At 43.7% G+C, this 114,658-nt stretch overlaps 1 protein-coding gene, 1 non-coding gene and 1 pseudogene across 6 annotated transcripts; 1 reads left to right on the top strand and 2 right to left on the bottom strand.

Annotated features, from left to right (window-relative positions):
* Nucleotides 1-3,060: 3,060 nt before the first annotated feature.
* P4ha1 (prolyl 4-hydroxylase subunit alpha 1) lies at nucleotides 3,061-114,150 on the bottom strand. Of its 5 annotated transcripts, none has more exons than XM_063279494.1 (16): nucleotides 113,810-114,150; nucleotides 86,208-86,309; nucleotides 39,083-39,185; nucleotides 37,970-38,066; nucleotides 33,798-33,949; nucleotides 30,763-30,900; nucleotides 28,910-29,149; nucleotides 25,877-26,073; nucleotides 24,320-24,496; nucleotides 20,988-21,058; nucleotides 13,539-13,638; nucleotides 10,021-10,074; nucleotides 8,071-8,136; nucleotides 6,066-6,134; nucleotides 5,675-5,771; nucleotides 3,061-4,392 (listed from the first exon to the last, which is right to left on the bottom strand). In XM_063279494.1, the coding sequence occupies exons 3-16, from the start codon at nucleotides 39,156-39,158 to the stop codon at nucleotides 4,322-4,324; spliced, it is 1,605 nt and encodes a 534-aa protein (XP_063135564.1). In that variant the 5' UTR covers nucleotides 39,159-39,185; nucleotides 86,208-86,309; nucleotides 113,810-114,150; the 3' UTR covers nucleotides 3,061-4,321. The 5 variants fall into 5 exon arrangements, with proteins under 5 accessions (XP_063135564.1, XP_063135563.1, XP_006256486.1 ...); XM_063279493.1 differs by lacking the exons at nucleotides 20,988-21,058; nucleotides 86,208-86,309; nucleotides 113,810-114,150 and adding exons at nucleotides 21,969-22,039; nucleotides 51,750-51,852; nucleotides 53,593-53,750; XM_006256424.5 differs by lacking the exons at nucleotides 86,208-86,309; nucleotides 113,810-114,150 and adding exons at nucleotides 51,750-51,852; nucleotides 53,593-53,747.
* On the bottom strand, nucleotides 35,977-36,039 carry LOC120099055 (U7 small nuclear RNA). Its single transcript, XR_005497877.1, has one exon. It is a non-coding gene; the product is annotated as a U7 small nuclear RNA (small nuclear RNA).
* Snrpd2l (small nuclear ribonucleoprotein D2-like) lies at nucleotides 101,965-102,489 on the top strand (annotated as a pseudogene).
* Nucleotides 114,151-114,658: the final 508 nt, after the last annotated feature.

The raw sequence follows: 114,658 nt of genomic DNA, 5'->3' as shown, positions 1-114,658 counted from the left end.
ACTGTGGGTGTTCACTGTGCTTTAACAGGCTACTAGGACACAACAGTAAAGGTAGATTTAAAAATCATAAACATTAGGGGCTGGGGATTTAGCTCAGTGGTAGAGCGCTTGCCTAGGAAGCGCAAGGCCCTGGGTTCGGTCCCCAGCTCCGAAAAAAAGAACCAAAAAAAAAAAAAAATCATAAACATTAGCTGAGTGTGATGACATCATCCCAGCCCTAGGCTCTGGAGAGGGGCTTAGAGTGTGGGACTGACTGATGAAAAACATTCTTAAAATCACACTAATCCCCGTGCTGCGAGTTACCCTGGTGCTGTTTGTATTTGGTGTTAATTCTGCTTCAAGGGTGTGGGGGGCTGCCCCCCCACCCCCGACAAGGAGTGGATCACATACTCTGGTGATCTCATGTGAACCTTCTCCCCATTTTAATTGGTCAAACGAAGGCTAGAGCCTGTGATTGGGCAGTGGGAGGGAAAGGTGGGCTGGAGGTTTTAGAGAATGGGGGAGGTGGGGGAGGGAAAATGGAGGAAGAGGAGGTGGAAGGAAGATGGAGCAGAACCACGTGGCCTGGAGAAGCCTCAAGTAGCAAGGGGTCTCACAGCTGGAGAGTAAAGTCTGCCCTCTCTAGGCGCGCATCTTAGAAATATTGTGACTGAGTTGTGTGTTTTTGCACAGGCTTACTGGGGTTGGAGATTTACTGCAGCCCCTGTATATACTGACATATCCCACAGATGTGGGATCTATTCCATAATGTGTAGTCTGGAGGTCAGAGCTTGTCTCCTAGTAGATTCCTCAGGAGATGGATTTGCCATGCTGATTTCCTGGATATTGATAGGTTTGTCTGTGTGATGTCTGAGTAGATCCTCTTACTTCTGTGTTGTATGCACAGTTACATGTATGTGACAGTGCTGGTGCCCAGGTATATGCATGTGGAGGGCAGACACTAGCATCAGGAGTCTTCCCATACTGCTTTATGTTACGACAGGGACCTGGAACTCAGCTTCCGACTGCTGGATTGTCTGGGGGAGTCCATCTCCATCTCACAGGAGGGCTGCCATGCCTACCTAGCATTTACGTGGGTTCTGAGGCTCCAAACTCCAGTGCTGAGCGCCCAAGCCCATAAACTCTTTCTTTCCTCCTTTTAAAAAAGATAGATTTTGTGTATGAGTACACTGTCGCTGTCTTCATGCACAACAGAAGAGTGTCAGACCCTGTTGCAGATGGTTGTGAGCCACCATGTGGTTGCTGAGCATTGAACTCGGGATCTTTGGAAGAGCAGTCAGTGCACTCAACCACTGAGCCATCTAGTATATCCCTGTCCTATGGGTGTTGTTGCCAACGCCTTCTGATAATCAAATTTTCTCTAATATGGCCAATTATCACTCTTTAAGATCTGGTAAATTTACAAGTTGTTCTCATGTTGGTACAGTATCTGTTTCTAAACAGTGTGTAATGTTAAATGTTTTTTACAAAGTTGATTTGCGTCTCCTTTGTAGCCCTGGGGGGCAGGCCTGAACTACGTAGAGCAGGCTGGCCTCCTAGTCTGGCATCTGTCTCTACCCTGAGCGTGGGGATTAAAGATGTGCAACACCATGGCTGGCGTACCGTTTCTGTTGTTATTGTTTTGAAGACGTTCTCATCCCTTAGTCTTGTTTCGAGATTCTGCTCATTTCTAATTCTTGTCAAGTCTCTTGAGTCTATGAGTTCAGATTTTTAAAATCTCGTTTTTTTACCTTCATCCAGCCATTCAATTATAGATATTGTTTCCACCTTTGGCCAAAATGACCAGTGCTACCCCAATCACAAGCATGGACGTGCAGATTCCCTTGCTTTCCATGTGGCGGGCTTATAAGAAGAATTAGAATAGAATACAATTGTTTACGTTGTCAGACAAAACTGTGATACACTAGCACTTTTCTTGGAGAGGACTGAAGTGAACCTGGGGCCATGGGCATGCTTGGCCATACTCATTTTTATGTGTTTAGGGTCTGGAGAGATGGCTTGGCTCTTGCTGCTCTTACAGAGGACCAGAGTCCAATTGCAGCACCAAGTAATGGCTAACAACCAACTATACCTGTTCCAGAGGACACGATGTCTGCTTCTGATTTCCAAGGGCTTCAAACTTGCACACATACATTCATGAGACAGAACATTTGTACGTGTGAAGAATATCTAAACCAGAGTATATTTATATCACATTAAATGGATTAAATTGCTGTTCAACAATTAAACACTAACTCCAAGCATCTCGTCTCCACCCAGGCAACCATCAGCCCCTCTAGGTATCTCGAGTAAGTGGATTCGTCTATGCTGAGCGGGTTGGATTGGCTTTGGACATTTTTCTAGCACACACACCACCGTTTCTCCACTCATGTTGTTTCCACTTTATGGTGGTTACAAATAATCCTGTAGTGAGCACAGTTATAAACATCTCTGCTCTGCCTTCCATTTAGAGACAGAATCTCAGGATGTTAACTTTTGATAGGAAATCAAGTTTTGAGGAACTTTTCCATAATAACAGTTCTCACACATTCTAGGCAACCTGATGATCCTGATGGGACCCTGGGTTAACACTGCTGACCTCCAAGCACCAGGGGTGGAGTGCCCCTCACATGTTTATAGGCCACTGCTGGTTTCAGCCAAGCCCCTGCCTTCTCGTCAGTACTCGGGAGCAGTGGCGGGCTGACGCATGCTGCCTTCCTAACTTAGAAGGTACTTGCTGACACCGAGTGGCAAATCTGTTTCACCTTGTAATGCCCACTTTACTTGTGAAATGTTGCTTTCATGTTAGCTAGAATACAGGGTTTTGGTAGTGGGAACAGAACCCACAGACTCACACCGCTGCTCTGTCTGAGCTATGAAACTGGCCTAAAAGAACTCGTTTTGCTTGTTTTTAAGATAGGATCTATGTAGCCTTGGCTGACCTAGAACTCACTATGTAGGCCAGGCTTTCTTTGAACTCAGATTCTTGCTGCTGCCTCCTAAGTGCTGGGAACAAAGATATGGGCCACCACGTCCTGTTTGTTTTTTTTTTTTTAAAAAACAGTTTGGCTGCAAAATCAGTTTAAAGTGCTGAACTTAATCTTTAATATTTTTTTTGCTAAAATCCTTGTGATGGACATAACTCATTTTAATATGTACTTTCCCAGAGAATTAAAATGAGTCAGAGCCCTGTGTAAAGAATTCATCAAGTGCACAGCCATGACCACAGTTCACCTTCTGAATAGGAGAAACTAACTACAAGTGTCATTATTGTAACAACTCATACCAAAGGGTCACCATCTTGGAACAAGTACCCGAAGCTACATCCCAAGGAAGCATGCTTTGGTTGACTAAATGTGTAACTGTGAATTAAATCTAAGCACTATAGGGTAAAGAAGTAAACTAGAATTGGCCTGCGCGTGACTTAAACATGAAAATACCACACAGAGACTTTTTTTTTTTAAAAAAGATTTAAGATCATAAATAGGTCACTGTTATCATAACACATTTCAGAATGGGAAAAAACAAACATTTTGGCTTTTTATAAAAAATTTCTTTTTAAAAACCAACTCCCTCATTACAAGGACCTGTCCATTTCATTACTCCCAGTCTCCTAAGGCACAGAATTTAGTCAGAAAGCCAACATCATCGCCTGCTGCAGCTGAATACACGGCAGGGGAGTGGCACTTGGAACAGTCTCTGGACACCATAGTCACTGAGGAAAAGGTCTACGTCTGAGCATTTAGTTATGAGGCCAGTTCTGCAGGACTTTTTGAACAAAGTAATTTCTCAAACCGGCTGAATTCACCAGTGGTGAGGAGGGGGATTTGATATAAAGAGTTTCTTTATATAAGAACTATGCATGTGGAAGAGTAGACGGAGGGCAAACCCTAGGACGGGCCTGAGCCCTAGTTAGCTACGAGTGCTTGGCACTCCAGAAAGCGCAGTGGCGGAGGAAGAACAGTACACAGGCATCTGCACGCCACCTGCAGCCTCCCCGGTCCGCCAGCTCCTGAGATGGGTGAGATTTACTACTGGACGCGTTTTTTTTTTTTTTTTTTAAATCAACCAAAAAGCTCTTTTAAACAACAGAACTAGGTTCCTCATTTTAAATATCCTGTATCCTGTGATAACTGAACCATAAGTTTTACACAATGTGGTGACTGAGTGTTAATTTAAAAAAATTCACAAAAATAAGTGATTGTCCACAGATGAAACATGGGATGGGGTTCACGGCCGAATTAATCATGGAGTGTTAGTCAGCTGTAAACTTCTGAATGTTACAGTCAGCGATCATGCCTGGTGCGTTAGAGGACGAGAGGAGCCACGGGAAGCCTGGTTGTCATTCCAATTCTGACAGGGTACACGGCCTTCGAAATTCCTGTCCACGTTCATGGAGCCATTTGTTGGATACTGTGAGAGGGAAAAAAGGAATTTTCTTCTGATCCAAAAGCTTGTCTATGGCAGTTTCAACACAGAGGAAACGTTTAAGATTGAAACCCAGGCAAAGGCATTGCTGCACAAACTGGACCGTGCTGGAAAACCAGATTCACGCGTGTACACCGAATGAGGCGTAAAATGAGCTACGGGAGGTGCAAAGAGCCGGTGTGGATGGCGAAGAGGGCTTTCAGCTCTCCCAGTCCTACCTCCAAACCCAAGCGCAGGAAAGGAAGACAGCTCCTCCTCAGGAAAGAATCTCTGCAGTCACACATCCGGACTGCTGCCTTGCACCCATAATGTTTTGGATTTCCAGGCAGAGTTTCTCTATGCAGCCATGGCTGACCTGGAATTCACTCTGTAGACCAGGCTATCCTCGCATTCCTCAACTTGAACAAACTATCTGAGCCAGGTTCCTACACTCGCTATTGTCACCTCCCGGCACCCAGTCTTTATTTACCAATTGGCCAAAACTTTCCTTCTATTTTTGAGCCAAAACCTTTTGCTGCTGCTTAAGACCAGACCTCTTGTTGCCCAAGCACACAATGGAGAAGAGCCTTTACGTCTTCCCTGCCTGCTGTCCTCATGTGCCCAACATTTCTCAAGCATTATCAGGCCTCGCTGAATGGCCTCCTGACCGTGGTTATGTGGTAACCACTAGGCATGTAGATTGTGAGCATCCGAAATGTGCCGCTGATACACTGAAATGCATACATGCGTTAATACATATTAAACCGGTTTCTTTCTCAGTTCTAGTTGCTCATGGGGACAATGCTATACTTGCATGGTCTGAAAAGGAGGGCCTCTTAAATTTCGCACTAAAGCCAGGTGCCTTAACCAAATCTATTCTGACACTTAAGATGCCTTAAAAAAAAGTAACTGTTGTGTGCTGAGGAGACAAAATTAACCTATGGCTTAGGAAGGCTCCCTCTCCCTCTCCTCGTCCATCTTTCCATCTTGGTCAGTAGTCTGCACTGAGCCATATTCTAGCTTACCCACGAGCACCTTTCAAGGGGAAAATACTAACTTTTCACTCATGCCTCTTGGAAAATCAACTGGATGAGCAGCATGTACCTGCGAAAACGATCTCACCAAAATGCTCATCTATGGGATGCAAATTTATATTCAGGTCAGAGACAGGCTTGGCTGAATCTCACACAATGTGAATCCATACTGGTCAGTCCACGGGAGAAAGCATTTTGGTTTAAAGTACAGACTATAACAGTTTCATTTTTCTGAGACTACAGGAACCACTTACCCCATTTGTTTCCCACTAGCACAGGACAGGCTGCGTGCCGTGTACTGTAATCTCCTTCTCCACTGGCAAACAGATTGTACCAGAAGACAGCAGTGCCCTGTGGAGAACAGTGCAACCTCATCATTCAGGTTTCCACTTTTCACTCAGGTACTTAAACTTTCCTGTTCTCTCTCCAGGACATATGCTGTCTCTAATCCTGTGTAATTCTAACACTGTCCAATGTTTTCTTGATCATACAGAAGTTAATACCATAATATTGACCCAACCTTTACTTGGGGATGGATGTAGTTTGAAAATGTAGCTCACTGCCTGAACTACTAACTACAGGCACAACTCTAACTTGGGAGAAAAAGACCCAACAAAACCAAGCCCCACAACAAACCATGCTCACTTTTTTGGGCCAAACACTGGCTCCCACTTCAGGAAAAACAGTAGCGCCTCCAGCAGACACATCACTCATCTACAAGAGAAAGGAGGGTAGAAACACTGAGAGGTAGCACTGGGTGGAGTTAATGCTGAAGGGACAATGGAGAATGCTTATGTATGGCTGGATGTTTTAACATGCTACACAGTTTAGACGCATGCACCCAAGTTAATACCACCAGAGGGAGATGGAGCTAGAATTGCAGTCACACATCTAACTCAGGTGGAAAAGAAACATCTTAAAGTAAACAACGTGCTGACGAGAAGTGCAGTAGGCATTCTCCTCAGGTTGACCGTCCTCACTAGACCGCAGGAACTCAAGCTTTGCTTACTGACAATCTCCAGTGTAGGGAATAAGACCTCACTAGTAGCTGGTACTTAGTAACTATCTGCTTACATAAAGTTTATCTTTGTTGCGTGTTACCTGTGTCAAGGCCAGCTGCTGACAGCAAGTGTCTTCTCTCAATTACTGTCCACCTCATTTTGTGACTCAGGGTTTCCTGCTGGTCAGACCTCTCACCAGGAGCAAGGCTGGCTGGCCAGGAAGCCCAGAGATTCTCCTGTCTGTCTCCCCAGCGCTGGGGAGAAAGGTGTGCACCACCAGGCCTGGCTTTTCCTTGAGGGCTAAAAATCCAAACTTAGGGCCTCATGTTTTGTACAGCACTTTAATGACTGAGCCATTCCCAAACCTTCTTTAGAGAAAATTTAAATGAAAAAAAAATTAAAAACCCAGATTAAAGAATTATATATGTGTGTGTGTATGTGTGTGTGTGTGTGTATAGTTATATATATACAGTTATCATAAAGTTGACTTAGAAAAATAACACAAACCTAAACTAAGCCACATATACTAAGGAACCCCATCACAATGTGAAGATTTTTAAACATACAAGCAGAAAACACCATACAAAGCCCAACTATGTATTGTATCATAAAGCTACCTCTAAAACATGAAACTTAAAAACACTATGCCACCATGCCCTGCTTAAAGCACGTATTTAAAAAAACTAAGGGTTACACCACTAGCAAATTATATATTTTTTTTTCGGAGCTGGGGACCGAACCCAGCACTCTACCACTGAGCTAAATCCCAACCCCTGCAAATTATATTTTCTAAATGTAATACATTCTAACTACATGGTTTTTTTCAGTGCTCAAGATCCAACCCAGCATTTTGAGCTACAGCCCCAGGACTACCTGCTCTGGGTTCCTTTCGAATGGTGCGGCCCTCGTTCCCTCACCTGGAAGCAGGGCGGAACTAAGGAGGGAGTTCAGAGAAGAGCGAGCACTGGAGCAGGTGTGACTTAACACCTCGGAAAGGACACTGGGGCTTCTAAAGGAGGGCTGTAATTGTCACATCCGTGTACAATTTTCCTTTTGAGAGGCTTGCTACTCTCCAGGCTGTGAGGATACCCAAACACACGGACTGGCTAGAACTGCATGGACAGTGGCCAACAGGCCATGTGCCTAAGCCTTCCAGGAGATCCGAGTGACCATAGCTGTATGAGAGAGCTGAACAGGGTGCTAAACCGGACTGACATCTCTGCTAGAGGAGGAAATAACGACTATTATTTAAAGCCATTCAGAACAAACATAAGGCCTCGGGTTCGATGTGCTGCTTTGGGGTGATTTGTCACGTAACAGAAAAGTGGAACAAACATTAAGTTAATTTTGGAGCTGCTCATGTAGGAAGAGTGTTTGCTTAGCATATTTTAGGCCCCGAGTTTAATCAAACCCAAGCCTTCCTGAATGGAAAGGAAGCATGGTGTCCCAGCCCTTTTGTACTTTGACACCCAGGCTAGCTGTGAACTCACCTTGCAGCCAGATGACTCCAGCCCGTCACCCTCACAGGTGCTTGGATAACAAAAGCTTTAGAATGCTAAACAGAAGCGACACTAAGCCAACTTCATAAAACATGCCAGAACACGTGAGCCTTGCCACCACATCTCAGCAAATGATTGGCTGTTACTTACGTAGAAGAGCCACGTGGCAATCCTATTTCCTGTCCCAAGCTCTCTAAAAGCATCCGGCTCGTCTTTCTGTGGATAAACAGCGAGTACAATGGTATAAATTCAGAAATGTGATAAGTAGAAGAACACACCCCAAAAGGTGCCTGTGCCAGACAGCGCGCTGTGTCCCACAAGACCCTCAAGTGCTCAATTCAGCTCCCAGACCTGCAAAATCATCAGAGAACACAAACTCTACCTCTGTTTTCTGACTGAATAATAGTGTGTGCTCCTGTGCAATGTGTCAGCAGACGTCAAGGATACGAGAAGGAGGGGTGTGTGTAGTAACAACCACTACAGGGGAGCCTTGTGACAGTGATGTGCCCCGAGCACGACAGGAATCACGTAAGGTCACCTGTGCCAGAAGTGTAGAGCCATTTGACAACTGAGCAGACAGGTGACATCACGGCGAGCGCTGTGAATGTGCCAGTGCTGCACTCCTGACTGTGTGCTGTGCTGCTTACACAATACATCAGGGGTGTGGGGGTGGGGTGGTTTGGGAGAGGTTTGGAAGTGCCCCACACTCTTACTTGCTAATTACTAGGAATCAATGAATATCTCAGAGCTAAGATACTGCCTCAATTCTGTAATGGGGCTTTAACCAGATATCACTAAAAGCCCTGACTTTAGTATCAGAAATTAAAGTGAAGAGACAAAAAATGTTGCTTTTGCAGACTTCTACAGGAAAAGAACACTGGAATCTGAGGTAAAGCCAGTAGGGTTACTTGGGGACATGTGCTTCTGTCCTGAAGGGTACAAGAGGTGGGGAGTTTGTGGGATCTCACAGCACGTTATTGGAATCTTCAGTGATTGTGGTAAGAGAGATTAAATGAGATTTAATAACGACACTAGACTCCAGGTTCTCTCATTCTCAAATGAGTTCCTGTATTTCACATAATCTTAAAAAAAAAAAAAAGCAACCCTCCCCATGTCCTTTACATTTTAAATGTTAACATTTCTTCCTATTTAGAAGAAATTCCCTGTGCTTATTTTTCAAATATGCTGAGGTCATCATCTTTGTCACCGTTTATTTTTTAAGGACCACACACACAGCATACAAGCAATTCGGGGCAAGTGTCTGTCTGTGGTTGCTGCAGTCTTCTCAGCCTGCCTTAGCCACTGACTTTTTTTTTTAAATCTGCAGGGAATGACGCTTGCTTTTGTCACACTGAGGAACATCACCAAACTGAGCAACTTTGTCACGGCCAGGTCAAGCCACCCTTCCCTCCCAAGGCTGCAATCACCATTACAGATGGCCTCTGTCAGAGCTGCCACCCCGGGTTCTAGGCAGTGTCCCTGCACCATCCCCAGCTGACAACTGTGGGAACAACCTTTATGCTCTTTTTGGCTCAACAATGCATTGAATTAAATGTCTTGCATGGCTTTTCTGAGGGGTTTTATTGTTGCTTTCTGCTGAGAAGGCTTTTTAGGATCTCCTGTCACAACTGTCAATCAGGCAATGGGTTTTATACTAAGAATCCACAAAGATGCTCCTCCTGACCACACCCACTCCAGTTCGTCTTCGACCTCGCCTCTACTGGGCCCTGGCTTCTGGGCTTTTCATCTTCATCTCCCCCTCAGTACCTGCTCTCTCATTGGGCTCCTTGTCTTTCAGCCTCCCCCAGGGAGTGCACACTGCTCCTGTCCCTGCTGTAGCCATAGCCCACTACTGCTCAGGAATCGTCTATGTACTGCCCACTGCCCCGTACTGCCCACTGCCCCATACTGCCCACTGCCCTGTAGCTGGCTTTCCATATTTCCTTCTGTACCTGAAGCTTGGTCTCTTACTGAAAAACCTCACTACAGTTCTACCTCCCTCACACTCCCAATCAAGCCTGTCTTAAACAAGTGTCATGGAGATTTTTTTCTTTAAACATGGAGTTCCCCAAACCTAAGTAAGGTTACTCTTTCACTTACCCTGGCAAAGTCAAAATGGGGTTCATACTGTCCTCCAACTCCATAATTTGCTACCTGAAGGAAAGAGGAGAAAAAGCATGAATAAGAACTATTATTAATATTATCACTCAAGAACGCAGAGTTTCCATAGCATGGCTAAGGTTCTGAGTTCAACCCCTAAAACCAAAAATAAGATTAATACTCAAAAAGTTCTGAAGAGCCCCCATTTTGACCTCTTATATAATTAGGAAAACTTTTTTAAAAAGTTTAAAGTTTGTATGTGTTTGATCCTTCATGATTGTATGTTTGTATGTGTATCATGTGTACTGTAACCTGTGGAGGCCAAAAGGGGGTACTAGGTCCTCTGGAAATAGAATTACAGAAGAGTGTGAGCTACCACACGGGTGTTGAAAACTGAACCTGGGTCCCCGGGAAGAGCAGCCATGCTGTTGACTATTCAGCCATCTTTCTAACCCAATGCATTTAACAAGAAATACATTTTCCTTTATATAATTCTTATCACTTAAGGTTAAAGGGAAAGTCCACACCAATGTAATCATCCCTGCCGCACGTCCTAACCTCAGACCGTTACTGTGGTGCACCAGTGAAGGGGCAGAAGAGGCAATGGAAACAGTCAGTCTAAGTCCACATCACAGCAGTAACTTAAAACACAATATAGAGTGAGAAAGATGTTTTCTTTAACTCCTCCCCTCCACCACAGAATAAAACGCTGACCAAACAGAAGACAACCGAGAGCACCGCCATGGCAGAGCCTTCTGTAAAGCCTTACACTGTGTTCTTTGTTATGCTGTACAAACAACTGGATCCTCTCGGAAGTAGAAATAAACAATCAACGCCAGAAGGCTGTAAAGCAGGGTAAACTAGATTAGGGGAAAGACATCAACATGGTGGTGGTGCACACCTTTAATGACAGCACTCAGGAGGCAGAGGCAGAAGGATCTCTGAGTTTAAGGCCAGCCTGATCTACAGAGTGAGTTCAGGACAGCCAGTGCCGCACAGAGAAACCCTGCACTAAAATTCCAAAACCAAACCAAACTAACCAACCAACCAACCAAAAAAGAGATAAATACGAAGAGATTTCCACAGAACAAAAGACTCATTCACCTCAAGTAACTCATTCACACAGGCCGCCTGCTTTGTAAGGTGTACAAAGCTCACGGCCATGCTGAGTGTCAAGTTAGCTGCGCCATAGTAACCGCAGCTACACAGTTTGCTGTTTGTTCCTCATTTAACAACTGAGGAGTAAAAGCTACACATCGGGACCATGCACACAGCAAGGCCTGCAGGTGTGTCGCCTCCTTGTCTCCAGTGGTAAACCTGTGTGACAGTCTACAAGAGATGACAGGACAGCAGAGACAAGAGTAGTAGAACTGAAACTCATAGTGCGTGTGTGTAAGGGGACAGACATGAAGGGAAATGTGTTCCCTGTCATCTGACAGCCTCTAGGCAGGCAGCTTGGGGGACCTCATGATGGCAGTTTAATGAGAAGGAGACTGTCTTAGGGGGACACATGACTGCAGGAGTCCCAGGAGCCCTCCTCAGGAGAGTACTGAAAGGACAAAGGACAAAGGAGAAAACCCAAACTCAGAAGTATGACATGTCATAAGGAGCATGCCCACTCTAAACTCTGACAAGGAGAAAAGTACAGCACTTAGTTCTCCACATTGCTAATGTTTTAAATTGTCAAGACAATTGGGGTGGGGGAGTCATTTCAACAAATGGCACTGAGACAATGGACATCCACTTGGAAGTAATGAAACTGGATCCCATCTCACAATACCACATGCACGACATCATCCAAAATGGACCTAACACTTGAATGTAAGTAATGACAAAATTCTTTAGAGTCAAGGGTAGAGCATACAGTCACATGGTTAAGACCTGAGGTTTAGTTCGCAGCACATGGAGAAAGAGAACTGAAGCTATTACTACAATAGTAACCCAAGTGTTGACTGTGGATTAGGTAATGGCTTCTTAAGATACCTAAGGGCACAGGCATCAGAAGGTGACAAGCAAACTGCATCAGGGGTAGAGAGGGCTCAGAGGGACGAGTGCCTGCTGTGCAGGTGTGAGGACCTGAGTTCCTGGCACTCTTGTCTTTAAAAGCAGGGCACAGATGTGCACACGGTAATGTCAGCACTAGGGGTGGAGGAGGGGTTTGCAGGAGGGAGAAAGGATCACTGGGGCTCACCGAGACTCTGTCTCAAGGAAAGAAGGCAGAGAGTGGTAGACAGAGCAGGAGACCCAACACCTTCATCTCACTTTCCATGGGTGTAAATACATGAGCCACACATACAGATTAAAACTTGTGTTAATGAACAACCCTGAGAAAATGAAGGCAGGTCACAGAGCAGGATTTAAGATCTCTAAAACATTCGTCTGATAAGGGACTAGTACCCAGAATATATAAAGAACACAAATCAACGGAACAACAGAGATGGCTAACAAGCCTGTGACAAGATTAACCATGAGGAACACGTACGTGAGCCCAGGAAGCAGCAGCTACTGTCAGGCTGCACTAACAATGGAGAAGGAAAGTGTCCCAGAGCAACAACTGGGAACTGCATGCGCTGCTACTTCACCCACTTAGGAAAACAGTTCAAAAGCTCTTCAAATGTTAAGTGTAGGGCTACCACATGACTTCACCCTCTTTGTACACACATGGGAACGTCCATGTTTACTCCTTCAAGAACTTCACTGCAGCAAACAGTAACCCCAGTGTCCACCAACTAAGGATCAAGCCATAAAAGGAATGAAGTGGGGATACACACTTCCACCTAAATAAACCTTGGCAACACAATGCTTAGTGAAAGAAACCTGACAGAAAAGCCACATATTAAATAACCTTTATAAAAATATCCAAAATAGGGGCTGGGGATTTAGCTCAGTGGTAGAGCGCTTGCCTAGGAAGCACAAGGCCCTGGGTTCGGTCCCCAGCTCTGAAAAAAAGAACCAAAAAAAAAAAAAATATCCAAAATAAGTACATTCATAGAAACGCAAAGTAGCGAGTAGCTGCCAGGGCTTAGGAAGGGGACTGGGAAGTTACTGCTCAGGGTGTGGGCGGTTTCTTGTTAGTGTGATGAAAATGTCTGAAATTAAATCAGGGTGATGAGGTCACAACCAGGTAACCACAGGTAAACTAAGGCAAACCTTATGGTATATGATTTAAAAAAATACCTTTAAAAGGCCAAAATTTACCCCAGCCACTCAACAAGTACAGAGTTTAGAAATTAACAAGAAAAATTAGGGACTGGTGGAATGGCTCGGTGGGCAGGCACAGCATATAAGAAAATATAGATAATTTGAAATGTTAGAGTAGACTTAATAACAAGTTTAGTAGTATGCATCTTTCATTTCCATGTTCTGCAGTTGGTTACTATGTTCTTCCTTGCTTTGGCTAACAGGGTCACTTTGTCCTCAGGGATTAGACAAGTCAGCACTGCCTGTTCAGTGCCAGGAAATCTAAAGGGAGGAGTCTCGTGGGGACATGGGAATAACTTGAGATGCTGGCTGCTTACCTGTAATTCCTCTGCCGTGGAAACATCCAGTCCTGTGAGATCTTGTATTCTCATATTAATTCGAGACACCACAGGATCTTCATAGCCAGACAGCCAAGCACTAGGACAAGAAAATGTTGGTTTTAGGGCCACTGCTTCATTAGATAAAAACCCAATACCTGGCACTTACAAAGCAACACAGAGGTCATCAAACGTTTTAAATAGCACACAGGATGGTGAGCATGCCAAACCAATGCCCCCATTACACTTCCTTCTCTCTCAGAGCTTCACTGTGTGGCTCAGGATGACCTTTTTCTCCGCCTTCCCTTGCAGCCTCCCGAGTGCTAAGATAACTGGTTTGCACTACACCACACACAGCCAGGATAATAAACTTTTGCGTGATCTGTTTGACTGATAAGAGTTTTACTAATAGTTTCTTAATGATGATGACACATTCTACAGTTAGAGGACAGAAACCAACATCCCACGTTTCTGTGAAACATTGCATTGACATTGCTCATGCAAATTCCTGTATCGTTTGCTTGTGTGAGCTTTACCCACGCATTGCTGGCAGGACAGTGAAATGGTGCAGCCACTGTAGAGACAATCTAGCAAGCGTAGTTACCTATCACCAAAACTTCTGCTTCTGTTTATAGAGACTCAAGGAAAATTAAATCATAAAATGCAGAAATGTTCAAAGCGACGTTATTGACAGTCAAAAAGTAACCACAAGCTTTATGTCTACCAATTTATGATCAGTCTCATTACAAATGTGGTTTATCTAAAAACATGGATTAGTTAATGGGATGTGTGCAAAAAATGTTTAAGGAGTCTGGGGAAATGGCTGGGATGACGTGTCCTAGCCCCCAGGAGACGAAAGACTGTATCCTAGGACAAGTTGGTTAGGTAGACTAGCCAAACGGACAGACTCCTAATTCAGGAGGGAAAAAAAGCAGAGGATGAGAAAGATTCCTGACATCAACCTCTGGTTTCCACATGAATACATACATTCACACACGTGCCCACATATACATACACACAAAAATGTTACTACACTAAAATGTCTGGAATTAAGTTATAATCAACTCAAAGGACTTAAAACACCTGAAATACCCACTTTAGGATGGTGAACCTGACACCTGTGGCTAGATGCTTTCAATCCTAGGATCTGGGAAGTTGAGATAATATTGGGAATCTAAAGCCACCCTGAATCACAGAAGAAAACCCTGTCTGAAAAAAATAATAAGACTTAGTAAAAATTAAAAATGTAAAAATGAGTCAGGACAGATGACGGCTCATCAGTTAACAGTGGTGGCTGCTTCTGCGGAGGACCTGGGCTTGGTTCTCGGCACCCATATTGTGACTCACAACAGTCTGGACTCCAGTGCCAGGGGATCTGATACCTTCTTCTGGCCTCCGCCGGCACCAGGCATATCACACATTTATGCACAGACATAGATGCAGGCAAAACATCCACATACATAAAGTAAAAATAAAATTTAAAAATCTTTTTTTTTTTTTTTGGTTCTTTTTTTTCGGAGCTGGGGACCGAACCCAGGGCCTTGCGCTTCCTAGGCAAGCGCTCTACCACTGAGCTAAATCCCCAACCCCTTTAAAAATCTTTTAAAGAGTGAATTTTATGACTTGGCAGTTGTACCTTTACATAAAAAAAGGTTCGGCAAAGGACTGCCTTATCTGGCATCAGTGGGAGGAGAGGCCCTTGGTCCTGTGGAGACTTGATGCCCTAACGTGGTGGTGGTAAGGTGGTGAGGCGAGGGTGGGAGGGGGAGCACAAGCATAGAAATGGGGGGAGGGGAGGGTAAGACAGGGGGTTTGCAGAAGGGAATCAGAGGAGGGGGATAGTATTTGAAATGTAAATAAATAACCAATAATGCACGCATGCATGTACACACGCGCACACACACACACACACACACACACATACACACACGGTTCCTCCGATGTAAGGCCTCAGAACGTAAATGAAGCATTTCAAGTGTGCCCTGTCCTTGCTTCTGTCCATCAACATTCCTTCCGCTCATATCTCATTAAGTTTTGGCTGTACAGCCCACTGTTTAACGGTGTTCCTGCTAAAAACCTAAACTACGCAGAGCAGACCGTAATCCAATACCGTTTTCTACCTTTGTTATTATATTTCTTTTTGCAGAGCTGAGGATGAAACCTAGGGCTTTTCGAATGCTAGGTAAATATTTAACCTGAGGGACACAGCCCTCCGTTTACTTACACTAGTCACAGAGTAGTCAAGCATGCTCCAGTAAAACGCCGTGATGCCAGCTTTGAATGGTGAGTCTGTGCTTTTCTGACATGAAATCTGTTGCCCAAAGATAGAAACCGACTTCTATGTCCGCACAGTCACTAACTTAAAATGTCTATTCATTGTCGTTTTGACCCAGGCTGGCCTTGAACTCACTATGACCTGAACTCCCAATCCTCCTGCATCCACCTACCTGTAAGTCTATACACCATGCCTTTCATTAAAAGCTAAATAGCCAAGTACCTTCCTTTTGGATTAATGAAAGGTCTCATACTTTTAATTAGTATTTCTACATTCTTTTAAAAAGCAAGGTTCCTCTATTTTAAATAATCTTGACTTTTCTAACATATATCTTTTTTTTTTTTTCGGAGCTGGGGACCGAACCCAGGGCCTTGCGGTTGCTAGGTAAGGGCTCTACCACTGAGCCAAATCCCCAACCCCTCTAACATATATCTTAAAAGCATCACCGGGAAGTTGGCTGAGGAAGAAGCAACATCTTCACATAGCTTGTAGAAAGCAGGCAGATGAAGTTGGGGCCACTTTGGGGGCAGTCACAGACCTCCATGGAAGATATATGTAATCCAAACCCCACTACAGCACAGATGTGCAACCAGCACGTCGCAGTTAGCTATTATAAAACCAGCATATCATTGCTTTGCAAAGGCAAATGCTAGCTCTGGGCTTAAAGTACTAGTTCCCAAGAGCAACAGTTCATTTTTTAATAATTCTTTTAAGTGCTAGATAATAAGCAAAGACTAATTGCTAAGACTGAGATTTAGAAGTCTTGGTAGGAATAATTAAGCAGTAACACTGTTTATCTATCTACTTTGAGTCTCTCCCTTTGAAAACCATTGTTCAACCCACTAGGGGGCAGTGTTGTTACACATTAGGACAGTTTTAAACAATTTGAAATCATTCTAAATTCTTCCATTCTGGCTGGGAGTGGTGGGCACACCTTTGAACCCTGTGTTCCTTAGGCAGAACCAGGGGGATCTCTGTGAGTTCAGGATAAGTCTGGTCTACACAGCAAGTGTCATGACTACATAAAGAGACAAGGGACCCACCACCACAGCCAGCCTAAACGTCTGTTTAAACAGCAGCAAACTTCCATGTATGCTTTGCCAAAGAAAATTCCATTTGCTGCAGTTTTTCCTTCTACAGAAAATGACATAATCACTTAGAAATGTCTTCAAATACAGATTAAATTCCTTTTTGGAATGTTACAAAATGCAGATGTTGCTAGAACAAAAGGGCTTATTATATAAACATCAACACACACATTTTTCTATGAAACATTTTTATCATAACTAATATGGGAAACAAAATATTGGTTTATTTCAGGTTTTCACAACTATGGCCAGTGTCTCAGACCTGTGCTAGGATGGTCCCAAGTATTAGGGAGGCAGAGGCAGGAGGATCACAAGTTCAAGGCAAACTGTGCATGAGAAATTTACTAAGACTCTGTCCCTAAATGAGGGCCAGGGCCAGGGCACAGGGTGGAGCACTTGTCCAACACACAAGGCCATTGGCTCAGCACAAAGAAAACGTGAGTCCCACTGGACAGCAAGTGTCCACATCCACCCATTTACCCATCAATGGAATTCCTCCTCTAATGTCTTGTTAAAATACACACTACTTCCAGTAGGAAGCTCCTTTAATGGCTAAGGCCTCTCTCTCTCTCTCAAAAAATATTTTTAGTTTGATACAAGATTCTTTAAAAATAAATATTAAAGTCATTGAAATATAAAATTCATTTCTCTAGTTTGTTTAAAACACATCACTCTTTGCCAAGATTGGTCGAATTAATTCTTGGCCATTAAATGTTACTGGCTGTAACTTAGGATGTAACGTCAGGTATGAGTATGTCTTTCTCAATAAATCTGAGAAAGGTACTTTTTGGGATTACAAAATTAGAATACTTAAAAGTCAGTTTGAAGTGCTTAGCTGTAAGAAAGCAAATGTTTGAGGGTCACTTTCAACACAGTGTCTCTGCAGCTGGTGAGCCCAGTGACATTTTTGGCTGGCTCTTCCTTCTTCACTTCTATTCTATACACAAGCAAGCTTTCAAAAATGCAATCAGAAACACTTCACTCATGAAAGTCTGTTTTTAATTCTTTAACATTAAAACAGAACTACATCACCTCTCCTCCCCTTTCCGCCTTTGGAAAAACAAAAACAAACAAAAATGCATTTAAGCATTCCTAGAAGGATCCAAAACAGGAGGACTTAAAGTAGTTGCTAATTGTCAAATCTGTGCACGTCTCTGAAATATGGAAAAGCTTTATGGGGATACTCTGTTTTGAGGCAGGGTCCCACTATGCACACCAGGCTGACTTCAAACTCACAGACTCCCTGGGCCTGGCCTCCTGAGTGCTGGAATTACAAGCATGCACAGCCATACCTGGCTGAAGTTCCTTTTTATAGATATGACTACTTTTCAATAACAGAATGGAAAATAAGTTTGGGCATAACCTGAAATTAGGATCGATTCCATTTGCAGAAGTACTGTAAATCACGTCTTAGAATAGATTCCCCTGAATTCATTTGTGCAAGCCCTCACTATCTGTTGGCATTCCTTAAGGACAACTGCTCCGATGGCTGGATCTAAAGCAGACTACAGCAGATTTTATTTTATCCAGGTCTCATATAAGGCTCAGGATCTTCCACTCTCAAATGTGGCAAGCAGGCCACAGGATTCTCATCCTTCTGAGACACAGAAATGCCAACAGTGTCTGAAGAAGTAGACCTAGTCACCATCCCTCCAGTTATTACTGTTAGATGACATCACCATCACCCAACTATCTTGTCTATTGATTTTCTACTTCTTTGGGTCTTAAGTCATGAAAACCTACACTACATAAATTTCTGCACTTCTCTCTTGGTAATCTCTCTTTTGTTAGAGTGGTCTCAGTCATGAGCATACTGGGAATTAAAAAGAAAAGAAAAAGAAGAAAAAAAATTAGAAACAAAACTTAGTAACCAAAACACTCTTTTCTCTCCTACACTTATTCACACAAGAGTCAAGGAATGAACAGGGCAGGAAAGATGATGTGTGCTGATTTCTAAGAATGTATTTATTATTACTGTGTCAAAAAAAAAGGCATGGCAGTGCTGAACCTGTTCATCTAGCTAGCTTCTTTGATTTTCAGTGCCTTCTAAAGCACTTGTTGAAATGTCATTCAATACCCTGAATACCCTGGAACTCACTCACTATGCAGACCAGCCTGGCCTCCAATCCATAGAAATTTCCCTGCCCCTGCTTCCTGAGTGCATGCATCATCATACTAGCTTACAAACTGTTCTCTGATCATATATGCACTGCATCCTGCATGTGTGTAACCATATACACACACATACATGCACACTAACGTGCATTATGTACACGTACACACAAATAAAATGTAAACCAAAACATTTTTAAGAATGACCACAATGCTTGGAAATCTCACACCATTCCTCTTCCCTGAGCCCTGAACTTGCATTTGCACTGACCTCTGGTCAGTGGCTCTCAACAGGGAGGCAGGGGAGAGAGGAGGTGGTAGTGAGGACTTGCCCTACCAAGGCACAGCAAACAACTTCACTTTTCCTACACCTACCTACAGTTGTGACATACCAGAGATGCTGCTAACCTTGCTTACAGAGCCACCACCACCAAAGAGTGACCTGATTCAAAATATCGATTGTCAACCATGGTGCCACTTGCAAATGCTCAAGAGGATAAAGCAGGACGAATAAGTGAAGTGCTAGCCTGGACTACACATTAGACCTTAGACAGGGAACATATATATACCAGTGGTAGAGTGCTTGCCCAGCTAGGAGAAGCCCTGGATTCAACTCCTAGTACTACAAAGTAACAGTTAAAAAAAAAAAAAAGGAAAAATTATATACAAAAAGTTTTAATATCAAAAATGTTGATATTGAGAAATCTTAATCTAGAGTTCTAATTTTACACCAAAAAGTACATTTATCACATTGTAGTTGTCTAGTACAAAAATATTTATGTAACTGACAAAACATAAATTTCCTGTTACATAATGTTCAAAACAGGATTATACCATGAAAGCCTGAGTTCTAGCTCCATGAAACAAACAAACAAACAAAAAAACCCACATCTGACCAGGCAGTGGTGGGTCGTGCCTTTAATCCCAGCACTGAGGAGACAGAGGGAAGCAGACCTCTGAGAATTTGAGGCCAGCCTGGTCTATGCAGAGAATCCCTGTCTCAAAGAGTGAAACAAAACAAAATGACTATAATTCTAGCCCTCCTATGCAAAGATGAGTGGTAAAGCCAGGAGATGTGATCCCCTGGAACCCCAGGGGCCAGCCAGTCCTGAGTAAACAGCGTGACATACATAGAAAGCAAGACCATGCATGCTTAACAAGGTGGAAGGAACGGACTCACAGATGCAGAGAGCCTCTGCGCTACACGCCCACTGTGCCATGCACACACCCAGACTCACACACACACTCATCAAAAAACACCCTTGAAACAATTTTAAAAATTAGTAGCTTCAGATTGAGTTATTTCAACTATTATTATACACATTAATCTAAGCAATTGATTGAGCAATTACTATCAATCTAAAGAACAAGACGGGCAACGTGTAAACTTAAATGTTTAGAATAAGATTATCTTTATAATTGTTGCATCTGTGGAGAAATATTAGTTAGGGTTAGAATAAAACAGAATTCAGTGCAATGATATTTCTGTTTTCACTGTCTGATCTGAGAAGCCTTTATCACTTAAGTCAATCAACAGAGAGGTCAATGCTATACTAACTCACTCAGCCCCTGACTGAATTAATGCAGCTAAGTTGCACCACAGTGAACTCTAAAAGTTACTTCTAAATGTTGCTAAAAGTGAAGGATTTAAACTGACTGGAGAAGCTTCTTTGTCCTTCTAGGCATTTCTTCAACAGCTGTCAGTGACCTGTAGATCAGCCCCAGCCCCACGGCAGTTGGCCTTGGGCCTTGCTCTTTTACAAGTTCCCAGAGCCTCCCAGGCATTTTATACAGTGACTGGAAAAGGCTTATAACTGCTGTATCTGTTTATTGGTCCACCATGAAAATCAAGCACAGACACCCAAAGCTTCACCTGAAATCTAGGTCTTGAAAACTATCATGAATCTTGTCAAAGTTAGATTCTCAGAAAGACCGCTCCAAATAGGCCTCAAGTTCTGCCCATTGCTCCCTTACCTCTTAGATACTCTGTACTGTGCTGTGGTCAATTTCCCAGTCTCAGGGTCATGTACTGTAGCTCGGCTCAGCTACAAAAAGAAAAAAGAGAAAGGACAAGGCTTACACTCCAGCAGGCCGTCAGGCTTTCACTTTGTTTTGCCAAGCCACAGGTGATTGGAAGGATTCAGATTGGTCTGTGTGGCGGGTAATGGTTCGAATCGGCAAACACTCAGAAAGGTGGCAAGGACAGCCACTTCTGCGTCAGGAGAAGACGGTTGACAGAATTTGACTGTAAATGTATTGATTGTCCTTTCACTTTTTTAAACCTAAAACCTTTTGAGGCTGAATGTCAATGATTGGCAGCAGTGGGTTTCACAGGAGCTCTCCCAGGGCTACAAGTTTAATGCTTCATGGAGATCAAAAGGTATCCTAAGTTAGTTGATCACCTTAAAACTTTCATCAAGACAAATGGTTTTTTCTCTAAACCATCCAAGCCAACAGAGGTAAGAAGTGGTTTGGAAGGCTGAGCTCAAAGCACAGCTGCTCTTTCCACAGCCAGCTTTTGGGTCAATGACTTTTTTTTTTTTAAAATAGAAAACTTCAGACCAGATTACTCCACAGTGACAAGGGCAGTGGACAATCACTGTGAGATTGTGAGATGTGTGTACGCAGCGTTCCACCCCAGGTTAACACACTGCTTCTTTTTCTTTATTTCACACCCTCACAACAAAGGAGAAAAGGACCAGGCAACTTCCTTACATTTAATGCCTGATCTTAAAATACAATGCACTTAATTCCTGAGACTCAGGACCAATCAGAATAAATGCAGAACTTCTAGTCAAGGGGAAGCCTGTGAAACAAAGCATGCACCCACGTGCTGCTCTGAAGTGGAAGACGGCCACTTGAGCTGGAGACGAGCTGATCCACTTCTGTTAATTAGAATTCTGTGGGATGTTCAAAACACTCATTAGGAGGGAAATACGCGGCATCCAATCTTACCTTTTGCTAATTCTGTAATGTACCGTCTCCAAGGCTCCTGTTACTGGGTTTGAAATGGTGGCTCGCCTCAGCTGTGAAGCCAACCGTCAGAACAGTTGCATTACAAGACAAAAAATGATCATGTTCATCTAACCAGCCGAAATGCTGGGCTTTCTTTTCTTTCTTCTTTAACCAAAAGAGGGTGAATAGAAAATAACTCGATACCCTTCCAATCACCTTGTGCTGACTCGTGAAAGCCAGTTAGTTTTGTGTTTCTTAAAAGTGATTTTACTTGCATTTCACTGCATGAACAGAGGTCACGCAAACAGAGAAGGTTGGAATTAACTTCTTCAGTAGAACGGAACACTGATAGCACGAAGAAAAGTCTCTAACATGCAAAGTGCTAGTTATGAAAATGGCCATTTGTAATTAATTAATCATCGACTCTAAAATCTTAGATTGTAACTCTAGTGACTACATGATTCCAAGGTCAATATTGTCTAAAATTTGTTTTAAGGTCATTCTTTTCTCCTTTCAAGAGAGAGTATGTACTCAGTAATACATACAGTAAAGTAGCCTTTCTGGAGCCAGGCAGGTAAAGGGAATGCATAGTGTTAACAGAAATGTTGACAGCCAAGATAATAAAAAAATTTTTAAATGGGAGGGTGATGCTGAAATAATAAACAAAAAACAAAACAAACCAAAAAAACAAAAAATTAACCTTCATTGCCACTAAATTTACTGATCAAAAATATTCTTAACTAAAAAATGTCTTATGAAAACTGTCTTATGAAACGGAAAAAGGCCTTCCATCTCAAAAGTGAATTCTTTTTTTTTTAAAGACTTATTTATTATATATAAATAGACTGTTGTTATCTTCAGACACACCAGAAGGGGGCATCAGATCTCATTACAGACGGTTGTGAGCCACCATGTGGTTGCTGGGATTTGAACTCAGGACCTCCGGAAGAGCAGTCAGTGCTCTTAACCACTGAGCCATCTCTCCAGCCCTCAGAAGTGAATTCTTAACAAATATTCTACCAAGAAATACTGGTAAACTGGGTCTGACTATAAATAAAGGACTGAGTTAGGAACTCAAAAGAGAATGAGAAAACATAGAATAATTTTAAGAGGTGCTCTGCTTGGCAGCTGATTTACTAGATCCCTGGACAGCACTCACATGCACCACAAAATCTAACATGATTTAAGAAAAAAAATTGCTAATTTGAAAAATAATAAAACTTAAAAAAATTTCAAATTTATCTCAGTATGTCACACCCGGCCAGCAAACCCATCAGCCAAATAAGCTGCCACCAGCTGTGGGAAATAAAATCTTGATTGTACCATAACCACTTCATTGATTTTCCTGGTTTTTTTGGCTGCCTTTACACCAGATGGCAGAGCTGAGCAGTCGTGACCACACAGCTGACAAGGCCCTCAAGAACATTGACTACCTCGGCCTTCATAGAAACGGGCCAACCCTACATATACAGAAAAAAAAAACTAATAATCAGATGTATTTAATAATCTCTACAAAAGTTTGTACTTTATCATTAATAAGCCATACTGTTTTCAAGTACAAGGTGATAGGAAAAGGCAAGGACGAGAGGTTGTCTCACGCTCACACAAAGGACAAGTTTCTTTGCCAAACACTGAAACTGCAGAATTAGGCGTAATTCATATTTGACTATTCTTGCTGACACAGACTAAGGGGGCTGGAGAGACGGCTCGGTAACGCAGAGCACTGCTCTTGCAGAGGACTGAGGTTCGATCCCCTGTACCACATGGCAGAACACAGCAATCTGTAACTCGTTTCAGAGAACTTGACTCCCTTCGGCCTCCATGGGCACTGCATGCACATGGTGCACAGACACACATGCAAACAAAACACCCGTACACATAAAAGAAGAATTTAACAAAATGATAATAAACTAAAATAGGAAATTATACTATTTTTAAACTAGCAAGATATCTATTCCTAGTTATATTTTCTACTAGTATTATCCTAAAGGAAGATTACAATACCTGGAGTATTCATTCAGATAAAAAAGTACCAGGTATGAAAAACTGAGCTCTGAGTGGTACTGAGCTACAGAGTATGTAAAAGGTCTTCCAGCGAGGCAGCAAGCCACAGGCTTCTTGTGAACACAGATCTACGGTTTTCACTACTCCGTTTCAAGCCCAGCTCCAGGATGCGTTACTTGTGTTGGTAACAAGCTGAGACACCTAGTGTGAACTGTAAGTGAACGCCGTTGTGTTGAGGCAGGAACAGTTAAAACCATCTACAGCTATAGCCACCTCGGTTACCCTTCCTGTCGCCTTGCAAAGAAAAGATGGCGCGCACACTCAGTAAACCGAGGAGAAGAAGTTACCCTGGGCTTTGCTAAATCTTTGACGATCTCAATCTCGGCATCTGAGATGATGTCATGGAAACGAATGATGCGAGGCTTGTCCCACTCATCCTCCTGCTTGGCTGGGGCCAGGATAAATTTAGGATTCCGGTTTCCATCATGGTAGCGGCAGAACAGCCTTTTTTGTCTCCGAGGAGTCTACATATAAGGAAAATAATAAATGTGTTAGAGTAATAGCTCAGTGTCCATTGTACATGAGTTAGAAACAATAACGATGTTGTGCGCGCACACAAGCACACACACACGTGCACACACACACACAGGTGACCTCTGGAACCGCACACAAAGCCGCAGTGCCTGGTACACATTTTTGCATCAAACCAACATGCATTTAGGATCTTTAAAATGTCATCAGTGACAGGGTTTGGGGGTGCAGTAAAACACAATGGTGTCAGGTTGGTCACTTGGCATATGGAAGGCACTGGGCTCAACCCTGGCCCTGAAGAAAATAGAGTACTTTCTGGGGAAGAGGAATGTCTCAGTAACAAGAAGGTGGTCAAGTTCCATATGAGTAAGACACTGAACTTCAAACTTTAAAACCCGATATAGGAGAACCAGTTTCCTAAACAGATGACAGACCCAGTTCACCACTGGAAACCTGAGAGCTAGCTAGACATTTGGTATTATTATATGATGTCTATAAACGTGTAAAGCTATGATGATGGCTCATCAAGTTCTCATGTCTAAAAGATATCTATTACTAGAGTTTGGACTTAGATCGATCCTAAATTCTTGGCTTCGTTTTAGTCTGTGGTGTGGTTGGGAGGTGATAAAGTGGTTAAGGGAGTCATCGGGGTGTTCCCAGAAGGTGGTGCTGTGAATGCTATCCCTGTGGCTCTCCCCTTCTGATAGTTCTGCTCCACACGCCTCCTCCAAGGTGCCCTGCCCTGCCATGGACCCATCCCAGTGAATGGGATGGGATGGACTTGAAACCTCTGGACCTGTGAGGCAAAGCAAGACTCCCCCCTTTGAAGGCCGTCTTTCTCCGGCATTTCCCAGGGGATGCAAAGGTGCTAGCATACATACAGAGTTTAACAGAGACATGAATGAAGAAGTTGAAGGAGTCTAACAAAGTCTACCTGTTCGCACAAGGCTCACTAGCTCCCAAAGTGAAGCAAACCCTTGTTGCTAGGCGTCAGTCGGTGGACACGTCCACAGTGGTGCAATGTGCACCTGCTATTAGCGATTAGGCTGTCAACACCGAAAGCCTGACTTTAGTTCTTTGGTAGAGAAAGGAATTTAAACATTTTTTTTAAAAAGAGTTTACAACTAGACATACTCTAAAAACTCACTAACAATGTTCCATTATCAGTTAATCTGGGGAAATCATGTGTAACTCATGCCCAGTGATGTATTTTCATCCACAGTAGGCACACAGTGTACTACTTTGTGATTTTTACCACAGGGACTACAATATGAAAAGCTTTGAATCCCTCTAGTACCACACACACACACACACACACACACACACACACACACACACACACACACACACACGATTGACATTTTCCACTTTACCATTTTGATACCCTCCCCACGGCACAGCATTTCGTACTTCTGTCTCTCTGGCAGGTAGTCCACAGCAATCCCCTTTTTCTTTGGTGTAGTTTTCTGATCAGACTGGTCACCCGAAGCAGACTTATTGGCATCTTTTTCTTTACTCATTATATACTCAAAATATACTAAGTTACCATTGGCTCTCTGGTGTTCAGGATCTAATAGAGACATAAGGTGGGTACACAGGAGAGTTTACAGTTGTTTAATCCCCAGAAAACAGCAATGTAAACAGTTTATATCACATAAGGTTAGTGTACTAAGATGCTTTTGAGGAAGGAGGCAGTAAGAGTGTCAAAGTTATTAGTGCCAAAACAAGATTAAGCCAGTCCCATCCAGTCAATAAGGACACACAGTTGCCTTGAACGGAAACAGCTCTGACGACAGATCAGGTCTGTATCTGACACGTTAGTCTTTCTCAGCTGGGCATGGCTGCCTTCTACTTCCAGCACTCAGGAGGCGGAGAGAGGAGGATTCCTTAGTTCAAGGCTGGCCTAAGCTACATAGTGAGTTCAAGGACAGCACAGAAAAACCCTGTCTAGGGAAAAAAAAAGGAAGTCTTATCCTCTGTGTATTTTAAGTAGTGGTGAAAAGAAAATTTTGTGGCTCCAAAGTAATCACTATGATACAGACAAATCGGACCCACTTCATAACCAATTCTCACCACAGCCAAAGGCAGACCAATGCACGTCTGAGGGCTGAGTAGGCTCCAGCTCCAAATATCCAAGTAAGAAGAGGAAACGGAATATATAATTTTCAAACATGCCAAAATCCACTAACTGCCTCAGAAATTGCTACTGATAATTTTTAGCTACCTTTTAGTAAGGAAAAACCAATCCAACCAACCATACACAGATAGAAACAAAAAGAACAGGAAGTTAGAGACGTTACTTGTGGCATTAAAGTGCTAGTTTATAAAGTATTTCTAGTTCTTCTGAAACTCTCACGATGTATGTTGTGATATGTAATAAAAGCCTAATTTTGAAAGATAAAACTAAATGTGTATAGAAAAGGGAGTATATACAACCAAACAAAAACGGTTGATTCTTCTTTTCTGTATTAATAACATTTTCTATATTGAATACAAAATATAATTTAAATCAAGAGAAAAACAGAACAGGAAAACAAAAGTTATTTGAATTAATATCTTGATTCATTAACTAAGAAATAAATCAATTATCATAAAGTTCATTTTTCAGATGATAAGTCTTTTTTGAGCAGTTCCCCTTTTCCAATACCTATCTTAATTAATCATAATTTATTTATGTTTTTTTTTTCTCATATGGGTTCCAAGAATTGAAATCTCAAGTTACCATATTTGCATGCAAAGTGTCTTCATAGACTGAGCCATCTTGTTGGCCTATTTTTTATAGCTGTTTGTAAGTTATGTTTTTGAAAACATTAATTTAAAAAATTATAATTTATTTTAATTGAGGCATAATGAAATTCATCAGTCTTAAGGAAATGATAGGATTAGTTTTGAGACAAATGTGTACAATTATACTCATGATTACTTTATAATAAAATTATAAAATAATTCCAGCATCAAAATTATCATATTAAACATTTTGTGATACATCTCTACTCCATCACAACCTGTATAATTATTCATGTATAACTCTCTGAGTGAAATATATTTTCATTTTTTTTATCCAAGGAACAAGATTTCTGGCTTCCCTTCTAAACACATATTTCCTTTAATAGGAAGCTTATGACAAAATATATTCTAATGTAGAATTATTATCAAGACTATATGATAGTTCAAATTCTACATTCTTCTCAACAACTGATTTTTTTTTAATTTTTTATTATATATTTCTTTACTTAACATTTCAAAGGTTATTCCCCTTCCCAGTTTTCTGTCCATAAGCCCACATTCCCTTCCCTCCCCCTCCCCCGTATGGGTATTCCCCCTATACATCCCCCTTATTGCTCTCCCCCATATTCCCCTGCACTGGGGGGGGGGGGTACAACCTTGGCAAGACCAAGGGCTTTCCCTTCCCCTGGTGCCCCAACAAGGCTATTCTCTGCTACATATGCAGTTGGAGCCCTGGGTTAGTCCATGTATAGTCTTTCGGTTAGAGGAAGTATTGAAAGAGTTGAAGGAGCTTGCAACCCCATAAAAACAACAATGCCAACCAACCAGAGCTTCCAGGGACTAAACCACTAATCATAATTTATTAAATATTCTTTCTTCACAATGTATCAAAGGCTGCCTGAACCTATTATTTTATACATTCTGAGACCCCACTTCCAAAGATTGCAGCATAGTAGATCTTGGGGTGGAAACCAAGGTATTTGGACAGTTAGAGAAATGGCTCAGTTGTTAAGAGCACCTGCTGCTCTTGAAAAGGGCCAGGGTTCCAGCACAACTCCCTCCTCTCTCTGGTCTTGGGGATCACTACATACATGTGACACGCCTACCTGCATATAGATCTTTTCTTTTTGTTTAATTCTCATATCATTTTTCTAACATTTGACTATGAAGTGCAAAAAAGCAATAATGTTCTTCACAGGAAAAGTGGTTGGGAATTACTATGGCCACATGGTAAGTAAACATTTTCTAGAGTTCTTGTCTAGGCTTGATCATATTTCCTGTTTACTCTTTTTTTCTTTTTGAGATAGGGTCTCACTGTGCAGCTCTGGATGTCCTGGAACTCACTATGTAGACCAGGCTGGCCTTGAACTCACAAAGAGTCACCTGCCTCTGCCTCTCAAGTGCTAGAGATTCAAGGAGTGCACTACAGTGGTCTGGCTAGTTCCAATTTTTAAATTCCCAGAGAAAAAACCATCAGAGAACACAGCAAGCACAGTAGTATATTAGGTGAAACCTCTTATAATCTGAGAATAAGTAGTGAGAGAACAGAGTATGTCTTCTGCTGACTTGTAGACTTCTTATGTGAAGCATGTGGCTGACTGTGTGCTTGGAGGACTAAGTAGATATACAGATAAGATATAACCCAGTAGATACAATGTAACTTAGGCCAGATAACATACCTAGTTCAAGAAGTTTCTTTGTAAGCAGAAGTGCCTTATCCAGGTCACCCTGCTGGTACACTGCATAGCTCAAATAATCTAGAACCGAGACTTTGTCTACAGTAGACATCTCTCCCTCCTCCAGCTGCATCAGAGCCTGCTCCATCCAGAGTTCTGTGTGGTAATAATCTGCTTCTGTATAGGCCACTTTGCCCAACTCAAAGCAGTCCTCAGCTGTTAGAAAAGACTTGTGTTTCACTCCTATAAAAACAAAACAAAACAAACAAAGCCAGAGCATTAGCAATCCCAATATTGTACTATAGGAGGCTGCACAACCTTCCGAGTACTACTTCACTTTCATTTGAACACTGGAACATTGTTCAGTTGTAAGAAAAGCAAAAACCAGTTGGGTGTGTTAGCACTGCCTTTAATCCCAGCACTCAGGAAGTAAAGGAGGCAGTGAATTCTCTGTGAATTCAAGGCCAGCCAGGTCTAGGTCCAGGACTGTCAGAGCTATAGAGAGTGACCCTGTCTCAAATAAGTAAGTAAATAAACAGCAAAAATCTAATTTCATAAACAGACAAAACAGCCTAGCATAACAAGGCTTACAGGGCTGGTGCAGGGGATGTGCGTAACGAGTCTAAACTAAGGCCAGCTCCAAGCCCGGTGACCTGAGCTCATCACTCACAGTGGAAGCAGAGGACGGGCTCCACAAATTGTCCTCTGACTTCCACATGCATGCAATAGCACCCATGTGGCACACACATACACAAATAAATAAAGGTAAAAAGAAGAACACAAGACTTAGATAAAACCATGTAGCATGTAACAGTGTTATTACTACATGACTATTAACATCTAAGTACAGGTTACTGAACAGATGTGTTTTCATTTATCAAGTACACATGAAGCAGATGAAGTTACCAAAATGGCACATGGCTTAAGTTAAACTACACTGTAACACAGCAGGAATCATATCTTGTATCTGTCTCAAAAGCAACAACAACGAGGCATCTAACTCATGCTTAAGGAGCGCTCCAGCAGGAGATGAGCGGAAAATGGAAGAGAAGAAGGAAAAGCAAACTGCTGACGGCTCTTCTTTAAAGACTCCTCGGCGTCCGTCGGTATCCCCTCACCTCTAATTTTAGTAACTCAGATATCTCTCTCTCCTCTCTTCTCTCTTCTCTCCCCCCACCCCCAACCTCGGTTAATTGGGTAAGGGTTTACCGGTCAGAACCAACTCCTTCTTTCATGGACTCTTTGTATTGCTTTTCCTGTGGCTGTTGTTCTATTTTATTGACTTTATCCCTGAGTTTGATTATTTCTTGCCATCTACTCTTTCTGGGAATTATTTCCACTCTTGGGCATATGCCCAAAAGACTGTACATGCTATGCCAGGGACACCTGCTCAACCATGTTCACTGCGGTTCTATTCCTAATGGCCAGATTGGAAACAGAAGTCCAGCAACAGAGGATGACCAAAGAGAATGTACTACTCAACTCAGTAAAAAAAAAAAAAAAAAAAAAAAAAAACCCACAGGTAAATGGAAAGAGCTGAGGAAAACAAAACCATCCAGAGTGAGGTAATCCAGACCCCAAAAGGCAAATGTGGTATGTATTGATTATATGTGGATACTGGCTGCTCAGTCAGTGTAACCACAGAGTACTAGACTAGGGGAGGAAAGGATCTGCCTGTCGAGGAAGGAGAAAAAGCAGAGGTAAGTTATGGATGAATAGGAGGTGGGGGTGGGGTGGGGCTGATATTGGGATGTAAAGTGAATAAATAAATTAATTAAAGAAAAAACTTACATTTCCTAGTGGGCTGAAGAGCAGCTGAGGGACGAACGCAAGCACAGACAGAAGAGTCCTCTTACCTGGAAGATTGCCCTTCGAGATGGTATTCGTGTCTAGGTTGTAGGTGTCTTGCAGACGAAACAAAGCTTTTGCAGCCCCAACCTGGTCTTCGTCGTTAGGGAAGTACTGCCTCTGAATGGTCAGGTTAGAGATGAAGCCTTGAGATCGAAAACATTGAGTATAAAAAATATCTCATCAGTTTTCCACCTTACCAGGAAATTCCTACATTCACAAAGCATACTGAGATGGAGCAAACCACTAGCTTCAATTCCCGAGTCCCACTAGATGTGAGCACTGTGAGGTCACTGCAAAAATTACATCCATCTCAGAAAAGATCTAACTTCCAATAGTAACTACTAATAGTAACTGTTTATATGCAAAATATCCAGGAAAAAAACAATCAAAAAAGAGAAAAAGAACACCCAGAGGCCAGGATGATAATACATGCCTCTGACGCAAGAAATACAAAGACAAGAGGTCGACAAGTGTGTGCAAGAAATACAAAGACAAGAGGTCGACAAGTGTGTCAGGCAATCTGGAATACACAAGGCTGTCTCAACTGCCCAAGGAAGCTAGGCACGCTGGCACATGCCCTCAGCCCCAGCAGCATGTGGAGGCAGAGGCAGGCCGAGTCGTGAGTTCTAGCCAGCCAGTGCTACACAGTGATGGAGAAACAGAAATACAAGCTGGTTGGTACAGATCACTGGCAGGGTACCTATCTAAACACACAACGCCATGGGTTCCATCCTCAGGACCCTTCTTTCCCTGACAGACACAAACACTACAGGATTTATATAGTACAGTAAAATCAAACTAACAAAGTACTTAAGAACTATATAGTCCCTAAGGAGAATGGATTAAGAACACTCCTTTAAAAAACAGAATCAAAATGCGGTTTACAATTTAGTAATACCAATGTCACCCCTGTAAGTACGCTGGTTAACTTATTGTCAACTGCATGCACTTTGACCAGTAAGTATCAGGCATTAGTTAAATTACTAGGCATGTACAAGTGAACACTAGCTGAAAGGACACTGGCTCTCCTATCAATGCTGTCTACTTTAAGCTGACTCTAACAACTCCCACAAGAAATCCTGCAAGCAAGTTTTACAGAAGACCACAGTAGTTTCTGTTCCTTTTTTCTTTTAATTTTTTTCCAAGACAAGGTCTCACTAGACCAGGCTGGCCTCAACCTCAGAGCTCTGCCTGCTCTGCCCCTTGAGTGCTGGGACTAAAGGCATGAGCCACTCTACCTGGCTCCTATGTTTCTTATGAACCAAAACAAAACCAAGACCAAATATGCTGCTCAAGTTCTCTTAAGGAAAAAGAGAAAAATGTATATGTGGTTTTATATTTACACATAATATTATGTATATATAAAATGCATAGAAGATAGATAGATAGATAGATAGATAAATAGATAGGTAGGTAGGTAGGTAGATAGATAGATAGATAGATAGATAGATAGATAGATAGATAGATAGATAGATGGATAGATAGGTAATTATGGGATGACTACCACACAGAAAAAAATGCCAAAGTCTCAAGGGTCACATTATAAAAGAACTATAGAGAAGCAGAGGCAGAGGCAGAGGCCAGAGGCCAGAGGCAGAGGTAGAGGGAAGAAGGCAGAGGCCAGAGGCCAGAGGGCAGAGAGCAGAGAGCAGAGGGCAGAGGGCAGAGGCAGAGGGAAGAAGGCAGAGGCCAGAGGCCAGAGGGCAGAGAACAGAGAGCAGAGAGCAGAGGGCAGAGGGCAGAGGAGAGGGCAGAGGCAGAGGCAGAGGCAGCCAAAAGGTGTATTTCCTTATAACTGTTCTCAGGGTGTTAATACACGGGAAAAACAGCTTATGGTAAATTAGTACCCACAAGCATCTGCTAGTAGTGTTTCCTCCTTACCCACAGGAGATGCTGTTAAACCTTTAGTAGTTGGAAGGGAGCATGGATGGTACCAAAACTTTATAGATTGTTTTCCTTCTACACACATGCAAATGCTCAGTGTCTTTTCTAGCTAACAAAGGTGCTCTTCATGCAGTGTGGGCACAGCTTTCAGTCTGAGGTGCAAAAGGAAAACTGAACAATTTCTTTTTCCTTCACATTTTAATGAACTTGAGACTTATTCTTACCAAGAACCTTAGCAACTTCTGCACATTTTCCCCTTCATTTCTAAGTCAGAAACTCTCACAGGAACACTGTTGCTTTTCTCTGACATCCAAATTGCAGCATCTTAAAGCTTGCACTTGTGGACCATGTGTGCTCCAAAGGCTACATAAACAGAAGACTAAGGACTAAGGGCAAAGACATGCTGCAAGAAAGGGGGCCTCAAATCCCAACAGGGCAACTGGAGAGTTCATCTCACCAGCCAGAGAGCCACAAAACTTAAATCTTACTATTTTTCAAGTTTTCCACTTCACATTTTGGAGCTGCGACTGTGAGTACCGTGGATAAAGAGACTACGGCCGACTTACTACTCACCAACACTGGTAAGCGCTCTACGGAGTATTTTACTGACACAGATGTTTAACTTGCACCTTTTTTCCCTTTTTTGTATCAGTCAGCAATCATTCAACCAATACTTGTGCTTCTGCTGTATAGCACATAATCCCTTTACCTCCTTAAGCTTCAGGCTTAGTGTTCTGTGTTGGTTGTCATCTAGAACACCAACAGCTCCATTATTTCATTACAAAGACTTGAGAATTGATGTCTGTAGCGTCAATGTTTTAAATGACCGCCTACATGAAGAAAGATAACCCTAAACACACAATCCTGGGTGGCACACAGCTAACACTCCTCTTTGTAACACAACTCCTAATGATTTTGCCCTTAGAAATGACGTTATATGTCAAATAATCTAATCATTTCTGAAGATCAAAAGGTAAGATTACCCACGTTGTCAGAAATATTAGAAGTTACCATTTTTTTTTTTTAGATCAAATGATCCAGACTTCATTTATCTCTAGTCAGAGCAAACACACATGTAATTCTTCAATTCCATCATAAGCTCTTGGTGCACGAGGAACTGAGTTAGGCTTTAGTTCCGACGCCCCTTTAAACTCACCATCTGACATATCCTTGAGGATCAGATTCTCCAACTCACTCCACTCGGTGTTCAGACGTTTCATTAACTTGAATGCATTTACAGGGTGTCCGACAAACCCTTCTGGATCTTTTGTTGCTGTACTTGTTAGCCGGTCTAACTTCTCTGCCCATCTACAGAGGTCAGACATAAAAGTAGTGCACGTTTATGGCTGCACATGCTCTTTCTGTTTCTGAAAATAGACTTTTTTTTCAGACAATATAGTCTGATTATGGTTTCCCTTCCCCCAACTCCTCCCCTCTTCCCCACCCACCCAAATGTGGCACCTGCTTTTAATTCCAGCACTGAGGAGCAAAGAAAAGTAGGTCTCTGTAAATTCAAGGCTAGCCTGATCTACACAGTGAGTCTCTCCTCACCCCACAAAAAAGAGTGTACAAAGGGGGGAAAAATCAATCAAGTAAAGCACTTGGGAAATGAGACTAATTACAAGCTTTTCACTTAAACTATTCTCTACAATTTCTTTTTAAAGTAAAAATACAGACTCTAAAACACAACATCATACAGAAGAAAAAAATGCCTAATTTAATGAATCAAAATACAATTTCTTTTTTTTTTTGTTTTAGACTGTTTCTCCCAAATGGAATCTCATCTTAGAAATGCTAAAATTTACTCACTCAAAATTTTGATTTCCCCATAAGTCCTAAGAAACTAAAATCACTATTATAGTAAAATAAAAATGAACTAGCCCTGCCTAAATTCTGCAAAGTGTGTATTTAAAGCAACTCATTCTCTAAAAGTTTGTGTTTTTCCTTATTGTATGTTCTGCATGGTAGATGGTGTTTTGCCTACATCAATGAGTGCTGACCACATGCATGCCTGGTGCCCAGAGAGGCCAGAAGAGGTGTCGATCCCCTGAACTCCAGTTACAGACAGTTGTGAGCCACCATGTGGGTGCTAGGAATTGAACCTGGGTCTTCTGAAAGCTCAGCTCTTAATTGATGAGCCATCTCTCTAACACCTTACACATTTCTTTCTTTTAAGAATGGGGTCCCACTATGTTACCATTTAAGATAGCTGTGAATTTCTGGTTCAAGAATGTCCCTGCTTCACCTCCTCGAGTGGCAACAAGCACTGATGCAGGCCACTGAGCCCAGCCTAATTCACAGTCACACTAATCCCAGCCTAACTCACACTCACACTAATCCCGGCCTAACTCACACTCACACTAATCCCAGCCTAACTCACACTCACACTAATCCCAGCCTAACTCACACTCACACTAATCCCAGCCTAACTCACACTCACACTAATCCGGGCCTAACTCACACTCACACTAATCCGGGCCTAACTCACACTCACACTAATCCGGGCCTAACTCACACTCACACTAATCCCGGCCTAACTCACACTCACACTAATCCCGGCCTAACTCACACTCACACTAATCCCGGCCTAACTCACACTCACACTAATCCCGGCCTAACTCACACTCACACTAATCCCGGCCTAACTCACACTCACACTAATCCCAGCCTAACTCACACTCACACTAATCCCGGCCTAACTCACACTCACACTAATCCCGGCCTAACTCACACTCACACTAATCCCGGCCTAACTCACACTCACACTAATCCTGGCCTAACTCACACTCACACTAATCCCAGCCTAACTCACAGTCACACTAACTCTTCTCCTTGTTGCTTTGCTTTTTGAGACAAGGTCTTACTGTATTATGCAGTCTAGATTGGCCTTCAACTTGTGATCCTCCTGCCTCTATCACATGCTGGAATCACGTGTGTGTAACTATGTGCTAATTTACAGCAAATCTTTACACCCTATGTAGAATATGAATTTTAAAACAGAGACAAGAGCCATGCGGGTTAATACCGAGGACCAGCCTCCTCTTGGAGATGGGTTTCTGAGGAAGGGGTATTTGGGAGCAGCAAAAGAACTACTTGCAGTCAGTCATAGGTGCAAGCTGACAGCTTGCATTCTGTTCAATTTGGCTCTCCAGACAGCTCTGTAGACAGCTGTTGGCTCTGCAATCTGCTCCAGATAGCTTTCTGCTTGAGACAGCTCTCTCATGCTAGAAAAAAATGCTAAAAGCTCTCTGGATAGCTCATGTGTTTTCCAACCAAAGTCAGAAAAGCGTCTAGAAAAAAGTCTAAAAGAGCTGTGTTAGGTCTCTAAGTAATTCTTGAGTTTTCTGACAAAAGTCAGAAATCCTGATAGAAAAATTCTAAAAGAGCTGTGTTCACTCTCCAGGCAGTTCTCTTCTGGGTAGCTCTCCCTTGCAGATCAGTCTTTTATTACAGATCAATTCAGGCATTTACTCCAGGTTCCCTTTTGATTATCCCATGAATTTTATGACACTAGTCCCTTGATTCTTAGGAAAAGACAGAAGAATTTTTTTTTTAACACTGCAAATAAATTCAGAGATCTGCCTGCCTTTGTAAGCACAAACAATAAATTTAGTTGGGTGGGATTCAGACTGAGATTAGCATTCCCACCATGCCTGGACCTAAATTTGCTCTGTCCCAGGCTGACCTTGAACTCAGGAATCTGCCTGCTTTTGTAAGCACAGACAATAAGTTAGCTGGGTGGGATCTCACTCTGAGATCACCATTCCCTAAATCTCTTTATCTCCTTCCTTAGTATCTTTCTGACAAGCTGGCTCATAGTGCAGCTGCCTCTGTTCTTTTAGGTCCGTGAAACCCTTCATACAACTCATATTGCGTCCTTATATTTTTTGTATAGTTAAGAAATCCTAATTTTTTTTTTTAACTCATGTTTTCAGAGTTCTTTCCCACATCCTTAAGAGCTGCCAGAAGGTCTCAGCATTTACCATTTTTGTTCAGGAACACCAGACACATCCTCACCTCCCAGACTCCACTGTTTCCAATTTTCATGGAGTCATTAACCTTGGCAGGGAGAGCATTCCCCAAAGCAATATGCACATTATTACACAAACAAGCCTCATGCCTAGGAACTGACAACACTAGTGGAGGCCCATGCCCTGCTGGCTGTGCTCCAGAGATGGGAACTGTGTTACACAGGTCCTTCTGCATGGCCATGCAGAACTCAGCAGGGTAGTACACACCTTTAATCCCAGCATGCAACAGGTAGAGCAGGCCAATCTCAGTGTTATTTCTGGCCATCCAGGGCTACACAGTAAGACTGTCTCAAAACCTAATACATTAACACTAAGGCATTCACTTCAGAGTACAAAATCTCAGGTCAGGATTACATACAAACCTTAGTCACTAAAATTAACATTCAAGAAAAAACACATGGCTTTTATATTAGGTATCACTGATTGTACTTGTCACTGTAAGTCTACAGTGGAATCCCAAGAGGAACTGGAAAACTGCGCTAGCAGGTGGCATACTGGAGAGATGATCATTAGTTTATGAAAGATATTAGATGTAGGGCTTCTACATCCCCCTCCATCCATCCACACTGTGATGAGTAACCTGGACTGCCAACATCGTTAGATTACAAAGTAGCTCTTAAAAGACGCCTTTGGGTGTGTCTGTGAGTTGTTTACAGAGAGGACTACCGTGAATGTGGGCAGCACCTACACAGGCTCAGGAAGGAGGAAGCCTCCTAACCCCTCCATTCTCTACCTCTGCTCCCCAGCTGCCATTGAACTGCTCAGTTAGAATGAAATGAAATTAGAACATCTGAACTGTGAGATAAAGTAATTGTTTTCTCCCAAGTTTTGTTAAGTTACTTTGTCACAGTAATAAAAAGCTAACTAGGGACTAGGGAACTGGTCATGTGGTAAAGTGTTTATCATACAAGGACTGCCACTGAGTTCAGATCCCAAACATCCCCAACAATAGTCATATTTGTCTAATTCTAGAGCTTGGAGGTAGAAACAGAAAGATTCCTGAAACTTGGTGGCTAATTAGCCTTGCCAAATATGGTAGGAATCCTGCCTCAAAAAATAAGAGAATAATAGAGGAAGGCATCAGACGTTAACCTTATGCCATATGCATCTGCAAATATAAACATGTGCATATCCTAATATACAAGCTGACACGCACCACCTCTGACCCGGGACTGATCTTTGTTTCCCATCCTTAATGCTTTAGTCTTTCTCCCGCTTACATTTCCACTGCATGCTTCAGTGCAGGAGAGGAAACGTTCCGATGGAGCCGGAACGGCAGGAAGAAAAACACACTTACTTTTTGATTTGCTCTAACTTGTCCTCTTCTGCTTTAATGTAATCTTTTAGTGACGTCACCAGGTCTTTCTCATTATGGATCAAGTCAGTCATCTGACCTACACGGGAATAGGAAGGTCATTAAATATTCATCAATATAAATCTTTTAGAATTCATTAGGAAGGTTTTATCCTCTTGGAGGATTTAATCAGAATGGAACAGGTATGTTGTGAAGGATCATTTTTCTTTCTTTTTTCCCACCAGATAAACCAAAATAAAATTCCAATGAGTAATGGTTCTAGGTTTTAGAACTAATAAATTTTGTAAACTTGGACTATGTTGAAAATGGTGTTTTTCATTTTTAAACTAAATTAATAAACAGAGACCAAGCTGTCTTTGAACTCACAAAGATCTACCTCCTCTGCCCTAAGTTCTGGGACCAAGAGAGTACACCAGCACTGCCCAGCTTCAGCACACTATCTTTATGATACTTTTTAAACTTAGGGTGTGAGAAAATAACACATTTACAGTGAAGTAAAATATTAGAAAGTAATCTATGCATTAAAATGGTATGTATATGCATTAATTATGTGTAGAGATTAATCACTAAGTTTCTTCTTTATTTTTTTTTTTTTGTAAGAGCGTCTCATTATATAGACTTGGCTGGCCTGGACCTTAGTATATAGACCAAGCTTGACCTCAAATTCATAGAGCTCTGGCTACCTTTGCCTCCAGTGCTGGGATTAAAGTCATACATAGTTGGGTGCTGTCATGCCCAACTAGCACTAACTTTTTGGTATGCTTTTCTAAATTTTTCCAATTTCTAAGCATAATACATATCACCTTTGTAATCAGAAAAAATTAATTTAAAGAAATCCAAGGCAGGTAGTACGTACTATAACTACTGTCCACACTGCACTCATGGAGAGTACTCAGTAAACTATTTCTTTTTAAAGAATGAAGAAAGGCAGACAGACATAAAGGAATTTTTCAAATGGCCCTCTTAAATAGGCAAGGGATAAACCGAGGTTAATCTTCAGGAATACAGTGCATTTGTTTTTACCAATTTAAAAATACAAAAGCATGCAAAATTTAAAATGTAAAACCTAGTAGGTTACAAATGGCTAAGACTTACCAATTGAAGTAAAAAAGCCTGGATGGGCTGAACACTGAGGAAGTAGAATCCCCATCATTAATACACCCCAGATCATCTTGGAGCACCCCACAGGTTCACACACCTACAAGAATAGTAGCAATTAGTCTCCAGGCTGCCTCTAGAATTGATGTTAACTTTTTAAAATCAATGTAATGACTAATTTATGACTTTAATAAATTTAGATGCTCCATGCTATAGAGAAACTTCAACCCATTTGTTTCCCTGCTATTGCAAGCAGAGCAACTGAACAGTTACGGTTTTTGAAAAGGATTTCTTTTTAGTCTTAATTGTGTATGTGTGTGCAGTGATGAGCACGAGTGTGGGTGTCAGCAGAGGCCAGAGCTGGAATTATAGGCAGTTGACAGCCACTACATATGGTGCTGAGACTAGAATTCAGGTCCTCTGGAAGAGCAGCAAGTGTTAACAGCTAAGTCGTCTCTCAAGTCTCAGAAGTGGCATTTTATATAGTATGAAAATGTTTTCCCTTTTGTCTAGCTCTAAAACATGAATGCCCCACAAGAATATACTTTAGAGATCACCAATACACTTTAAAGATGATAGAAATGGTGTAAAAGAAAAAATTCGGAGCTCTTTAATCCTTAAAATTTCTAACTTAAACCATCTTTCCCAAGTATGGTTCTAACTTTAAAATTCGAAGTTGTAGAGATGATAAAAGTGGAGGTGACTGATTATTTCATATCTCTGTGAGAGCACTGAATCATGATGAGAGACGGGACTGTCTTGGTGTGTTAATTAAACATGAATGGAGCTATACTATTTTGTTTGAGACAGGATCACCTGTATTCAGGCTGGCCTTTGACTTTCTAGAGCTAAGACTCACCTTGAACTTCTGATCCTACTGATAGCTGGGATTTTAGGTTTGTGTCCCTACGCCCTGTTTAGCTGGTGCTGGAGATGGAACCCCAGAGCATGATAATCCAATACTGTATCCAGTTAGCTGTACCCCAACAGCAATGCTATTACTTAAGGTGTGGTCAATACCAAAAGAATGAATAGCCCTGTACATTTAAACTAGTAATTTCTCCTAACAATATAGGTTTGAGGGCTAGCTTGAGAGGAGGAAGGCTTTGCTATTATTTTGTTTTTTTTTTTTGTTGTACTTTTTCTCTTCTGTGTTCTATGTTAAAAGAAAGAAAGAAAGAAAGGAAGGAAGGAAGGAAGGAAGGAAGGAAGGAAGAAAGAAAGAAAGGAAGGAAGGAAGAAAGAAAGGCCATCCAAGCCTTGTACACCACTGTGACTTTCCCCCTATGCTCAACCTGGTAACAAAACTCTTCTTGATAATTTTTCCCTTTTTCTGTTCTTGTATGTGAGGTCGTATCTGAATCTTGCTAGTCACTCGTCTAAATTACTGAGAAGCAGGTTCTCTCAGCCAAACCCAGAACTCACTCATATGCCGAGTAGCCCCTGGAGCCAGCCTGCTCTCTCTGGGATCAGGTTTTTGCTATCTAAGGTGAGGAATGCAGGCAGACTGTCATACCCACTTGGTATAACACCTGCATTCTGGGAGACTGAACTCTGGTCCTTACAGTCTGTTAACCACAGCCTCTCACCACCCCTACCTTCTTTTTCCCCTATCCCTGGTTCAGTCTTTTCCAGTGAGGACTATTCATGATAAATGAGGGTACTGGGTAACCACTGAAAGGCTCCATCTTGCTTTATCAACTAACTACCCTTATACTCTTCCTCCTCCCCTACCAAAAACATGGGCTTTCTCATTGCTTTACCGCAGAGTAAGTTACTGCTCAAGTATGGCGTGCTTCAGAAGCAGGTTCCTATCTGTTAGGTGATTGCCAGCCTGTTATTGTAGACACTTCTCTGATCTTTCTCGTGAGGCTTCAACAGAGGCAAACTGAAATCCACAAAAGCTGAAAAGGACCTTCATCTTCTCCCTTAAATTGAATCTCAATGAAAAAGATCACCATAAAAAAATGGCATTTTGGAAGAACTCCTATATCTCCCCCTACAAGTTAGCTACAAATTTCCAGATTCTTCCAGAAGGACACAGTAGTGAAACAGTTTTTTGGCTGCCTTACAGTGGCCTGGAGAAAGCTTCTAGAATGTAGCAGACGCAGGCACTTCCTCTATTGGGCTCCTGCCAAAGGACGAATCTTTTTCAAAACACCAGGCTGTCTGACGAGTCTAGAATATTCTCTCAGTGTTTAATCAGATTCTTGCCATAATTTTCTTAGTTAGTAAATGCTATTTCCAGAAAAAAAAATTATACATGTTTTCAATATATTAATAGAAGGCTAGTCACAAGTATTATGTAAATTTTTAACTTTTATGATAAAGTTTAGATCTGCTAGATAAGACCATTTTTATTACTAAAATATATTGTTATTAAAGATTCTTCGTGTTGGGGATTTAGCTCAGTAGTAGAGCACTTGCCTAGCAAGTGCAAGGCCTTGGGTTCAGTCCTCGGCTCCGAAAATAAAAAAAAATAAAAAGATTCTTTGTTACCTACCATTGTCTTTAACATCACAATAAACCAAGAATCATTAGCTTACAGAAATAACTATGTTTTAAATTTATAATATGTATGTTTTGCCTCCATATATATATATACATATATATATGCATATATACATATATATGTACACAGGCGCGCGCACCCCTGGTACCCTCAGAGGCCAGAAGAGGTTAGAATCCCTAAAAGTGGATTTACAGCTGGTTCTGGATCTACAATATGGATGCTGGGAATCAAACCAAAGTCCCCTACACACATGGGGACACACACAGGGACACATAGGCACACACAAGAGCAATAAGGTGGCTAAACTGCTAAGTCACCTCTCTAGCCCACCTACCCCCATTTTTATTTTATGTATATGAATCCTTTGTCTGTTTGTCTGTGTACCACCTCTGCTCCCTGCATGCAGAGGCCAGAAGAAGGCATCAGATACCTGAAACTAGAATTTATAGCTGGGACTCCACACCCCAGTGCCTCTGCAAGAATAGCAGTGCTCTTAACTTCTGAGCTTTCGCCCCAGCCCTGAAAACTATACTTTAATAACTATAAAGCCTCAAAGCACTAGTAATATGAATATGTCTGCTTCTTCAAAATAAATTTTACAAAGATCTGATAGCCATAACCAGACCAGTGTAACAAAACAAGTTATAAGGGCTCTGAAAGCTGGGAATTTATAAACTTAAAAATAAGAAAACAGGTGGCTCAGTGGGTAAAGGCACTTACCAACAATGAGCGAGTTCAGCCTCAGACTCCACACTGTCGAAGGCTAGAGCTGACGCCACACACACATCAGGACACAACCCCACCCACCCAGCAAATACATTAAACAAACAAACAAACAAATGAACTAGGTGTGATAGCTCACACACTTAAAACCCCAGAACTCAGGAAACAGAGGCAGCCAGATATCTGTGAGTTCAAGACCATCCTGATCTTCATAGTGAGATCTTATCTCAAAAATAAGAAGGGGCTAGAGTGATGGCATGATGGTGTGATGGCGTGATGGCTCAGGAGTTTAGATATGTACTGCTCTTATAGAGGATCTGAATTTAGTTCCCAGCACCCACACTAGGAAGCTCATACCACCTGTAACTCCAGCTCCTGAGAATCTACCTCCTCAGGCCTCTGCAGGTACCTGCACGGACACACACGGGGACACACACGGGGACACACACGGGACACATACGCACACATTTTTTTTGTATCAGAAATCAAGGCTAAGGAGGCAACTCAATGGACAACATGGTTTGTCCTGAGTTTGTCCCTAGAATTGGTATCTATCATCCACTTTCCTATAGGAGACAACGACAGGAAAATCCCAGGAAGCTGGGAACTAGTAGGCTAGCTAGCCTGTATATACAACAGCAAAAAAAACAGAGGTCGGGTTACAAGCAGGGTGGAAGGTAAGAACTGCCACCTGCGGTTATCTTCTAACTACAGTCTACATATACACCAACAGGAGGGGTGGGGATGGGGGGAGAACAGAACTTATCACAATCCAGATGGTTAGGTTGTATGGGGCCACTGAAATAGTTCAGTAGGCAAAGGTGCTTGCCACCAACCTGAAGACCTGAGTATTTAGAAGTATTTCTAGGGGCTGGGGATTTAGCTCAGTGGTAGAGCACTTACCTAGGAAGCGCAAGGCCCAAAAAAAAGAACCAAAAAAAAAAAAAAAAGTATTTCTAATCACAAGGTCTCTTACTCTTTACAACCTGTGGACTGAATCAGTCACACACACCAAGAATTTCCCAGTATCTGAGGAGGCCTCTTAGATAATTCTTTTTTTCAAGCTACTTTAAATTGGATTCTACCGTGTGCAATATAGAATCGGCCTACACAGCATCACGCAGAACGGTCAGCAAGCAAAGCTCATTACTGCCATAGAGCTAAGTTCTCAAACTCTGCTCATCAGAGCTGTCGCGCGACCGGCAAGGAAGACGCAACACCATTGAATCCTTCTCAATCAGCCTTTATTGCAGGAACACCTCATTGATAGTACGGGAACCCCGGGGAACAAAGGCACTTGCCTTAAGTACAAAACAGACAGCATGGCTAAGGACTTGTCCTCGGGGGATTGGTGGAGTAAAGACATCTTATTAACATGCTTATCAACTATGACCTAGTAAAGATGTCAGAAGAAAGCTAAAGGTGGTAGTAATACAAGCGACCACTAGATGTCAGTGCTATAGATAAATGCTCCCAACACAGAGCCATCTAAGGTCTGGAGTAAACAGATCATTTGTACACATTTCCCGGTGCTCGTCTGATGACAATGCTTTAAGAGCCACTGGATATAGACAAACATTGAAATCACAAAAACAGAACTCTCTCTTTAAGATGGGCTTTACTCTTCAGTTTTTCTTTTGGGAAAATAGACTCAGTCTACTGAATGGTTCCTAATGTGTTCTAATCCTATGTCTCAATTAGCTACAGTCACTGCACAGCCTACGCGGCATGCTACGAGGGAGACAGCTTTATTAATCACTTGTTTCAACATAATGCTTTTCTTAATTATACTGTCCGACTTCCATCTATCTCTCTTCCCTCTTCGAAGTCCACAAAGCAAATACAACAGAGTAGTTAAGAGTCAAGCTTCCTGGGCTGGAGAGATGGCTCAGTGGTTAAGAGCACTGACTGCTCTTCCCGAGGTCCTGAGTTCAAATCCCAGCAACCACATGGTGGCTCACAACCATCTGTAATGAGATCTGATGCCCTCTTCTGGTGTGTCTGAAGGCAGCTACAGTGTACTCATGTATAGTAAATAAATAAAATATTAAAAAAAAAAAAGAGTCAAGCTTCCTAAGAGATAATACAGCATCAAAGAAAAGTGAGACACAAATGACTTCTGCTCCAAAGTTTCCAAGCATGGACTAGAATTCAAAGTGAATGTAATCACTTTCACTTTATATTATTTATTTATCTAGGTCTTTTTGAGCAGAGTCCAGGCTGGCTTTGAATTCCCAGATACTGAATGTAATCTCTTAAAAGAAACAAAAAACCATCTCAGGATTCCTGAGAGCTGGGAGAAGAGATGAGGGAAGGAAGGGGAGGAACAGAAAAGGAACCAAGAAGCTTCACAGACGCCAAGACAAACTCAGTGCTGTAGCAATATGAAAAATGTATTGAAGATAATTTATGAGCCTGGTGTGGCAGTGCAGACCTGTAACCCCAGCACTTAGGAGGCTGAAACAAAACACTGTAAATCTGAGACCATCATGGGTCACCTAAGTTCCAGGTCAGCCTAAGAAACACAGCAAAACTGTACACCAAAAGGAAAAGGACTTGATTATTGTACAAGCTATTTACTGGATTACTAGGGCAGTGTATCTGACAGAAATCTCACTACCCTTTCAGCCTCATATTTTTCTTCTAAAACGTTGCAATATTTTAAGAAAACTCCTCCCTCGGAGACACATCATCCAAATCTTAACAGCAGAGATGAAATTATGTTTGATATTCTAATTTCAACTTTGCCTGACATTAAAATTTCTCCACAAGCCCTTTTAAGTCTCTCCATGCCCCGCCCCCCACTTGCCTCAAACCTTTGAGAAAGCTCTGGCAGATCTCATCCTAGCTGCTGCCTTGTGTTCACCTTTAATCTTGGGATAGTTTTCACAATCAACGCAAACTCTGGTTCCTAGTGAAGGCCTCTATCGTGTGCTGCGTAACTGGACTTGGCATGCTCTTCAATCAAAATAGGACATGTTTTCCAAAACAACTAAGCAATGACGAAAGGAACTAGTTCCACTCCCAATCTTCCCTGTGGTCCTTCATCAAACCCCATCTGTCTTCACTTCATTCATAGGTTTTCATCACGTTTCTGATGGACAATTTTTAATACTATGATCAAATTTTAATAAAAAATGTTAAGAATCACTATTAAATGGTACTGTCCTTTATTTTTGGACTGTGCATTTTACTTTAGAGAAAGAGTCTTTCTATGTAGCCCTGCAACTCACTATGTAGACAAGGCTGGCTTCAAACCCAGAGATCTACCTCTGACTGCCACGTCTAGCTGAGACTGACTGCCTTCTTCAAACTATGTAACAGACTTTATTGTTTCAAGCACCTTAGAAACATGTAGTCATCTCTTACCATGTGTGGTGCCACACAGCTACAACTCAAGTATTCAAGAGACTAAAACAGGGCTGGAGAAATGGCTCAGGGGTTAAGAGCACTGACTGATCTTCTAGAGGTCCTGAGTTCAAATCCCAGCAACCACATGGTGGCTCACAACCATCTGTAATGGGATCTGATGTCCTCTTCTGGTGTGTCTGAAGACAGCTACAGTGCACTCAGACAGACATCCTCTCTTAAAACATACATTTCTTTGTTTTTAAAGAAGCATTTATTTATTTTATGTATATTGTATATTTATGTACACTGAGTCATCGCCCCAGCCCCATACATTTAATGTAGAAAAAAGAATTCTCATTTCCCAGAACAGAGAACCTGAAAATGTTATTTTGATATTAGAAGCATTCTAAATTAATAAGATTCACTAATAATGCCTACTTTATTTGGTGGCCCCTTTAATAAGAAGGGGGATAAGCAAGGTGTTCCGTAACTCCAGTTCCAGGGGATGGAACACCCTCTCCTGGCCTTTTCAGATACCACACATATGTACACAGACATACAATCAGGCAAAAGCAGACACATGTGCTATATGAGGGACATGGGAAAAAACCAAGGACTTCGAGAAGGTGGAGAAGTGGCCACCTCACCTCAAAGCTCACTAGAAATCAGATGCAGAGTCTACATTAAGAGGGAGCAGAGAGTGGAAAGAGACTGTGGAAAGAAGGAACAAATATCCAGTTGTACACACAATGCTTGATGTTGCTTGTGTACTCTGCTACATATAAACAGTAACATTCTTCTCAAGTTTCTCCTACAGATAAAACAAAGACGGCAAGTATGGTGGCCATCACCACCTGAAAACTCAGCCCCAGGAGGTAGAGGCAAGAGGATCATCCAAGAATCTGCGGCCAACTTGGTCTACAGAGTGAGTTCTGGGCCAGCCAAAGCTACATAGTTATCTCAAAACAACAAATGAACAAACAAAAATACCAGCAAATAAGAAAAAAGCTGGAGGGTTGGGGATTTAGCTCAGTGGTAGAGCGCTTGCCTAGGAGGCACAAGGCCCTGGGTTCGGTCCCCAGCTCCGAAAAAATGAAAATGAAAAGGAAAAAAAAAAAAAAGAAAAGAGCTGGAGTGATGGCTCAGCGGTTGAAAGTACCAACTGCTCTTCCAGAGGTCCTGAGTTCAATTCCCAGCAACCACATGGTGGCTCACAACTATCTGTAATGGATTCTGGTATATCTGAAGACAGCTACAGTATACTCATATACATTAATAAAATCTTTAAAAAAAGAGCCAGGTATCATAATTCATGCTTATAATCCCTGCACTCAGAGGACTCAATCAAAAGACTGGAGTTTGTGTTCACCTGACTACAGAGTCTTGAGCAAAACAATTAGGACCTTGTCTTATTATACTAATTTATTAAGGAGAGGGCGTGATCATGTGCTGTGGCCAGCACTCAAGAGCCTATGGCCTGAAGATCCTGAGTTTGAGATCAGCCTAGGCTATAGATCAAGAGATTCTGTGTCGGGGTTGGGGATTTAGCTCAGTGGTAGAGCGCTTGCCTAGCAAGCGCAAGGCCCTGGGTTCGGTCCCCAGCTCCGGAAAAAAAAAAAAAAAAAAAGAAAAAAAGAGATTCTGTGTCAAGTTTTAAAAAAAGAAAAGGAAACGAAAACTTAACAAAACCAACTCTATAGTTCTTTCTCACTGCAGTTCAATAGAAGTCTACAATAGTTGGTGTCACAATTGCTGACTGTTATTATCATTATTTGGGGCCAACTTTGCTTTTGAAGGGTTGCAAATAATTCAGAGAACAATTCATGATCTGGAAGTTTGAGAAACTATTCAGACAATAAAATCAGGTACTGTGGTGAAGAATCTTATAAAATTTATAACCAGGAAAATAAAAAGATTAGCATCAGGGCTGGAGAGATGGCTCAGAGGTTAAGAGCACTGACTGCTCTTCCAGAGGTCCTGAGTTCAAATCCCAGCAACCACATGGTGGCTCACAACCATCTGTAATGAGATCTGATGCCCTCTTCTGGTCTGTCTGAGGACAGACAGCTACAGTATACTTACATATAATAAGTAAATAAATCTTTAAAAGAATTAGCATCAACAAATTAGCGATTAAAACTTTACTGGTTTCCACTTATTAAAAAGCACCTTCTTCCAACAAGCTGTTTATAGAGTCCATTTCTGTAATTATGGTGAGTATATATTAAAAAATTCACTATTTCTGGGCAGTGGTAGCACACACCTTTAATCCCAGTACTGGGGAGGCCGAGCCAGGTAGATCTCTTGAGTTTGAGGTCAACAAAAACCCCCAAATTGTCCTCTAGGGTTTGACAATATATTGGCAAACATGCACACAAAATACAGTTAAAAATTTTACAAACTTCAAAGTTATCCTCTTTATGTGACTTCCCACATACATGCTATGGTACATGCACACATTGTGACACAGATGCACCCCACACACACACACACACAGTAAACATAGTGGTATTTTTCTCAAGTTTTTAATGTTACTGGAGTGTCAGGAGGAACTAAGATGTTCTACGCACAAGTGTAGTGATGTTGGAATCTCAGACACACAAAAAAGAGCCATAAAGTTCTTCCCTGTAAGAAAAAAGCTGTAGGGGCTGGGGATTTAGCTCAGTGGTAGAGCGCTTACCTAGGAAGCGCAAGGCCCTGGGTTCGGTCCCCAGCTCCGAAAAAAAAGAACCAAAAAAAAAAAAAAAAGAAAGAAAAAAGCTGTAATGTTCAACAAGACATTTTGAGATAATAAACACAGTGTTTATCATATGATCTGCTACAATTTTTTATTTAGTTATTGGTATTAATCTTTTATTGTGCCTAAATTACAAACTAAGCTTTCCTTCAGTATGTATATCAAAAACCACACTGCATCACTCAAGGTTTCTGATACTCCTGGGAATCTTTGAAGGCACCTCGTGTGGACAACAGGGAACTACATATTGTTCTTCTACAGTCTTAATAATGCTTTCCCCCTCCTTTAAAAGATGGGTGTATCTTTATTCTATGTGCATGGAGTGTCCTCGGGGGTTAGGCGAGGGCCCTGGATCCACAGATGGTTTTGAGAGTTTATGTGGTGATGTGAGCCAAACCTGGGTCCTCTGACAGAGCAGCCAGTGCTCTCAACAGTTAAGCATCTCTTCAGCCCTCTGCCCAATGCTTTATGACTTATGGTTATCAACTGTTTATTTTAGACTTTTTGCTAGTCTAAAAGAAAACTATTAACCACATGTTGGAAACATCTAGAGAGGTTTAATGCACTCTGCATACCTGAGAGAAAAATTGCTATTATGTGCCATTTCATGTTCACATGTCATTCCCAATACAGATGATTACGTATTCTCTTGTCTCTGGCCATAACCGATTCCATCAGAAGACGGATAAGTTAGTAGAGAGCAGAAGCACTTCCTATCGTCTTAATAAACAAAGTCATCCTCAGTGTTCACTTCACCGACCTTCCATCTCTCCAAGGCACCCTACAGAGTGTGCTGGGTGTTTCCTTTCATTTAAAGTATGCTCCCACTATGTAGCCCAGACTGGCCTTCAACGTGGGCTCCCCCTGCCTCTGTCTTTGGAGTGCTGGGACTAGCTGTCTTAAATTCCCTTTTTCCTTACACTGGTCTAACTCCGCTCTTTCTAGTTTTCAGTTTCCTCTTTTCCCACACCAGCTCTCAAGAGGAGAAAAGACACACGAACTTAAGACCACATGTACTAGAGCTGGATGACGGTGCAGCAGCTCAGAGCATTTGTTGCTCTTACAGAGGACCGGAGTTTGCTTCCCAGCACTCACACGGTGCCTAACAACCCTCAGCCTCCATTATCAAGGCTTCTGACCTTACTCTTCTGGCCTGTGCAGGAACAGCACACAAAGATGCAGGGAAAACACCCACACAATAAAAATAATAAATCTTTTAAAAAGGTTATACATAGTAGAGTAAAAGAAAATGAATTTCAGTTGCAGAATACATGTGAATGATTCCAAATAGGTTGTTTCATTCAGAACTTACTCATACCTCATATGGAGTAAATTAACCGCATCGTGTTGGCAGATATCATCATAACTTTCATGTCCTACTCGTCAGACTTCCAGATTCATGAACTAAACAAAACTCTTTTCTTTACCTATTATCTAGCCTTGTGTATTTTGTTATAACAATAGAAAAATATCCAATACAAGGCTGGGGCATGGTGGCTTATGTCTTTAATCCCAGCATTTAGGAGGCAGACACAGACAGGTCTGAGTTTGAGGGAAGTTCCAGGTCAACCAGTGCTACAATGAGAAATCCACCCCAGTAACCAATTAGTTATAGATATGAAAAGAAAGCCAGTTAAAGTTAACTACAACCATCCAAGTAAACGAAACAGCCACTGATTTACAGACTTCCCTTTAGACTATTTATAACAAACAGCTCAAATATATGACAACAGAGGTATCATACTGATTTAATATTACTGAGAAAACTATAAACCACCAAAACATGAACACATTTATATAAAAACAGGAAGCAGAAGAAATCTAAGGCAGAATTCATTCTGTTGATGGTTATGTAAGAAGCATGAATCTTTGTACTGTATTTTTAGCCAACACCCAGCTAAATATACTAACAGCTATACTGAGTATCCAAAGAAAAGGAATTTATCGAATCTGCTTCAAAATTCCTATGGTACCTTAAGTGAGAATCTTTTTTAATTCCCTAGGTCTTTATTCAGGCATAATATCTCTTTGGCTAAAGGAAAACTAACAACAGCACGGCTTCAAATTATATAAAGTTTATATAAAAAACATTTTTACTCAATATAAACCCTGATTTCACATATATAATACCTATTTGGCTTCTCATATATTCATATATTTATACATACATTCCACAGAGTGATTTAGTAGTAAGATTTAAGATCTCACCACAAGACAGACAATAAATATTAACGTCAAGGACTATTCCATTCGTTTTACTTCTCTTCATGCTTTTTCACCTTCAGAGTGTTACAGTGTTGGGGGAAAGGCGGGACAAGACATAATCTGATATACTGTAACTGGCTCACAATAGAGTAGTTCAACAAATTCGAAGAAACTACTCTGTTAGAAACATCTCAGCAATAGCTTACTAAGGCCATCCTCATACTTGAATGAAATTGCTATATATGCTCACTTCAACTTTCTGAAATAGCCAAGAAAGTCTGCTCAAGAAGCCTATGTATTCCTAAATTTTTAGGGATTCTTACAACAGAGCTCATGAGTGGGGGCATAAATGATATATAAGTTATATAGAAATACATGCATTTGTATTTTCTGATCTAGGTAGGCCCCTTCCTTTGCTGTAGACTTTGAAGAGATTTCATAGCCTCAAAAATAGACTGAAAAACATTCTGGATCTCACAAATTAATCTAACAATAATTACACCCAGGTTAATCATCTATTAAAAACGAAGCATTCCTCCCATAGAAATTAAGGTTCACAAACTTTATAAAGTCTCCATTCTTACTACATCCCTGGCATGAAAGCAAATGTTTGAAATTAACTGTTCCATGAAAAACACTGCTTGTCAGTCTATAAATCATTCTGCAGAAACAGAAAATTAGTGTCTCCTTAACAAAGTTACAGCTCATTGCAACAGTGGTGATACACAGGAGAACTAAAGCTTTCTTCTTCTTCTTCTTCTTCTTCTTCTTCTTCTTCTTCTTCTTCTTCTTCTTCTTCTTCTTCTTCTTCTTCTTCTCTTCCTCCTCCTCCTCCTCTTCTTCCCCCTCCACCCCTCCCCCTCCTCCTCCTCCAGTTTTTGTTTTGTTGTTTTTTTGGTTGGGTGGTTTGTTTGTTTTGGAGATAAGAGTTTCTCTGTGTGGCCCTGAGAGCCCTGAACTCACTCTGTAGACCAGGCTAGCCTCGAACTCACAAGAGATCCAATTGCCTCTGCCTCCCAAGTCCCAGGATTAAAGACATACACCACCACCACCTGGCTATAATTGTTTTTACATTTTTTTTCAATATTTAGTTTTTACAATTACAAGTCATACTTGTTTTTCACCTATTTTCCTACCTGGGTTACAAAGTGACAAAATGCCCAATCCTTTCATCAAAGTGTCAGCTTTATTTCAAAATAGAACTCACTTCAGTCTAACAATGGAAACAGCTTTATCCACCTAAAAGAGAAATAGCAGTCTTTTTCTTAGTCTGTAAATCCAAAAGGCATCTGCCCTCAGAAAAACACTAGGCACAATATTCCAAAATCAAACTGTCGTGTGTGACCTTTTAAAGGAACAAAAATCTATCCTTCCTACAAAAGGAAAAGGTAAAACCTTCAATTCATATTTAAGATTCTGAAATGACAATCAGGGTAAAGTCTAAAGTTAAAGAAAATCAGTCGCTGAGGAGAGATGAAAGAAAAAGAAATCACAGCTACTCCTATTTCAAATCAAGATAAAAATATTCAAGCCTGTTCACTTTCAGCTTCTACTTACTGCTTAAAATCTATTTTCTCTCTAGAAATAATCAAAATAATCCTTTTGTGTATCTTTTAAATTCAATTTTCTATGTTCCTGTTATGCAGGAGTAATTTTTAATGCGATTATTTTAGGAATAGACTAGTTCCATTCATAAGCTACATCTAAACCTGAGAAGGGAAATGAGTTTTTTCCCTTCAACCTTAAAAAAAAAAGTTGATGAAAGAACAGCGTTGCCACGTCTTCCCCCTCCCCCACTCACGTAGTGGCTATTCCATCCCTCCAGAGTGCATTCCAAGGAAAAGTCCAAGAGCCATAGCTCTCGAATTAAGTCGAAACTGGCAGGTCCCTTTTAGTTTTTTAAAAATCATTTCGTAAAAGAGGATCCAGAAGCTTCTCCACTCCTTTCTAAGGAGGCTATTTCCTATCAACAACGGTGCAAAACCCCGAGTCCTCATTTGAGGAGGTTAGCTTAAGATGCTAGCGTCCAAAACCTGCCTTTGTACCAAACTCCCACACTTTAGGAGAAACTACCTCGTATTTAATCATACTTCCTCACACTAAGCATCCATCTGGGGCCAACCACAAAACCCAGTTTAAAATTCTCACACAACCAGGGAAGGTTTGGCTAAAATGGACTGATTTTTCGACCCGGCAAGGGGAGGGGAGCGTGAGGGACGAAAAGGGAAAGGGGGTCTGGGTGAGCCGAACCAGAGGAGGTGGGGAAGATTGGAAACCCAGAGGAGAGGAGAGGGAGAGAGGAATACAGAGACGGGCGCGTGTGTCCTGAAGTGATTCACAGGGATGGAGAGGAAGGAAAAAGCCAGCTTCCCCAACTGTGTGAATGACAGCAACTTCTCAGCTAAACTCAGCGCCCCGGGCTATGTCTACTTGCTGAGACAGCACCGCGAAGCGCAACAGACAAGTTCAGTCCCAACTTCTGAGTAGATCCCACTTCGCAGCTCCACTTTCCAAAAGTGAAAAGGAAAAGGGAGAGAGATCGAAATGCAGCGCCTCAGCCCCCAGCTGCAATCGCCGCCAGTTTTCTCCATTGCCACATGCTAACCATCTGCGGCTGGGGCGGCCCAGACCCCCGCCCGTCCGCCCTCGGCTTCCCTCAGCTTAGTGGGGAGGACGAGGTACCGCTGCACAAGTCATCAGGGAGGCTGGCTGCCCGGGATGGAACATTCAAGAAGGTCCTAGTGCTGGGGCGGGGCACAAGCCGCTGCAGCAGCTCCAGCCAGAGGCAGGACAGGGGGGGTGGGAATGGACGGCGAGGGAAGCCGGGCGAGCGGCGAGGCGGCCTGGCTTCGGGGGTGCGGGGCCGAGGGAGACCCGGGGGCGGCTGTGGGAAGGGCTGACCCCCGCCTCCAGAGCAAGGGGACCCCGGCTGTCCGCGGGAACCTGGCATCGGACCCCAAGATCGGAAGAGCGCCTCACCTGGATAGCGGGCCGTGAGGAAGGCGACAGCTCGGCTCGGGTCGGTCCTGTCGCCTGTAGTCCCCACTAGGTAGCTCCCTGCCGCGCTCAGCCTGCTGGCGGTGCGACTGGGCAGCAGAGGGAGCCAGAGGAGCCTTTTATAGTCCCCAGCCGCGCCGGCGCGCCGAGAACGGGGCGGCCACAGCTCTCGCTACGTGCGCTCAGTCACACCAGCACCCGCGCCACTGCGCAGGCGCGCGCCGCCGGCCTCCCACCCACTCGGGAGTCGCCCAAGCCCGGGGTGTTCCAAGCCCAGGCTGGCCCACGCGAGGACGCAGTGCGCCTGCGCAGAACTCCTGCCACGCCACCGTTACCGTAGTTACCACGGGTTCCCCCCACCCCCCGATTCCTTGTAGGATTTAGCGCCTTCATTTTAGGGTCAGCGGCAGTTCTCAGCCTTCGAAGCCACCGGGAAGGACAGTTCTGCAAAACTAGGAGAGGCTTATAAAACTGTAGGAAATAAAGTGGAGTTGTGGAGTGGGAAATAAGACCGTGTGTCCGGGGTGGCTGTCGGGGCTGTCTTGGCCCGTAGTGGGGTTTGCTTTAGTAAGCATCTTTTTACACTTCTGAACACAAGGATTTCGCTTAGTCTCCCATCCGCATATTTTATCGGTGACTAAGAGGTTGCATTTGAGTGTCACCTGGGGTTAAATTCTAACCCACTCTGGTCTAAAGTTAGATTTTAACTTCCCGGCATCTAGGTCTGCAAAGAAGGAAAACAATATTATTATCTGTCCCCTAGAATTGCTGTGAGAAATGAGATAATGAATGAAAAAGCACTTACTTAGCATATGCCTAGGATTCAGGAGAACTTGGAAACATATAATGGTGGTGGAGAGGGCGTGTGCCAGGATGTTGGTTTTTGAGCATTTACCTAGAGCGGAAAAGGGCCTTTTTTATTACCTACGCTTTTATTTCCTACACTCAAACAAACCAGCACAGAAACAAGCCCCAACAACAGTAAGTTTGGAGATGTGGCACAACAGCTAAGGTTTCAGTTCCCAGCACCATGCTGAGGGTGGCTCACAACATCCTGTAATCCCCGCTCCAGCAGATCCAACCGCTCTGGGCTTCCAAGAGCACCAGTATTTAAGCACACAAGACACATACATAGTTAAAATTAATAAAATTAAATCTTTAAAAAATACTATTGAGCACACTATGTAAGTAAGGCACTAACTGTGTTTAAGCTTAGTTGTAGTTTTAAAGAAGGAAGCCGTAGTAACTGGAAATAAGGACAATGTCGTAGATAATTTAATCCTTGTCAGTGAAAGAAAGACTTTAACATTTGTTATTCATTTAAAACTGTAAAGTTTTCCTTGTTTGCTAAAGTATGGAACTGATTGTCACTTATCTGATACAGATAGACAGAGCTTCAGGCATCCGAAAGTAACAGCTTCTAAAGGTGTGGTTCTGTGAGTCTAGTGAGGGGCAGCAAAGCCAAAAATGTTTTTGTAGGGAGATTTTGATTCTTTTACTATAATGACAACGCAGTTGAATTTTCCAGAGACTACAGCTCCTTTGTCATGGTTTAAGTGTGCAGCATATCCCAACCAGGCCAGTAAGAGAATTTACAGAAAAAAAAAAACAAAAAAAAACAAAAAACAAAAACCCAAAAACCACACACACATCCTGCTAATACTCTTAAGATGTTTTTATTAAAAATGTTGTTCTCTTAACGTGTAATATAATTGTTTTTAAAATTATATTACTAATACAGTTAATTTACATGTTTTTAAACTCCCACTGCAGTAAATGCTGCCAGATATGATCCATATAAACGCTCTTTTAATACTTAATATGTTTCAAAGGATGTCTCCAGACCCTGTAGTCAGTCAGTGAAGCTTCAGTGCTGGGAATTCAAATTGTCAGTTCTCCCTTCCAAGATCCTAGGAGGGATCTTAGCAATATGTCTGCGTGACCACATGCTTTTATAAATTTTGTAAAAGTAAGACAGTTTTACAGTTCTTGTTCACCCTCAGGAACTCTCCCTCTGCCACACTTCCTCTTGACTGAAGGTGTTGGAGTTGCTGGCAGGCATTTAAAATCTTCTGCTAAAATTGAACTAGGGTTACATTTGGTTTGAATTTAGGAAGGTTTATTTTCGTAGCCTGAGTCTCTTCTATCTGTGGTTAGGATGTTGCCAGATGCCCAAGCTTCCAAGAATACTCTTCCCACCCGTTGGGCTGGCTCTCCCAAGATTATGAGAGAGAGGTTCAAGAGCAGACGTCTTACATCGAATGTATGCTCATTCTAGAGTCAAAAAGATGTGCTGTGGAATGTGTAGCTCCACAGAAGCGTGCACGTGTACCACCACTGCCTGGCTGCTTGGCTTGGTAGCACGAGTACCACCACTGCCTGGCTGCTTGTTGTTTTTGTTTTGTTTTTAGCATCAGGGTCTCACACTATATATAGGCTAAGAGAGTGGAAGGTTATTATATAGCTGGCCTTGAAATTGTGATAATTCTCCTGCCTTACGTCAAAATTAGCAAGTTCCTTTTAATTTTTCTTTTTCAGATCAGTTCCTCAAAGGGGATCCAGCAGCTTCTCTATTCCTTTCCATGGGAGGTCTGCCCTGTAACTGACAGTGCAAAAATCCGAGTCCTCACTCTGGATAGTCAGCTTAAGATGTTAGGGCTGGGAGGACAGCAATCGCCAACAATCCAGGCTGGATGTACGCTATTTTAAAGATTTAATAAAAGGAAGTTCTCTTCTGTCAGAATTTAAAGGACCTTCCAGCAAACAAGAGTGCCATCTGTTCAAAGAAATCTGACATGCCCCAAATATTTGTTAAGTCATTAGAGTGAACAAACTGTTGGAGATGTCTCCAGATTTGATGGCAATCTTCAAAATGTTTATGATGTCATAAAGTAGTTATAAACAGGAGTTAGAGAGATGGCTCAGCAGTTAAAAGCACTGGCTGCTCTTTCAAAGGACTTTGGTTTGACTCCCAGCTCCCACATATACCCTCACAGCATCTGTCACTCCAGTCCCAGGGGATCCAACACCTTCTTTAGGCCTCAAGAGACAACCAAGCATAAAAATCATGCAGACACTCATACTTTCTAAATGATCTCTATGGAAACTTGAATCGTTATCGCGTCTTAAGAGACAAAGAATATCAGGGGTAAAATCGTTAAAGAAAACCAATACAAATTTGTGCCAGGCGATGGATTTTAAAATCCTATTTTGCCAGGTGTAGTGGGCTCACAAATTTGAGATGTTTAAGTTCAAGACCACCTGGCTTCAACTGGCAAAGGCCTCATGCTGTATCACAAGATGGCAGATGGCATCTCATGGTTGGATACAGTGAGAAAGGGTAAAATATAGGAAGAAGGGAGGGAGGAGGAGGAAGCAGGTTAAAAGAGGAGAATTCTCTTAACACTGTTATATTGGGTTCTAAAACTCTAGTTCTTAACTTTGGAGGGACAAAATGTATCCCAAATGCACCACTGATGTTTGCTATTTTTGGAAGATATTTGTCTTTTGCTTGCCCTGAAAAGATACTTCCTACTAAGCCTATGGCTACTCAGCCTGATTACCTCTGCTCTGCTAGAGTGAAAGTGAACGTCACAGGGAAGATAGTAAAATGTCATGACCCCATCTGAATGTCCAGACACCAAGCAATGCTGGACCAGCCCTACTGTAAACCTGCAAGAACTCCATTCCTCTTGCATTTAAAGACGTCACCCAAAGTAGCTCATTGGTCAACTATTTTGGGAAGAGAATGCTTTGTGAATGTCATAACTATTCTTTGAAAAAGACTCTCTAGGAAGGATGGCTGCAATAAGCAGAGGAGATTTTAAAGTAAATAGGCCAATAGCAACTCACGTTAATCAAGCCTCAGAAAAAAGAATCCACCAGTGACAAGCTTCCTTGTTTTTAAAGTCAGTCAAATAAGAAGTCTCACTCTCAGCCCCGTGGTTGGGCATCTTGTTTCTAAGATGGAGTCATGCTTCTAAGCTATCTACCCACTCCTACTTTTGAAAGTCGGTCAATCCCTGCCTTCCTCAAAATACTATTAAAAAATGGTGAATATGGTGGCCCCGGGCCACTAATGTGCTATGGCAGTGGGCAAGCATTTATCCATTGAGTATTTATTTGTCTTGATACAAGCTAGACTATGCTCATGCCAGCTATGCAATTCATCTGTGATAGGTCGCAGACTCCTTCTAAGAAGCCAACAGCATACAAGATAAGGAAAAATACACACATTTTTAGAAAATATTTTGTATGGTGTGTTAGCATATGCCTTTAATCCTAGTACTTAGGAGGTAGAGGTGGAGGGAAGCTCTGCGAGTTTGAGGCCAAGCTAGTCTATCTAGCAAGTTCCAGACCAGCCAGGACTCTCCAGCAAACAAGGGTGCCATCCATTTGAAGGAATCCGACATGTCCCCAATTTCTTTTTTTTTTTTTTAAGCTTTATTCATTTATTATATATAAGTACACTGTAGCTGTCTTCAGATACACCAGAAGAGGGCATCGGATCTCTTTACAGATGGTTGTGAGCCACCATGTGGTTGCTGGGATTTGAATTCAGGACCTCTGGAAGAGCAGTCGGGTGCTCTTAACCGCTGAGCCATCTCTCCAGCGCCCCCAATTTCTTTTAAGCCATTAGAGTAAACAAACTGTTGGGAGATGTTTCTAGATTTGACAGTAGCGAGAGTCTGTCCAAAAAAAAAAAAAAAAGACTTAATTTTACTTTAAATTGTGTGTATGTGCATGAGTGTGCATATATCTGTGTGTGTGTGTGTGTGTGTGTGTGTGTGTGAGAGAGAGAGAGAGAGAGAGAGAGAGAGAGAGAGAGAGAGAGAGAGAACAGAGGCCAGAAGCATTGGATTTCCATGAAGCCGAAGGTATAAGCAGTTGTGAGAAGCTGGATGTTGGCACCGAGTCTTCAGCTAGAACAAGCATGCTCATAAGCACTAAGCTGCCTCTCCAGGCCCCTTATGCATATTCTGATAAGTGAAAACATTAAGGAAATATCCAGGGGCTATGAGAATAGATAAGGGTCACAAGGAAACTGGCTCAAGAAGTAACATTTAAACCCAGGCCTGAGAGTGAGAACGACTCAAAGAACGGTCTCAAAGGGGGAACCAGTGTATTTTTTGAATCATGTGACAAGAAAACCTTGGAACACTTGAGGAATCGAGAGGACTTCCGTATAGCTATAGTGTAGTAAAAAAGGAAGGAAGTCCTAGGAGAGATTAGAGAGGCATAAAAGGCTTATAAACATTGCTTTTTGGTGCTGGAACAAGTATAATGAGAAGGCACTGAAGTATTTTCAGCAGCAAGTAGTATATTATTTACTTTCAACAAAGGAAAGCGTAAGAGGAGAGGCTTTTGGTGATGACATGTCTTGGAGCCCATCGGAATTGTTATGAAATAATGCAGCAGTGGGTGGAGGTAACGGAGTATCGGTTGGGTCCATGCCAAGGTGTCCCCCTGAGAAATCACACCATGAGACAGACCTGGTATAACGGAGGTTTATTTGGGGGAAGAAGGGGAATGAGGAGGACCTGGAGATGGGATAGGGGCAGACAGACCTGGGCGGAACCACAAGAGCAGAGGAGGGTGGGGGGGTAGTACAGAGAAGGACAGAAAGAGGCCGGCCAGGAACGCGTGGGAACAGAAAGAGAGAAAGTGTGTGAGAGAGAGAGATAGGCTAGCAAGCCTGCTTTTATAAGCCAGGCAACCTGCATCTGGCAGTGGCACAGGTTGTTAACGGTAGCTGTTGCTAGGTCCCTAAGAAGAGACTTTTGGAATCCTCTATAAGCCAACAGGGGTCGATCGTGGGAGCAAGAGTGATGGGACCTTTCTGCCTTCTCTTGAAGGTCAAGAGATGGGGGATATTAGAGTTTAGCTGCAATGGGGAGAGAGCAGTAACATCCTGGTACTGATGCTGATAGAGGCCACGCTGGGATAGTGAGTTCACCACATCCATAGTGTAGCCTCAGGAGGAGCAGATGCCACTGTGGTGGCAATAACAACCCTAAAAAAAAAAAGTCACTTTCTAATACCTAGAACCTGTGTGTCCAAGTATGTGCAAATGAACTTTGTAACTATGGTTAAATTGAGGCCCTTTGAGCTGGGAATGTGGGCCTGGATTACCCCTGAAGTTAATCTGAATACAGAGCTTCTCAAGAACTGAGGCCCTTTCTAGCCACAGTCAGAGATGGAGCAGGAAGGAAGCAAGGTCAGATGGATGCTCTATTCCTGACTCTGTTTGGGGGCATGAGACAGACTCTAATTCTAGCCCATGCTGGTATGCAATCCATTGCAGACAGTCCTCCTGCCTCAGCTTCCCGAGTGCCAGGATTAAAGGCAAGATCAATATACCTGACTCTGCATATGGAAGGGTGCTATAAGCTCAGCAGCATGGTAGCTTCTAGAAGCTGGAAAGACAAGGAACTGTATTCTGCCCAAGTCTTGGTAAGGTTTTGAAATTTTGTATCTAATGAGACTTGGGCTCGAGGTCTGGCATGCAGAACCTCAAGAGAGTCAGTTTGTATCAAGATACAAGTTTGTGGTAATCTGACATACCACCAATAAAAAGCTGACACTTTTGTGACCGTGACTAAAACAAGGGTTTCAGATGTTTCTGAAAGTTGTCAGTGAATTTCCTACTATTCTGTGCTGGACACAAAAGTCATAACCAGGATTAACGTTATATTCTGGACAAGTATATGGGAGTTTGTGGGAACTAATGAGGAAAAGGACTCACAGAAGAAAATCCTTCAATAAGTGAGGCAGGAGGGTTGACACCTTGGACCGGGACATGTTATGTAATAATTGGGACCTGGTAGAATAGTGGTATCCACAACCAACATAAGGAAGTTAGCAAAGAGAGCCTCATTGCTGTGACACTGAAGGGCTGGACTCTAATTAATCATACTCAATTGGAAATGACAAAGGCTTTCCCAGGGATGACAGGCACTCTGACAGTTTGTCAATATGACACAGATTTCCACTACACAATAGAAGCTGATCTAAATGCTAAAATTCTAGCCGATCTACTCACACACAGTCTTACTTAAAATTAATCCAACCAGGCATGGTGGGTGCACCTTCCTGTAACCTCAGCTACTTGGGAGCCGTCAAAGATAAACTTCTAAAGGGGGCTGCAGATGTAGCTCAATTGTCAAGCACTTGCTTAGCACACTTGAGACCCTGGGCTTAATATCTAGTGATTAAGGAAAAAAATGAATTGGTGATTTGTTTTGCTGTGAAGAGGCACCATGACCACAGCAACTCTTATTAAAGAAAGCATTCAGTTGGGACCAGCTTATAGTTTCAGAGGTTTTGTCCATTGTCACCATGGTGGGAAGCATAGCAGTGTATACAGACCTGGTGCTGGAGAAGTAGCTGAGAGTTCTACCTCTGGACCTGCAGGCAGCAGGAAGAGACTATCTACCTTAGGCTTTTGGAAACCTCAAAGCCCACCCCCAGTGGAAAACTGCCTCAACAAGGCCACACCTACTCCAAAAGGCCACGCCTCCTCCAACAAGGTCATACCTTCTAATCCTTTCAAATGGTTCCACTCCCTAAGCATTCAAATACATGAACCTATGGGAATCATTCTCTCTCCAACCACCATAGGATGTAACTGCACAATTTGAATTAGCTGCATTCCTGCTCTTGGTTGTCATGGCAAGGTCACCTCACTAAGGCAATGATTAGTGTTATTCATCAAATGTGTTTAGGGTTTTTCTCTTCCCAGACACATCTGCTCTTCTTAATCATCTTTGAAATTAGCTGTGGCCAATTAATTTGCTTGTACGTGACCTCAAAGTAGCACATCCCTGAAGAGTCTCATCCAAGTATGGACAACAACTTCCCCATTCCCTGTGCTAATGGAAAGCCCTCCTCAGCTAACCTTCTATACTCTGTATACTCTAGCACAGTGGTTCTCAACCTATGGGTCAGGACCCTTTACAGGGGTTGCATAAGACCATCAGGAAACACAGATGTTTACATTGTGATTCAAAATAGTAGTAAAATTACAGTTATGAAGTAGCCACAGAAGTGATTTTATGGCTGGGAGGGGGGGTCAGCAAACATGAGGCACTATATTAAAGGTCTGCAGTGTTAGGAAGACTGAGAACCACTGCTCTAGCACATCCCATACACACCTTAGCAGACTCACGTACAACTGGGAGGGAGGCATGGGAAGGAGTGGCTGGACTCTCAGGTAAGGGTCTGACAACCCTTCCTACCCACTTCTTCAAGGAACATTGATAGGGCTGGCTCTAAGGTTTTCCGGAAGTTGTTCCAGCTGCGCTGAAGATGATAATAATGGATGTCATGCTCAGAGAACAGTGTTCCACAACACTCAGACTCAAACAAGCACAACCAAGATGAAGCTACCCATTCTGCCACTGAGCAGGAAACTTGTAAACAATAAACAAATCCTAGAAGACAACAGGCTCTACCTTGACAGTCCCTATTAGACATGCCACTTGAGTTAAGGATAAAATTATACTAAGAATTATACCTAGGCACTGGAGTTTGGGGTTGTTTACAACTGCAGCATCACTTTGTTTGATTTAAGGTTCCTTTTCTCTATTTCTATTTCATGTGTACGAGTGCTTTGCCTGTTGTGTATGTATATCATGTGCATGCCTGGAACTGGTATGGTTTGTTGCAAACCATATATAGGTGCTGGGAACTGAGCCCTCGTCCTCTGTAAGACCACAGTCTTAACCTCTGAGCCATCTCTCCAGCTCCACCTTGTTTGCCTTAACCTATATACTGCACAAAGACAGATCATTTTAATTTACGAAACCCATTAGAGGAATTGTATTTATCAATCTTATTTTCCACCTGAAATATAGAAACTGCGTTGCCTGCCTAGTGTTTATTCCCTCTCCCACTATTAAGGCTTTCAATTTAGGTGTTAATTCCACTTCTTATTTAAAATGTCAAGGGAGCTGGAGAGATGGCTCAGTGGTTAAGAGCACTGGCTGCTCTTTCAGAGGTCCTGAGTTCAATTCTCAGATATCACGTTGTGGCTCACAACCATCTGTAGTGGGATCATATGCCTTCTTCTTTTTTTTTTGGTTCTTTTTTTCGGAGCTGGGGACCGAACCCAGGGCCTTGCGCTTCCTAGGTAAGTGCTCTACCACTGAGCTAAATCCCCAGCCCCCATATGCCTTCTTCTGGTAAGTCTGAAGACAGCTACAGTGTACGCATATAAGTAAAATTAATAAAATTTAAAAAAATTTAAAATGTCAAAGAAGCAGTTAGGTTGGCAAATGCCTGATAGTCCAGCACTTTGGAAGAAGAGGTAAGATGGCAGCTATTCTGTTTGATGCCAGCTTTGTACACAGAGTGAGTTCTAGGTCAGGCAGGGCTACATAGTGAAACCCTGTCTTAGAAAACCAAAATAAAGGGGGCTGGGGATTTAGCTCAGTGGTAGAGCGCTTGCCTAGGGAGCGCAAGGCCCTGGGTTCGGTCCCCAGCTCCGAAAAAAAGAACCAAAAAAAAAAAAAAGAAAGAAAAAGAAAAAGAAAACCAAAATAAAGAAAGAAGGGTTGTGGAGAGAAATAATTGCTTCTATCTTTAAAAGGGGCAGTGTGGGGGTGGGTCTGATGCTAAGGTCCTGTTCCCCAATTGGTTCTTGATCTGTCAGTAAAGAAGCCATGGACCAATTACTGGGCTGAAGGAAGAGGCTGGACTTCTGGGTCCTGGGAGGCAAGCAGAGAGACGCAAGGGAGCAGAGTTTTGTCATGCTTGTAATGGAGAAGGGTTGAAGAACTATGTGAAGTGGCCACATAGGCAACTCCTACAGGCAGGTGGTCAGGGGCATTAGCAGGGGCTAGATGGGACTAGCCACTAAAGTTTAGGGCATGTGAGAAGTGTGGAGCTAAGAGTATAAGGGCACATTTTTTTTCCAGGAGGGAGATAGTAATACCCAGCAATTGTGTGAGGAAGGCAAGTTGAAAAAGAACAACTGTGTGTGTGTTTTTTATCCATGAATTCAAGGGAAGCTGAAAGGAGGTTTGTAGCTTGGCCCCTTCACAGAACAGCATAGGCAGGGTAGCTAAAAGTTACATGCAACAGGACTGGGGTACAATAACTTATAAAACAGTTTTTGAGCATATAAGACAGCTATGGCCACAAGATAACTACATCCCCTGAATTCCAAGAAGAATTAGAATACATGATTTAGACTTCAAAAGAGGAACCTGAAGTCAGCAGAAATTTTAATGAACTATTGACAGTAAAATGAAGGCAAGCTTCCTGACTGGTACTATAGACCATACCACTGTACTCAGCTCCTAGGCCTCTATGATCAGCCATTAGGTAAAGTCTTAATCAGGGTTACTATTACTGTGATGAAACACCATGACCAAAGAAACTTGGGGGAAGAAAGGGTTTATTTGGCTTACACTTCCACATCATTGTTCATCATCAAAGGAAGTTAGGACAGGAACTCAAAGAGGGCAGGAACCTGGAGGCAGAAGCTGATGCAGAGGCCATGGAGGGGTGCTGCTTATTGACTTATTCCAACATGGCTTGCTCAACCTGCTTCCTTATAGAACCCAGGACCAACAACCCAGGGACAGCATCACCCACAATGGGCCAGGTCCTCCCCCATCAATCACTAATTTTTTAAATGCTTTACAGCCAGATCTTCTGAAGGTATTTTTCTCAACTGAGGTTCCCTCCTTTCAGTTAACTCACTGGTATCAAATTGACATAAAACTAGCCAGCACCAATGGTATCACATTAGTTTGGGAGATACAGTTTTGATGTGTAGAGTAGCCTAGCCTTAAACTTTCAGCAATCCTACTGCTTCTGGCTCCGGAGTGCTAGGAAACAGGTATGCACCACACACCCCCAACTGCAAATGCAACAGATTCTGAAAGGAGGGTACCTATTTCCCCAAAGGGAAATAGTGTTGTTAGGAACATAATGCCTTCTATAAAATAGTTGTTAACATGATGAAATCTATTTTAATTATTTGTCAGTTCAACAAATGTTTGAGCACATATCTGTGCTAGGACTTGGATCAGTGTTATAAACATGGTGGTGGTTATGTCATAGGCATGTATGGAGTGTGGTGTATAACTAGTGTAATAGTCCTACAAGTCTCATTCCTCCTCTTGCATCAGGTTCTGAGGCAATGTAGCATCCTTCCTAAGAAGTCATGGATATTAAGTATCCAAGTTTTGCAGTTCCCAGGGGGGGGGGAGGGAGCTCTAACAGCTGTGCCCAGGGGTGTAGAACATGCTCGTCACTTAACATTTTGGTGAAACTCAGTTACATTTGAGAAGAATGATTCTGTTAGGAACAGACTCTGACTCAGCTGTCTGAAAGATTTGTAGAGCTTGGCAGCTCCACGCATTCTTCCACCCAAATGAACTTATCAAGAGTTCAAACTCACCCGGCAAGAATGCCAGAAATCTCAGCCCTCTATCCAGTGAAGGGAAACGAAGTTTCAGAGAGGAAGGTGGCTTTTAGTTTGGAGGATAGAGTGAGAATCAGTGGGCTGGATGCCTGGTCTGTCCCTGAGCATGTAGAGGACTCCCTTCGTGAAGTGCTCTCCTTTACGCTGAAATGTTTTCCTCCAATGGTTGCAACAGTGTGCCTTGTGCTAATAAGATCATGCAGTTCACATTTTGACCTTGGAAGATGTTCTTTGCTGTCCTGGCTTCCAGCTGAGTATCACTTTAATCTTGGTATTAAGCATTACGTCCTGTTTGGAGAGATAGTGTTGGGACAGAATCCACTGCGATCTGCCTTTAAGTGGGAATGTGGGGGTGGGGTAAGATGAACAAGGCCTTGATTCATAGTCAGTCTAGTTTCAAACTCTCCCTCTGCTGCCTCAAGAGAAAGGGGATTGATTACAGGTGTTTACCACCAGATTTGGTCCCACATTTGCTTTTGAAGAGAGGCATAGGAGCCTCCCAGTTTTACCTTGTCATTGGCTTTGCAAGTGGACAGGGCTCTTTGCCAATGGCCTAAAGTTGTCCGGCCCTCAAGTAAACCATTTCCTACTCCCATCTGCTAAGGGCTGTTCCTTGTTCCTTGTAACACAAAACAATATCCAGCAGTCTGCTTAAAGCTTAGAGAATAAGCTTCCAATTTTCCAGTGTGTGGTAGTGTTTTTTGTTTTTGTTTGAAACAGAGTCTCATGTAACTTAAACTGCCTTGGAATTTGCTATAGATGACCTTGAATTTCTGATCTTCAAGCCACTTCCTTCACAGTGCTGGGATTAGACATGTGGGCCACCCTGCACGTGCATTTATGCACATCTAGGAATAGACCCCAAAGCCTCCTCTCCTGAATGCTAAGTAAACATTCTACCAACTAAGCTACACCCCCAGCTATTTATGCCTTTCTTTCTAATGTTCCTTCCTGGAATTTATCAAAGACTGAATAAATAAGTTGTGATCCCATATTTGAATTATTGCTGTGAACAGACACCATGACCAATGTAAGTTTTATAAAGGACAACATCTAATTGAGGCTGGCTTACAGGTTCAATGTCCATCATCATCAAGGCGGGAGCATGGCAGCATCCAGGCAGGCCTGGTGCAGGAGGAGCTGAGTTCTACATCTTCACCCAAAGGAAGCCAGGAACAGACTGAGCATCCTCAGGCAGCTAGGAGGAGGGTCTCCAAGCCCACTCTCACAGTGACACAGGTCCTCCAACAAGGCCACACCTTGTAATAGTGCCACTCCCTGGGCCAAGCATATGCAAACCATCACACCCACTTTATCTGTTTGCACACCACACACACACACACACACACACACACACACACACACACACACGAATGCTGTAGGTTTTTATGGCAGAGACAGTTATCCATCAATGGGTCTCCAGCTCTAGCATGACGCTTGGCACAGGGTAGACTTCAGTAAGTGTCTGCTCAGTGAATGAATAGTCATATACATATTTTAAAGATTTATTTATTTATTTTATGTATATGAGTACATCGTTGCTATCTTCAGACACAACAGAAGAGGGCATCAGATCCCATTACAGATGGTTGTGAGCCACCATGTGGTTGCTGGGAATTGAACTTAGGTCCTTTGGAAGAGCAGTCAGTGCTCTTAACTGCTGAGCCATCTCTCCAGCCCGAATAGCCATATTTTTAAATACACGGTTGTCTTTCTTTAACCATCGAAAGGCTAGGTTGGAATTCAATGACTTGAGGCTCAGTTCATGCTCTTAATACTTCAGAACCCCAGCTGGTGGCACATACCTTCAATCCCAGAACTCAGGAGGCATAGGCATGTGGATCTCTGAGTTCAAGGCCAGCCTGGTCTACAGAGTGCGTTCCAGGATGACCAGGGCTACACAGAGAAACCCTGTCTTGAAAAGAAACAAGCAAAAACAAAACGTGAAAGCAGAAGTGAAAACAAAGAAAAAACCAGAACTTGGAATCCTGTGAGGGTGCGTGGTGATGTAGCCCAATCACTGTGATGCGCGGTACAGAGCTGACTGCAAACCATTCCACAGTGCCCTCTTGTGGTGCCGTGCCATGGTGGCCGGATGTCTCCACTCACACTTTCATCTAACAGTTCATCACCAAAAGCAGTCATGGCAGGAACTCACACAGGGCAGCAACTTAGAGGCACAAGTTGATGCAGAGGCCATGGAGGGTGCCGCTTACTGTCCTACTCCTCAAAGCTTTCTCAGCCTACTTTATTATAGCACCCTGGACCACCAGCCCAAGGGTGGCACAAAACACAGCGGGCTTGTCTATTTCACACCACTAGTTATGAAAATGCCCCACAGGCTTGCCTACGATCCAATCTTAGAAAGGCATTTTCTCTATTGAGGGTCCTTCCCCTCAGATGACTGTAACTTGTATCAAGTTGATGTAAAACTAGCTAACACAGGCACACAAGTTCACACAAAAGCCACACCACAGCACCATGTGTGTGGTTTTGTTTGTCAACTTGACACAAGCTAAAGTCATCTGAGATGAGGAAATCTCAGTTAAGAAAATGTCTCCCTAAGAGTAGCCAAGCATGTAGGGCATTGTCATGGTTTGAAGACACTTGGCCCAGAGAGTGGCACTATTTGGAGGTGTGGCCTTGTTGTAGAAGGAGGGTCACTCTGGGCATGGTCTTAGACCCTCATTCCAGCTGCCTGGAAGCCAGTCTTCCCCTAGCATCCTTCAGATGAAGCTGTAGAACTCTTAGCTCCTCCTGCACCATGTCTGCCTGGATGCTGCCATGTTCCCGCCTTGATGCTAATGGACTGAGCCTCTGAACCTGCAAGCCAGCCCCAATTAGAGTTGCCTTGGTCATGGTGTCTGTTCACAGCAGTAAAACCCTAAGACAGGCATTTTCTTAATTAGTGATTAGTGGGTTTAGTCAATTGTGGGTGGTGCCATCCTTGGGCTAGTGATTCTAGGTTCTATAAGAAAGCAGGCTGAGCAAGCCAGTAAGCAGCACCCTCCATGGCCTCTGTATCAGCTCCTGTCTCCAGTTCCTGCCCACTTGAGTTCCTGTCCTGACTTCCTCCAATGATGGACAGTGATCTGGAAGTGTATACTGTTTCGTCACAGCAATAGAAACCCTAACTAAAACATCACGCATCAGACACATTGGCATACATGATCACATTCGAGCCCTGAAGCAGTGCCATGCCTCATCCATGTGGGCATGCATGTTCACAGGCGAGCCTTGTCATTCATAGTACTGGGACACCAGGGCATTCTGTGGTGCTATGGGCATGCTGCGTGTTTGCATGTGGAGCATGTCAGGCACAATGGCATGGCAGCAGGGACATGCTATGACAATGTGGGCATTCGTGTTCACATGCAAGCTGTGCTGTGGTGCCATGCTGCAGCATCGTGAGCATATAAGTTTACATTCAGCCTGTTAAGCAGCAACATACAGAGGCAGCATGGGGGCACATGTGGTCACATGCAAGAAGTACCACAGCATCATGCCATGGTGGTATTGTCACACATGACTACACACAAACTCTATGATGGCAACATTTCTCAGTGACAAGGTATCTGTGTTCACAAACAAGTCCTCTTACAATGTCATATATGTGTGTTCATGTGTGAGCTATGCCATCAGTGGTGTTGACATGCATGTTTACAAGTGAGCTCATGTAATACAGTGCTGTAGCAGCACTATGATGCTTGATCATGTGACATGGCACTATGTTACAGTGGCATTTGCATGCTTGGTCAAATTCGAGTTGTTCACATACATGACATTCAAGGGAATCATAACAGCAGCGCAGGCACATGTGTTCCCACTGCCATGTCATGGAATCATGTTATGCTTTGTGTCTGAATATGGTTGTCCAAGCATTCATGGTAAGATGCCACAGAACATGTTGGGTGTGATCATACATGTTTATGTCACTGTGGCCTGGTGCCTTAGCATGTAAAAATATGTATGCATGCTGCTGCAGCACAGCACTGCAGCAGAGCTCACATAGCTAAATATGCCTGTCTTCACTTCCACAGCTTGGTGCCATGAAGTGACATATAAACATGTGTGCTCACACCACCACCATGTGGTACTGTGGCATGGCTAATAGGCCATTTTGTGTGACACTATGGAATAATGTCATGACTCACACATGAACATGCATGCCCATGCCTTCATGGCAGGGCTCATGTGTGAACATTCATTCCTTATGTCACCACGGCAACTGCTGAGTGGCATCCTGGGTGCGATCATGGAAGCCCACACCACCATGGCATGGCACGTTAGCAGGCCTTGCATGTGAACATGAATACTGACACTGGTGTGGCATAATGTCATGGCACGGTTCATGGGTGAATACATATGCCCACACTGCTGCGACACTCCATCATGGCACAGCCCACGTATAAGGATGTGTGTCTATTTTTCTGTGGCATGGTGACCTGGAATGGCCCATATGTGACCATGCATGCTCATACCACTTTAGCATGGCACCACAGCATATAGCATACATGAATACACATGTCAATACCACCATGCACAGCACCATGGCATACTTCATGCATGAACACACTTTTCCCCTGCCATCACAGCATTTTGCCACAGCATGACTTGTATGAGAACATGGCACATGGTCATGGCACATCTCACATATGAAAAAGTATGCCCATTCCTTTAAAGCATAGAACCTTGGAATGACTTTGTGACATGTTAGTGTTTGAACATGCATGCCTAAGCCACCAAGGCATGGTGCACCCTTCATGTTTGAGCAGACTTGTTTCAGCTGCTGAGGCTTGGTGTCACACAATGGCTCAAGTAGAATTACATGTGTTCACACAGCCACAGAATGGTGCCTCATAATAGCTCATGTGTGATCTTATGTGCCAATGACACTGTGCTGCAGTGGCATACACGTGTTAACATGTATGCCCACAATGGTGCAGCACAGCACCACAACACAACTTATGTGTTACACACACCCACAATACTATGGCATGGTACTGTAGCAGGGCCCACATGTGAACACATGACATGATGCCACAATGTGGCTCACATGTGAACATTTATGCCCATGTTGCTGTCACATGGTGCTGTGGCACAGCTCTTATATGAATGTAGGATGATGTCATTATGCAGGAGGCGGGTCCAGGGTAAGGCAAAACCTATCATTGGATGAAAAGGAGGCAGGGAAAGGTCTAGGAAGGAGAGAGGATGAGGGAGAGAAGGAGGAAAAGCGAGAGAGCAAGATGGAGTCTATGGAGGAACATGGTTCGGATTTGGGTGAACTAGATCGATTTTATCTTGTCTAGATGAGTGGTTTATATCATTATCAATTGGCAGTGAATTTATTGTGCGGATGAATTGTGGATTGAGAATTTAACATGTAAATCTAATGGCTAAATTACAAGTTTCTGGAACTTTGATTTTACTGGGCTAAAGAGGACAATGTGTGAAAGAAATGGCTGAGAGGCAGCTGGAGCATGCGGATCTGGTTCTGCTATGCCATGTTGCCATGCTTCAGTCGTGTGACCACACATGTTCACACATGAGTCATGTTGTAGCACCATACAATGGGTACATGTGTTCACAAGGGAGACATATCACAGAACCATGCCACAATGGCATCTACACTCACATATGAGCTGTGCTGTATTGCTGTGCCTTGGTGGTTTGCATATGCCTGTGCACACATGAGATGTGCCATAACACCATGTTATGCAGCATCGGCATACATGATCATACATGAACTGTGCTGAAACATCCTGCTGGGTGTATGGGCATACATGACGAGATGTGCCACATGAACATCCTGCAGCAGCATTGACATGCTTGATCACATGTGATCTCTGCCTTTGCTTCAGCATCATGCCACGGTAGTATTTGCCGGGAGCCAAGCACGCTCAGTCTCAGGAATTCTTCTCAGGAATGCTCTGCTCATTGTATGACCCCTATCTCCAGGAAAATTAAGCTAGTTACAGCCTCCGGCCTTGGGACAGCTAGCCAGTTGCCTGTTCCTATCAGCGTATACCTGCAATTTATGGTTTACGGCTATAGGGAGGGTGGTGGCAGTGATGGATCATCCTGAGTAGCCTTCCCCGCCTGCTTGTCTTTATAAGCCGCTGTTTTTTCAAATAAACTTTGAGAGCTTGATCAGAACACAGACTTGCTCTCCTTCTTTTCTCCTCCTGTCCCCCATTCTTTTACCCCCTCCCAGGTCGACTCTGAAGTCCTGCTGGCCGGGGCAAGTATTGCCACATATACTCCCATGTAAAACACTCTATGGCTTCACACTGTGGCAGCAGAGACAACACTGCCACCTGCTGGCCTGGGTACAGTATAAGCATGCATAGTATGTTCTAGCTCTGGCATGTTTGCATGCCTGCTGTGCCCCAGCATGGGTACATGATGGAACGTGTGGGCTCATTTGCACCCTATGTCCAGTGCCATGGTAGAACAAGCATGGCTGTTAGTGTCCACTGTCTCCCAGTGTCAGTGCCACAAGAACCTTTTCAGCACATGCTGTGCACCATCACCTGGTGACATGTCATGCCAGTTCATATACCTGCCATGTCCCTTCACTGCCATGCAAGGTAATGGACATAACTCTCCCTGGCTGCTGTGTCTCAGTGTTGCCACCTAGCAGCACAACATACCTGTTCACTCACTTGTGTCCCAGTGGGTGTGCAGGGCTGTTTACACACTTCCCGTGTCCACTGCCTCCTGGTGGCATGTTCACGCATATTAGTGCTTGCTGTATGCAGAATGCTGGGCAGATGCATGGGTGGGCACACTTGTTTGCATGCATGCTGTGTGCCAACCTCGCCACGTGGTGGGACAGGCATACTAGTTTGCATGCTTCCACGTCCAGCACCTTTATATGGTGGTATGGGCACACATGTTTGTGTGCCTACTGTGTCTGTACTCCCCCCCACCCCGTGGCATGGAAATGCCTATTTTCACACCTTCTGCCTCCCAGCACCATCACCTGGTGATATGGGCATTCTCGTTTGCACCCCTCATGTGTCCCAGTGCCACCACATGGCATCATGCAAGCAGCTTATTGTCCAGCTCTGTCATGTGGCTGTGCAGACAGTGTTCTACAGTGTCCCTGCAATGCTACATAGAATGTCACAACATGGGCATGCCTAGTTGCACACCTGCTGTGTCCAAGTGATGCGATATGGCTGTGCAGTCAGGCTTGTCTGCATGCCTGCCCTGACCTGCACCACCAGATTGCAGTGTGGACACATCTGTTCGTGTGCCTACTATGCCCCCATGGTGCCACATGGTGGCATAGGCAGGGCCTTCTGTGTTCAAGCCAACAGCACCAGGAGGAATGAGCACATCTCTTTGCACAACTATATGTCACAGCACCTCCACATGGTATGCATGTTTGCCGATGGGCTGTGCCCCAGTCCTGCCAGCATGTGTCCCAGTGCCACCATCCAGATTTCAGCATACTTGTGCACCTTGGCATGTCTCAGCACGGCCCCATGGTGACATAGGCATTCCGTTTACATACTTTCCATACCCTGTACTGCTGAATGGCAATGAAGGCTCCTACACCTAGTCCTGGTGGCACAAACACGCATGTTTGCATACCTACTGTGTCCCGTCACTCCATGACGAGGCAGGCGTGTTTGTTTGTGTATCTGCCACGTCTCCCTGCCTACACATGTTGGGACAGGCTCACCTGTTTGAATGTCTGACGTGATTACCATCACCGCCGCCGCCGCCATGTTGCGGTGTGGATACACCCATTTGTGTGCTTACTGTGTCTCAGAACCACCAGCCTGTGCCGGCTTTGCATGCCGGCTAGGTCCAAGGCTACCACTTGGTGGTGCAGGCATGCTCATTCCTTTCCGTGTAACACTACCATATGTCAGCACAAGCCTGCCAGTTTACACACCTATCCTGCTCCACCAGTGTAACACGGTGGCACAGCATGATGACTGTTCATGCCTGTCATGTTCCACTTCATAGAACCAGCATGAGTGTGCACACGCCATGTCCCAGTTCTGGCGTGTGGTAGCACAGGCACAATGTTGGCACACATGCCACATCCCAGAGCAACCGCACGGCGGGTCAGGCACACCTTTTGGCTCTCCTGCCACATCCCATTGTCATGTGGTGAAGCAGGACTATGTCCACATCAGCTTTGACCCCCACACTGCCACTGGGTGGCAGGGTCACGCCTGTTGGCCCTCATACCCCCAGGGGGGCGCAGAGCAGCTGTTTGAGTACCTGGCCTGGCTCAGTGTCGCCATGTTGTGGGGCAGACATTCCTGTCTTTGTTTCAGGAATTCCATGTGGCTTTGGAAGAGAGCGTGTTGCTGTCCCAGTGCTGGCTCATGGCTGCAAAGGCACACCTACATGCACCTCCTGTCTTATGATGCCAGACGGGGGCACATGCATCTCCGACACATGTTTAAATGCCTGTTGTATCCTAGCTCTACCACATGTGCCTATTTGCACGTGTGCTATGACCCAGAGCTGCCATGTGGCCACACAAGCACATGTGTTCCACATATGTTATGACAGTGCAACGTGGTGGTACAGCACACCTGTTTGCACACATTTCATGTCCCAGCGTAGCTGGCACATCTGCCATGCCCCATGCCACCGTGTGGTGGCCCAGGCATGCATCTTTATGCCTATCGTCTCCCAGTGCTGCCAGGGCCACCAATTCACATACATGCTGTGTGCCGGGGCCACCACCTGGTGGCAGGGCAGATCTGTTCATGTGCCTGCCATGTCTCATCTCCCTTATGTGTTTGTACTTGTTTCCCAGCACCCATCCCGGCAGTGAGGTAGTGTGGCCACTCCTGTTTGCACACCTCCTGTGTCCCAGCGCCTGCTAGCACAGGCATGCCTGTTCACACAAGGGCTGTGTTGCACGGCAGTGTGTCACTCCCGTTCTCACACCTGCTATGTCCCATCTGGCTGTGTGTGTCCTCCTGTTTGAGGGCCAGTACTGCCTCGAGGTGACATGGGACTGATGCTGTGTCCTGGCACTCATCTCGGGTGGCACAGGCATGGGTGTTTGCATGTCAGCGCTGTCTCAGTGGTACTACATGGTGATACATGGCAATGCCTGCTGGTGCCTCTGCCAGTGTCCCAACACTGCTATGTCTGGATTCACTGACTCACGCCTGCTGTGTCCCAGCGCTGCATTAGGTAGCATGACATGTCTTTGCACTCATGCCATGTCTCAGTGTCGGCACTGGCATGCATGTTCTCATATGAAGGGCTGAAGATGTGGGTCTTCCCTCTCGTGTGGCTCGTTGACCAAATCGATCCAGTGGGAGTGGGACGTGGGGAGGGAACGGGTCTGTGTGTGTGTGTGTGTGTGTGTGTGTGTGTGTTTGTGTGAGTGTGTGTGTGTGAGTGTTGTGTGTGTGTGTGTGTGTGTGTGTGTGTGTGTGTGCCCACTGGGACCAACTATCAGGAGACAAATTGACTTTACTCAATGATTCAAGGCTTTTAAGCCTTGGGGGACTGAGGGTAGGAATGTCCAGGATGGGCAATGGTCATTGGTTGAGAGCTTAGGGCACCAGAATGCCTCATTAGCATGGGGAAGCATTTCAGAAATTTCAGGATCTCAGGTATTAGCTGAACAGGTTTTATCAGGAGAAAGGAAGTTGATCCTGTAATCAGACTAAGGCTATGTGACGTTCCTCAGGTAGAGGTCTGTCTCTCTCTCTCTCTCTCTCTCTCTCTCTCTCTCTCTCTCTCTCTGTGTGTGTGTGTGTGTGTGTGTGTGTGTGTGTGTGTGTGTGTGTGTTGGGGGTGTGGGGATTAGAACTCTCTAGACAAGGTCAGAAAAGGAAAAGCCCTGTGAATGAAGGGAGTCTCCCATTATCTGCCAACCCCAGAGGCTATTCAGTTAGTGGTGGACTTCGACCTTGATTAGAAGACTTTTCTCACAGGTACACATGTTTGTACATCTTCCACACCCTAGCACTGAAATGGGGGTGGCCTGACCAGGCATGTGCTGTGGTGAGACCATTTGCATGCCTGCTGTCTCAACATAGCCACGAGGCAGCCTGACCTTGATGCGTTGAAAATATCAATGTTCAAACATAAACATGAGCCCAGAAAACATGTCACCACATGATAGGCTGTGAACACCTGTTTTCATGCCCATGCGCCATGCAGTGATGGGGCAGACCTGTTCACACACGTGTCATGTCCCTATGATGACATATGGTGGTGTGTACACGTATGCACCCACCTGTCCTGTGTGCCACCAGCAATGCATGTTCACCTGCCCATGCTTGTCAGCACTGCCACCTGGTGGCATAGGCTCACTTCTTAATTCCAGTGCCGTGTCCAGTGCCATGTACAGTGTTGACAAGTAGCAACACGGACCTTCCTGTTCACATGTCTGCTCTGCCCCAGAGTCACCATGTGATGGCACGGGTATACCTTTTCACACACCTGACATGTCCCAGCCTCAGGTGGCAGTACCTGCACACCTGTATGCATGTCTACCATGTCCTAGGGTTGTCACGTGATGGCCCGGGAATGCCACTTCTTCACAGACCGTGTTCTTACACTGCTGTGTAGTGGCCTAGGCAGGCATGTTTTCACAGTTGCCGTGTCTCATTGCTACAATGTGGTGTGGGCATGTCTGTTCACACATCACGTGGTGGTGAATCACACTTCTCCACAAGCCTGCCGTGTGCCAATGCAGACACGAGCTTGTGTGGGCAAACCTGATTGCACGCGTGCTGCGTCTCAGTGTGATGCTGCAGTCATGCCTGTGTATACCTGCAATGTCCCAGCAGTACACTGGGCATTCTGTGCATGCCTGTTTACACATGTGACATGTCCCAGAGCACCAACACATGGGGACATGAGCAGGTTTGTTTACGTGTCTACCAAGTCCCAGTGCCACCATGTGTCAACACGACACGCCTGTTTGTATGCCCCATTTCTGCACCTGGCAGTGTTGGCTCACCTGTTTGCACAACTTCCATGTCCAGGTTAGCACCTTGGGTGACGTCCCAGTGCCATTATATGTAAGTGAGACATTGCCTTTTTCCACCCCTGCCACATTCCACATGCCACTGAGCATGGCTTGGGTTTACCTGTTTGCAAACTTGACATGTCCACCCACTGCCACATGAGGTCTGGGCACACCTGCTCATGGGCCTGCTATGTCTCAGGGCCAAACCATGATGGCATGGATTCATTTTTTGACATGCTCGCCCTGTCCCAGGATTATCACATGGCACCCAGGGCTCACTGTTGGCATGCATTACTTCCTAATGCCACCACATGACACTGTTCGCCATATCCCAGGACTGCTGCTAGGAGGAAGCCTGGGCCTGCCTGTTCACACTGGGGCTGATCCCATCGCCATCATACATTGACATCACACCATGCTAGATCCACGTGTGGCCATGCCTGCTCACACTCTGCACCTCCGGGTATTGCCTCGGGCTTGCCAGTCTACCCCTCCTGCCATATCCAAGCGCCATGATGGAGCAGTAAGGCCACGACTGCATGCACACCGGCTGTGTCCCAGCACTGCTACGCGGTGGTCTGGCCACGCCTGTTTACAAGCCTGCTGTGTTTCACTACTACCACAGGATGGCACGGGCAAGGCTTTTGGCAACCATGCCATGTCCCAGTGATGCCACATGGTGGTGCAGGCATGCATGGTTACACACTTTACATACCTGTCGTGTCCCAGCATCGCCCCTTGCTGGTGCAGGGCCATCTATTCCCACACCAGCCCTGTCTGTTGCTATATGGTGACCTGGGCCTGCATGCTCATATGCCTGCTGTACCGTGGTGCCAGCCTGTGCTGGCCTGTCTGACGCCTCCCGTTTGTATGTCTACTGTGTCCCAGCACCTCTGTGTGGTGATACAGGCGCAATTGTTTGCATGACTGCAGAGTGCAGCGTTGCCACTGGGTATTACGGACATACCTATGCATGCACTTGCTGTCTCCTAGTGCTGCCACATGGTGGCACGGGCATGCTTGGTATGGTGCCTGCCATGTGAACACATGTTTGCATGCCTACCATGTTCCTGCGCTGATTGTAGGATCATATCTATGCTTATCCCAACACTGCCACGTCGCAGCGCATGCACGTCTTGTTTGCATGCCTGCCACATCACAGGGCTACTACGTGGAGGCACAGGCATGTCTACATACACACCTGGTAGTCACACACCTCACCATGAGGCCGCCTAGGCTGGCTTGTTCACATGAAGGCTGTGTCGGTTTCCATCATGCGGCATCCTGTGAACAGAACCCTTTTGCATGCCTACCATATGCCAGTGCTGCCATGTGGTGGCACAGGCGTGCTGGTTTGCACACCCACCACGTTCCAGCACTACTGTGTAATAACCTGAGCATACCTATTCCCATGCCTGTCATATACCAGGGCCACCACATATTGCCCTGGGTTTTCCTATTTGCATGAGTGATATGTTCTAGACCTCTATGTGGCAGCCTGGACCTCACTGTCCACAAGCCTGCCATGTTCCAACACCACCATGTCGCAACCTAGGCATGACTGTGCATATAGATGGTGCATATACCTGTTGTGTCCCAGCATGGCCTGGGCTAGCCTGTTCACACGTATGCCATTTCCAAGTGCTGCCACCTGGTGGTGTGGGTTCACTACTCTCTACACTTGTTAGTTCTGCACCATCGCGTGATGGCAAAGGCTTACCTGTTTGCTTGCCTGCTATGCCAAAACTCCACCACATGCCACTAGCATGCCAATTTGCACACCTGCTGTGTCCCTGGGCTGCCACACTATGACCTAGGTATGACAGTTTATACATGTTCCACATCCCGCCTGTGCCGGGAGGCTCACCTGTTGGCACAGTTGTTGTGTCCCACTGCTGACACCTGGTGGTGCTGGCTGGCCTATTTGCACACCTGTGCTCCAGTGCCCACCTAGCAGGGTAGGCTCACACCTGTGCTGTGTCCCAGTCCATGTGGAGGTGTGGTCGTGTCTATTGCATCCTTGCTGTATTCTGTGTAGGGCACTCGGACTGTGTACCAGAGGAATGGGCATGGGACGAGTGAGGTGGAGCATGTTCAAACCCCGCAAATCTCAGAGTCTGAGATGGCAGAAGTAGAACTACTCCCTCCCTATCTCCATGCCTGCTTTGGGGCACATAACTGCAACCCCCAACTAAGATGATCACCGGTAGTTGGTCATGTAGCACGGCACCCGGAATTCTTCCCCCCATGCAAACAGAGCACCATCAGCATCTTAGCCTCAGTCAATAAAATGTATTTACCCCCCATATTCTCCCCCCCCCCAGGGCTCATATAATCCCTGTCTGCATGGAATAAAGTGCACAAATCATTTCATGTAGGATCATCTGAGACTGGCTGCTTTTACTGAGCTGTAACACTTGAGGGAGGGCTCTCTCTCCCAAGCACCCATCATTGGACCCTGGACCCACCTGCCTGGCCAGGCTCCCATTGCTCACAGAGGCTCACATTAGAGCGCTGGGTGCCAGCATTGCAGCCCCTACATGGGACCCAGGACTCTGACCACTGGCCCTGTGCTGGCCACCGAAACCTCTAATCCCTTTCTAAGAGCTGGAGCACATCCAGTATTCCTAGCTGGACCAGAGCCCTATGGAACCAGTTAATCCTAGACTCCACTTCACCCTCCTGTGTCTTGCATACAGCAATGTCTGACAGCCCAGAGGGAAGGGGCAGACTCCACCCATTCTGGACTTTGCCCTGCCAATGTGAGCCGGTGTATCAGCATCCTACCAGGAGAGGTAGAATCCCGGACGGCACTTCTGTACTTGTGTGTGCTTGTTCTTGCCATGCTCCAGTGTCACCCTGTGGTGGCACGGCCACCCCTGCTGTGTCCCTGCACTGCCACGTGGCAGCCTGAGCATGCCTGTGCACACACCTACACAAGCCATATCCGACACCAATGCACACCTGTTCACAGCTGTGCCATGTCCCAGTGTGGCTACACGGCAGTACAGGCATGTATGATCTCACTCCTGCTGTGTACAGGTGCCACTGTTTAGTGGAATAAACTCATATATTTGTATGTAAGTCATGTCCCAGTGCCACCATGTGGGTGCACATTCATGCGTGTTTGCAAAATGTCGCATCCCAGCCCCACCATGTGGCAGCCTAGGCAGGCCTGTTCACATGCATGCTGTGTCTGTGTCTGATGTGTGGCAGCCTGTGAACACCTGTTTGCATGCCTGCCCTGCCCCATGTGCTATGCTATGTGATGGCACAGGCATGTCTGTTTGTCCATCTACCATGTCCCCATGACATGTGATGGTATCTGCTCCCGCTGGTTCCGTGTTCCCACACAGGCCTACCTGTTGACATGCCTGTAGTATCCTAATGCTACTGCCTGGCCCATCTCTTCATACCAGGGTCTTGCCATGTCCAGTGCTGCCACACAACAACGTGGGTTTCCCTGCTCACACGCCTGCCATATTGCAGTGCAACTTTACCTTTCCATACCTGTGACGTGTCCTACCACCACCACAGAGCAGTGCCCGCATACCTGTATACATGCCTGTTATGTCCCCGGGTCACCACATGGCAGCCTGAGCACACCTGTTTACATGCCTGCCATGTGGTGGCCTGTCAGGCACATTTGTACACTCGTTCCATCTCATGTACACAACAAGGCGGTGCACACACATTTCTCTGTGTGTGCATGCTGTTTACTACTGCTAGTGAGGGCGTGCCTATCCACACACCTGCCCAATCCCAGTGCCACCATATGGCCACACAGACAATCCTGTTTGTCTGCCTGTCATTTCCCAGCAGGGCTGCATGGCAGCGTATCACACCTTTTCATGCACCTGTGATGTCTTAGAACAGCCAAGTGGTGGTCTGGGAATGCCTGCATGTCCCCGTGCTGCACCTAGCATCAAACATACACACACACACACACACACACACACACACACACACACACACACACACACACACCTGTTCACATACCTGCTGTGTCCCATTTGTGAACCTGGCATCATACACACACACTTATTCACACACCTGCTGTGTCCCAGTCATGAACCTGGCATTGCACACCTGTTCACACACCTGCCATGTCCAAGTGTTCCACTTGGCATCACACACACACACATGCACACCTGTTCACATATGTGCTGTGTTCCAGTGCCAACATGTGGTGACACGGGCAGGCTTGTTCACATGTCTGTCCAATCCCAGCACCACTGTGTGGCAATGTGACCACACTTGTTCTCACACATGCTGTGTCCCATTATCAGCACCTGGTAGTGCTGGCTCTCTTGTTGGCACACTTGCTGTGTCCCAGTGCTGGAAGCTTTCTGGATGGTCATGCCTGTTCACCATGTCCTAGTGCTTCATTGTACAAGTGTGGGGATGCCTGTTTGTACCCCTGTATCCCTGTGCCACCTTGCAATGCCTGGGGATGCCTGTTTGCAAACCTGCCATGTTCCAGCACTGCTACATGTCAGCCTGGGCAGGGCTGTTCACAAGCCTGCAATGTCCCAGGGCCACTACATGACAGCCTGGGCATGTGTATTCACATGTGTGCCATGTCCCAGCATCACCACACCTGGGCTCATCTGTTTCTATGTGTGCTGACACACGGCAGCCTGGGCATACCTATCCGTACATATGTCTTATCCAGCACTGCCATCTTGCTCTATGGGCACACCTACTCACATGTGAGGTATGTTCAGTGCTGCAAAGTAGTGAGCCCTGGGTATATCTGCTTGCATGCCTGCCATGTTCCAGCACTGCCACATGGTGGCATCGACTTGCACGGGCACGTGGAGCACAGGCATGCTTGTGTGTGATGGTCCAACACAGACACTTGCTTATGTGCTTGTCATGTCTCACTGCCACCAAGAGGTGGCAGTGGCACACTTGTTTGCAAGTGCTATGTTCCAGTGCTGCCACCTCATAACGAGGACCTACCTGTTCACACCAGTGCTGGGTCCCAGTGCCACCCACCCCGTCACACCATTGGCACTTCAGTTAGCCCACTTGCTGCATCCTACAGCCACCATTCTGTAACATGGGCACACACACGTTCACATGTCTACTGTGTCCTAGGCCAAAATGTGGTGGTCTGGCTACCCCTATCTGGACATCTTCCTTGTCTCAGGGTTACTAGGTCATGGCTGCTGAGGAAGGAAGGAAGGAAGGAAGGAAGGAAGGAAGGAAGGAAGGAAGGAAGGAAGGAAGGAGGGAGGGAGGGAGGGAGGGAGGGAGGGAGGGAGGGAAGGAAGGAGGGAGGGAGGAAGGGAGGGAGGGAGGAAGGAAAAAAGAGTTGAAGCCCACAGGAGCCAGGGGCAGCCGTCTGCCCCTGCTATTTTGAATGGAGGCTTTCCTGGTTTTAGGGAGCTGTTGGTTACTGGCCTATGGATCTGGACAGTGTCTTGCACCCCTGTGTTAACGTTGCACAGACCCTCAGATAAGGTGGTTCTGAGGGCCATAAGGGCTTTAGGCAGCGTGTCTGCTTTTTGCTTGTTAGGATTGACTACATTTGTGTGCCTTGAGACACAGGCACAGCTCCACCAGGTCAAGTATGTGGTTTGGTTTGGTTTTGAATGACATTTATTTATTTGTGTGTGTGCTGGGGTGGGGGTCAAGCATGTGTGTCAGTGGACAACTTGCAGGAGTTGGCTTTCCTCTTTTATCACCTGAGTCCTAGGGACCCACCTGAGGCTGTCCAGCTTTTTTTTTTTTTTTCCGGAGCTGGGGACCGAACCCAGGGTCTTGCGCTTGCTAGGCAAGCACTCTACCACTGAGCTAAATCCCCAACCCCCGCTGTCCAGGTTTTTGGCAAGTACCTTTACTCCCTAAGGCATTTTGCTGGTCCCTGGCTGGCAGTCTTTATTTACCCTTGCAGACAGCCCTCAGCCTTCCTGGCAAACAGATTGCCTGTGCTCCCTAGATTGTGCCTGTCATCTTCCCTGCACTGAGTAGTCCTTTATAACCAAACCCTTAGGGTTGTAACTCTTTGGGGACACAATGCACTTGGCATTGCAGATTACCTGTTTCACAACTGTGGACCATGATGAAACCGAATAAAACAGCCTTGCTAGGATACTTCAAGGCATCCCTGCTGAAAGTATTCTGCTGGGGATTGCTTGGCCCACAAAGAGCTGAGATATGGGCTGGAGGTGGAGCTGTTGGTAAAGTACTCTCCTATCATGCCTGGCTGGCCTAGTTCTGCATGAACTGTACATGGTGGGACATCCTGTGATCTCTGCTCTAGAGAACTTCAGGCAGGAGGCTTACAACTTCAAGGTCATCCCAGGCTATAAAGGGAGCTTGACTCCATCTCAGGATGTAGGGAGGGAGGAAAGGAAGAGAAAGAGAGAGATGAGAGAAAATAGAGAGGGGCAGGGGAGAGAAAAGAGAGAAGAGAGAAGGGAAGAAGAGAGGAGGGTGGAGGAGGAGGAAAAGGAAGAAGAGAAAGAAGAAGAGGAGAAGGAAGAGGAAGAGGAAGAGGAGGGAAAAAGAGGAGGGGGGGGAGGATAGGGCTGTAGACACCTGACCCAGGTCAATAATTCAGATTCTCTTAGGAATTTGAAATCTAAATGTAGAGACTCATCCTGGCCGGTGTGCAGCAACATTGAGAGCTAAGGTCAGAAAGAAGGTCTGGGCTGCCCTGGTTCCTGCTATGCTAGCTTGTCTGTTTACCTTCTGAGTCACTCCAGTATCTTTCCAAGTCATTCTTGCTTCTAGAGTCCTGAAAATCAAGCAAACCACCCAGGCTGGGCTTGATCATACTCTGTAGTTAAGGATGACTTTGAACTCCCGAGGCTTTTGCCTCCATCTCCGCCATTCTGGGAATATAAGCATAAGTTACTTTTCTACTGTGACAAGACACAGTGACCAAGGCAATTTATAGAAGAAAGAGTTTATCAGGGACATACAGTTTCAGAAAGTCCATGACCATCATGGTGGGGTGCATGGCAGCAGGAAAGCAGGCATGGTGTTAGAGCATTTAGCTGGGAGCTTACAAGAAAAGAGAGTTAACTGGGAATAGGATGGGCTTTTGATAACTTGAAGCCCATCCCCAGTGATACACTCCCTCTAACAAGGCCACACCTCCTAATCCTTCCCAAACACTTCTACCAACTGGGAACCAAGAATTCACATATATGAATTCTATGGGGACTACTCTCATTCAAACCACCACATTCCACTCCCTGGTCCCCAAAGACTGGTGGCCATATCATAATGCACAATGAATTTAGTCCAATGTCAAAGTCCCCATGGTCTTTTATTGTCTCAAGACAGTTTAAGAGTTCAGTCTTGTCTGAGACTCAAGTCAATTTCCTAAGTGTAAACTTATAAGCTGATCTTTGTTACTTTGTGGGTTCTTCTTTTTCCTGCCCTTTTTCCAACCCCCACCTCATTTCACCCCCTAACAATAGATAGGAGAGAAACAAGGATAGAGAGGTAGAGAGGAGAAGAGGATTATGAAAATTCTCAAATCCAATTTCTCTCCTTTTGTTTCTTCTTTGACCAAGGCTGCTAACAAACTACAACCAACCTCCCTAAACAAACAACTACCACTACCCCTGCCTCTCGAGGTCCTAGCAGTTATGTACTCTCTGAAAAGTTCCCAGAATTCCAAACATCATAATCACAACCGTGCTTCTGTGAGAGCACGAGGCCAGTGACACTCAGCTGCTGTGGACGATCTGAAGCAGCCCCATATGGCCAGCCCTGGGATTAAAATGAGAGCACATTCTTATTATACTTCTGTGTTTTTTAAAGAAACCCAAATTCCAGAATTTTCAAAATTGTCACTATATAACCTCTCATAAAAAATAAAAAAACAAACAGCATATTTCCAACAGGCAACGGCACGGGATGTACATTATGATTCCAGATTAATAAAATGGGGGCACAGTAAGGAAATATTGGGCTAAATCAAAACTAAATCCCAGCAGGGAAAACTGAATCATGTAGCTCTATGTCCAAAGGACTCAGATGGCCCCATCCTACCTCTTCTGCTGACTGCAACACACTTCTCTCCTAGGCTGGCTCCACTCCCTGTATGCAGCTCTCCTTGGCAAATGCCCTACAGCTCTAACACCTTGGGGCCTCCGACACAACCCCTGCGTCAGTTTCACGCAGTGGCCTCTCAGGTCAGGTCTCCATTCAGCAGGCACAGGCCCCGCCTCAGCAACTTTCCTTAACTGCTGTGGAAGATTCCAGAACCCCTTTACTCATGCCTCCTTCCTGACTCTGAAGCCAGAACCATGTGACCATGCAGCTAATGCTGCCAAGCTTGACTGCCTGCTTGGGAATGGACGGAATGGACGGAATTACGTTTGCATAATTTTCCCTTGCTGCATAAGCAACTTTTCTTAAGTTGGAAGCTTAGCTGGTTGGGGGTCTTGCTGTTCTGCCTGGAGGGCAGCACTTCCGTTATTTTATTTCACATCAGGCCTTTATTTCCTTCATCACAAGCTTTAGCTCCAACGGTAAGTTTTCTGGTGCTCTTTTCCTCCTCAAAGTGTTATAATATGTATATATATATATATATGTATATTATCACATAACATATATAACACAATAATGTTATAATATATAACTATATAACATAATATATAAGTACATGCATATGTGTATACATTTATGTATAGATGTATATATGTTATTAAGTAGAGCAAATAATATATTTTTTGTAGCTCTGTATAAGACTATAAAGAGTAATAATTATGGAATAGACTCAATATTTGACTATCTTGTTTTGATATCTCCTCTACTAACAAAATTAGCTAAAAACTATTAAATACACTTAGCCTCAGGGAGACTTTTAAGACTGGGGCAAAAGGCAGCCAGCTATACCTTGTCCAACATCGCAAAGATGGTGTGCAGCCCAGTTGCTAATGCTGTTCCCCTCTGAAAGCTGTTGAGCTGGGCCTATATTTCCACACGGCTTTCAGTGAAATTGTCTTCCAAGCTCCTTCTAAGATGCCATGTTTAAGCCCCACTTACAGCATTCAGCCACAGTAATAAAGTTAGGTTAAAAAGGAAAATTAAAACCCAAACAAAACAAAGTGACCTTTTTTCATCTATTCATTACTACGAAACAAAATGTTTATCACTGTTAACTTAGGCTGTTTCCAATGCTCCCGGGTTTTGAAGTACACCCCAGAACGCACACTTCTGTGTCACTTCAGTTCAGTGACTCTCTTTAATAGATTTTAGACATCAACAAATGAATGCAGTAGTTGAAAAAAAAAATGGAAAGTAAAAGCATTTCCTTCAAATGAGCTCTAAAAAGATAAAAATGAAAAGGCTTTTAAATGAAAATGAATTGGGTTTCTCCCTTAGTTACTGTTCCATTGCTGTGAAGACACATAAAGACCCACGCAAATTTAATTGAGGTTGGCTTGCAGCCTTGGAGGGTTAGCCCATGATCCTCACAGCAGGGAGCAGGCAGGTATGAAGCTGGAGTAGTAGCTGAGAGTTTTACATCCTGATCCAGAGAGGGAGAGGGAGAGGGAAGGGGAGGAGGAGGGGGAGGGGGAGGGGGAGGGGGAGGGGGAGGGGGAGGGGGAGGGGGAGGGGGAGGGGGAGGGGGAGGGGAGGGGGAGGGGGAGGGGAAGGGGAGGGAGGGGGAGAGGGGGAAGGGGAGGGAGGGGGAGGCAGGTACCTGGGCCTTTGAAACTTCAAATCTCTCCCCCAGTGACACACTTCCTCCAGCAAAGCCACACCTCTCTAACAAGGCCACACCTCCTCACCCTGCCCAAACAGTTCCACTAACCAGGGACCAAGCATTCAAACAGATGAGACCCTATGGGGGTCCCATCATTGCCACCACAGTTACAGACCCCACTACAGCGCAGCTTTCCTTTCTCCCTAGAGACCTGCTGGAAACTCCCGGGACTGCAAACAGCCTGGATCTGTACACATGAAAACATGTGGGCCTTTGATTCCCCTTAGAGCTGGGTTTATGTGGCTTTTATATTTTCACTTTTTTGGGTGGTGGTCATTTAAACAGACTCTTAGGTAGCTGAGGCTGGCCTTCAATACCTGATCTTCCTGCCTCTAACTTTCAAACGCTGAGATACAGGCATTGCCTTAGTTAGGGTTTCCATTGCTGTGAACAGACACCATGACCAAGGCAACTCTTTTAAGGACAATATTTAGTTGGGCCTGGCTTACAGTTCAGAGGTTCACTCCATGGTGATCATGGCAGGAGGCTCAGCAGCACGTAGGCAGACATGGTGCTGGAGAAAGAGCTGAGAGTTCTGCATCTGGATCCCCCTGCAGGCAGGATTTTTAATAGTTTTAGTTCCTTTGTAAGATGATGATGCGAGGGATATAAAGATGGTATAAAAGTCAAAAGACATCTTGGTTAAGTTTTAGAAAATGCTCTTACACTGACAGTTAATTCGTGTCTCAGAGAGTAGTAAGTTCACTCACTTATCTTCTGACCTAGGGATAATAGGCACAGACGTTTTCTCTTTAAGACTAATTTTGTCATATGATGCTCAAGAGGAAGGCTTCTGGGGGTGGACTGTCTGGATTAGCATCTCGGCCCTGGGGACAACTGAGATGACTCAGCAAATAAAGATGTCTGCCGAAAAGCCTTAGTCCTGAGCTGGATTCCTAGGACCCACATAGTGGGATGAGAGAACGGCATACATCCCAACTGCACATAAATATATGAACGTAATTTTGTAGAGGGCACAAGTGGTCACAGGTAAGTAATGGAGAAAAAAAGAATGTTAATGATAAGGGGTTGTCTCCTCAGTGGAGGAAATAAATGCCTGTTCTCCACCCAAAAGGATGAGAGTGGATGTTATTAGTAATCTGGTGACCTTTGACATCTGTAGGACCAGACTTCACTCAAGCCCCCAGAATGTTTGTCCCAGACTCCCTACCCTTGGATATTTGTTCTTACCTTTGTTTCTTAGTCAAGAGAACCTTTCCTTATGGGCAATGTCACATGTACTTCATACACCTCTATGGTATCTGGGTCAGAGACCATACCAGATCCTAGACTATAACCATATCCTTAAACTATAGAATCCATCTTCATGATAGAGATCACATGTACTTTGCAAAAGAGTTTTACCATACTTAAATATATCTAAAATAAAGTACCACCTTAAGCACCATATGTAAATATGTCTAAAATAAACTGGCTGGTGTCAGACTCCAGCAGTTCGAGTCAGCCTGGTTATTCAGTCACCACTGAACACAGGTTTCTTTCTTCTCAGGGTTCATTTCTCTGCTGGCAATAGAGCTTGCAGGGACCCCCCACATAATTTGGAAAAATAAAAATACCTCAGCTCTACTATTGGCAATGTACAAGCTAAGTTTCATTATTTTGTCCTTATCAATGAGGTGGAAAGAATAATTGTCTCATTCATACACAGTTGGTGGAGAAACTGAATAAGCTAGAAAGTTAAAAGCTTGCTGTTCTGCCTGGGACCTAGCAAGCACTCAATCCCTTAACTATAAGGGATGCACTGGTGACCATCCTCAGTGGCATTCACTACAGTGAGCCCTACTCTATGCCACACCGTGCGATAGACACGAGTCCTATCTATCCAAGAGTTTGCTGAGGCACAGAATGAAAAAGATTGGTGGGTTGAACATGGTGGCTCAGGCCCCTAACCTCAAGACATAGGAGGCTGAGACAAGAGGATGGCCATGCATTCTAGGGCAGCCTGAGCTACAGTAGAAGATCCTGTCTCAAACCAACTAAAGGCTTAACTGATCCATTACAGACGTGTGTGTTAAGTCTTGGTGCCGGAAAGAGAACTCAAGGTCTTGGGCTGCTAAGCTCATGCTCTGGCATGGAGCTAGCCTCTCCCACGTGTGTCCTTACGTTAAAAAAGATTCCATTTGCGAGGGTGGATGAGGAAAAAAAGTCTTTAATCTATTGTGAGGAGGGTTTGTGCACTGTGTGTTCAGATGCTGATTATTGTGCCCAGAGTAGATATCTGGCTGCAGTCCTGGGCATAGTCATTGTCAGGCACCTCCTGTCTCTATGTTGTGTAAAAATCACTATCCATCACTTCTGATAGGTTAATAAAGAGTTAATTAAGCCAATAGCTGGGCAGGAGAGGAAAGAGGCAGGACTTGCAATGCCAATCTCTTGAGAGGGAGATGACATGAGGGATCTGCCATGAGCAGGTCACCAGGGAAGTCACCATGAGGACATGATGGTGCAGGAGTCACCAGGGCAAGCCAGAGATGGCAAGTTATGGGGCACATGGCTGGGAAGGGTTAAATAGATGAGTATCTGCCCAGCTATGTTGCTTAAAGCTTGTTAATAAAAATGAGGTCTCCATGTCATTTATTTGGAAGACAAAAGGGGTAATAGAAATGTCCCCTGAATTACTTTACATTAATCTCTAAATGAAATTTAGTATTTCCTTTAATTATTAATATGGGGGATATTACAGTGTTGTTAGCCATTTCTCTGGCATTGCTATGGAGAGAAACAACAGCTAGTTCTGTATTACTCTACAGTTCACTCTGTATTTCAGAATTCCATTTATCCTTATCACTGTTTTGCAACTTTGATAGATGACCTGTTACTAACTCTTTTTTTTACTGCATTTATAAAGAAACAAAGCGCTGGGTGTGGTAGCACCCAGGAGGCAGAGGCAGGCAAAGCTCTGAGTTTGAGGCCAGCCTGGTCTGCAAAGCAAGTTTACACAGAGGCTACACAGAGAAACCCTGTCTTGGAAAAACTCAAACAAAGTAAAAAAACAAAACAAAACAAAACAATGGTAACTTAAAGTATCACATCACAACTGTAGCTTTACTCTATTTTGGCAGTTCAGTATTTTATGATCTGTTTTTATTTGTGTACTTCTATGAAACCTTCACTGGACTTCAAAGGCCCATGTGCACATGAGACCCTGGCACCAAAATCTGCATAAAGAAAAACACAGGCTTTCATGTGAGAGCACAGCTTATGTTTTGTTAAGAGAAGCCAGGTCACCCCCAGCTGAAAGCCATTTGTAAAATAGGCTATGGGCTTCACTAAATGTGAGCACAGAGAAATGGTGTTGAAGTCACAAATGAGCAAGCCACTAAGTGAACAAGTCACTTCACCTTCCTCAGCCTGTCATGTCAGCTGTGAAATGGGAACAGGGCCAGCATCATAGGACCAGTCAGGACAAGTGAATTAGTGTCCATAAAAACACACTAATGGCTGCATGTGGTAAAACCATCACCTCTCCTCTCCCCTTACATACACGCATGTTCGCATGTCAGGGAATTAACATGAAATGGAATTCAGTCTTTGGACTTTTAGTAGTTTATACTTCAATCTCCAATATGACAGGAAGGTAAAAAAACAGATATAACCTTAGAAAGCCACCCAGACTCAGTGTCTCTGAATTAAACATCCACATTACTGACAGTGAGTTGCCATCACGAATGCCCCAAACACTTGTCACCCCAAACTTAGAAGCAACAACATAAATAAGCTAGCCACAGAGGCGGGACCTGGAGGTGAACATTTGTAAATGTTTCACCTATCTGATTGAGGTGATAATGTAACCAAAATGACTCCCCAACTAGTTCCAATTTGTTTGACAGTAATAAAGGTTTTGATGTTCTAAGTGCATTCTAGGCAAAGAATATAAGATCGAGAATTTGACAGCAGTGCCTCTCTCGTGGGAGACTGTCTTTTTCATGATCCAAACTGGTTATCTCAGTGAGGTGGCGTTAATCGGAGGCTCACCTCAGAAAGCAAAAGGAAAAAAGAATCTACATATCTATTTTATAGGAAGAAACATTTTTAATTGCAAAGACTAGTATAATAAAGAAGAGAAGATTCTAAACCTTCCTCTGAATATACAATAGAGGCTGGGCTAGAGATGTGGCTCAGCAGTTAAGAGCACAGCTGCTCTTTAAAAACCTGGGTTTCATTCATACTTGGAGGTTTACAACTGTCTGTAAATCCAGGGCCAGGGAATCCAGTGCCCTTTTCTAGACCCCAGGGTCATTGCATGAACACGGTGCATAGACACAGATGTAGGTACCGTCATACGCATAAAATAAAATGTTTTTTAAATAAAAAATAAAATAAAATACAGACGTCATTTTGTTCAACTTGAAATTCAAAATTAGTGCAACTGATAACCAACTTGTCTCAAGAGATTAAGGCAGAGCTACACATTCAGTTTTTTCAAGCAAGAAAGGCAAATCAGGGAGTCAATTCTTTCCAAATTTTTGAGAGTACATTCTTGAGAATGTATTCTCAAGAGTATCTGTGCTTCAAATTGCACAATTCCTCCTAGGGGTAAAAGTGTAACAAGTTGCGAAGACACAACTTTTCTCAGTAAGGATCTGGAAACCACATAGCACCTAAATAGGAGACCTTATTTCTGCTTAGCTCTTTGGAACACGTTTGCAACAATACATATAGCTCCCTTTACTCCCCTCTGATAGCAGCCCCCACAGCAACCTCGTGGCTCTCCCAGTAGATTTTGACCACAAACTGCTTGTACCACATAGTGGCAAGGGACAGGGGACCTGATCTGCGATCCCCTCAGCTGTCCGCACACGCCAAACCTGCCACTTCCTGAGACCACACAGTTGCAACATCTGCTATGGGTCTCCGATCCTTTCACAAAGCCCCTTGCCCTCGATCTGTCAGAAGCCCTCTCCTGGGATTCTCTATCCTCGGGAGAGAGACGACTGAAGATGCTCTCAAGTTGAGAAACGAACCTCTCATCCGCTCACAAGTCCCTCTTTGCCCACAATGCACTGGGGTCAGCAGAAAGGCTACCGCAACCCCTAATTTTCACATCAGTTTAGTTCAAAGAGGTGGCCAGACCTGGTGATGATCAACAAGCACCCATCAACAAGTAAGCCTGAGCTGGATGGCAGGCTGGGTGGCCAGAGCTGCATGATCTCTCTGGCCAATCACAGACCAGATGCCAGCAAGGAGAATGAGTGGCTTTCAAGTAGAGCAGGCCTCTGAGACACTTTTTGTGCCTCCTTCCGTCTCTTCTCTCTTCTCCTCTTTCCTCCATCCCCTCTCGGTGCAGGTCCACCATAGCCTGATGGAGAGAGGGGGGGGAGGGGAGGGGAGGGGGGGGAGGGGAGGGGAGGGGAGAGAGAGCAGTTGGTGTTGCAGTAGCTCACAATCCGGTGCTGCCTGGAGGCTAGCGGGCCTGGAGGTGACTGTAAAGGCTAGGGAGCCTCAGATGTATGGAGGTGGAAGAGGGGCATTGGTGGGCCAGACCTGGGCATTGGGTATGCATCCCTTGGGCAGAACCAGGTTGTTTTTAATGAAAGGAGGAATGAGCCATGTACGTTTCTGATTGAACGGAGGGGACAGTATAATGCAATAAAACAGAACAGTGGAAAATCATGAAGCATAACTGTGCCTGCTATCTCCAAGAACCAGCAGGAGCCAAAGTAATAGGGTCTTATTTGAGATGACACGAGCCTTCACACACATGCATACAGCTACATATATGCAACATATGTACACACACACACACACACACACACACGCACACATACACACGGGTGTGCTCGCACCTGTTAAGCAGGTTGAGAGTAGGCAGTGATCAGGGTGGGTCATTATGGGAGGAACGGTCCCTTGTTTGATGATCGTTTATAGCTGGTAAAGGGTCATTTGTGCCGACCTCCATGCTAAGATAGCCCAGACACTATCTCTAAAGTTTCTGGAGAAGACCCACCTTCGCAGGAGGTGTTTTCTCATCCAGATGGTCAATTCTAGGAGAGAAGACAATAGTATGTTTTTGCTTTCTGCTCTAACACTTCCTGCTAGATAGTAATCTTGAGATTTTTTTTTTGACAGTTCTGGAATTCATGACCCCACCCAGGGTGGGAGATACATCTTGCATCCTATTCCTTCAACCAAAAATTATGTAATCAAGTAAATTAAAAGGAATTAAGGAAAGAAAAACGAATACATCGTTAACATTTGAGTTTTGATTAGAATGAATACAGTTTGTTTAGTATGTAGCTATTTTCCTTGCTGCTCTGGCTCTCAGGTCATTGTTTTTCTTAATGCTTATACTAATTATCCATACTTCCTGTGTTTGTCAGCTTCCCATCACTGTGACAACATGTCTCCCGTAAACAATGTCCTGACTGCTTAAGTACACATGCATCACATGACCCTCTCTTAATTAAACTTACATTTCGCTAGCTTTGATGATGGACTTGGATATTGGAGCAGTAGGGGCCAGGCTTCCTTGTTCTTGGTTCTGTGGTAAGCCAACACATCATGGTGGTAGTATATGGCAGTATGTGCCCACTTTGACGTGGCTAGGAGGGAAAGACATGGAAAGAAGAGAGGTCACGGTGCCCATATTCTTCCAAAGGGCAGTGGTCTATAGCTAATTTCCTCCCACCATTAATTAACTATGCCACAGCTGCAACCAAGGCAATAATGCTTACCAAAGCAATATCACTTTCACCAATGTCTACTGTAAGAATGAAAACTCTTGGAGTAGTCTACTTTACCCCCAAGTCTGATCAATAGTCTTTTCTATTTTGTGCTATAATTAGCACACTAGTCTGAGGTTAGGATTTGGAGTATAAATTAGAATCTGATGAGATAAACTCATATAAGATTTAAAAAAAATCTCTTGTACGAAAAGTCCTAGCCTGCACACATCCATTTTTCACTAACGAAAACCCAGTGGATTGATGACGTTATAGTAATTTTGTGTGGGGTTTAGAAGTCAAAAGATACAGCCGAAAGAAGGGAAGCTATGAGCAAATGAACTAGCTATGAAATTTGGATCAGGATTTAGAAATCAGAGAAATCTAAACCCCAAACATTTTACTAATAAGAGCCCTGACAATATTACATAAAGTTAGGCACTAAACACTAAGGTTAGAAGACAGAGAGAACACTACAGACTGGACTCCCTCAGTGTGAAGCCAGGGCTCTTCCTTATACATGGCTCAATGTTTGTCCTTTTTATGTGGTGTGTGAGGAGAGGCAGGACTGTGTGTTAGCATGTTAGCCTTCCTTCCAGGCTCTGCCCAACAGTTACCTAGCAACAGCCAGGTAGGAGCCCGACTTGCTATAAAAAGGACTGTTTGCCCTCTCTTCGTTCTCTCTGACCCTTTTCCTCTCTCTCTAGCCTCTTTCTCCCTCTCTTTCTCCCCCCTCCCTCCAGGTGTTTCTGGCCATCCTCTTCCCTTCCCCTTTCACTGCCCCTCTCTTTCTCTGCCTCTACTCCCTTCTCAACCCCCCTTCCCACGTCTCCAAATAAACTCTATTTTATACTAGACCCTCAGTATGACTGGTACCTTAGGGTACCTGCTAAGGCACCCCCTCCCAACACCCCATTCTGTACTTTACAAAACATATCACTGCCTCCAGACCATGTTTGTACAGTCAAGTGTCAGAGGGCATGTTGCACAAAGTCTTGCTAACAGAGCGAGTGGTAACTGGTCAGTCCAAGGTATCAGCTGGGCTAAAGGTGGCTGTAAACCAGTGATTAAAAATGACAGAGTAAAGAAAAGGAAAGGGGCTATAATTTGAGAGTAGAGTAGGACATAAGAGTCAGATGGCAGGTATGTTAGGAAGAAGAGGGAAACTGGTGTAATCCTATTTCAATAAAATCATTTAAAAATAAATACTTTGAAATGAATTACTAAAGTAAAGGTGGTTTGGATTTCCTGTGTCTTCTTTTGAATGCCTGGGTTTTTATTTGCTTTAAAAAATAAATTAGCATGTGCCACAGTCCACACAAAGTAGAGTACTGCTTGTAGAAGTCAGTTTTCGGGGCTGGGGATTTAGCTCAGTGGTAGAGCGCTTACCTAGGAAGCGCAAGGCCCTGGGTTCGGTCCCCAGCTCCGAAAAAAAGAACCAAAAAAAAAAAAAAAAAAAAAAAAAAGAAGTCAGTTTTCTCCCTCTACCACATCCGAAGTCAAGTGCAGGTCGTCACCACCCTTGGCACCTCTTCTTGTTTGCTGTTTATTTAGAAAACAACCATGACCAAAAGAAACTCCAGGAGAAAAGGGCATGTTTCAGATTACAGTTTACAACAAAGATATTATGAAGGAAAGTCGGGGCAGGAACCTGGAGGCAGAAACTGAGGCTGTGGAAGATCACAGTTTACTGACTTGCTCTTCATGACTTCCTCAGTTTGCTCTTTAATGCAACCCAGGATCATCTGCTCAGGGCAGAGGCAGCCATAGAGGGCGGGACCCTCATGCATCAATCATCAAGAAAGCACCGCCCACAGAGCTGCCAGTCTAGTGGATGCCTTTCCTCAGTCGAGGCTTCCTCTTCTCAGACAAAAACCCTAACCAACACATAGTTTTAATCCAGTGAGCTGTCTCAGCAGCTTTTTTCCTGGTTTTTACAGCCCTATATTCCCATGGGATCTTAGACTCCAAGCTTGCCTGGTTATAAACCATACTCATTTATCTTTCACCTAACAGATATTTTCTCTGTATAAAATACATAAGTATATACTGATTTACATATATGTTTATATATAATGTACAATTTATACATGAATATATTTATATTTATATATTTAAATATCGTGCGTAGTATATACATTTAATATACATTAATATTTAATGTCTATTGTGTAATATATTTATTAAATATATATAAGTATACAAAATATACTTATTTCAGTCATTTTTTTATTTTTTTATTTTTTTTATCTTTATTAACTTGAGTATTTCTTATTTACATTTCAATTGTTATTCCCTTTCCGGGCCAACATTCCCCTAACTCCTCCCCCTCCTCTTCTATATGGGTGTTCCCCTCCTCATCCTCCCCCCATTACTGCCCTCCCCCCAACAATCACGTTCACTGGGGATTCGGTCTTGGCAGGACCCAGGGCTTCCCCTTCCACTGGTGCTCTTACTAGGCTATTCATTGCTACCTATGAGGTTGGAGCCCAGGGTCAGTCTTTGGGTAGTGGCTTAGTCCCTGGAAGCTCTGGTTGCTTGGCATTGTTGTTCATATGGGGTCTCGAGCCCCTTCAAGCTCTTTCAGTCCTTTCTCTGATTCCTTCAACGGGGGTCCCATTCTCAGTTCAGTGGTTTGCTGCTGGCATTCGCCTACGTATTTGCTGTATTCTAGCTGTGTCTCTCAGGAAAGATCTACATCCGGTTCCTGTCAGCCTGCACTTCTTTGCTTCATCCATCTTATCAAATTGGGTAGCTGTATATGTAAGGGCCACATGTGGGGCAGGCTCTGAATGGGTGTTCCTTCTGCCTCTGTTCTAAACTTTGCCTCCCTATTCCCTCCCAAGGGTATCCTCGTTCTCCTTTTAAAGAAGTAGGGAAGCATTCGCATTTTGGTCATCCCTCTTGAGTTTCATGTGTTCTGTGCATCTAGGGCAATTCAAGCATTTGGGCTAATAGCCACTTATCAATGAGTGCATACCATGTGTGTTTTTCTGTGATTGGGTTACCTCACTCAGGATGATATTTTCCAATTCCATCCATTTGCCTATGAATTTCATAAAGTCATTGTTTTTGATAGCTGAGTAATATTCCATTGTGTAGATGTACCACATTTTCTGTATCCATTCCTCTGTTGAAGGGCATCTGGGTTCTTTCCAGCTTCTGGCTATTATAAATAAGGCTGCTATGAACATAGTGGAGCATATGTCTTTGTTATATGTTGGGGCATCTTTTGGGTATATGCCCAAGAGAGGTATAGCTGGGTCCTCAGGTTGTTCAATGTCCAATTTCTGAGGAACCTCCAGACTGATTTCCAGAACGGTTGTACCAGTCTGCAATCCCACCAACAATGGAGGAGTGTTCCTCTTTCTCCACATCCTCACCAACATTTGCTGTCACTTGAGTTTTTGATCTTAGCCATTCTCACTGGCGTGAGGTGAAATCTCAGGGTTGTTTTGATTTGCATTTCCTTTATGACTAAAGATGTTGAACATTTCTTTAGGTGTTTCTCAGCCATTCAGCCTTCCTCAGCTGTGAATTCTTTGTTTAGCTCTGAACCCCATTTTTAATAGGGTTATTTGTCTCCCTGAGGTCTAACTTCTTGAGTTCTTTGTATATTTTGGATATAAGCCCTCTATCTGTTGTAGGATTGGTAAAGATCTTTTCCCAATCTGTTGGTTATCGTTTTTGTCCTAACCACAGTGTCCTTTGCCTTACAGAAACTTTGCAGTTTTATGAGATTCCCATTTGTCGATTCTTGATCTTAGAGCATAAGCCATTGGTGTTTTGTTCAGGAAATTTTCTCCAGTGCCCATGTGTTCGAGATGCTTCCCCACTTTTTCTTCTATTAGTTTGAGTGTGTCTGGTTTGATGTGGAGGTCCTTGATCCACTTGGACTTAAGCTTTGTACAGGGTGATAAGCATGGATCGATCTGCATTCTTCTACATGCTGACCTCCAGTTGAACCAGCACCATTTGCTGAAAATGCTGTCTTTTTTCCATTGGATGGTTTTTGCTCCTTTGTCAAAAATCAAGTGACCATAGGTGTGTGGGTTCATTTCTGGGTCTTCAATTCTATTCCACTGGTCTATCTGTCTGTCTCTGTACCAATACCATGCAGTTTTTAAATCACTATTGCTCTGTAATACTGCTTGAGTTCAGGGATAGTGATTCCCCCAGAAGTCCTTTTATTGTTGAGGATAGTTTTAGCTATCCTGGGTTTTTTGTTATTCCAGATGAATTTGCAAATTGTTCTGTCTAACTCTTTGAAGAATTGGATTGGTATTTTGATGGGGATTGCATTGGATCTGTAGATCGCTTTTGGTAAAATTGCCATTTTTACTATATTAATCCTGCCAATCCATGAGCATGGGAGATTTTTCCATCTTCTGAGGTCTTCTTCAATTTCTTTCTTCAGAAGCTTGAAGTTCTTATTGTACAGATCTTTTACTTGCTTGGTTAAAGTCACACCGAGGTGTTTTATATTATTTGAGACTATTATGAAGGGTGTCATTTCCCTAATTTCTTTCTCGGCTTGTTTCTCTTTTGTGTAGAGGAAGGCTACTGATTTATTTGAGTCAATTTTATACCCAGCCACTTTGCTGAAGTTGTTTATCAGCTTTAGTAGTTCTCTGGTGGAACTTTTGGGATCACTTAAATATACTATCATATCATCTGCAAATAGTGATATTTTGACTTCTTCTTTTCCAATCTGTATCCCCTTGATCTCCTTTTGCTGTCTGATTACTCTGGCTAGAACTTCAAGAACTATATTGAATAAGTAGGGAGAGAGTGAGCAGCCTTGTCTAGTCCCTGATTTTAGTGGGATTGCTTCAGCTTTCTCTCCATTTAGTTTAATGTTAGCTACTGGTTTGCTGTATATGGCATTTATAATGTTAGGTATGGGCCTTGAATTCCTATTCTTTCCAGGACTTTTATCATGAAGGGGTGTTGAATTTTGTCAAATGCTTTCTCAGCATCTAATTAAATGATCATGTGGTTTTGTTCTTTCAGTTTGTTTATATAATGGATCATGTTGATGGTTTTCCATATATTAAACCATCCCTGCATGCCTGGGATGAAGCCTACTTGATCATGGTGGATGATTGTTTTGATGTGCTCTTGGATTAAGTTTGCCAGAATTTTATTAAGTATTTTTGCGTTGATATTCATAAGGGAAATTGGTCTGAAGTTCTTTCTTTGTTGGGTCTTTGTGTGGTTTAGGTATAAGAGTAATTGTGGCTTCATAGAAGGAATTCGTTAGTGCTCCACCTGTTTCAATTTTTTGGAATAGTTTGGATAGTATTGGTATGAGGTCTTCTATGAAGGTCTGATAGAATTCTGCACTAAACCTGTCTGGACCTGGGCTCTTTTTGGTTGGGAGCCCTTTAATGACTGCTTCTATTTCGTTAGGAGTTATGGGGTTGTTTAACTGGTTTATCTGTTCTATTTCAGTCATTTTTAATGAAACCTAGTACCCAATACATTATGTCCTACTATTGTGTGACCACTGGTCAGCCAGCAGCAATATGTCCCTTCTCAGAAGGGTCACAAAGTTGGCTTTTAAGCATAGAGACAAGTACTGGTTCAGGCAGGTTGGGTAACAGATCTCTCAGAAAGAGACAAAACTGTCAGGTGACTCTGTGATTCCCAAGAAGAAATAGAACTACATGCTTTTGGTCAGCTCAAGTAAAGGTCCTGATTCAAAATGTTTGTTTCAGAAAAGTCGAAGTCATTATGGGGTGGGTACTTTTTCCAGTTTACCTTGTGTAAAGAAACTGTCACGTGGACATCCTCCTTGAGATTACTATACATTATTCCGACTCAGCAGTGGTGACTGAGCTCAGTGACATGGTAAGTGGCTGTGCTGAGTCTTCTGAGAACTCATCGCTGTCCATGGCTGCCATGACTTCCCCTCAGAGACAAAAGGCTAGGAGGTGGGGCCGGCCTCCTCGTTGCTTTAGGAGCTCCTGTTCTTCTCAGATTTCCTGTGCCTTTGCTTCCCACTGTGTAAAGAGAATATTTTGTTTCTGTATAGATTTGGCACCTGTCAATAAAAATCTAATGGCCTATGGCTTAGGCAGGAAATAGGAGGTGGGGTCTCTAGGAGGCAGAAAGAATTCTGGGATAGAGCCAGGCTGAAGATTTTCTGGGAAGATGTGAGGACTTCGACATGTGGTACCTGAGCACAGGTAACCAGCCACATGGAAGAATGTAGATTAGAACAAATGGGTTATTTTAAGTTAAAAGCTTGTCAGAGAAGAGCTAAGCTATATGGCCAAGATCTTTGTAAATATGTTTTGAGCCTGAGTCTTATTTCTGGGAACACGGAACCAGCCCTAAATTCTACACCATAGGCTCCAGCTTTCTTATGATTTGTTCCTGTTACAAGTAGTTTTGTACCTTTGCTGTGGGATTGGTGTCCTACCAGTCCCCACCCAGCGTCCCTTGAATCCATGGATAAAAGACACACACACAGTTGTTCATTTTCAACTTGCCTTTTTGGCCCAATTGCTGGGCACTACTATCTCCCACCTGGAAAAGTGTACCCTTATCAAAACCCTTAGCTCTGCACCTCCCACATGCCCTAAACTTCCGTGGTTAGTCCCATCTGGTCCCTGCCAAACATCCCTCACTACCCGTTGCTAGTAGTGGCCACAGGCCCCCACTCCCAGAGACCTCATATGGCTGCTAGGTTCTTCTCCCTCCAAAGCATGGCAAAATTCATCTTCTCCTTCCTTGTGTCCCCTTTTTCCTCCAGGGGCCCAGAAGTTCCACCTGTACCTTGAGCCCAGCAATTGGCCCATGGCTTTCTTTACTGACAGATCAAGAACCAATTGGGGAACAGGACCTTATCATCAGAACCACCCCTACATGTCCCTTTGCCATATCCTTGAGGGAAAGATGCTGGAAGTCTTCCAGTTATGCCCACTCCCCTCCCTGCTCTGCCTTTGTAGGTGCCACCACTGAACAAACGTGCATTTAACTTCACAGAAAACACAAATATCAACATCTGTAACCTCTGTGGATTGCCAGGTGTTCACACTCATTTGCAAGTAGGACAATGAGTTTATTTTGACTTCAAATTCATTACGTTATTCCGAACACTGAATACTACCCAATTATAAACATGCTTGGAAGTTATTTTTGGCAAGAACTTTTAGAAAAGAAAAAGGTACAATAGAAATTACAGGGGAAAGGAGACACCTGTCTCCACTTGTGAAAGATAAAATATAACAGGAATCATTTTCTTGCTGCAAAAATTGTAAAACAAACAGAATAAATAAATGGTTCTTAGAGATTAAATGACAGAAGGCAATCTCTGAGGAAGAGAAGACAAGCAAGCCACATGTGCTGGCTCAATTTATGTCAAAATATTTTGACTCTAAGCCAGCCAGAGCCACTTAGGGAGAGGGACTCTCAGTTGAGAAATGCCTCCATCAGACTGATCTGGAGGCCAGCCTGTAGTGTATTTTCTTAATTAGTGGTTGAAGTGGAATGGCCCTGCACATTGTAGATGGAGACACTTCTGGGATGCTGGTTTTGAGTGTTTTAAGAACCTGAGCTATGAGGAGAAGCCCAATGCTGTTCTGTGGCCTCTGCATCAGCTCCTGCCTGTAGGTCTCTACCCTGACTTCTCCAGATGGTGGACTCATTCATACAGTGTAAGAGGAAATAAACCCCTCTCTTCCAAGCTGCTTTTGGTCACAGTGCTTTGACACAAAAATAGAAACCTAACTAAGACACCACTCAACTGGTTTAGCATCCTTCCAGAAGGCAGCACCTGGATAAGAGGATGGGAAAGAGTTTCTAAAGATTCTTAGTGAGATAAAATAACACTAAAAATGAGAGCAAGAGACCCAGAGAGTTCAGAGTTGGATACTAAAGGGAAAGAACTGTTAAAGAAAAAGTGTTTTGTAGATCTGCAGAGGAACCCACTTACACTGAGTTTTTCCACTGGGGATTAATTAGTGTGAAGGTAAAAGGAAATTCCACAAGGAACCTGGCAGGGAGTAAGGACCAGAACACACACATCCAGATGAAGACACTCATTTATGCATAGGACTCAGGATAAAGTCTTTGTAGCAGTTGAAAAGGTAGGAGTAAGTAGCCAGGGCATAAAGGTTTCTTTATATGTGACTGGGGCCTGGAGAGATGGCTCAGCTGTTAAAAGCATTGGCTGCTCTTTCAGAGGACCAGGGTTCAATTCCCAGTACCCACATGACAGTTCAAAATTGTCTGTAACTCTGGTTCCAGGAGTTTTGACACCCTCAAACAGACATACATACAGGTAAAACACCAATGCATATAAAATAAAAATACAATAAATTAAAAAGGAAAATATCCCTACAACTTTGAAATCAGCCTACACAAAGATCTGCTCAAAGTGATAAAGGGAAGATGAAAAAATTGGAGAGGGGGCTTTAATTGGGCACTGAAGTGGGAGATCAACACAGGAGAGGAAAGGAAGAGGCAAAATAACACCAAGGATGTTTCACAAACCATAGGGAATCATATTACATTTCACTTTATTTATTTTTATAGAGTATATTCAGGGCATTTGGAGGGGGGACCAAGAGGGTTGTAGAGGCAGAGAAAGGCAGAGAGAGAGAGAGAGAGAGAGAGAGAGAGAGAGAGAGAGAGAGAGAGAGGAGAAGAGGAGGAGGAGGAAGAGGAGAAGAAGAAGAAGATGAAGACGAAGACAAAGACGAAGAAGAAGAAGAAGAAGAAGAAGAAGAAGAAGAAGAAGAAGAAGAAGAAGAAGAAGAAGAAGAAGAAGAAGAAGAAGACGAAGAAGAAGAAGAAGTAAAGAATAGAGGAGTAGAGGTTGGCCGTGAGCATGAAGAGAGAGAGGAAGGAAGGGAATGGGGGGAGAGTGGGAGCAAGAAGGTAAGAGCAGGAGCAAGAGCATATTATATTTTAATTACTCAAATTAAATATAATACTTATAAATGTATACACACCTATAACCTACATATACTATGTATAACCTATGTATAGACTATATAATCTCTATACTATACTATATATAACCTATATATAATATATTTGCTCTGCTATATGTATATATATATATATATATATATATATATATATATATATATACTATATACATATAGGTTAAATAAAGTTATGATACTTGGCTTGAAAATGTTTCCCCTTAAAAGCCACAATTAGGAAAGGTCAAACGACTCCCAAAACATAACAGGCTATTGCTGTTGTCCTTGGCTCCCTCCCAGAGGCTGAAAGGAAGTCGCTATTGCTGAAGACACTGTGCACTTCAGACATAAAGCCCCGTGGATCTGACCTGAGGACTCCCTCCCTGAGGACTGGCTTTTGCAGGATTGGCTGGAGCCATTCAAGCTTCCAAAGGAGTAAGTCAACCAGACAGCCTTTAAATTGCTCTGACGTTGCCTTCTATATCATAAATCTTTAAAATACATTCAGGGTCTGATGGAAACGACTATGAGAGAAATTAATGATACCTTCAGAAATGAAACTTCTGGGTAAGATGCCAGACTGGGTGCTCCAAAGGCTAAAGCAACATGCTTGGAGGCGGGAGTGATCTGCTAGCGAAACCTTCACCATGAGTCTCCTCAATAAACCCAAGAGTGAGATGACCCCAGAGGAGCTGCAGAAGCGGGAGGAGGAGGAATTCAACACAGGTCCCCTCTCGGTGCTCACACAGTCGATCAAAAACAACACGCAAGTGCTCATTAACTGTCGAAACAACAAGAAGCTCCTGGGCCGGGTGAAGGCCTTTGACAGGCACTGCAACATGGTGCTGGAAAATGTGAAGGAGATATGGACTGAGGTCCCCAAGAGCGGCAAGGGCAAGAAGAAGTCCAAGCCTGTCAACAAGGACCGCTACATCTCCAAGATGTTCCTGCGCGGGAACTCAGTCATTGTGGTGCTGCGGAACCCGCTCATCGCTGGCAAGTAAAATGGAGGCCAGCCTCAGCCCTCTGAGAGCCTGCTCCCTGCCCAGCCAAGTCCTGCAGAGCCCTGCCGAATGAGCTAGAAATAAAACCCTGTGCTTTTTGTTTTTGTTTTTGTTTTTTTTAAAAAGATGCCAGACTGGCAGGTCCCCAGTGAAGATGAAGAGTCAGAGTTAAAAGGAATAGACAATTCCAAAGGAAGAAAGAGCTTTATGGATTCACAAAGGTAGCAATGGAATAGCTGAAGAGTTCCCAAGAAAATGATGAACTATGCATAGAGAAGAAACAAGCCCAGCTGAAGACAGTTCCAGCCATGTCTTTTGCCAGAATGGGAAAAAGCAGATATTTCACACAAAATTACTCCTGAGTGGTACTGGGATTGAGTCCTCAGTGGTACTGGGATTAAGTCCTCAAGGGTAGGCTTCTCAATAAGACCTCCAAATAAAACAAGAAAAGATATTCAAACAAACAGATTCACAAATCATAACACTTCTGTGAAACATGAGAAAGTAAAATATCATTATCCACCTAGATGGTTATAACTATAACTAAATTCAAAGAGATTGAAACAGGTAAAATACCAGTGACCTGTAAGAGGGTACAAAAAAGTAGACTGATCCAATCCCAGAACTGGGGAGGGAAATCAACAACACAGAGTAAAAAAGTCATAAAACAGCTAAGAAATCAGCAAAATGGCAGAAAACTCATCATTGAAATGGAGATTTTTTGAAGAAAAAAATTGAAGTGAAAATCTCAGTGGTTAGAGGGCATAAGCGCTCACTGGAGAGACCAGAAAGTTAGTCACACAGGGTTGTCTCCTGAGTGGATGAAATGAGGCCTATTTTCCATCCAGAAGGCTAGGAGTGGATGTTGTTATTGACCTGGTTACCTTTATTGTCTGTAGGGCCAGTGCTCACCCAGTCCCCACAGGATGTTTATCCCAGGCTCTCCCTCCCTAGACCTTTGGCTTTGCTTTATAGTCAACACCCTTAAGGGAGCTCTCACATGTACTTTACAGCCTGAGGCCTCAGTGCTAACTGCATGGAGACCTGGATGGTCTAGGATGGAGATCCTAGACCCTCAGGCTATAGTGAGAAGTCCAAAAACCTAAGGAATAAAAGTTTTTAATTCCCCAGGAAGCAGACTTGGCTCCTCAGAGGGAGCCACTGAGCATGCACCTTTAGTCAGTGACAGCTCTGACTTAGGGAGGACAAGCCTGGAGCTGAGTTAGCTCCTGGACACCCTGCTGGAGGACATAACAAGATCAGAACAGAGCAGGTCTCTGAAACCTCAATGTCTCACCAATGGAACTAACACAGCAGCTAATCAAAACTACTAAAGTCACTACTTTGCCCCTACAAATAATATTAGAGGTTACCTAACCCTTCTGGAAAATTCCCCTAGCCCTGCATAAAAAGGGGCCTCTGAGCCCCCTTGAGCCATCACCATTTTGATGAATGGTTGACCCCAGCGTGTTGGTTGTTTCTGCAGAATAAACACTCTTTGCCTTTGTATATTATTTGAGTCTGGGGTCTTCCTTCAGTGAGTCTTGGACCCTAACAATAGAATCCACCTTTCATGGTAGAAATCACATGTACTATGCAACGGAGTTTCTATGTAGCCACACCTTAAGCTTTATTGTGTTCGTGGAACTGGGATACTTATTACAAGGAAACTTTTTTCCAAAATTTTTTTTTTTGTTCTTTTTTTCGGAGCTGGGGACCGAACCCAGGGCCTTGCGCTTCCTAGGCAAGCGCTCTACCACTGAGCTAAATCCCCAACCCCTCCAAAATTTTACTGTACTTAAATATGTCTAAAATAAACTGCCTGGTGTCAGACTCCAGAAGTTTGAACCAGCCCAGCTAACTAAGCCATGCTGTTCTTTCTTTCTTTCTTTCTTTCTTTCTTTCTTTCTTTCTTTCTTTCTTTCTTTCTCTCTCTCTCTCTCTCTCTCTCTCTCTCTCTCTCTTTCTTTCTTTCTTTCACCAGTCACCTTTTACTGGACACCAGTTCTTTGTTGGGGTATGAAGGTTCAGTTAGTTGAGTCTTCCTAGATCGGAGTGGGCCAGGTGGTTTTGCTCGGCCATGCAGTGCCCTCCATAGTGACCCCTCTTCAGTAGTACTTGTGTTGCTGCTCATGTGTAAGTTCCTGGTAAGAAATGCAGTAGCTGAAAACCACGTAGGCTGCCAGTACCATGTTAATCCCTGAGATGCTGCCTTTCCAAACATTGATGTACTTGTCATAGCCACTCCAAAAGGCTCCTGCAATACCACTGGGGGGTGAAATCCCACATCAATACCCAGTTCTCCAAGTTTAACCACCCCCTCAACATTAATGAGTCAAATAAAAAACAGAGAGGAAAGCATCACCAATAGACTCAAATAAAGGGAATAGAATCAAGAATCAAGGCAAAATTGAGGAATACTAATTCAACCATAAGTTAAAAAAATCACATTAAAAAATCTGGGATAAGATCAAGTGCTAACTTTCAAAGTCAGTATGGTACAAGCAGGGACTGAGATTAAAAACTAAAAGACATAAAGAGTAAACAGAATGAAATTATGGCAGAAGGGGAATCTCTAAGGAAATGAATATTGAGTTTCAGACCTGGGACAAGCGGCTGAGGTACTGTTTTACAAACCAAAGCTTACCTGGCCTTCAGGTTCCCCCAGCATCTTTCAGTCCAGACTTGTTTTAAGGTAAGCCTGGCACAATCGCTACCCTGAACTTTCCAGCCCAGGGGCTGGGCTTCCTCTCCCCAGAGGTGCACTGCTCTCTCCAGGCTCATGTGCCGTCCTTCACCTCAGCACACTTCTCCCCTTGTCCTCATCCTCGCCCTCCACTCCCCTATCTCATCTCTGTCTGCATGGCAACTTTCCTTGCCCTGTTTCTTGGGACTAAGAGCTGTCCCCAATAAACCTGTACTTTTTATTTTTAATTCAGCTTGAATTGGCTTATTTTGTCCTTGGAGAAAACCTATTAATGAACATCCAAATAAAAGAAACATTTAGAACCCAATATAGGCACAGCCCCAAAAGAGCCTCTCTATGACACATCATAGTTAAGATATCAGAAATAGCAAGAAAAGAATATTAAAAGCATTCCAGGAAAACCATTGTAAATGTCCATAATTCACTGAAGAATGATATCCCAGACTCAAAATGTATGTAAACACAAGAGAGTTTTATTCTGCAGAAGTCCAGCACGCTGGCTTGAGAGCCAATCAAGTGAGCTCGCAGGTTTGATTTAAAGCACATTGGAATTCCACGGTAGTTGATATTTAATTTACTCTATCTCTAGGCATTCTGAAACCATTATCTGCTTTTTTTTTTAATTAGTAATTGACTTGCCTAGGCTTGCCTGGACTTGCCCAGTTCTTAGGCCTGGTCTCCTTAACTGTCAATTTGAAGTCTGTCATGGAATTGGCCTTGCCTTCTCACCATAGCTCATTTGCAAAGCCAACCACATCAGTTCTCCTACTTTCAGCTCTCCTACTTTTCAGTAAAGCATAAAACAACTTCAAGTCCTGCCAAGTAAGCTTGCTATAGCCAGAGAAGTTGTATATATACATATATATATATATATGTATGTATGTATGTATATATGTGTGTGTGTGTGTGTTCATAAAGACAAAGATGTTTCAACACAAACACAAAGGCAGTTCATGACCATGGAATGGAGTAACTTAGAAGATGCATAAAAGAATACTACACAATTATAACAAAGAAAGATAGTTTGAATCCCGAAAGCACAAGAATGTATTTTATAAGAGGTATAGATGAGCAAAGGAGAATTAGGAATAATATATCATATACAGTACAATAAACCAGAAACCCTCACTACTAATATGGGAAGAACAAAAGATCAAAAATTGGGCCAATCAGAAACGACCAACGAGAATTACAGGAATATGCAAACCTCTCTCAACAATGATTTTCAATACAGAGGGAGTGAATTTACCAAGTGAAGAGACACATTATCTGACCAGACTAAAAGATAAGATCAGGTTGAGCCAGATCTTGCAGGCCTTTGATTTTAACACTTAGGAGACAGAATCAGGTGAGCTTGAGATCACCGTAGGGCCTTCTAGGACTAGGTAAGGAGACCCCATCTTTAAAAACAAACAAACAAACAAACAAACAAACAAATAAACAAACAAACCACCAAAGACTCAACTATGTGCCACCTCCAAGAAACACGCATGTCACACCAGCAAGGATACCCAAGAACTTTAGCGTCAAAGGAAGCCATTTATTAATTGAAAATGTCATGGCAGACAAAACAGGCAGTTATAGTTATTCAGGTATCTAATAGACTTCAAGAAAAAATAAGGTAGGAGACAAAGCCACTACATATTAATAAAGGGATTACTGTATTATGAAGATATACTAATCAAAATTATCTATTCAACAAATGTAAGGCTCTTTTCTAAAATCAGTAACTGGCATATTAGTAAGTGCCATAAACAGACTGAATGGCATGACTCACATCACCCTCTAATCCTGTGATGTATTTGTTTACTAATGGGAGGAAAGGGAAAGATCTTAAAGACCTGTGGAGATGGGCAAAGGAGGGGGTAATGGAAAAATCTGTGAATTGAAAGGCAAAGAGGAAGACTTTGGGCAGAAGATGAGGGTCAGAAGAGGTGGATGGGGAATGAGGGATGCCCTATGGGAGATGGATGGATTAGAACAAACTATAAAGGAATATAAATATGAAAGTGCCCTAATAAAACCCACCACTTTTTACGCTAACTTTAAAAAGCACTTTAAAAAAAGAAGAAAACACGATGTCCAGAATGAACACATATATTAGCGAGATTAATAGCAGATTAATGTTTTTAAAGCAATAGATTAGCTTAAAGGCACAGATGCAGGTTTGTTATGAAACGGAAAGCAATGAAGAGATTATTGATTTCTACTCTGGGTAAGAATGTCAGTAAAACATAAGAAGAAGAAATATGTGGAGAGCCATAGTTTTGAATTTTCATTTAAACATATGTTTATGTTGTAATCGGATATTTAAAGCAAAAATAATAGTACTGCTCTGTGGGAGTAACATAGGTAGGACCAACATAACTTAGGGCAGTCAGAAGGGCATGATGGGAGAACTGAAAGTTTAAATTTATGAGGCTCTTATACTATGTACAATGTGGTATGTATTGTGTGCAGACCAACTGAATAAGCCTAAGCATGTATTGTAAAGATTTATTTTACGTATGTGAGTGCACTGCAGCTGTCTTCAGACACACCAGAAGAGGGCATCGGATCCCATTACAGATGATTGTGAGCCACCATGTGGTTGCTGGGAATTGAACTCAGGACCTCAGGAAGGGCAGTCAGTATTCTCAACCACTGAGCCATCTCTCCAGCCCTATATACATTGTAAATAGCTGAAACATCTATTAACTTCTTTGATTATGTGTTAATGGTGCAAAAATCCTTTAGCTATACAAATCTGAAAATGAAGAAAACCAAAATCATCAGTACAAGTAAGGAAAGGTGGACACCACCACAAACCCTACAGAGGCACAGGTGGGAATCAAGCACCAGCTTAGAGATACTCCTGGAAAGCTGCAGGTTACAACAAACTTTAGTTCACGCTACCCCTGTATGTGAGGGGTGCAGCGAAGAAAATGCCAACGTGACTGCTCCCTGATATGTTACGGTTCTGTTGTAGATATGAGTGAGAGAACAGCCAGCGGCATCTGGAAGAGTCCAGAACACAGAGAGAGAAGTAGATGGAGCATGGCCAGGGCTAAGGAAGAACAGGAGCTGAGAGTGGAGATAGTGAGAGATGACAGCAAGAGATAGAGAATAGGGCCTAGTGAGAGGCCAAGTATAAGAGACAGAGGGCTCAGTGGGGCTAGCGGGTTATAAGGAGTGTGAGCAGCTGGGGAGAGGGAAGCCCCTGAGCTAAAGGAAGTGTAGGGTGAAAGAGGGGATGAGAAGGGCTAGGATGCTGGTGTAGACATTGATGTTTATAATAGGGACTCATGATTCTGAGGGAGTCGAGATGTACCATAGGTGCCATAGGTACCATGTCTCTTACCCAGAGGTAAGGGAAATGTCTCCTTTTGGTAGTGGGAATCAGTTTCACAATTCCTGAAGAAATTGGTAGTCTGAATAGGAATGGCCCCCTCAGACTCATGTGTTTGAATGCTTAGCCCATATGGAATGACACTATTAGGAGGCGTGGCCTTGCTGGAGAAGGTGTGGCCTTGTTGGAGGAAGTGCATCACTGTGAGGGTGGGCCTTGAGGTCTCCTATACTCAAGCTATGCTGAGTGTGGCACAGTCTCTCTGCTGCCTTAGGATCAAGATGTAGAACTCCCAGCTCCTTCTCCAGCACCATGTCTGCCTGTATGCTGCCATCCTTTGCACCACGATGATAATGAACTAAACCTTTGAAACTATAAGCCAGCCCCAGTTAATTTTTTTTAAGAGTTGCCTTGGTCAGGGGGCTGGAGAGATGACCCAGGGGTTAACACTGGTTTTTAGAGGTCCTGAGTTCAATTCCCAGCAAACACACAATAACTCACAACCATCTATAATGGGATCTGAAGCCATCTTTCGGAGTTTCTGAAGAGAGCAACAGTGTACTCAAATACATTAAAAAAAAAAAGTTGGGCTGGAGAGATGGCTCATCAGTTAAGAGCACAGACTGCTCTTCCAGAGGTCCTGAGTTCAATTCCCAGCAATCACATGCTGGCTCACAACCATCTGTAATGGGATCTGATACCTTCTTCTGGTGTGTCGGAAGACAGCTATAGTGTACTCACATGTATAAAGAACTCTTTTAAAAAATGTTGCCTTGGTCTTTGTGTCTCTTCACAGCAATGGAAACCCTAACAAAGACAGAAGTTGGTACCAGGAGTGGGGTATTGCTGTAATAGGCCTGACCATAAAACATATGGATTTTGGGATTTGGATTAGGAACACAGAATAATGCTTTAACCAAGGCTTAATAGGCCACATTAGTCAGAACATGGAGGACAATGATACTGAGTGTGATTTGAACTGTGGAGGCCTGGTTCAAAAGTTTTCAGGGTAGAAGAATTTTAGTATGTTTGTTTTCAGATTATTCATGTGCTATTTGATAAAGAATGTGGGTGCTTTTTGCCTTTGGCTAAATAAATCTGCCTGAGGCTAAATTGAAGAGTTTTAGATTAGTTTCATTTGCAGAGGAGATTTAAAAATAGTATACAGTGTGTCCTGTAGTTACTAGTTGTTATGCTTATAAAGATTGATAATGAAAAGAAGCAAACTGAGCAAGGAAAGTTACAAAATGTACAATTTGAGAAGAAAGAGAATATCAGGTAAAATGGATCTAAATCTAGTGTTCAAGGAGATAAACAGACTAAAGAAAAGCCATGTGTTAAATGGAATAAAGGGAGTAGTGACCTCAGGGCAAGACCACCCAGCTAAACTTCTAACTTGGGAAAGGAATTAAAGAAAAGATTAGGTCCAAGTGTGGTGATACATGACTTTAATCCTAGCACTTGGGAGAGAGAGGCATGCAGATCTCTGAGTTTAAGGTCAGGAGGTCTACAGATCAAGTTCCAGGACAGCCAAGCATAGGGAGTGAAGGAAACCATCAAAAAAATAAGAAGCTGGTAAAGATGTAATTGAGCAAGGGGGCCATGATCTAGCCCCAGCAAACTGTAGAACTTGGCAGCTTCCACCATACAGCCTTTTGCTGTACAGTAAAGGATAGAAAAAAGGGGTTATCTCTCTTCTCTATTAAGAAAAGCCACTGAGGCCAGACATGGTGGGGGTGTCCCTATACTGAGGCCTAGAGAAGCCATTGTGTGAAGACGTGAAGGTCTTGAAAATCCCAAGATGCTAGAGATGTGAGAGCTCTAGATTCCTGCTGAGGAAAGCTGCTAACAGGGAGTGGCCCGAACCCAAGTGTCAACAAAGTCAACAGATGGAAGGGGTCAGAGATCTGAAGAACATTTTGACATCAGACATGGAGATACAGAGTTTGGAGTTTGCACAGCTGGTTTCCTGTCTTGTCTTGGTCCAGTTTTTCCTTACTATGCTTCCTTTCCTCTGTTTCTGACTGATAATGTATATTCTGTGCCATTATATGATGGATGGATGTGATCTGCCTTTGCATTTTGATTTTACAAGATATTACAGTTAAGAGATTGCATGAACCTGAGAAAATCCTTTGACCTTTCAAACACTGTTGAGTCTGTGATAGACTATGGGAACTTCTGATGTTGCACTAAATCAATTTTGTGTTATGTTATGGCTAAAAGCCTATGGGGGCAGGGAAAGAAATGGGTTGGGGGTTTAAATAGATATGACCCCTATAGACTCATGTGTTTGAACGCTTGGTCCGTACGGAATGGTACTATTAGGCGGTATGGTCTTGTTGAAGTAGGTGTGGGTTTGTTGGAAGAAGTGCATCACCGTGGGGGTGGGCTTTGAGGTCTCCTATACTCAAGCTATGCTGCGTATGACGTAGTCTCTCTGCTGTTTTCAGATCAAGATATAGAACTCTTAGCTCCTTCTCCAGCACCATGTCTGCCTGGATGCTTCCTGCCACGATGATAATGGACTGAACCTCTGAAACTGCAAGGAAGCCCCAGTTAAATGTTTTCTTTGTAAGAGTTGCCTTGGTCATGGTGTCTCTTCACAGTAATGGAAACTTAGCTATGACAGCTGGCTTTTATTTTTTTTTTTTTCATTTTCTTTTTTTTTCCGGAGCTGGGGACCGAACCCAGGGCCTTGCGCTTGCTAGGCAAACGCTCTACCACTGAACTAAATCCCCAACCCCCGACAGCTGACTTTTATCTCACTGCCAAAATCCTGTAGTTCAGTATAGATTCATTTCTGGATAGCTGGGCTGCCTGGGATACTAGCAGCTCCCACAAAAATCACTGGCATCACAAATAAAGACAACACTGAGAATGCAGTGTGGCAAGCCAATCTGGAAAAATAGTGCGTGTGTGTGTGTGTGTGTGTGTGTGTGTGTGTGCGTGTGTGTAATATTTCAATTGCATTGTAACATATGTTACGATTTCAACAGTCTTACATTCATGTATTTACCCAAGAGAAATAAAAATATTACTGTACCACTCAACAAATATGTCTACAGAAGTGTTACAGCACCTTTAATTAGACTGGTCCCAAATTGAAACCAAATGGACTTCAGATGATGAATAGAACACACTGAGATACATGTGCACAATGTAACAAAATCTTCATTTCAAGAAATGAGTAGATGAAATACTATAAACACAATGTTAAGCTACACAGGCAGGTGGCAGAGTCCACTGTAATAAACTGGTGCCTGGTGGAGAGGTGGGAAAGAGAAAACTAGAGAAGTGTGTGTGCTGTGGAGAGAGGCCAGCGCACCTTCCCAACCTCACGCCTGCCTTTTTATAACCCATTGAGTCCTAAAATACTGCTCCTGTACATAAGGGTGGGGAGCTATCCACTGCAGGAAATTCAACCTACCAGGGAACCACACCCCTAAAGAACACAGATTCTGCCCCCCTAGCAGCTGTCACTCGCCAATAGCTCTTCAGCTAAGGGTTGGGGCTCATACGTCCCCCGCCCCCATTCATTTTAGGCTGTTAATTGTTTTGACCTTGTGTAAGTCTGGTACAGGCAACTAAAACAATGTGGCTTCCTCATGCTGTGGTTCTGTCATGTCCAGAAGATATTCTTTTGCTCCACCTCTCCCTGGCCTCTAGCTTGTAATCTTTCTTTCAGCCTCTTCTTCCTGAGTTCTGGGTCTTGGAAGAAAGAGGGGTTATATAGGTGTCCCAGTTATTGCAGAAAACTCACATTCTTTTTTTTAATTATTTATTTATTTTTATTTCATGTGCACTGGTGTTTTGTCCGCATGTATGTCTGAGTGTGAGGGTGTCAAATCTTGGAGTTACAGACAGTTGGGAGCTGTCATGTGATTTCTGGGATTTGAACTCAGGATCTCTGGAAGAATAGTCAGTGCTCTTAACCCGTGAGCCATCTCTTTTGATGAAAACTCACATTCTTAAAAAAACCCAGTAAGGTATATTAATAAAGGAAATTGGGACTGGAGAGATGGCTCAGCAGTTAAGAGCACTGTCTGTTCTTCCAGGGGTCCTGAGTTCAATTCTCAGCAACCACATGGTGGTTCACAGCCATCTATACTGGGATCTGGTGCCCTCTTCTGGTGTGCAGATGTACATGCAGATAGAGCACGCGAGCGCGCACTCGAGTATATGTGTGTGTGTGTGTGTGTGTGTGTGTGTGTGTGTGTATGTGGAAAATAGATAAATAAATAAATATTTTTAAAAAGAAAAATCTTTATTCTTTGAGGTCTTCTCTTATAACTAGAAGGCATAACACAGCGAACAATCACAGTGTGGGGTGGGGATGGGGTGCAACAGCTCAGACAGAAAAGAAGATGCATAAAGATATAAAAAAAAAAAAAAAAAAGAAAAGAAGATGCACCGGGAAGCCAGAAATTCCAGGCATTCATCCCTACATTTCTTTGTTTCTTCATTAAAACCTCTACTTCACTGCAGGCCTGTAAGAGGTCACAACTAGAACAAAGAGGCAGCAATGGGGGAAGGAGGAGAGGAAGCAAAGAAGAACCAAGGGAGGAAGGGGAGAGAGAAAGAAGGGAGGAGGTAAGGAAAGAAGAGGAATGAAGATCAGTAGCTGCCAAAAGATGCCTGCTTCCTCTACCCAACGGGGTAGGAAGCCTGTGGCCTCAAACAGAAAACTTTCTGGTAAAATCTAATATATTCTCATGGGGGAAAAGTCATTGGAGAAAACTGTCTCTAGAAGTTTCGGTGACTAAGAAGCGGGCCTCTCATCCTAACCCATGAAGTACAAGAATTCAAAATCTAGTGCTGGTGGCACGGGCAGGGGTAAATGCGGATTTGATGGGGAACAGAACAAGTAGAGTGAATAAATGTATTGTGAGGGTAGAGCTAAAGAGATGGCTTGGTGGTTAAGAGTGTTTGCTGCTCTTGCAGAGGCCGGAGTTTTAGCTCCCATCACTCCTGGCCAGGTTGCTCGTAAGTGCCTGGAATTCTAGCTCCAGGGAATCTGACACCATCTTCTGTTCTCCACAACTCACATATTTGTGTAAATATATTTACCCACATATAAATGAAAGTTAAATGAATTTTTAAAAAATATTTATTTGTTTATGTTAAGTATATGAGTGCCCTGTCTTCAGACACACCAGAAGAGGGCATCAGATCCCATTACAGATGGTTGTGAGCCACCATGTGGTTGCTGGGACTTGAACTCAGGACCTCTGGAAGAGCAGTCAGTGCTCTTAACTTCTGAGCCATCTCTCCAACCCCTAAAATAATTATTAAAGGGAAGGGGGGGTGTTAGATGGATTTATTTATGGTCCAAGTAGTCCAGCAACGACTACTCAGACTAGAGAGGCTGAGACTTGGTGATTACTCACCCCGCAATGCCAAATACCTTGGCGGCTCTACTCTGGAACGGAAGGCCTGGAGGATTTCCGGGTCCAAATCAGAAGACTAAAGCAGCTGGGCTCAGAAGTCAGCAGTCGGTAACAACAGTGAAGGTAGCTGCATCGGTGGTGGCAGCAGCCAGAGAGAGGAACTCCGAAGCAAGCATTGCAGAAAGCAAAAGCGCTACCCTCGGGTCTCCTTATATCTGGTCGCCGCTGGGAGGTACACCAAGTTAGACTTCCACTTCCCGCCCTAGTAACCCCATTAAGAAAAACCCCAAAGCCTGCCCTCCCTGACTCTCCCTCTCCATTTTTATCTCTCTCTCCCCACGTGTGTGTCTGTGTGCATATGCCACAGGCGCTCAAGGAGACAAAGAGTTGAATATCCTGGAGCTGAGTCACAGGCAGCGGTGACTATGACATTTGTGCTGGAAACTCAGCTGGGGTCCTTTAGAAGAGCAGCAAGGGCTCTCACTGAGCCATCTCTCCAGCCCTGAGGCTTGTCCTCTAGTTCTTTCCAGATCCAAGAAAGCTGAAAACTAAGATTAAGCTTTACTGTGGTTGAGGCAAAGTTACTGCTCCTCTTCTTTCCGTCTCTCAGCTGATGGAAGCTGCCCGTGCCCCAGGCTGATCATTACAGAGAGGTCCGGAGGATCTATTATGGCGCTCAGCTCCAGTTAGGAACACCTGTTGGCTCTACCGGTGCTGAAGCGGTTTTGGCAGAATCTGTGGGAAGCTGAAAACATTCACCACCCAAGAAGCTCTTGTGCTTTCTGCTACTTGACAGGAGATGTTGGTTAAAAACAAAAAAGATTAAGCAGCATCCAGGGCCTCACAATT

This window comes from Rattus norvegicus, chromosome 20 (assembly GCF_036323735.1).
Source record: "Rattus norvegicus strain BN/NHsdMcwi chromosome 20, GRCr8, whole genome shotgun sequence".
In the NCBI taxonomy this organism is placed as follows: domain Eukaryota; kingdom Metazoa; phylum Chordata; class Mammalia; order Rodentia; family Muridae; genus Rattus; species Rattus norvegicus.
Note: the sequence above shows the minus strand (reverse complement) of the source record. Positions and strands in the feature narration are given on the sequence as shown.

Excerpts from the sequence above, each read along its gene's own strand:
- P4ha1 (XM_063279494.1), bottom strand. The coding sequence starts at position 39,158 with ATGATCTGGGGTGTATTAATGATGGGGATTCTACTTCCTCAGTGTTCA. Across the intron at positions 38,067-39,082 it reads AGGCTTTTTTACTTCAATTG|GTCAGATGACTGACTTGATC; the intron begins GTAAGTCTTAGC and ends ATTCCCGTGTAG. Across the intron at positions 30,901-33,797 it reads CCTCAAGGATATGTCAGATG|GCTTCATCTCTAACCTGACC; the intron begins GTGAGTTTAAAG and ends TTCGATCTCAAG.